Here is a 108289-nt window from a genome sequence, read left to right as displayed (position 1 = left end):
TGTACGTATATATGTGTGTGTGTGTGCGTGTGGAGCGATTCAGAGAAAACCACTGGACCGATCTTCATGAAACTTAACATGAGAGTTTCTGGGTATGATATCCCCAGACGGGTTTTTTTTATTTTTTTTTTTATAAATATCTGATGACGTCATATCCCGCATTTAGTGAAAGTTGAGGCCGCACTGTCACGCCCACATTTTTCAACCAAATTTATCGAAATTTTGGTCAAGCAATCTTTGACGATTTCCGGACTATGGGATTGCATTTCAGCTTGGAAGGTTAAAAATCAGTTCATTAGTTTGCTCATTAAAGTTGTCATTAAAATCATTTGCAAAAACAGTTTAAAAAATGAGTGCATTGTATTCTTCATCTTCTCCTGAATTCAAAAATATATAGATACATTATGTTTACTCTACAAATGTGCTCAGAATGAAAGAAAATAGATTCAGTAAGTACTACGGCCGCATGCTTCGCGGAGACGAGCGTGACCCGTCTCGGACTTTGGTTAGCCGAGACTATCTGAAGGTAGCCTCGGTGATGACTGCCATGGCTTCTGTTACTGATCTTTAAAGTTTGATACCGACTGAATAAATGTTTTTATATCGCTTCACGCGACTTGTTCTAGCTCTTTTATTCCAGAAATAAATGCGGCAGTAGTTTTTACTTGTAAGTTCTTAAACAGCAAAAATGAAATTATCATTAAACTGTATTGTAATGCATTTAATAGCGAAGATAGACCGAGTAAAATGTAAACTAGACTGACTTTTGTATACTGTTGCATCTTTGAACAAAGGTGTGTGTGTGTGTGTGTGTGTGTGTGTGTGTGTGTGTGTGTGTGTGTGTGTGTGTGTGTGTGTGTGTGTGTGACATGGACAATATAGATTGTGTAAGAGAGAGAGAGAGAGAGAGAGAGAGAGAGAGAGAGAGAGAGAGAGAGAGAGAGAAACACACACACATACACACAGTGTATGCCCCCTCACAAGTCGTTAGGAAGACAGGGAGAAAGGCTGAAGTAGGATTATGGTTTAAGGTTTTCCAGCTGGCCTTTCTTTGTATGCAAATTTGTAATGCACATATGCACTGCAAAATACCACAGTGTACAACAGCAATAAAAACAATGAGAACTTTTGAATAAAGACAAAAACCAAACACACACGCGAATCAAAACACTAAGAGTAAGAGACTGAAAGAGAACAAATGGAACAATCAAATTAAAACAAAACTAAACTTAAAAAGAATGAAAAGGAAAACAAAGTATCAGACATGTGAAAGCAGTATGATGCAAACTTCTTTTATTTGCTAATTCATTCTGCAGCCTGAAAATTGCCTGCATGAACCGATTGTTAATAACAGCTGAACACAATGATGCCAGTACACTGTAGTAAAACATGACCAATACAAAAACATATCAACACCTCTAAAAACAGTCACACCGCAATTATACACACTGCACATCAGTTTGTCAATTTATTACATCCTATTTAAAAGTTATAACAAAAAGTTGTATTTACATTTCTCCTTAACACTGTCATTGTTTAGAATAGATACTTAATGTTTTCTCCTGCTAATATAATGAACTTTCATTTGAACATTCTTGATGAAATAAAACATCCAAAGTAAAATGCACTGCATGTATTGAAAACTTCTTCACATACCTTTAGTCTGAGGGATTTAGACTCCCTGCTACACTTTCTAATATTTTTCAATAATCCATATGCCCTGGCTGCCTTCTGTGAGAAATAAAAACAAGCACTTTAAAAAGAATGTCTCAGAAATTAATATTCATAAGGACGGGCAGTATCAGCCATTATTTATATACTTTAGTCTTATTTGTTTTTGTGTTTTTCTGTGCATACACATGAGGGCAAATTTACTCTACTCATTTGCAAGCCACAGAAGAAAGATAAAAAAAAAAATGCACACAACACTATGTATACATCACCTAGATTTAATATTTATTTAAAAAAAGATAAAGGCATTGAACAAACTTGCTGTGGTGGCACACTGATGTCACACAACTATTCCTTTAAAATAATGTTATCACTTTACACAATTGGTTAAAGGTTTGACAGTCAGCAGTGAACAAAGAAAGAAAGAATAAAATAACACTGGCAAGACAGAGAGAGAGAGAGAGAGAGAGAGAGAGAGAGAGAGAGAGAGAGAGGGAGAGATTGAAAGTCTCGGAGACACAGAGAGGCCGAGCTTCAGAACACAAACATTAAAAGTATACACCACAAAAGAAAAGTAGAACTTACAATGTATAATTGAAGTGTTCTCTGTAAACAGTGTATTAAATTGGGCATCATTAAAAAAAAAGTCTGGCAAAATCATGCAGTGTTCTTACACAATTAAAGCTAAAACAAAATAAAGCAAAAACATGCAGCGGCTGTCATTTAAATCATTTGTGATATAAAGTTAGAGTTAAAATAAATACCTTAAATGACAGAAACATCAAAATATTATGCAGGTTCAAACCAGCAAATCAGATCTATCATTTAGCATAAAAACAAACACCCCTCCCCCAACCAAAACAAAAAATCAGACAGAACTTGGAACACAATTTAACACTGTCATGAGGACAGAAAAGAACAAAATAAATAAAATACAAAATAAAATAAATTCCCTTTCAGCACACACGACAACAACTACAAAAACAACAACAACAGCAAAGTCCACAGTGACAACCAAATCATCATTTTTAGTTAGTCACCATGCAAGTACATCATGTATACACAATGGTTAACACATTATCCACTTCTGTGTACAGTATGTATTACATGTACTGGCAAAAACCGTAAACAGACCTGGGAACCCCTGTTTTGCACTTGGAGTATTCTCAAACAAACTTGGTGTTCTTTCTTTCTTTATTTGGTGTTTAACGTCGTTTTCAACCACGAAGGTTATATCGCGACGGGGAAAGGGGGGGAGATGGGATAGAGCCACTTGTTAATTGTTTCTTGTTCACAAAAGCACTAATCAAAAAATTGCTCCAGGGGCTGGCAACGTAGTACAATATATTACCTTACTGGGAGAATGCAAGTTTCCAGTACAAAGGACTTAACATTTCTTACATACTGCTTGACTAAAATCTTTACAAACATTGACTATATTCTATACAAGAAACACTTAACAAGGGTAAAAGGAGAAACAGAATCCGTTAGTCGCCTCTTAGGAGCTGGGGAGCATCGGGTAAATTCTTCCCCCTAACCCGCGGGGGGTAAAAAATGAGTGTACTCCACTCATCATTTGAACATCGATGATTCAAGCATGCTTAACAGGCGTCCGTCGCACCGTTAACTAAGTTTACCAATACATTTAAAACAAATACTTCTTTCAATGTTTACTGACAAAATCTGTTATCATGTGTCAAAATACTGGATCGGCTTCGGGATGCGCTTGTGAAGAAAAGAAGTCTAGGAATTTTTCTCGTCATATATTTTTTTAACTGACCGTACTGATTGTATTCTAGACAATCATGCATACAAAATACAGCGAAATCGTATGGGTTCCTAGGTCTGCTTAAACCAATACTTAGACAGCGCAACATTTTGTAAGCGGAAAGAAAATTACTAACACCAATAGCACCCAATACTCCCAAGCAAAAAAAATTCTCATTTTTAAAACAAATTTATATTCAGTACATTTTTTTAAACAAAAACCTAGGATGCCAACTGGAAAAAAGGTCTTCACTGACATCCTTCCCACAATGGTGGTATTTTCCTTCTGATTCTCAATACACACTAAAACCTAGTTGGATCGTTTTTTCTTTTCTTGCAGGACAGGATGGGTTAATTACATGTACTTCAAACACAGACTGTACCACTGACAAAAGCTGGCGTTACCTCCAGCTACACAAGCCATACTATACCATATTTTGCGGCCTGAAAGGAAATACAGCGCCCTAGTCTCACCCTTCACATTTGAGACAAAATCGCAGTTCAGTCATTTTTTAGCCCATACAGTGAACAAATGCACAGAATTTAACAAAGATAACCTGTGCTTCCATTTAGACCTCAATATTCTTTCCGGTTGAACTCCACTTGCAGCACTCCAACATGATGCCTTGTATGAAAAAATATACAATGATTAGGCCCCCCAAAAAATTGTCTGTTTACGGTATCCCGACCGACCTTATTTTTTCGCGTGACCCTAAATAATTTTTTTTGGCATTTGGATAAAAAAATAAAATAAAAAAAAAGTCTGTTTTTTGGCAAAATAACTGAAAAATGTTTTTTTTTTGAATTTTTTTTTTTTCACATTTAAAAAAAATCCTGACCTACCAACCCTATTTTTTTTGCCTATGTTACCGTAAACAGATTTTTTTTGTTGGCTTTATACAATGGATAACAATCAAAAAAGAGCAACAACAATCCTAAAACAATACATGATTAAAGCAGGAAATAGAGATTCTGTTTTTTGTGTTTATTGTTGGCGTTTCTGTTTTGTGTGTTCTTGACCAAACTAATCATAATTTTTTTCCAGCAAAATCACATACATGTGCAGTAAAACCATTTTAAGGCCCAAAAAATTTGATACAATTAGGTCTTGAAAGAGAGAGTCTTGTTTGTTTGTTCATGGGCTGAAACTCCCACGGCTTTTACGTGTATGACCGTTTTTACCCCGCCATTTAGGCAGCCATACGCCGCTTTCGGAGGAAGCATGCTGGGTATTTTCGTGTTTCTATAACCCACCGAACTCTGACATGGATTACAGGATCTTTTTCGTGCGCACTTGGTCTTGTGCTTGCGTGTACACACGGGGGTGTTCGGACACCGAGGAGCGTCTGCACACAAAGTTGACTCTGAGAAATAAATCTCTCGCCGAACGTGGGGACGAACTCACGCTGACAATGGCCAACAGGATACAAATCCAGCGCGCTACCGACTGAGGTACATCCCCGCCAGAGAGAGTCTTGAAATGGAGGTCATTTTACAGATGTTACCAATAGACAATCTGAAAAAGCAAGGTCTTTAAACAGGTTCATTCCAAAGGTACAGGAATCTTACTGTAGTGTAAATCTTTTTCAAGTGATAACAGTTTATGCTTCCTTAAAAGCAGGCAGCATGTCATTTCACACAAATAAGTTGTCTTCCTTCATGCACTGTAAAAACATACACACACAAGTTTTAGCATTAGCAAACGTGATTGTATAGATCTACATACATTTTGTCTAAAATGTAAATATAAATCCACAAATTACTATCAAACAAGCATGTATAATGTACAAGCAAATATACACAGTTACTCATAAGCTTTAACTAAAAATTGCACATTAGTTACACGGTTTACATTAACAAAAAAAAGATTTTTTTTTAAATCAACAAAAAGAACATACCAATTATGACAAAAGTCATAAAACATCACAGCTTTTTATGTGAGAAAAACAAAATGTGCCCAAAGACAACAAACAAACAAAAAATCAAACGCACTAGTATTCAAAAATGATCAGAAACATGATTTTTTCATGTGAGCTAATTCATAAAGTACATGTAGTCCCAAGCATACACCCGACACTATCAAAATCATGATTCAAAATGCTCCTGGATCAAGTCAAAAATGCTGTTAAATATCAAGTGCACACTATTCGCAGCAAAAGAAGATCATAACCATTGCCGTTTCAACACAGATAAAACTCCTGATCAATCAAAACTAAAATAATCCACTATCGATCAACCATTCTTTCAAGAAGAACTGTAACCACAAAGAAATTAACTGACACAAAGAAGGAATTACATGTACATGCAGACAAAAAGCAAATATACAGTCTACCGCCATGCAAAACATTTTCTCTCAGCTCTGAGTGCACTAAAGTAATGCAAAGCAAACATTTACTTCTGACTAATATTTTACATTGGCCAAAGAACTGCAAATTCAATCATAACCCAAAATCAGCCATTTTGCTCCATCCTAAATGAAATAAAGTATTTCAAACAGGTAATAAAGGAACCCTGCCTCTTTCCTTAAAAAAAACCCCACAAGAAACACATATTGAGAGAGAGAGAGAGAGAGAGAGAGAGAGAGAGAGAGAGAGAGAGAGAGAGAGAGAGAGAGAGAGAGGGAGAGAGGGAGGGAGAGACAGACAGACAGACAGACAGACAGAAAGCAACGAGAAAACTTAACTTTATCACAAAATGCTTCACTGCTATGCAATATGAAACTCCACAACAAGTTCAAGTTTAGACAAAAAATGACAAACAGTTAAACTGGATGAAAAGACACTGTGATCAACCACAACTGTATAAGAACATGATCAATCATATACTCAGTTACACTGCTTCAACTTCCAAGGCATTACTAATCATCATTTTAAGGTAACAAATATATAGAAAAGATGTTGGAAACAATGATGTGGGACTAAACAGCGTTTACAGTTGCACAAACAAACATAATACAAGTAGATGCAAACATGTGAACAGATTTTGGTTACTTTTACATAATGAGACTCATACAAGTTCACTTATGCTCACATAGGTTAAGTTACTTAACACACACACACACACAGACACACACACACACACACACACAAATGTGACACTGCACACACAAACACTCTCACTACATTAGGGCACTTTATGTACACACATACACACACACACAAATGCAGAGTGTGTTAATGTTAAAAAAAGTTTATCTCTCCGCGCTTTCTTTGACCTGCGCTATCACAGCCTGAAGAAGCCTCGGTTGTGGTGTCGGATGTGTATTCGCCTCTTCCGGATAAATCTGTACATGAAAATCATCAACACGATAGATGTGGCACTCAACAGCAACACTACCATTTTTGTCGGCGGCGAGTCTGACTGACCCATTACCACACTGTCAATCACGGGTGGCTGTGGCTTGTGGCGGTTGTGTGTCCGTATTCTGGGACCATTTTGTGGAGGGGCTTGAGGTTTGTGCCTCCGGATGATTCCACGTTCTGTGTTGTCATTGTCGTCATAGTAGGTGTATTCAGTGTCGTCGTCCAGACCTGTGTCGTCTTTATCTTTAGCGGCTCCTTCTCCGTCGTCTTTGCCGCGCTTGATGTAATCGGCGCCAATCTCCTCATCTTCTTCGTCTTCGTTGGCGTACTCGTCGTTTCCATTCTCCTTTTTGTCATTGTAGTCCTCTTTCTTGTGATCTTGGTAGCCAGCTTCATCGTGGGCACCAAAGTGAACCACCCTCCTTTCATGCTGCTGCTGCTGCCCCACCCCTCCCCCAGTGTCTGGGTACATCTCGTCTCCATCAGCGTATTCTCCATCTTCATCTTCATCTTCCTCTTCCTCGTCCCCAGCTGCACCAACGATGACGTTGTTTCCCTTTGCATCATCGTTACCATCGAGCCCTAACACACCCCCTGGTTGTACGGCATTGAAGCCTTCATCATCACCAACATCGTCGTCATCATCATCATCACCTTCTTTGACGAAAGTGTTCTGCTGCTGTTTGCTGAGGAAGGTCATGACCTTGTTGAGAGACTCCTCGTCGCCAAGGAGACCTCGAGGGCTGTTTGGGAAGAAGTCGTGTGGAGAGAAGAGATCCAAAGGACCGGGGTCAATCAGGTAGCGGAGATACATGACCAAAGCTCCGCTCGCCACTCCCGACTTGTGAGAACGGCATCCACCTGTAACACCAAAGACACCAGACATTAGATTCAAACACCTGCTATGTATGGACAATTTCAGCTGGTCCCAAGGGTGCCTACTCATTGCAGGTAGATTGTATGATGCATTATTCTTTTCAATGAAAACTTCAAGTGCTTTGCAAACTGTTCTCACCTGGCATTTCTTTCTCCACAAGGAGCTTCCTTCTGGTAGCTTGGCCAGTCTCATAGGTGCTGAGCATTCTGCGTCCTTGAAGCCTGTTGCCAAGCACCCCTGGGATCACTGGGTGACGGGGGAGACCTCGGGTATCTTCACCCTCCACCCTGTTCACCTTGACGCGACCTCTGATAGATTTGCCAGCCAGGACCACCCCTCTCTGCTTCTGCAGGCTCTGTGCAGCCTGAGCATTTTGATTTAAAATTTGTTTGGCTTGTACCAGGTTGTCAAGTATGTTAGCCTGTGGTCTGGCTATGTCTTCACCTCGTCTGTTTTGTACATTAGCTTGGAGTCTATCACCCTGCAGTCTGTGGGCTTCGTTACCCTGAAGCCTGTTGCTGTTAGCAACATCACCCTGCAGTCCGTTGCCACCGTCAAAAGGGTTAGCAACAAGGTTGCCTCCTGGCTGCGGCATCTTCCTCCTGTACAGCAACTGTGTGTCTGCAGGGTGGGTCTCAACAAGTCCACCAGCAGGCCTGGCAGGCTGACCACCCAGGGCCTGGTTCATGGGAACCACGTTTCCCTCTCTGTTGAGCGCCTCCAGCCCCCGGTGAAGCTGGTCCAGCTGATCCCCATTCTCAGCCTGCTTGCGGTTCTGCAACACAGACTGAAGCAGCTTGTTGTTGGCCTTCAAGCCCTTCAGATCCTGCTGCATCTGCTGCTGCTTCTGATCCAGCTGGCCCATCTGGGACATGTTCTTCAGCTTGTCAAGAGTGTTGAGCTTGCTCAGGACCATCTTGGGGGGCAGGTTAAGGGGCGCCTGGCCCTGTTTTGCTGGTGAGTCATCCTTTTCAGAGCCCTCCCCGAAACATCCTGACGGCATCTGCCACGCGAGGACCTGGTCGAGGTACTCCTTCTTCAGGAACTCGAAGAACCCCAAGCTTGGGCAGACAAATTCTGCAAAGAAGAAGAGACAATGAGGAAGCACTGAACATATGATTTTCAGTGGGTTAGTTGGTTGGTTGATATCTTACCAATAAAGCACACACACATTTGCACGCATACACACATATTTGCACACACATAATATTTGCACACACACACACACACACACACACACACACACACTCACACACACACATATTTGCGCACACACACACAAAAACACAAATGGACACCTGGACAGAGTGAACATTAGTGTAAGATAAGGTACAGTGATAGTTTGCTTGATCCGTGAATTCCATTTGAACCATATAATAAGCAAATGGATATCTCATGATCTGGATGGAATGGACATTGATGTAAGATAAAGTACAATAATCAGTCTGATAGGTCAGTGACTTCCATTCCAGCCATTTTAGCAAATGAACATCTAGACAAGCGACTGTCCTGGTGTGTTTGTTTCGTTCACGGCTTTTACGTTTATGACGGTGTTTTTACCCTGCCATTTAGGCAGCCATACACCTCTTTCAGGGGAAGCATGCTGGGTATTTTTGTGTTTCTATAACCCACCGAACTCTGACATGAATTACAGGATCTTTTCTTGTGCTAAGGGGGATAAGGCACTAGCAGGTCTGCACATTAGTTGACCTGGCAGATCAGAAAAATCTCCACCCTTAACCCACCAGGCGGCAGCGGCTGGGATCTGAACTCACGACCTTCCAATTAGGAGGCTGATGCCTTATCCACTAGGCCACTGCGCCCGTCTGCTGTCATTGTGAGAGGTCATGTTTTTATTGTGCTCCACTCTCATCCTTTTTTTTCCCCAGTGTGACGTACTGTGTGTATTGTTTGTGAAGGCTTGTACAGTTTCGACTGGTCTTCCTGTCTGGATTTACGCTTTTTGAGAGTGTTACTGTTTTCCGCTATTGATTTTTTATTTTGTGGTGGTTTTGCTGACGGGTCTTTGCTTCTGATTTTGTGGGGGCCGCCGATTTTGTTTTCTCCTGTTCTACTGAAGGAAGGTAAAGCCTTGTTTTCACATTGTTCTGTTTACTGTGTTGCTGTTCTTACCTCTGTTAATGGTTGTATGTTTTGTTCTGAATCTTTGTATTCATGTGTACTGCAGTGGGATGTTGTTATTGGCTCACGTAAGTGTAGCCTATGCGATGCTAAACTTTGTCTGTCTGTGCGTGCGTGCGTGCGTGCGTATGTATGTATGTGGTAGAAACTTTAACATTTGACTAAACACCGAAATACTCATTTCACCTGGTTATTTTTCAAGCACCATCTTCAAAATATTGAAGCAATGATCAACATTGTGTCGGCATGTGTGTAGTTAAAGCGTGTATCCAAAGAAAACGGGTGGTGGTTTTTTTTTTAAGGGGTACAAGCAGTTGACTGGTTTGTGTCGTGTGTGGTATGTAGACCAGGTCAGGTGTCAAGACCAGGTCAGGGGTCGTGCGAAGGATTCAGGTATACATAGATTCACTTCTCCAGTTCTCACCTCTGCCTTCGCCAATTCGAGGAAGACGATTTCACGTTGTTCGGTTTCTAAGCTCCAGAAAAGTAAATAAAGAAGATATCAAAGGGAGATTTCCTACAATTTGATCTGCACAGCGTTTTTTCCAATGTCCACGCGAGGAAGAGCTGTCGAAAGCACAGTGTCGATCTGGCAGTCGTATCCCGGTAAGTACAGAGACAGATCTAAGTGTCTCCCACTCTGATAACGTGTCACCTACTGTTAATCCGTTTTGTTTTAATTTCTTTTTATTTCAGCAGACACTGCACTGATGTCAAACACAATGCTAGGCAGTCACCTCTAAAGAAAAGAGTTGATCTAAAGTGCCTGTAATGTTTGGATGTCTTTGTTCTTGGTTCGATTTATGTGAATTTCAAGACTTGCAGTAGAGTCTCAAGTTTACTCTGCCCGTATAAAACTGTCCACAATTTACTTGAACATGCAGATATAAGGAAACGGAATGAATCTGTTCTCAAAGTCAAAATGATCACGATTTTGCCTCAGATTCAAAACATGCACTGTCATGGTTTTGTCTGTACAATTTGGTAAGTCTTACCTTGCAACAACTTCTCTTTGATTGTACTGTTTGCTGTTTACGCACTATCATGATTCGCTATGTAACGTTTGGTAAGCTTACCTTGCAACAGCTTCCTTGTCTTTGTTGGCATTTTCTTTCAAGGCAGTACAACGTAAGATTAGATTCTTTCGGACAGAAGGTAGAATGCGAGTTTTGAGACAACGACAGTCGTCCAAAGAAAGCTTGCTGTGAAATTTGTTTGTAAATAATGGTACATGTGATTCTGTATTTTTCTGCGGTTAATGTTAAAGGTTTCTTTTTCCTCTGTTGTTTTTTCCTCCTGAGTTGATCGTTATCATTAAAACAAGACCCTCAGAGAGTACCTCCGTTGCTCTTTAAAATGGACTGTGAATAGTGTGTTGGCTGTGTTGACCGTCAGAATTATTTTAAGAACCAGACTGCTGCAGTCAGTTGACATGTTTCGCATATTGAAGGGTTATCATGCTGCATAGGTAAAGTGGCTTGTATAACCTGACTATTCTAGATCTGTTTCAAAACACTGTTTATATTTGTGTAGGTTGTAGTCATCATAACTAATCGCATTTTGCCATTTGTTTCAGACAGGAGGTTAACCTACAACAAGATCGACGCTATGTCAGATATGCCTCAGCCACATGAAGACTTCCGAATTCAGATCCACTCGGCATGGTGACAAGTCTTGATGAAAAGTATAGGACTGAGGACAGCAGTGCAAAAAGTGGCCCCATGGCAGCTACCTATTGCTTAGTGTCTGCAGTGCAAAAGACAGATAAGCTGATGGTAGATTTGCAAATGAACACAGTACCCTCAGCTCTACTGCTGATTTACGACGGTCAAGCAACAATCCAGGGCAGAGAACACTGCCGCGTTGTAATCCAGCTCTTCATTTGTTTCAGGAAAGGACGTCCTTACAACTGGAATTAACATTACAACTCTCTGATACCAAGACATATTGCATAGTGTACTCTAAACAAGAGGTTGTGCTACCACAGGAACATCCTGATAATTGAGTGGGACAGGATTAAAAAGCTTCCCATGGCTGCAGTGAGGAAGTACATGATTTTTCTGTCATTGACTTTAATACCTTTCACACAGCCAGTACATGAGAGATAATAGTCAATGGTCTTCTTGGTGACCGTTCATGCCCAAGCACGCGGAGCTGGTGGCCAGCAGGACAACGTGTCACTGGAAAATAGCATAGACTTCGGAGTGCGAGGACCAGGGAAAATAACCTCATGTAAAGCTGTGCGTGTGTGACCATATCTTTAACTCTTAGTCGTATGATCATTCCAAGAATATATCTTGATACGCAAGCTCTGGGGTAGGTTGATAACTGTAGATATAAGCTTTGCCATGATAATTATGCTGATGCAGTTTAAATGTGTGTCTGTGTGTACGTGCGTGCTTGTGTATGTGTGTGTGCGTGCGTGCATGTGTGTGTGTGTGTGTGTGTGTGTGTGTGTGAGGATTGCACAAGAACTCCTTCAGGGACAACACCAACTGCACCAACAACAAATACACAGTCATTTTATCTGTTTGCCTTCTTTTGAAAATTATACATGGAGTTGATATGATGCGTTAGTTTTAACTCTGTGTGTGTGTGTGTGTGTGTGTGTGTGTGTGTGTGTGTGTGTGTGTGTGTGTGTGTGTGTGTGTGTGTGTGTGTGTGTGTGTGTGTGTGTGACGGAGTGAGTGAATTTGTGTTACCGTTTGTTGATTTCTTACGGGAGCCTTGAAGGCTTCGCCTCTTGTTTTCTGTTGTATTCTGGATTTGTTCGGTTCCTGTTTTTGTTGTTGTAAGCTCACCAAGTCACCTTGGGGGTTAGGTTCACTAGCGGAGCAGCTGATGTTATTGTGTACATTTTTTTTTTTTTCAATCCTTTCCCCTTACCAATCTTTTCTCTGACTTACATTTTTTTGGATCTCAATCCCCCTTCCCCTTCTTCGCCATTGCAAGAAGCCAATATAGCCGCCTATAACAGTAAAAGTTGTGTGTTCTTATTCTCTATTTCTCTCTCTTCGGCCACACTCACGTTGTTCGAGGAACAGGTCCTGGTAGTCTCCTTTCACCCTGCCCAACATGTAGACATGCACGATGGCGATCATCTCGTAGTAGTTGTTGGTGCAGAATTCCAGCTGCATGTGATCTACCGACTGGAACCCCAGTCGCTTCAGCAAGTCATCCACTTCTTTACTACAGCCAGCCTGAAAACAGAGTCCATTAAAATGTTACAACAAAGTACAGTTGAACGTCCATTTTAAGACCTCCAAACATCAGGTCTTAAAAAGCACCCCACAGAAGCTGCCGAGTGATGTTGTAATCAGTCCACCCTCGGGGTGTTGCAGGTAGCTTTGTTTCCTCCTTGGGGATGAAGCTACCAGGGGAAGGGATTGTGTTGGAGGTGCGGGTAGAGGGGTAGCCCTCCCGGTGCTCCCCCTTGGACCTCCCTAGTCTAGGACCCTGGGTCTTCGCGAGGTGGCCATTGTGGCGTAATCCCTCCGGACTAGCATAACGTTTCCCTATCCCAAGACCGACCGTGCGTGGTCTATGACCACATCCTCTACGAGGTGACCCTATCAACTAGGCAGCGAAAGCCCCTAGGCGAAACACGGCGGATCTAGAGGAGAGAACCTCGATAAAAAATTTGAGCTGCCATGAAGACGGAGCATGTTGGCTGAGGACAGCGGGCAGACCTTCTGTGCCGACACCCATCTACAGGAGAAAACCAGGCATGCACGCATCAAACCCAACATGGCCATACAAAAAAACAACAACAAAAAAGTCCACCCTCACGGACACAAACAACTGTAGGCACTCACACAACACAACACAACAGATACATACTATCAACCCCCTTTATAAAGACCCCCTGATTCAAAATTAAATGTTGTGAGCTGTGCAGTTACCTCAGATTTCAGAATCCATCCCCTTGAAGACCTTACTTTCTCTGAATTTTGTCAGTCTGAAAAAAGGGGTACCATCGCAAATAAAAGACACAATCAGATTCTTTTCAGCTGTAGCAGTTTTCCTATTACAGATGTTTATAAATTTATCGACTTGGCGGAAAACCGTGAAAGTTGTCAAAACAGGTCACATCTTTTTAATACTGAAAATTAAAATGCCTAATCTTCTGTTTAGCTTTACAGATATGGTGACTAGTGCGTGCACTTATTACTTCTTTTTCTTGATATCTATCCTTACCTCGCGTTGTGTTTTTATCTCCTAGTGCATGCACCCCTAAATCTGTCTATCGCCCAAATACCCTTTTTCACCTAAAATCACCGGTTTGGCTTATCTCTCTAATAACAGGCTATGCTTGCGGAACAGAAACGACGACTCACAGAACAATGAAAATCACTCAGACGAATAAATGGAGCCAATTTCTTGGGGTTACTTTTCTATGAAATAGTTTATTGAAACGTATTTTTAGAAAAGTATGAAATAGAACAATCCAAACAAGCGCATGTTACGCAATATTTTAAAGTTGCATACAAATGTTATACAAAATCCCGGGTCGCCTTTACAAGGCAAATATCAAAAGTGAAAGTAATTCAAAACAATGAAGCTGCCTAATCTCCCATCCCAAAGTAAATGTGTTGTTTCGAGGGAAGGAGAAACAGAGTTTAAACTGTAGAGGGAATGAGTATAAGCAGGGACGGGATGGGTCTGGGGGAGGAAAGATGAGGGATGGTGGAGGGTTGAAAGGCGAAGGAAGAAGGATGCAAGGGAGGGGGGTCACAGGAATAAGCGGGAAAGGACCACCCATAGATAGGGAGCGGCAGTGCCAGTCAGTGCAGCAGCAGCAGCGCAAGCAGCAAAACGCATTATTTGCTTTGGAGAAAAAACAGAAAACCTTTCGGAAAATGGAGTTTTCTGTTTGGAGTGAAAACCTGCCTTCACTAATCGTGAAAGAACTATGTGCGCAAGGGTTTGACGATATGAGCGTCATGCTCAACGTCGAAATGTGTGACTTGGAGGCGCTGAAGCTCCCGAGGGGCCTCTTTATTCGTCTCCGTACGGAGGTGAGAAAACTTCACGCTCAGCATGGAGGCCCCCTTGACGACGACGCTAACGTGAACAACGTGAAGCCGCTGGCGGAGTTGATGGCTGGACTTAACCTCCAGTCAGGCGTAGCAGCCACAAAACTTAAAGGTGAGACGGCACTTCATGTGGTGGATTTCATATCCCAGTGTTTTGGTGCGGAAGAGGAGGTGACCCTCGGAGGGGGTATTTTACTTAAACTGAACTCAAAGCCAAAACTGGAGAAAGTAACACCATCGGCCTGGATTGTCGCCAACTCCAAGATCATGCAGGAACTGATGGACAGTGACCCCGAGTTTGACGTGGCTGCTTACATCAGATACACAGCTATGATAGGAGAACTTGGCTGTCGCTTCACCTGGAAGTCGGTAATGATCTTTGACGACGAGTACCGTCAGCGACAGGCCCAGAACAAGCTCCCCTGGGGGACAGATGCACCACACCTAGCCACTGTGGTTCTTCGTGACCGTGCCATAGGCAACGTTGCCTCACCAAAGAGGACAGGCAACAAAGACGGCAGCAGCCGACCCAGAACTGCAGGGGGAAAGGAGTTTTGCATGCAGTACAACAAGGGGTCGTGTGCCTATGGTCAGCGCTGCATCTTTGAGCACGCGTGCAGTGTGTGCAGTAAGGATCACCCCGCCTCGCAGCACACCAGCAGCCAGCAGTCTTCAGCATAGAGACCCGCCCAGCAAATTACCATCGGTAGCAAGGTAGGTCCCACCCACTTCAGACCCTATGTGCCACAGGAACATGACAACTGTAATTTTGTTAAAGCCAGAAACTCCATTAGTGCTAAGTATGATAAATGGGAATCTGAACTTCAGAATGATGCGGACCGGTCCTTTTTACTCGATGGATTAAAACATGGGTTTCGTATTGTTAAAAAGGACTGTAGTGTATCCCCAGTGGAACAAAAGAATCATAAATCGGCAATGACAGCAAAAGATGCAGTAGAAAAAGAACTTAGAGACCAAATCAGCAAAGGACATTACATTTTAGCTTCAAAGAAACCCACAATAGTTAGCGCCTTAGCTGCAATAACGAAAGAAGACAGTGATGTGAGAATCATTCATGACGGCAGTCGCCCCTTAGGCCTAGCAATGAACGATTATTCAGTGCCAGAATCAGTCAAGTTTCAAACACTATCAGACGCATGTCAGATGGCAAAGACAGGATTCTGGTGTGCAAAACTGAAAATTACTCAGACGAATAAATGGAGCCAATTTCTTGGGGTTACTTTTCTATGAAATCGTTTATTGAAACGTATTTTTAGAAAAGTGTGCAATAGAACAATCCAAACAAGCGCATGTTACGCAATATTTTAAAGTTGCATACAAATGTTATACAAAATCCCGGGTCGCCTTTACAAGGCAAATATCAAAAGTGAAAGTAATTCAAAACAATGAAGCTGCCTAATCTCCCATCCCAAAGTAAATCGAACATTTTAAAAGCAAATTTTCATTTGATTAATATACTTACCCGAATCACATAAAGCATCGACACAGTCTGAGATGCTAAGGTCTGAAAAGGCTACCCGTCTTAAACAATTTTAAAGGGAAGCAACCCCACCACAAAGTGTAAACGTAGCCATGGTAATGACCACACACCCGGGGAGTTACCTCCCATTGGTGTGTACTACGTCACTACCGCTACTCAACATGTGGTCAATAGCATACGACTTTTTCAGCTTCTGAGAGAAGGTCGTGGATTTTTGGCGCTCTCGTGGCTTTTGCTGTTTGGTGTCTGCTTGACACCCACCGGCACCCACTTACCCGTCTTATTACCTTCTGCGTTGGTAGTTGGTGAGCTTGTTCCTTTTTACATTTAGTCAAGTTTTGACTAAATGTTTTAACGTAGAGGGGGGAATCGAGACGAGGGTCGTGGTGTATGTGTGTGTGTGTCTGTCTGTCTGTGTGTGTGTGTAGAGCGATTCAGACTAAACTACTGGGCCGATCTTTATGAAATTTGACATGAGAGTTCCTGGGTATGATATCCTCAGACGTTTTTTTCATTTTTTTGATAAAATGTCTTTGATGACGTCATATCCGGCTTTTCGTCAAAGTTGAGGCGGCACTGTCACGCTCTCATTTTTCAACCAAATTGGTTGAAATTTTGGTCAAGTAATCTCCGACAAAGCCCGGACTTCGGTATTGCTTTTCAGCTTGGTGGCTTAAAAATTAATTAATGACTTTGGTCATTAAAAATCTGAAAATTGTAAAAAAAAAAATTTTTTTATAAAACGATCCAAATTTACGTTCATCTTATTCTCCATCATTTTTTGATTCCAAAAACATATAAATATGTTATATTCGGATTAAAAACAAGCTCTGAAAATTAAAAATATAAAAATTATGATCAAAATTAAATTTTCGAAATCAATTTAAAAACACTTTCATCTTATTCCTTGTCGGTTCCTGATTCCAAAAACATATAGATATGATATGTTTGGATTGAAAACACGCTCAGAAAGTTAAAACGAAGAGAGGTACAGAAAAGCGTGCTATCCTTCTCAGCGCAACTACTAACCCGCTCTTCTTGTCAATTTCACTGCCTTTGCTATGAGCGGTGGACTGACGATGCTACGAGTCTACGGTCTTGCTGCGTTGCATTGCGTTCAGTTTCATTCTGTGAGTTCGACAACTACTTGACTAAATGTTGTATTTTCGCCTTACGCGACTTGTTATTCTTTGTTGACAGGAATTTTCGTTGTTGCTGATATATTTTCGTCCATGTTTTGGACTTGTATTTTTCAGTAACTTTTGCGGTTTGGCCGCCATTTTGTGCTTCAGCTTGTCTGACAGCGATAAGAAACGCGGCAAGGCTGATGTTAAGGGCAGAGTTAAATCTAAATCTCCTTCATCAGCTTCCAAGCCTCCTGTTATGGTAGTAGTCTCGGACGATGCTCGTAATACGGTCATGGCCGTACCTATTTCTGCTCCTAATGACCTTTCGGTTGGGGGGCAGCCAAACACTTCTGTTCATTCCATTTCTTCTCGCTCTCCCTCCATTCTGGTTTCAGAGCAAGCATCCCTAGTGTCGTCGTTACTGACTTCCTTGGTTCCAGAGATTCGCACTTTGGTGCGTGAAGAAATGCAACGTTCTAAGCCTACGGACACTGTTGTGTTCCCGCCCGCCGTGGGGGACGCTCGGTCGTTGGCTTCCTTGATGGTTCCGGCCACGACTTTGTCCAGGGCGGATCTACTTGCCTCATCGTCTTCTACCTGTTTTTATCGTTTTTATACCTGCCTCCAGTTTCTCAAGCTTAGAGTGATCGTCATCTTCACTGATGTACGGCATGTTGAAGCGAAATTTGCAACGGTTTTCACAACAAACTTTCTCGCATCGACAAATCGCATACACCTAGAAAAATGGCGGCTTTAGCAATGCCCAGATTCTCTCCTCCCGCCAAAAGAGCTTCAAAACTTGGATCGGAATCTCTGGTCAAAATTCAACCGAGCGAAACGAACCACGATTTTTTTCTCTGATTTTTTTTTTCCCGCAACAAAATTGAAAACCCGGAATTTCCGGCTGTGGACATTTTAAAAAACCGGAATTCCAGCACCTTGCCGGAAGAGTGGCAACCATACGGAGGGCACCTAGGATGTTCCCGTTTGGTGAGCGTTCAAATGGAAGGGTGTTTGTACTGTGTGTAAAAGCCTGACAGTATCTGTGATGGTTTACGGGAGGCTTACTGTGCCTTTAAAATGGCAACTAGAATGTATTCTCTTTACTTTTTTCAGTAATACTCCAGTTACATACTGATACAGACATGCAACAAACTATTTTTTTGTGTCTTCTTTTTTCATAATTGTTACTGTTCAAATCCATGTCACAACCTTTAGTTTCCATGTTACAAAGTAGTCGTACTTTAAAACCCTTGCAATTTACACTGAACTTTGACAAACAAAATATGCAAGTATTTCTAATTCTTTATCTGCAGGACAAGGATATATATATATATGGAACCAGTTCTTATTAATGAAATCAATTTCTATGGTTAAAATGTCTCAGTTTAAGTAAAGAAAATTAATGTCAACTTTGTAACATGGTTACCACTGGCACACAGCTCTCGAGAATAACCCATATACACAAGCTACTAAACCTTTTCAGCCAAAGCACTCCACAGAATTTGATGGGTGATGCCGTATTCGGTCAAGCCGCGTTGCGTCATGATCCCCCCACACTTGTCTGTAAAGCTGCAGCCTGGTTTTGTGCTGTCAGACTTATTGGGCGTCATGATCTCCATCATACAGGCGTCACTCTGACCTTCGTTTAAATCCGCTGGTCAAACAAAAAGACATGAAAGTTATTTAGAGTTTGAGCGAAGACAATACTGTTCCTGTTCAACCTTATGATTACAACCTTTCACACACTGAAACAATGTAATCAAACTTTGGGGGGGTGGGGTGGGGGGGCTGCAGGAAAATAATAACAAAAGGCTTACAAAGACATCAACGGACGGGGAAAAGGTTACACTTATAATGAAAGCAAATGAGGAAAACCAGAATGACATAGACCGTTATACATGTAATGACCAAATATAAAATGATACTCAACTTTTACCCCCCCCCCCACCTTGTTTATAATAAATTAATGTGTGTAATCATGACCAAACATACAATATTTAAAAATTCATGTCAACCCCCACCCCTACTCCCACTATTAAGAAAAACCTATTTATCAATTTTGCACTGATGTCTGCTTCTTGGCAAAAGCTCTTCCTGTGTAGATCTACACAAAATGAATCATAAATTGTAGAAATGCTCACTTCCCTTTGCAGCCTGGTAAATAGGAATCTCCCAACGACTGGTAGGTTCGACCCTGCGGTGGCGTTTCAGATGGGCCCAGGGCTGGGAAATGACGTACTGGAGATCGGTGAAGTACTGTTCATCATCAGCCTTTGCCGCAGACACAGCACGGTCACCCACCCACTTGGCATCGTTGAGAATGACCTGAAGGCGCTGAACGACTGACGGGCTCAAACTGGCATGCTGTCCTCGCCCATGCTCATCCAGTATTCTTTGCATCTGACCTAAAGCGAAGAAAATAGAAGTCATTACACAAATTGCATCAACAGTTTTCAATGAAGTTATGTGCATGAACGACTGACGGGCTCAAACTGGCAAGCTGTCCTCGCCCATGCTCATCCAGTATTCTTTGCATCTGACCTAAAGCGAAGAAAATAGAAGTCATAACACAAACTGACGGGCGCAGTGGCGTGGTGGTAAGACATCGGCCTCCTAATCGGGAGGTCGTGAGTTCGAATGGTGGGTTAAGAGTGGAGATTTTTCCGATCTCCTAGGTCAACTTATGTGCAGACCTGCTAGTGACTTAACCCTCTTCGTTTGTACACGCAAGCACAAGACCAAGTACGCACGAAAAAGATCCTGTAATCCATATCAGAGTTTGGTGGGTTATAGAAACACGAAAATACCCAGCATTCCTCCCCCGAAATCGGCGTATGCTGCCTGAATGGTGGGGTAAAAACGGTCATACACGTTAGAACCCACTCGTGCTGAAAACATTAGTGAACGTGGGAGTCTAAGCCCATGAACGAAGAAGAAGAAGATTACACAAACTAGCATCAACAGTTTCAATGAAGTTATATATGCATGAACGACCAACGGGCTCAAACTGGCATGCTGTCCTCGTCCATGCTCATCCAGTATTCTTTGCATCTGACCTAAAGCGACAAAAATAGAAGTCATTACACAAACTAGCATCAATTTGTTTGTTTATTTGTTGCTTAACGTCCAGCCGACTACGCAGAGCCATATCAGGACGAGGAAGGGGGGGATGAAGGGGGCCACTTGTCAAGCGATTCCTGTTTACAAATGCACTAACCCATTACTTGTGTCCCAGCAGGCTTTAGTAAAACTAAATTAATACCTACTGGAAGATTACCAGTTTCCAGTATGTTAAAATAGGCTTAACCTATCTACTGCTGGACTTACATCAGAACACTAACAGATTAAACTATACATGAATCGCGAGACAAGCGGCAAGAGAAGAGATTTTTGGAAAAAATACAGGTGAATGAGCAAGAAGGCAGAAAAAAGAAAAGAATTCATGAAGAAAAAGAGAGCATGACAGGAAAGAGGAACCAAAAATCTACCTAACAGCAAACTAGAAAGCTCCTGCGGTTCCAAAAACAGGAGGGGCCTTTAATTTCATAAACGCAGTGCCCCACTGCGGGAAACTAGCATCAAAAGTTTTCCATAAAGGTATGCATTGCATGTATGCATGTTTCCAATCAAGCGAGACTTTCACTGTTACCGTGGTATCACAGGTAATTACCTCGCCGGCATTTTGCAAGCGAATTTCATCGCCAATTTTGAGATAAATTATCTTCAAATCATTAGTGTTTGTCTGTCTGTCCACTTCAAAGACCACTGGGACGACGTACAGTAAATGTAACGTTTTGTTTTGTCAATAATTAAACATTCCAATAATCTACAATTATTCCTTTTATGAAACCCTTGTTTTTTTCTCAAATAAGTGTTAACTTGCCTAATAATTTTACAATGCACATTCCCATTCAGTGACTCAATTTGCGGCAAACAGGCAACACATTGATTTTGTTTGAACAACTATCATTTGGGCAAATAATGAGGCAGCAGGTGTCACATATTATGAACATTGATATTTCTTGACTTGATGCATAGTACTATGAAACACTTCATGAAGTATCATTGTGTAATAACTACAAGGACTAGCTGCTACATGTACCATTTTTCAAGTTTAATTAGCACTTGCAACTATAAGGACCCTTTCTATCAATTTCCAATTTATATATATTGTCTGTGTGTCATGTACATACTCTACATATATAGTATGTGTTTGTGTGTATCATCTTATGTGCATGTGTACATATGCATACATACTATGTGTGTTTCAGTCATCATTTATACATTTAAAATAGATGCAAATCAGCATCGTCACTTTCAGTTTCATGCTGGATTTTTAGTAAGTATGCTTAATGGGGGTGGGGGTGGTTGGGCTGGGGCACATATGATTTGTTCTTTTTCTACTAATAATTCATCTCACTTTGGTCATCTTACTGATCAATCCAACACAGTAATACTGTACTTATAGCCAGAACTGCACATGTACACAAGCATAATTTCTTCCGTTTACTTTTACTAGCAATTTATTTTTACTATTGTCATCACTCTGTGTGTATGTGTGGGTTTTTTTAAACAGTAAAAGCCAAAACTTGACACAGATACATGTACATGACCAAATGTTTGATCAGTTTATTTTTACTGGCTCTAGCAGCCTATATTAACTTATCACTGTTTATTCATTCATTTATTTATCTTTTAATGGGGGCCATAGCTTAAATATAACCTGCTTATAACTCAAACAGCAGATTTATAAAAAATATTCACATCTGTAGATGGTATGGGAGATATCTTTCCGCATAACCCAGGTTATTTTGGTTACATTTCACACAAAAACAAGAAAAACAAATTGATCTCCTACAGTGCTCCCAAAACAAACTGTGCCTCCCTGCGTGCTATACGATCTAGTCTAAAAGCCGAAAACATGTACTAAAAAATCATGGAGGGGGTCTGGGGACGCACAACATTTATGTTATCATGCATACCGTATATACTGTTTTCAAACTGTAATGGTCAGCTAAGTCTAGTACAAGCACCAGTGCCAATTCACATGGGAATAACATCAAAAAGGAGGCTGTTCAAAGCATATAATATATATATGCAGAATGATGAAACGGTTTTGATCTAAAAAGCACTGGTTGCTAGAACAAAAGCATGCCGGGTGACTTCAGCGGTGAACTAATACAATGACACATATTCAGTGACCAAAAGATTGAAATGTTATCAGACAGAATGGAGGACTAATGAGTATCAGGCCCCTTCTGTTTGGAATTCACTGCCCGCTGACCTTCGCAGTTGCTCTTCCCTATCTCAGTTCAAATCAAAACTAAAAACACACCTTTTCCGCAAACATTTACCGTGAAATACATTTTCAAGCCTGGTCTGTTCCTGATGGTCACTTCTGTCCCATGTTATGATGTACTGTACATAGTTTTTCACGTACATATGTTTTGGGTGCGCGAGAGTGCGTTTACATGTTTGTGATAAGGTATTTTTGTGCAATCTGTTTTATGTAGTGCGTGTGTGTGCCCGTGCGTGTGTTTGTAATAATGTTTTATGGAGCAATGTGTTATTCATTGATATGTGTGTGATTGCACGTTAAATAATGTTTTGTTGTCGTAGTATTTTGATTGTACAGCGCTTTGAGCAGGGTTAAACCCTGAATACATGCGCTATATAAATATTATGCATTATTATTACTTACAGATTGATAGGCTTGCATTTGAAACTTCAAGGCGATTATCGTATATTGACACCCGAAAAAAGCTGTATTGCAGCCCAACGGCAACGGAGCGAAGCAAAGGACTGGGATTCAATTGATTTAGGCTTTGGGAGGGCGTCAATCCAAAATCACCAAGAAGTTTCAAATGGAAGTCTGTCAATGTTAATAAATTGTTACTCTTAGTCTCTGACAGACTACACCAGTTAAAATTTAAAAATAAAATGCTGGCTTAAAAGTTATCTATCTATTCCCGAAAATGGAATCTACAAGTAAAAGTGAAAGTGTTCTGATTTTCTTAAATCTTAAAGCTACAAACACTCACACATCCTCCAGGTGGGGCGTCCATGTGGAGCCCTGTTCTGTTGTTTATTTCAGTGTAAACACTTTAAAGATCTATATATATATATATATTTGAATTATAAATAATCATCACATTTCAGTCAGGATTTTCTATACTTGTGCAAAAATGAGGTGGTACCAAAGAAATTACAGTTTTCCTGCTCCATCTTTTGATTCCAGCATATTACTACTAAGGTCTGAATGCACAATAACTTATTAACTTACAAAGTTATATCTGGCTCATAATTATATACATGTACAGATTTATACATTGATATTGTGACAAGAGAAAAGAATACACAATCCTAGTGTCTCCCACTGTTGCTTCAGTAATCAATGTAACAGCTGGAGGCAAAGCAAACACTGAAGCAAAACAGCTGCTGCATCAATATATAGACAAACTACTCCTTGTTGTATTGCCCCAATACACAATTAGTTTTCATTTGTTCAGCATGTGGTACAGATTTCTATCTGAATCAGAATGGCTTTTCATCTGACCCAGTGGTTATCACACAAATACAGTATTTACACAGCTGCTTGAGCACATGATGCACAGCTGTACTGTGGTACCTGCGATGAAGGACACCCTTAGGAACAGCCAAAAGTGTTCCTATAGTTATATATTATATATGGTATTCAAGCCTCTCACTGTCTCAGTCTCACTCTCAACAGACCCTCTATCTGGAAGTTCGGGGAGCCCTGTCCTGCATGTGGCTTATCATGACAGGTATTTTGGTCCAGAAGATGGAAAAAGGGACAAGATCGTATTTGTATACAATGTCCTTTTATTTTATCAGACATCGCAGGTACCACTGGCACTGTATGTGCTGCACAAAAATCCACTGATACTGTGCTACTGTTTACATTTTACACTGTATATCAGCTAGGTTGAATAACACTGTTTTAAATTTAACTAATTACACTAACCTGAGAAATGCATAATTTAAAAAAAAAATTTAAATGTAGGCTAGGCTATCCTCCCAATCCCACAAAATGAAAAATACATCAACCATAGTGACTGACATTGTCCTCTTAAAGAGCGCTAGTCACTAAAAGTCAGCAATTGACGACGTGACGAAAATATTCTGAAATTCTGAAATTCTGACATACATGTACAATTTCGTTATTACGATGCTTGCTGATACAATATAATGCAATAAAGAAAATCTCGAGAGCATAAACCTCCAAGGCCTGACCCTGTAGAATACTACCTACTAAAAACTACTAATAGTAATACTAAAACACCGTCCATAACAACAAAGAGAGTGGGAACAAAAACTGACAAACCTTCTAACACTTTGAGTCCAAATACTCCGTCAAGGTTCATGTCCTGGTAGCTTGCTTTGAAATATCTGACTAGTTTTTCGATTGCATTTACCACTTTTAATAAAAGTGCATGGCTATCTTGTTCATTGCAACCTGACAAAGTAAAGAACAAGGGCAGCAAGATAATGACAACCGCAGTGGCCGCCATATTGCTCTCCGTCCTTTAGCTGACTTACTTCCCTTAATCAATGTGAGTAGCTCGGGAACCGACGAGTCGGTTACGGAGCCCCCTGTCTCGGGAACCGGTGTAGCACGAACAAATTACACCCCATGACATGTGTACTCCGGAGTAAAACTATCGTACGAAAATTGTACCCCCCCTCACGAAAAAAAGTACTCCCCCCTAGCACGAGCAACTGAACAACTCCCCACGACGGGTGTAGGCTACTCCGGATCAGTTAAATATTCAGTTTGTAAACTCGGAAATTAGGCTTACGGGCCCCGCCCCCCGCAACCCCGCCCCCCCCCCCCCCCCCCAGCCCCTTCTAGCACGAACAACTTGACGGCCCCACGACAGTAAAAAAAAAATAAAAAAAATTGTACGAAGATGTTACTCCCCTCATGAAAAAGGCCGGCAGGGTGGATGGTGGTGGCGGTGTCACGATTTCATCTTTCGCCTGTGTACATATTTCCCCCTCGACACGATATACTCAAGACCGAAATGTTGTTTCCTGGTAAAATTAAGAAGTGAAATTATTTATGGACGAAAAGCATGTCAGTTTCTTGCATGTGAAGAAAATTGGTGGTAAAATGTAATAGATTTCACCCCCAAAATCGAATTCTTCGAAAACGTGTACTGAGTGGTTACGTCCCTTGAGTAAGAAGGAAAACATTTTAGGATGAATCAAATTTCTAAGTTAAATAAAACAAATTGATTGGACAAATTTGGCCCCATGAATGTAAGGTACACAAGGTCGCTCATCAGTACTATCGAAGTTTTTTTTGTTGTGTTCAGTGTAGAGTTTATACTAGATCAACGAGGCCGAGAAGCGAAATATCAACACGGCGAAAGATGAAAACGTCACAGCGGCAGGGGAAAAACTTGAAGAGGGGCCCGGTAATGTTTCGTATTAGTCCGGTGGCAGAGGGCTGTTTTTTCCCAGAGCCTAGAAATCCCCAGTTACAATCGTTTCTTTGCATTTTTGAGTGCTTTTGACCTTAAGGTTGAAGAATCCGGCGGGTGTACAAATGACACCCTCTTGGCATTTTCACAATTCAAGATGGCGGCCAAGATGGCGGCCAAGATGGCGGCCAAAATATGTCACCGGCCATAACTTTTGAGCTATACCTCGTAGAATCATGATATTGGTGTCTATGGTAAGGTTTTTGGGGTCAAGGAATCCATTTCTAGTGATTAAATGAATATTCAATCAGTGTAAGTGGTTGAAATGAACAGTGGCTACTTTTGCTACAACAAACAAACAATGTGCGCCACATCGTTAATATCAATAGTGTAGAGAAGCAGAGATTATAAACTAATGGTTTAATTATGCAACTTTGTTATTACTCAGAAATATCCTCAGAATGTGTGTGCGCTCCGCCTTCTCACCGAAGATCAGCTACTCCGACCAGTCATCAAAAACAATGAACTGACCAACATGGCTTCTTTGGAAGAGGTGCTTACTGATCTCTCTGCTAAGAGTCGAACAAGAAAAGCTTGGACAGAGTTAGTGATCAAACCGACACTGCTCATCATGCAGTTCACTCGGGCAACTCACGAGCCTGACTACGCCCTCCTCATCTGTACAATGGATCAGATGCTTCCATACTTTTTCGCTGCTCACAAACCCAACTATGCTCGTTACGGCCTGTTCTTCTGCCGCTCTCTTACCTGGCTTCCACCTGAAGTTTAACAGCAGTTCCTTCGAGGAGAGCAGGTTCTTCATCACGTGGATGGACTCTGGAATGGCATTCCATCAGACCAGTTCATTGAAACTACATGGATGAAGCGAGGAAAGGGCCCGAGTGGCATCATTGGAGTCACACAAAATCCACAAACTGTGGCAACGTGGTCCTACAGCCAACACGCAGTCATAACACTGACAGGGGACTTGCAGACGATGACTGAAGAAGACAGAACACCAAAACTGGTGCACAAAGAAGAATCCAATGGGCGAATTAAAACTGATGCACAGGATCGCCAGTCTATCTGCTCCACGTTGTTAGATTGTGTTGATCCAATGGATCCCGACAGTCATCCTGATGGTGCTCTAATGAACGTCGTCACAGGAGCCATAGCACAGCAGGATGTGAACATCGACAGAGCATTGATACTGGGCCAGGAGCAGATGGAAGCTTCAGAGTCTTCATGGCCGGAAGGCTTCTACAACCCAATCAAAAAACGGGTTGTTACCTTTTCTGGCAACAGAAAGGCTGTCAAAGTTGGCGACCTTGCTGTTATTGACCAGGAGGCAATTTATGCCAGAGTGATTGGCCTGATGGTGAGCCAGCGGGATGTGGATCTTGGACAGGTACTCAGTTGTGAATTAGCAGCATACCCCCCTTCCATGTTCCATCCAGATGGAAGTATTCGTCTTGCCACTGGGAAAGCATGTTTGAAGAAATGTCTTGCTGTTACAACATCTGCAAGGATGTGGGGAGAACCTTCTGTCGTCGTGGTCGATGTTTCTGCTGTGTTATGGACAATTCACTGGCCCGCACAGGGAACTGTACAAACATTTGTTGACTCTTTCAAGACATGGGTTGCAGATCGTCTCAGACATGCTGAAGTCCATCTGGTTCTGGACAGACACTATGACTACTCTACAAAGAGCAGCACAAGAGCAGCTCGTGATGGCAAAACAGGACCCTCCCGAGTTTACAAACTAACTGCAAAGTCTCCCCTCCCATCCAGGGATGCTGTACTTAAATGTGTCGCAAACAAAGTTCAGTTAAACCTCATCACATGTGAGCAAATACTCAGTGACCAAGAGTTCCTGGACGAAGGCACCCAAGACCACCGCCTACTGCTGACAGGTGTTGAGCCAGTGCCAACTGCAGTGTACAAGGGGAGAAAGAGAGCAGCGATTGACCTGTATTCAACTCATGAGGAGGCTGACATTAGACTTGTCAAGCATGCACTCTCGGCATGCCAAACTGACGATGCTCAGGTCTGTGTCATCTCAGATGATACAGATGTGTTTGCCCTACTGTGTTACCACTACCAAAAATCTGGTTCCTCATCTCCTTTGATGATGCAATCATCAGTCTACGGCAGAGCTTGTATTGACATCCCAGAGACGGTCAAGACGCATCCAGTCCTCATCCCACAAGTCCTGGCCATACATGGTATCAGTGGCTGTGACACAGTAGCAGCATGCTATGGTATTGGCAAGACAATAGCTGTTACCGTTTCAAAGAAGGGGTTCCTCTTGAATTCCCTTGGTGTGGTCGATGCACTATGGAGTGATGTGGAAAAGGAAACGACTGAATTCATGGCGGCTGCCTACAATGAATCAGGAGAAACAATGAGTGAGTGCCGTCTTCAGCAATGGGCGAAAAAGACATCCAAATCCACTGGTGCACCCAAACTCTGTTCCTTGCCACCAACTACAGAAGCATTTGTGGAAAACATGAAGCGAGCACACTTCCAAGTTGCACAGTGGTATGCTGCATTGGAATCAGATCCACCACCTCTTGCTCCACTGGACTACGGCTGGGAAGCCGATGACGTAAACAGGTCTTTGTCTGCAATACCTGTGCCAGCAGGTGTTTCTCCAGCACCAGACTACGTCCTCTGGCTCATTCGTTGTGGCTGCGAGTCAGACACAGCTTGCAAGACAGGGAACTGTCGATGTACGGGCCGACAACTCCCATGTACTATATTCTGTGCCTGCACAGGTGGGCTTTCTTGTTGCAACAAGTTCACCAGCAAGCCTCCTAGTGATGATGACGACGAAGTTGACGATGTTGTGCAGGAGACGGGCTAAAAACTGACTTCAATCTAGATTCATCAGGTCATTAACATGTAACCAAAACGATGATAAAACGACGACGTTGTGCAGGAGAGGGAGGACAGGGATATTATGGCCGCCATCTTGAAAACCAAAACAAGTTGTGAAATAACTATACAAACGTAAGGAATGGTTTCCTGGACCCTTAAAACCTTATCCTAGACTGAACAATTATGAGTTTATGTGGTTTACTTCGAAAGATATAGCAAATACCGTATTCGGCCGCCATCTTGGCCGCCATCTTGAATTATGAAAATTCCAAGAGGGTGTCATTTGTACACCCGCCGGATTCTTAAACCTTATGGTCCAAAGCACTCAAAAATGCCAAGAAACGATTGTAACTAAGCATTTCTAGGTCAACATACCCTGCCACCGGACTATATATTGTGTTGTCGGCGCCTTGGTACGTTTTCGAGGTACCTACTACCAGAGACAGTAGAGTACACACCTTGTGTGTGGTGTGGTCCGCTTTGGCTGCCTTGAAAACTGGTTTGCTTATCCGGCTTCAGCAGTTGAATCACTGAGTGTCCCTTTATTCTCACAGCCGAAAGGAAGATAGGGAATACAAACAACAAAATTCTTGAGATGCGGAAACGACTCAGTGAGTACGTTTGGTTGCATAAATAAGAAAACGGATTCGCGGAATGACAAAAAAACAACTTGAACAAACAAATAAACACGACAGAATCAACAACAACTTGAGGAAGAACAGAACAAGCAATCAAGTAAACAAACAACAAAATAGACCATACAAAAAAACCAAGTCGCGTAAGGCGAAATTGACTACATTTAGTCAAGCTGTGGAACTCACAGAATGAAACTGAACGCACTGCATTTTTCCACAAGGAACTTAGTCGATAAATATCGACAGGGGGCCGACAAATGGTTTAAATGGGAAATGTGTGTATATGGGTGTGGGTTTGAAACAAACAAACAAACCAACCCATGTGAACCCCGGGCCGCAGGCCTTCGATGTAGTGATTGAAAAAAAAGGATGTTCTCAAATGGTTCAATTCTCATTTGGTCTGATTCTCAAATGGTACCGGTATACTCCCCCCCCCCCTGGCCGCAGGCCTAGGAGTAAAATTTTTATAGACACTGACCTTCTTCCCAGGGGTCATTGACCCAGTTTTAGCTATGAGAGGTGGTTCGCCCAGAGGCTGTAGAGTATACTGGGGCGGTCTCTTTGATGTCTTGAGAGGAAACTTGGCCAGGGTAGTACATGCACCAGAACTGGTGGACACCAAGGACAAACATGAAATCGAAGCAGTTTGCTTTCAGAGAGAACGGTCGTCAGCAACTCAAACTTCTCTGTTTTCTTTTTTTTTTTTAATCTGACTTTCTTTGTGGCCCCCTGACTCCGCCCCCTCCCTCTGTAAGGACCCTCCTCCACAAGGACCGATTTTTGTCAACATTTTAAAGGTCGCTAGAGAGGGGTTCCACTGTATGACCTAACCGCTACTGGCAGACGGCCTCAATCTTCACGCGCAAAGACGAGATTAATAGGTGCTCGGTTTTGGTATTTTGAATTACATTACATTAAACCTTTGTTGGGTTTCATGGTCATGGCAACAGCCATAATAATATTACATGATGTATAATATAATATTTCAGCATATGTGAATTACATGTCATCATACTAAACTGTCATACATTTTTATTCCTACATTATTCTGATTGATCACAACCAAACCTACTATCATTGGACACATCCAACTGCAAGCGCCTGTTCTTGACAATTTCTCTCTGATCTAAATATAAAATCAGTGCAATTTCCTGGGTCGGGCTTTGCCACAGACACTCACGGTTTGGCCTGTAGGTAAAATGTACAATGTATTTTCTGATTTGTGCACAAAAGCTTTTTTTCTTTTTTCTTTTTTTTAACATAACAATGTTTAATGTCACTGTATGTTTAAAAGACCATGGTCATATTTGTAAAAAAAATGTTAAATTAGAAAATAAATAACATTTTGGTTCATGATTTTTCCTACACCTGTGCTAAAAATAAGAAATAAAAATGTCGGGTATATAAGTCACTCAAATACAGCTAGGTATGAATGGCTCGGTTTGAGTTTGTTGCAGTTGACCCTGCACAATGCGACATATCATGTTTTTGTTGAACAATTTTGACGTCACCCCTCCCATAGGGTGACGTATTTCACAACTTCCTGTGTTACACAAACTCTGTGATGACCAATTTTGACGTCACCCCTCCCATAGGGTGACGGATTTCACAACTTTCTACAGATGAACAATTTTGACGTCACCCCTCCCATAGGGTGACGGATGTCACAACTTCCTGTGTACACAAACTGATGACGTATTTCACAACAAAATGGCGCTGCCCATGGTCAACCTCGAAACTATCCGTATAGAATGGGGGCGTCCTCGCCCCCATAACCAAGACCGCATACTCGTAGTTTCGTCAGTCCACCGCTCGTGGCAAAGGCATAGCAGAGAAATCGACAAGCCAGAATAGTGCGGTAATGCATGGTCGCGCTGTGCTGCATAGCACGCTTTTCTGTACCTCTCTTCGTTTTAACTTTCTGAGCGTGTTTTTAATCCAAACATATCATATCTATATGTTTTTGGAATCAGGAACCGACAAGGAATAAGATGAAATTGTTTTTAAATCGATTTCGAAAATTTGATTTTAATCATAATTTTAATATTTTTATTTTTGAGCTTGTTTTTAATCCAAATATAACATATTTATATGTTTTTGGAATAAGAAAATAACGAAGAATAAGATGAACGTACTTTTGGATCGTTCTATAAAAAAATAATTTTAATTACAATTTTCAGATTTTTAATGACCAAAGTCATTAACTAATTTTTAAGCCTCCAAGCTGAAATGCAATACCAAAGTCCGGCCTTTGTCGAAGATTGTTTGTCCAAAATGTCAACCAATTTGATTGAAAAATGAGGGTGTGACAGTGCCGCCTCAACTTTTACAAAAAGCAGGATATGACGTCATCAAAAAATCTTTATCCAAAAAATGAAAAAAACATCTGGGGATATCATACCTAGAAACTCTCATGTAAAATGTCATAAAGATCGGTCCAGTAGTACCCACACACACACACACACACACACACACATACACCACGACCCTCGTCTTGATTCCCCCTCTATGTTAAAACATTTAGTCAAAACTTGACTAAATGTAAAAACAATCATCAAGGATAACTTGAGGGCCCCAAAGGGGGGGTATCATCACGATCACGGGAAGGGAAATTTTAGCTTTCACGATCACAGTTACCTTGATTTTTTTTTTCTCACGATCACGAACACCAGTGGCAAATCACGGTCACGGTAAAAGTTGCAGGTACAGAAACCACGTGTCAAAGTAAACACAACCACACTGTTATTCGCTCCTCTGGATCTATTGTTTATTTAACACAAAGTGACAACTGTTGCACTTTTTAATTATTTTTTTAATTCTCTTTCATTCACACATAGAAATACATATCATGATTTGTAATCAGTTACAAGAATGTTGTTTTCATTGTTTTTTCTCTCGCTCTCTCTCTCTCTCATACAGACACTCACAGGAATATGACTCCAGGGCAGTTAAGCCAGAGGCGGGGGGGGGGGGGGGCGGGGGGGGGGGGGCTACAACCTGGGGTCCAGGGGTAGACCTTATGGGGTACATGGGCAAGGCCCCCCAGAAGCTGAAGAGTTTTAGCTATTTTATGAACAATTTATGGCTTATCCTTGATTTTAAACATGAACAACTGGTGTCAGCAGCCACTCATTATTTTTTTAAAGTTAGCATTATTTTTTTTTGTTGACAGCCGGGGGGGAGGGGGGGTTCCGGAACCCCTGTAACCCCCCCCCCCCTAATCCGCCCCTGCACTCATACACATTCAACTCCCACACCCTCACTCACACACATGAATATATATACTTGCACATAAAAATGATCACAATAATAATAATAATAATAATAATAATAATAATTTCACATTTCCAGAGCTAAATCTTTTAAATCCATTTTCTCAAAAACTATTGGGTGGATTGAAATTAAAGTACATGTATGTGTGATGGTAGAGTCTATAATAACAAAATCCCCAACGAACATGACTTTGATCGACTTTGACATGAGGATCAAGTGACCCAAACTGGCACGTCTCCCCGCCATAGTTCCTGGATTTAACCCATTGTTGATAAGTTTACAGGCGCTAAAATAAATCCAAGCTTAATGCAAAGAAGCGACAATTAGAATCTATGCCAAGCGTGTCTACGTTGCTGGGATGAAAAACACATTTCTAGTTTCGGTTTTGGCTACACGGAGACTCGATCAGACTCGAGCCAGTCGAGGTCACACTGAGCGAGTGACAGCCGGACGTGGCAATGTCGACAATGTCAATGATCTCAATCAAACTCAAAGATCTTGAACAAATTTCAAGATCTTTAATTGCCTACATTCAGAACAGTTATAGAGCAACATAGACAGGGCCGGACTAGGGGGGGGGGGGGTTACAAGGGTTGCGCAACCCCCCCCCTCCCTGGCTTAAACATGTACCTCCCAAACGCTTTTTTTTTTTGGGGGGGGGGGGAGGGGGTGGGGGTGGTTGCATCTGGATCATCATGAAATCCGAGGAGAAATCGCACCTCTCACCCCCTTTCGAAAGACATTTTTCTTCAACGATTTTTGTGATGAAAAGTATGAGTCCTTACATTACAATCTCAATTCTTCTTCATTGCCTATACAGCTTGCTGTCGAATTTACCTTTTTCGTTCAAGGAGAGGCTTCCTTTCCCTCCAGAAACATCCAAAAACGTTCAGCTTGAAGGGGGCTTTTCCCCCTTGCAACCCCCACCAAGGGGCTTTGCCCCCTGGACCCCCCCCCCCCCCCCCCCCCCCCTAGTACAAACCTAGTCCGGCCCTGAATAGATCAACATACCTTGACATTTCGTCTTCGGATCGTAAAGACGGACCCGTAGCCTGACCTTTCCATCAAGGAAGGCATTCTCGCCGCCTGCTTTGGTCTGGTTTGAATCCACAAAATATAACAGAAGTTCGATGACAGTACCGCTGCACGCCATTTTTGATCTTCGAATTCGAATTTGACTGAATGCACTCAAAAGGCTTTAGCACGAAGCCCTTCCATTGGATGAAGTTTGGCAGACTTTTGCAATTCGCCTTCTGATTGGATCTCCTTTTTTGTGTGATTGGTTCTCTTAAAGAGAAGCAATCGCTGTCAAAATCATATTTCTGAATGTGTTGTTGCTTCCCTTCAATCAGGATTGGCTCCTTGACGAATAGAGGATCATAGAGTGATACAGCTGTGAAAAATGTACGTTGAAAATAAAATGCTTTGCAATAATGCCCATCACGATCACGAAAACAAATGACGATCACGATCACGAGACTTGACTTTTTTGTCATCACGGATCATCACGGGCAAAGTCCCATCACGATCACAGAAATTGAAATTTCGACAATCACGGTCACAGAAAGGTCAAAAAACGCCAATCACGATCACGATTTTAAACCCTTTGGGGCCCTCTAACTTGTCTGTGGAGTAATTTTTCGGAGAGTAAATTTTTTGGAGTAGTACGATAATGGAAAAAAAATGTTCGAGCTGGGAGTAATTTGTTTTATTGTGTGTCGTACAAGAGGAAAGTAGTCCACGAAATATTCACTCGCCAGGCCGGGAGTAATAATCTCATTACGATATTGTTACTCGGAGTAAAACTGTGTAGAGTAAAAACTTCGTGCTTGGATTATGTTGTGTTGTTCCTTGGGGAGTTCTTTTCTCGTAACGAGATTTTTTTTTACTCCGGAGTAATGTGGATGTGGGTGTGGAGTGCTTTCTTTCTACATTTAGTCAAGTTTGTGTTTGTGTGTGTGTGTGTGTGTGTGTGTGACGGTGTGTGTGTGTGTGTGTGTGTAGTGTGTGTCACAGTGTCCCCGCGACTGAGTCAGTGTGTGTGTGTGTGTGTGAGTGTCACAGTGTGTGTGTGTGTCAGTGTCATATTGTGTGTGTGTCAGTGTGTGTGAGTGTGTGTGTGTGTGTCAGTGTGTGTGTGTGTGTGTGTGTGTGTCAGTGTGTGTGTGTGTGTGCGTGTGTGTGCGTGTGTGTGTGTGTGTAGAGCGATTAAGAAAACTATATATATATGACCGACTGATCTTCATGAAACTTTACATCATGAGAGTTCCTGATACTGATATCCCCAAGTATTTTGCTAGTTTTACATTTTTATTTTATTTTTTATAAATGTCTTTGATGACGTCATATCCGGGTTTTTTGTGTGTGAAAGTGCGGCGGCACTGTCACATATAGATATGTTATGTTTGGACTTAAAAACACGCTCAGAAAGTTGAAAAAAATAGAGAAAAGCTCTCTTTCCTGTGAAGCGCTTTGCGCTACTGCGCTATACTGGCTTGTCAATTTATGCACACTTAGTTTGTGCACATGATCAGCCGCGCCGGCTTTCTTGGCGCCATGGCTGCGGGGGACAAAGCTATGATGTTTTGGTGAGAAAAAAATGCAATCTCTTAATTTCATTCTGTGAGTTCGACAGATTGACTAAATGTAGTAATTTCGCTTCATGAGACTTGTTTCTTCTTACACCGTCACCGGTGCTCCGACTCGCCGGTTCTCGAGCCTGGGGGCTTCGAACCCGACTCATGTTCTCAACCACGGCCCCAAAAACTGATACGGCTGACGAGCAAGCAGTTTTTATTTTGAAAGTGGTAAAATAATTGTCTTCAAAATATCTCAAAGTTATTAACACGGAAGTTTATTTTTTTCGTGGAATCATTATGTGGGTGTTTTTTTTTTACACAAAGCCCACGGGAAAGAAAACTTGTAGCAGACGACAGGAACTTAAGAGTTAAGTACCTTTAGCATAGGTGTCGTAGGCCAGCGGAGTCAGGGCAAGTTTCGCTCTGAATGAATCGCATGATTTCGGCTGGAACCCTTCGTCTTTTTGGTTGCAAAAATTAAGGAAGATGCCCTTCTTTCGCCAGTCCGGCCCTTACGTCTTCAGTGCTGTTGCTGGGTTGGCGACTGGGGCGGGCTTGTATATTCTATACTTTCGTTTGAGTCAAGAGCTGGCTGAAATTCGGACCCTCCTTGCTGAACTGAAAGAAGAAATCGTTGCAAACAACAATTACAGTCGCAGGCGAAAACCGAAATCTTCTGGTTATTCAGCCAGTAGTGGAGAAGAAGAGGAAGCGTTTGAGGACGCTTTAGCAGGGTACTGTAACGATGTTAATTATGATCAACAGAAGCAAGTTGCATGATCACTATCCGATTACATTTCTGTTTCCCACTCCCAAGTCCAAAGTTCAACGAAGTTTTGTTATGTATTTTAAACGATCATTTATTTGGAATAACTATGTAAAGTCTTGATTTTGAGAAGTTCTTTTTGTTTTATCCTAAGTCTTCTTTGATTCTGAATCTTCTATATATATATACGACTTGTGTCTGTGTGTGTGTCTGTGTGTGAGTTCGCGATGCACGGCCAAAGTTCTCGATGGATCTGCTTCAAATTTGGTGGGCATATTCAGGTAGACCCGGGACAGGACACAACCTGGTCGATATTTCAACACGTGCTCTCAGCGCGCAGCGCTGAACCGATTTTGGTTCCACCTCAGCTATTTTGGTTCCACCTCAGCTACCCGGGCCCCCATACCGACACACCAAAGCCAAAGTTCTCGGTGGATCTTTTTCAAATTTGGACACCGTATTCAGTTAAACCCCGGACACAATATCATCGATGAGATATTTCAACACGTGCTCTCAGCGCGCAGCGCTGAACCGATTTTGGTTTTTGTGTTCATTTCACCATTATAAGTAACTCTTCCTTATCTTCTCATCTTCTCCAGGTTTTCAGCGTTTACCTCCCTTCCTTCGTATGGTGCACTATAGTATGAGTGGGGCGTCTTCGGATATTCCCGGCGTTCTGTTACTATTTTTAGAAGGTCACCGCAGTGTCCAGAACGTAAATTGGACCCGTAAATTATCCTCACTGTAAAAGTGCAAAGGTCGAATCAATTTATAGCCACGCGAAAAATACACTGTCATCTATCTCTCTATAGATACGGCTTCTCTGTGTTTGTGTGTGTGTGTGTGTGTGTGTGTGTCTCTCTATGTGAGCAACACCTGGGGATTGTTCAGTTCTGTTTGTGATGTGGTCTGGCGGCTTTTGTGTATTTGTATGTACTGGCCTTCCTTTGAAAAGCCATAACAGTTCAAAAGGGCTTACAGATAAGCTATAAATTGCTCAATCCTGTTTGAGTGGAGTTCGCCTCCAAAGGTGATTAACACGGTTACATTCGTCGACAAGGATGGGACTCGATATGGTCAGGAATGGCATTATGGCCACTGAATCATTTTCGTGCTGTTCCCATTCCACGAATCTGGGAGGGACTAAGCTTGGCGGGTCCATTGTTCGGACCCGGCGAAGCCGGCGTACGGCTCTAAGTACTTCTTCCCGGCGAAGCCGGCTACCCGGCGAAGCGGGTATTCATTCTAGTTCAATATATATAGGTTCAGTTGACCGTCCCAGACCTATATATAAGGCTTTAAACTCCCATTGTATACAAAACGCCTTTCTGCTGATTCGTTGTTGAACATCTTGTAAAGTTTGAGAAATTTCTTGGCGTGGAAGAAAGTGTCTGGTTCTTTCAGAACCTTCCAGCAGAAACTGTCCAAATAGAGCAGTTACCAAAGTTTATTCAGGATGTTGACCTCAAATAGTATGCGTGCAACTGCAAGTATTAATTTACTTCACAGTGCATGATTCATTTTACTGGTACGCTCACATCATTTCAACATAATTTTTCTAAATGACGCATTTCATTCAGGACTCTGGTGTGTGCCATGCAGTGCGCATGGCTGTCTGATGAAATGTGTTTATAAGGTCCCTGTACAGAGTCCCTATTACTAATCCGGTGGTTCATTCTCTGGATGTCGCCTCTCACTCAGAGAGATTTTAAAAAGTGCCAGAGAATCTGATTAGCTTGTAGTAGTATGCTAATGTTTGTAGATTATTAAATGACTGATTAGTAATTTAATCATGTGATTTTTGTTGTTGCGACTCCTAAGGTGGCATTTGCCCATACCACACAAAATTGTCCCATCACTTTCAGTTGCCAGGGTTTATTTGAGCCCTCATGTCTAAAAACAAAATGAAGCACTGACTGTAACTGCAATCGACGAATTGCAAAAATAATTGTGTCGGGTTTGTAGGGATTGTGAAATGGTGAATACCCTTGCTTTCACGAGGAAAAACGTTGGATGGACTAATCATTAACGAGGGCCGTATCTGAACACGTGGACAGAAGCACGCATGAATTTATTTGTCCATGAAAAAGCAAGGATATGTATTCACTCTTTCACAACCCAAACAAACCCGACAGACTTATTTCCAAACATTGTCCATTAAAAATTGTTTATATAATTATATGCATTTGTATTTATATGTCTGTATTCATTTTTTGCTCTCCCCAGCTTCAGCGATGTGGAGACCAATGGAAGAGCAAATGTGCAGTTTGCCTCTCCAGTGTCAGTGCAATACACAGTGGATGACGGAAGCCGGCAGCTCTTTTTAGAAGTTGATAATTTAATTGCAGCTGGAGGCAAGGCAGACTACGAGAAGGCCCATGCTTTGTTGAAACAGAAGGAGAAAAAGGTAATGGCTTATTCACTGTGTTCGGGAGCCAGTTTCATGGACTCGCGGTAGTCACACTGACAGTTGACCCACAACTTCGTCAACCGACAGCGGTTGTCTGCACGCAGTGTTGCAGCAGGGCAGCACTGTAATCGGCCAACTCCCCAGCTGACTGAAATCTTTTTCTTAAAACCTGATTTCGTAGGGTTCCTGCATTTCACTCGATGAACTGCAGTTGATCGACTGCCACTGGCCCATGAAACTGGCCCCAAGTGTTTGTACACATTCTTGGTCCCTCTCTAAGTAAACCATTTTATTGTGTCGGTTTTAGCTTCATTGGCATGACCAGCATGAATAAATCGGTGTTTTACTTTCATTTATGAATTCTGTAACTGAAATGTGAGTTTTACTTTTGCTTATGAATTTTGTAACTGAACTAAAGCGATATATGTAAACTTCTTCTTTACCAAGTCCTGTGTTGAACAGCAGTGAAAAGTTGACCGCTTTTCCTGTTTAACCTTTTCAAAATTAGATCTAACTTGTTCGCGTATCCATTTCTGGATCTGCAGGCTGGTACAGAGTTACCTCCCTTTAGGCTTTTTCAAATTTCCCTTGTTTTAACCTAATTTCTTGGTTAAAACTTGTCTAAATTTCTAAATTCTTTCTTAATAAATATCAATTCTACACTTTGGCCTTAAATCAAAGTGTTTCCCTTCACAGATATCCTCTTGGGGTTGTCAGATGAGGGTAGTCTCCCAGGCCAACAGAAGCAACCATTCAGAGAATGGTTTGCTTCTTTGTTGGATACCATGGGTTGACAACTCTCGCCATCAGTACCACCTGACCACTGATGAGACACAATAGTGTCGAAACACGTGTCTGGTCTAGGTACAAATACAATGGTCCTCCTCAGGACTAGATTACCTTGCGATACGTCCCCCACAAGGGGACTTTGCTCTGTAAATCTCGGTCCCCCTTGAGGAGGATTTGATGCTCCCAATAGGCTGTCTGTGAAGGGATACTTATTCTCTCTCTATCTCTGCTAAGAGATTTTAACAAATCTCGGAAGAAAGTCTCTGCTGACTTTCAATTGTTTCTTTCACAATTTCTGATGTTTTTAAATATATATGTATAGGTTACAACACGAGTGGTTTTTTATATGGCTTGTATTTCAGTCAAGACCCAGCGGATGAATATATCTGGCGAGTGGCTCTCGATTGATATTCCCGCTGGGTCTTGACTGAAATACAAGCCATATAAAAAACCACGAGTGTTGTAATCTGTATATCCCATTCTACCATCAAACACAAAGTGTAGACTACTAGCGGCACTGTTGCGATCTGTGCAGGGTAAAACTGTTGCCAGCGAGACTTAGCCCTTTTGCAACCTTAAACTAAGTGACCGTCGCTGAAAAAATAAAACGAATGAGTGCATCGATAAGTACGCGGTAACACTACTTTCAGACCATTTAAAAGCTTTAAGTAAAGGTTCATAAGTTGCAAGAAAGTAATGAAGTCGAATAGAAATTAATTTAGTTGAAGCGCACAATTCTTTTGTTTTGCGTTTCAGGTCGGCAGAACGGGCGAAACGGGTTTGGGACCCATTTGGCTTACTCGATTCAGAATCGATTCCACGTTGTTTTTCTCGAACGTGTGTAATTAGGCTTATTGACAGAGAAGCAAATTTTAGGGAACAAATATGTAGGTTTAGATTTAACCATTTGCTCCCTATTTGAAATGTATCTACGTGATAAACTTTTGCGAGTGTGTTTGCATGGATGAACTTAAACTGGTATGGGAGTGAGGAAAACGCGACCGACACGTCTGTCACCGCCGATTGATTGCATTTTGAAGGAATATGACTGGATTACGGAAAAATATGTGGACTTACTGCAGAGCCAGACAAAAGAGTAGACTTGCTCGCAAAACACGTGAAACAGCCGATGTTTGATAGCTGAAGGCGCACACCAAAACACACTTCCGACAGATTCTCAAAAGTCGTCTGCTAACGATGCAAGGGGAGGGTACTCGTGTTTTTGTTTTGGTTCGCTAGCATCTGGTTATCTTGTAAGTTGAATGTTCGTTTTTTTCGACCTGCATTGCTTTCATAATGAAAGAAACTTTTGCTTATTGCATCTCATACATCAGATCAGTTCTGAGATTCATTTTTGCGTGCAACTGATATGGTTTTCTGAGCCGTGCAATACGATTTTAGAACTTCATACAAATGTGTCACATTGTTCGGCGCGAGGTCAAAGGTCGGGAGGAAAGTAGTCCTTTGCCCAAATCGGAATCTGCACTATCATATATTTTTTGGAGTCCATGATGTATTTATTGAGCTATAAAAATACAACATATATACCCATACTGAAGTAACAGAGACAAAGAAGGGAGGTCATGGGATATATATATATCACGCCCTCAGTACCACCTGACCACTGATGAGACACAATAGTGTGACTGTCGAAACACGTGTCTGGTCTAGGTACAAAAACAATGGTCCTCCTCAGGACTAGATTTCCTTGTGATACGTTCCCCACAAAGGGACTTTGCATTGTAAATCTCGGTCCCCCTTGAGGAGGGTCTGATGCTCCCAATAGGCTGTCTGTGAAGGGATACTTTTTTCTCTCTCTCTCTTTCTCTGCTAAGAGATTTTAACAAATCTCGGAAGAAAGTCTCTGCTGACTTTCAATTGTTTCTTTCACAATTTCTGATGTTTTATATATATATATATAATGTGCACTTGATCGCTTGTACTTTTAAAGAAAAGTTAAATATAGAATGACGTCAAGAGCGAGAATGCATAAAAATTACGTCATGAGCAAGGGAGATCATCCTTTACTCTGTGTAAAGACACACACAGAGTAAAGGATGATCTCCATTGCTCATGACGTAATTTCTATGCATTCTCGCTCTTGACGTCATTCTATATATATGTATAGGTTACAACACGAGTGGTTTTTTATATGGCTTGTATTTCAGTCAAGACCCAGCGGATGAATATCATCGGGAGACACGAGCCTTTGGCGAGTGGATCTCGATTGATATTCCCGCTGGGTCTTGACTGAAATACAAGCCATATACAAAACCACGAGTGTTGTAATCTGTATATCCCATTCTACCATCAAACACAAAGTGTAGACTACTAGCAGCACTGTTGCGATCTGTGGAGGGTAAAAGAGTGGTGCCAGCGAGACTTGGCCCTTTTGCAACCTCAAACTAAGTGACCGTCGCTGAAAAAATAAAACGAATGAGTGCATCGATAAGTACGCGGTAACACTACTTTCAGACCATTTAAAAGCTTTAAGTAAAGGTTCATAAGTTGCAAGAAAGTAATGAAGTCGTGTAGAAATCAATTTAGTTGAAGCGCACAATTCTTTTGTTTTGCGTTTCAGGTCGGCGGAACGGGCGAAACCGGGTTGGCACCCATTTGGCTAACTCGATTCAGAATCGATTCCACGTTGTTTTTCTCGAACGTATTATTATACAATTAGGCTTATTGACAGAGAAGCAAATTTTAGGGAACAAATATGTAGGTTTAGATTTAACCATTTGCTCCCTATTTGAAATGTATCTACGTGATAAACTGTTTTGCGAGTGTGTTTGCATGGATGAACCTAAACTGGTATGGGTGTTAGGAAAACAGGACCAATTAAGTGGTGAAGTCGCGAATTGCTGACACCAAGTCTGTCACCACCGATTGATTGCATTTTGAAGGAATATGACTGGATTACGGAAAAATACTCGCATGTTAAGTTCTTGGATACCTTCATCGCCAATGTGGACTTACTGCAGAGCCAAGCAAAAGAGTAGACTTGCTCGCAAAATACGTGAAACAGCCGATGTTTGATAACGTCCAGGCAAGGACGCTTCTCGGTAGATAAACAGTCGTCTGCCACGATGCAAGGGAGAGTACTCGGTTTTTTGTTTTCGACCTGCATTGCTTTCATAATGAAAGAAACGTTTGTTTATTGCATCCCATACATCAGATCAGTTCCGAGATTCATTTTTGCGTGCAACTGATATGGTTTTCTGAGCCGTGCGATACGATTTTCGAACTTCATACAAATGTGTCACATTGTTCGGCACGAGGTCAAAGGTCGGGAGGAAAGTAGTTCTTTGCCCAAATCGGAATCTGCACTATCATATATTTTTTTGAGTCCATGATGTATTTATTGAGCTATAAAAATACAACATATATACCCATACTGAAGTAACAGAGACAAAGAAGCAGCTCATGGGATATATATATATATATATATGTATATTATTCTGATAGGTAAAGGGAGAGCATCCAGCTCGAGGCTGTTGTCTGATTTGTTCAGATTAATTTGAAAGCTGGCTGTCCCATTAATTGCGCAGTTGCCCAACCTTACTGACAAATTTGTCTTGTTTAGTTGTTACATTTGTATAACACAGAGTTGGTATGCAGACCCTAAGCATGGTGATTCAACTAGGTGAGGTAGAGTACACAAAAAAGTTATACTTTTTTCTTGGGGAAAAAACAAAAACAAACTCCTCTACTGGTATTGATTGAGACATGTTATGATTAGACAACAAACTTGTGATGGTCAAAAAGAAATTCAGCATGGAATGTCTGGCTGCTTATGAAGCAGGACTGACCTAAACTCAAGACAACATAATTTTATTATGCTCGCTTGTGTATGCCTTTCTACTGTTTAACATTACAACTCTTTCTTTGCTGTGCTTTTCAGTTTGCTGTAAAGGCGGAGTTCCAGTGGCGGTTTGCCAAAATTCTCTACTACTTTTCCAATGTAGCAGGGGAAGAGGGAAATGTAGTGAAAAAGAAAGACATGATGTACAAAGCTAAGCAAGCAGCACAGGAAACTATAAACCTGGACCCAAACTGCCCAAATGGGCAAAAATGGTCAGTGTATTGAGATCATGCGCTCATAAGCGTGTATGAGAGAGAGAGACTGTTGGTGTGTGTGTTTGTGAGTGTGTGTGTTTGTGAGTGTTGTACGCTAGACTTGTAGCATTTTTTAGCTAAAATCGTACAACTTGTACATTTGTCAGCTATGAACAGCTATAATAGAGGATGTTTTGGTTAATACTGTATGAATATTGGTGTAGAAACCTGGTTAAGAGACTAAACAGAGTTGCCTGTGTTAAAAAAATAATGTTTTGCGGTTAGAATAAATACATAACTCACTGATTAAATTACATATTCTTACCCAACTCACATAGATAGCAATAACTTTGTTTGGTTGCTAAGACATTGAAGCACTCTTACATGGTAACATGGGGAGATAACTCTAAAACAAAAACCGCATGCCATATAAGGCATGGTCCGTGGTGGTTATCTCCCCTGCCGGTGTACCGTGCATGTGCAGGATGTATACCGGTGACAATCATTCCTTTTCCTTCAACACACGGCGCTGGACGTGTTTGAAGTGCTCTGGCTTTTCTTTAAGCCATTGGTCTTTACTTGTGTGGAGACCATCGAATCTCGGTAACGTTGTTTCATCTTTCTTCCCTTCTTCAAGATTTGGTGAGAGATTTTATTTTTCTTATTGAGAGAATTTACTTAGCGTATTTGAGCGTTTTGCATCTTGTTGTTGTGAGTTCATTTTTCATTCAAAATGGCTGACAAGCAGTAAGATAAAGAGAAGGTTCGGAGTTCTGCCAAGCAGGTTAGCTCTCCAGGGTCTCACTCAGGCAAAGCGGGCAAAACTAAAGCTAAGACGGCTACGGCCACAACTACTCGTAGTTCTCAGAAAAATTCTCTTAGTGAGAACTTGTCCGTTGTTAGCGTTCTCAACCCGGAGACTCAAGAATCTTTTTTTTTGTTTCCATTGATACCAAACCTACCTCTACTGACAAAGCATTTTCGGAGAAAGTTCAGGCTCCTCAAGCCGATCAATCTTTGAGTAAAGCCGATTTACTGGCTATTTTGTCTTCTTTCAAGACAGAGGTTCATGAAATGTTAGCGACGGAACAGCAGATAGCTTCGTCTGCTTCACTGCCCCTCCCGTCTGGAGTTGGAAACGCTAAGTCTCTTGCACGGGTTCGTTCAGAACTATCTGCGACGGTTACGTCCGCTGACGTAGTCGCAGAACCAACAGTGGTGTTGGAATCGTCGTCAAGTTCTCCTTTCAACAAATTTTTGTCTGGTTCTCAGACAACAGCACCTCCTGGTCCTCTCGGCGCTTACGCGTCGGCAGGAGGTGTTCTAGGCGAAGTACGCAAACCTGCGGCAACGGGTGCCTCTCCCACTGTTTCAGCTGGTTCGAGGCATACCAGCCATAAGGTTCATTCCTCACGTCAGCCTTATTCCCTTCCGGGGTACGGGTTGGGGTGGGAAGAGCATATGTCCGCTACTTCCGGTAGTAGGACAACAGGATCTTCCGGTCGCCATGCTATGACCCTGGTTGATGCTGATGCTTACCAATCCACTGCTGGTTCCGCTTCCGCTTCTGCGGCTGTGGCTTCCGGTGGCAGGATGGTATTGCCTTCTGCCGCTAACACTTCGGTGTTGGTAGTTGGTACTCATCAGCCTTCGGCTTCCGGTTCCGTTTCGGCGGTTTCCGCTGCCGTTACACAGGCTGCATCCACTTCCTCTTCCAGTGTTTCAGCTGGCATGAGGCAGGTGGATGGGGGATCTGTTCACAGACTTCCGGCTTCAGGGAATTTTTCCCAACCTTTTCCGGTTTCGGCACATGTCGACTCAACGGGATTGGTTTCCGGTTCTCATCCTTTGGATGATCAGTGGGATGCTACTGAACAGGATGAAGAGGAGATGGAAGAAGAAGCTTCTGAAGCAGATAGGGATGCCCCTATGCGACTTCCGGCTAAGCTGCCATCTTTGTTGGCACTATAGCAGCAGAGGTTACTACGCACTATTTCCCTGAAGGGGTAGCGGTAGCATCTTCATCTGCGGTTCCTCCACCATCATCTTTTGCTGATTTTACTCCTTCCCATGAGCAATCTGCGAACTTCAAGTTTTTAGAGTCTCCTTCGGTGGCCTTCCAACTTGCAAAAGTTTTCTCAAACAATGGTTCTGCCCCACCTCTGCCTTTGTTGTCAGCACATGGGGAAGCTCCTGCCTCGGCTTTGTCTTGGTTGGCGTCTCCTGGACGAGTGGCTCATCACACTGTGACAGCCAACAGAAGGATTTGTCTTCCTAACACTGGCAGGAATTTGATCAATTCCTTTGCTCTGCCGACAGCTCCACTTCCGGTTTCGTCAGACTTGGCAACCATTAGGCAAGATGGTTACAACAAAGAGAGACTTTTCGTTTGTAAGGAAAAGGATCTCATTGCTGTTGAAGAATGCGGCCGCTCTTCCTTGGAATTAGCGTCTTTGACTGAGACGCTAATTCGCTCTCTCTCTCGCGTGCGGTTACGTCCTCATTGGATCCTTTCGTGTTCAGACAGGACGCAGATCCAAAGGACGTGGCTTTGCTCTTTGCAACCTTAGCGAGGGTATCTTCAGAACAAATGGCAATGTCTGCGAAATTGTACGCGCAGACTGTTCTCTGGCGACGGGAAGCTCTTTTGATGGGCTCTCGTCTAGAGGATAAGAGCAGTCAGGACCCTCTTTGGGTCTCCCCTTTTCTCGAGGGCTCCCTACTCGGACAGGACGCGCTGAACGCACTGCAAAAGCAGTCACAGCAATCCAAGGATTTGCAGTTCGTCAAACTCTCAGAGTTAGCTTTCGCTAAACATCAGACCAAACGCAGTGGACTGCCCGCTCAGTCTTTCTCTGGGTCATCCAATGCCGGTCAGAACTCAAAGTCGGACTCGGCTTCAAGGGGAAAGAATCGTTCTCGTCCTTACACAAAGTCCAGACCTCCTTCTTTTGGGAAGAGGGGGTCAGGCCGAAAGCCTAACCCCCAATGATGCTCCCCCGGTCCGAGCACCCCTGCACCCCCCACTCTTTCGGTAGCGGGAGGCCTCTTTCGGGCCTTACCAGCTTGGTTGAAGAAAACGAACAACCACTGGATCGCGGGGGTGCTCCGATTGGGGTTCCGGCTCCTTTGGAGCTCTCACAGGGCTCCTTTGTCCAGAACCCCTCCTTCTTTTCGATTTCCGGACAGAACAGAAGCCAGAGAGGCTATTCAGGCCGAGGTCGAACTTCTTATTCAGAAACAAGCGGTGGAAGAAGTTCAAGATCATGCCTCCCCAGGCTTTTACGGACGTCTTTTTGTCCTTCCAAAAGCCTCGTAAGGATGGCGTCCAGTCCTAGATCTTTCACAGTTAAACCTATTTCTAAGGAAGATCAGGTTTACCATGGAGACACCCAATTCAGTGAGGGAGGCACTCAGACCTGCAGATTGGGTTACGTCCATAGATCTTTCGGACGCGTACTTCCACATTCTGATGCACCAAACAGACCGGAAATGGCTTCGGTTTGTTTGGGGCAACAGGATCTTTCAGTTCAGAGCTCTGCCTTTCGGCCTTTCTTTGGCTCCTTGGATCTTTACGATGATAGTGCGCCAATTTTGCGCTTTGATCAGAGGTCAAGGTATACGTCTCAGGATGTACTTGGACGATTGGCTGATTTTAAATCAAGCCGAATCCCTTTGTCTCAGCCACACGCAGCTAGTACTGCAGGAGGCAGCGGAACTAGGTTTCAGAATCAACGACAAGAAGTCGGAGTTTAAACCTTCACAGAAGTTCACATATCTGGGAATGGTGTTCAACACAGTGAATTGGACGGTTCAACCCACGCAAAGGAGAGTAGACAAGATCCAGGGTCAGATCAGGGACACAGCGGATCTGTCTATGGCCTCAGTCAGATCTCTGACATCCATCTTAGGTCAGATGGAATCTACGGCCTCTCTGACACATTTGGGCAGACTGCACAAACGGCCCTTTCAGGAAGCCCTGAACGCCAGATGGGAACCGGAATCTCAGAACTGGGAGACATTAGTCTCACTTCACGACTGGTTTGCCAACACGACCAAGCAATGGTTGATCACAACTTGGCTCACACAGGGCGTTCCCATTCTTCGTTCCCCTCCTTCGACGCTCTTATTCACAGACGCTTCGCTCAAGGGGTGGGGGGCTCACCTGGACGACCACACAACCTTCGGTGTGTGGACACAGGGGCAAGCCACGTGGCATATAAACATGCTGGAGTTGGAAGCAGTTTTTCTGGCTTTGATGGAATTTCTTCCCTTCCTACGGAAAGAACATGTACTGATACACTCAGAAAACACCACAATGGTGTCTTTCCTGAACAAGCAGGGGGGATTTCGCTCTCTAGCTTTGTCTCATCGAGCATGCGAGATTTTGATGTGGTGTCACCACCACGAGATCATCCTGTCAGCAAAGTATCTTCCAGGGAAGCTGAACGTCTTGGCGGACTCATTGAGTCGGTCAACCAAGATCGTACACATGGAATGGACTATTACGCATCATGCGCTTCTCCGCCTCTGGGCTCAAGTGGAGAAGCCGATGATAGATCTGTTCGCCACTCCATTCCCGAATCTCGAAGTATGGAGGATCAATGCTCTCGAGATACCTTGGAGCGGTCTACATGCCTACGCCTTTCTTCCAATTCCCCTCCTCGGAAGGGTGTTGAGAAAAGCAGACCTCGAAAGACCGTCACTAGTACTGATCGCTCCAAACTGGCCAAGCCAGCCTTGGTTTCCGGATCTCCTACGGATGGCAAGCAAGCCCCCGTTTCCTCTCGAACTCAGAAGAGGAGATCTAATCCAACCTCGATCAGGCATCCCTCACGAAAACCCACAGTGGCTTTCCCTTCACGGTTGGCAACTGTGCGGGAATCACTAAGACGCTCAGGAGCTTCGGCCGCTACTCTGGATTTGATCCAGGGATCGCATAGAGGTTCAACTTCTTCAGTTTACACCTCGTATTGGTTGGCATGGACCAAGTGGTGTCAAATTAACGGAGTGAATGTTACATCGCCCCGTTCAATGCAGGTGGCAAACCACTTATCCTGGCTTGCTGACCAGGGTCTTTCTCCGGCTTCACTGAAGGTTCGTCGATCAGCAATTTCAGTTACGCTGAAACAGCTAGGTCACTCTATTTCACTTGGGGGTGTTATCTCCAGTGTGATTAAAGGAGCGTCCCTTCGATTTGCTAAATCCAAATCTTCTGTCCCGGCCTGGGATTTGCCTCTTGTTTTGGAATACTTAAAGGTCCTTGTCTACATTTTTTGTACCGAAATCGCCATTTGACCATTAAAATGCAGAGTCTATTATCTACAAATATCAACAATACACCCCCTTTCGATCAGGAAAGACGAAGCCAGTGTAGCCGTTTGAAAATTCATTGTAGTATTCCAGCGTAGTACTCATATAGTAGGACATCCTTATTTGGAAAATGCCAAGCGCAAAACTCCTCTCAAATCCCGTGCATTTCGTGCGTTTAAAAAAAGCGTGGACAGCGCTCCAGTGTTAAACTGTTGCTGCACTTGTTTGGGCGTGGCTATAAGCATAGTGACATGAATTTGATTGGTCAGTATTTTTAGGCAAAGCACATGTTCTCAGCAAACAGAAAACAAAATATTGGAAGCGTGAGTCACGCTATCCAAAAATAAAATCTTTTTTTACATATATTTTTTTTTTCTCTAACTTTTTTCCCCAGGGTTCATTCATCATCTGACATAACTTTTTAGCGAAATCTAACCATAAGATTATTGAAAAAAAGCAAAAATGTAGACGACCACCTTTAAGATCACAAGCCTTTGAGCCATTGCATACAGCTAGTCTTGATAATCTCACTCGGAAAGCAGTCATGCTTACTATGCTGGCTTCCGCGAGACGGGGTAGCGAAATACATGCTTTGTCTGGTTCACCTCGAGACATCTCGTTCGAGAAAGATGGTTCGGTAGTACTAAGATTTTGTCCTAATTTCTTAGCAAAAAAACAGAAGCCAAATAAACCTTCACCATTAGTTCAGATCAAACCACTGAGCAACATACTAGCTCCGTCAGACCCGGATGTAGCTAATTGCCCTGTGCGAGCCTTGAGAGCTTACCTGTCTCGCACTAACCCGATCAGGTCACCAAAACGAAAACTACTTTTTATCTCCATTAATACTAAGAGAGAAAAAGATGTTATGAAGTCTACCTTGGCTAGATGGGTTTCCACTCTGGTAAGACAGGCTTACCAGTGGTGGCAAGAAAAAGGGGGGGGGGGGCAGTCAGTCCTTCCTCTACGGTCAGCTCGGACTCACGAAGTCAGGGCATGGGCCTCTTCCTTGGCTGTCTTAAAGTCTGGAAGACTTGAAGAAGTCTTCAATGCAGCCTACTGGACATCAGAAGATGTCTTTTTAAATTTCTACCTGCGGGACGTATCAAGTACCCGACAGAACGGAACTTTTGGCCTGCCAGCTATGGTAGCTGCAGGTCAGATTCTCGCAAGATAACTGTGAGTACATTTTCCCACCACCTAAATTAGCAATCTACTATCTATGTGAGTTGGGTAAGAATATGTAATTTAATGTAAAATTTCAAAAATAAATTTTGATTTAATTAATATACTTACCTTAACCAAAGTGACGCCGCTCTGAGAGCCCTGGCGCTGGACGAAATCCACCAACGCTATCCAGCCAGCAAGTGGACTCTTGCCTACACTGATGGCTCAGCAGAGGATGCAACGAGGAATGGAGGTAGCGGAGCATACATCTTGCAGCCCAAGAAGCCCCCAACAACACTGTCAGCTCCAAGCGGAGCCCTCAGCTCCAATTTCAAAGCTGAGGTCAACGCGCTCTCCCTTGCAGCGAGCTTTCTCAACTCAGTGGAAGAAACACCAAAGAACACTGTCTTCCTGACCGACTCAGTCTCTGCACTACAAGCCCTCGAATCCAGCAACACAGACCAGAGCTTGGAAGAGCTGAAGCACCAGATCAGCACCCTCGCCAGGAAGTCCACAGTCGTCCTTCAGTGGATACCAGCACACTGCGGAATCTCTGGTAACGAGAAGGCAGACGAGCTCGCCAAGAATGGCAGCAAGATGTAACAGCCAAACCACTGCCAGTCATATCGAGAGGCAAAGACCCTCATAAAACACAGATGGAAAGAGAAATTTACCAACAAAACCTCTGGCTACAAGCCACACCAAGACCCCCTCCATCTCCTAAGCCGTGCTGAGCAGGCTATCATCTTCCGCCTCCGCACTGGACACTGCTGCCTCAAAGCACACCAAAGGAGGATAGGTGTAGCAGAGTCTGCCACATGTGACTGTGGAGAGGGAGATCAGACTCCAGAACATGTTCTCCAAGCATGTCCCCTCCTCCACCAACTGCGGATCCAGACATGGCCTGACCAAACAGATCTGATGACCAAAATGTGGGGAGCACTGGAGGACCTGGAAAGAACGTCCATGTTCATGGCATCCTCCAGATTCCGAGTCTGACACAACCGTCGTACGAAGAAGAAGAAGGAGATATACTTACCAACTCACATATTGAATTCCCTCCCAGCCTGCCCCGCAAATTGTATAAAGGGGTATATGTTTCAGGACGGAATGCTTGTCACCGGTATACATCCTGCGCATGCGCGGTACACCGGCAGGGGAGATAACCACCACGGACCATGCCTTATATGGCATGCGGTTTTTGTTTTACAGTTATCTCCCCATGTTACCATGTAAGAGTGCTTCAATGTCTTAGCAACCAAATGAAGTTATTGCTATCTATGTGAGTTGGTAAGTATATTAATTAAATCAAAATTTATTTTTGAAATTTTATATTTTATTTCCATGACAGGTTTGTGATGCTGATTTTATTTCCATGACGGGGTTGTGATACTGATTTTATTTCCATGACGGGGTTGTGCTACTGATTTTATTTCCATGACAGGTTTGCGATTACCCTTGGCTGTGTAGGAGACTATGAGCCAACAGCAGAGAGAATCAAGAATGCAGTTGTTATAAAGGTAAAGCGTAATTCTGTGAAACGTTACAGAGATTTGCAGTGGATTAGTAATCTTGAATAAGGAATCATTTCACTTCTTTGTAATGGTTATTTATTTCCTCTCGTTTGAGTTTGAGACATAACTTTGTTCTGAGAAAGTATCTTGGAATCTGTCAAGCATTATGTCTCAGATCGGAGAAATATTTGGTGTATGCCAGTGTGGACTTGCTTGTACATATTGTTGTTTGACATAGTGTCAGTAACATGATCTCTTTTTGTAGCCCAGGAAACATTATAGTTGAATAAAAAACAGAAACTGAGCAAACTTCTGGCTGAGTCAAAAATATCCATACAGATGAGTATGATAATTTTTGCTCGACATCTTAAAACTGTCCCAGGCCTTTTTGACTCACATGCGAAGCAAAAGTGAGTCTATGTACTCACCCGAGTCGTCCGTCCGTCCGGAAAACTTTAACGTTGGATATTTCTTGGACACTATTCAGTCTATCAGTACCAAATTTGGCAAGATGGTGTATGATGACAAGGCCCCAAAAAACATACATAGCATCTTGACCTTGCTTCAAGGTCAAGGTCGCAGGGGCCATAAATGTCTAAAAAAACAGCTATTTTTCACATTTTTCCCATTTTCTCTGAAGTTTTTGAGATTCAATACCTCACCTATATATGATATATAGGGCAAAGTAAGCCCCATCTTTTGATACCAGTTTGGTTTACCTTGCTTCAAGGTCAAGGTCACAGGAGCTCTTCAAAGTTGGATTGTATACATATTTTGAAGTGACCTTGATCCTGAACTATGGAAGATAACTGTTTCAAACTTAAAAATTATGTGGGGCACATGTTATGCTTTCATCATGAGACACATTTGGTCACATATGATCAAGGTCAAGGTCACTTTGACCCTTATGAAATGTGACCAAAATAAGGTAGTGAACCACTAAAAGTGACCATATCTCATGGTAGAAAGAGCCAATAAGCACCATTGTACTTCCTATGTCTTGAATTAACAGCTTTGTGTTGCATGACCTTGGATGACCTTGACCTTGGGTCAAGGTCACATGTATTTTGGTAGGAAAAATGTGTAAAGCAGTTCTTAGTGTATGATGTCATTGCTAGGTTTAGCTGAAGGTCAAGGTCATGTAAAGGTCAAGCATGTGAGTCGTATGGGCTTTGCCCTTCTTGTTATTTTTGAGTCACTTGAGAAAAAGTGACTCTATGTAATCGGTCAGTGTTAGTCTGTCCGGCCGGCCGTCCGGCCGTCCGTAGACACCACCTTAACGTTGGACTTTTCTCGGAAACTATCAAAGCGATCGGGCTCATATTTTGTTTAGTCGTGACCTCCAATGACCTCTACACTTTAACGATGGTTTCGTTGACCTTTGACCTTTTTCAAGGTCACAGGTCAGCGTCAAAGGAAAAATGAGACATTTTATATCTTTTCTCGGAAACTATCAAAGCGATCGGGCTCATATTTTGTTTAGTCGTGACCTCCAATAACCTCTACACTTTAACGATGGTTTCGTTGACCTTTGACCTTTTTCAAGGTCACAGGTCAGCGTCAAAGGAAAAATTAGACATTTTATATCTTTGACAAAGTTCATCGGATGTGATTGAAACTTTGTAGGATTATTCTTTACATCAAAGTATTTACATCTGTAGCCTTTTACGAACGTTATCAGAAAAACAAGGGAGATAACTAGCCTTTTCTGTTCGGCAACACACAACTTAACGTTGGGCTTTTCTCGGAAACTATAAAAGTGACCGGGCTCAAATTTTATGTGAACGTGACTCATTGTGTTGTGAATAGCAATTTCTTCCTGTCCATCTGATGCCTCATATAATATTCAGAACTGCGAAAGTGACTCGATCGAGCGTTTGCTCTTCTTGTTTACCCAGAGCAGTTACTGGCATTTTTCACATTCGTGACATTCTATCTAAACATTAAAGTGTCTTTGGATATACATAGTTAGTTGCAGAATTTGGTTTCTGTTTATGCGCTAGAGTTTGATTGAAAGGGTTGTGTTTTATTTTTTTATTTATTTATTTTTATTGTTTTTGTTTAGTAGCATCTTGTCCATCTATTTTATGCCTTATTGCCTTCATGATAAATATATGTGGATAATTCTGTGGGAGTATAATTTGTGACTGTTTTTTGTTCCAGAAACATATACAACTGGCTATGCAGTTAAACCCCAAAGACCCCACTCCTCACCATATGCTGGGTCGCTGGTGCTACAGTGTGAGTATGAGTCTGTTGTTGACTAAACCGGGATTTTGTTGGGATTTATTTCTTTGTCAAGTTTGTTAAACAGGCATGGGAATTCTCCTCGGATCCAAGGATTTCCGAGAAAAGCTACGCATTTCAGAGGGAAAAAAATACCTCTTTCGAGAAAGAAAAAAATCGAGGAACAAAAAAAAAAATAGAAAGAGACACGAGTTAGTGTGTCCAAATAATATTAATTCAGTTAAAGGATTGAAATGATCGTTGGTTACTGGCAATACAAAACATGTAATACATTTGGTCAGTTATTTTGCTGTGTAAAATTCATAAAACATACTCCCAAAATGCGTCAGATTGCACAGATTTTAATCTAGATTTCTAACAAATTTCGGAGCGGACTGGACTCCCAGACTCCCCTAGTTTTCTGAGATTTTATCAATTCCCATGCCTGGTTAAAATTACCGCTAAAGTTTTAGCAATTTTGACTCACCTGAGTAATCAGGAGAGTCTTAGGAATGAGCAGTGTTGGGCCAGCCAGCCAGCTGTACATAGAACATTGAGGTCATCTCAGATGGTTTTTAAAGGCACATTAAGCCTCCCTTAAACCATCACAGATACTGTCAGGCTTTTACACACAGTACAAACACCCTTTCATTTAAACACTCACCGCTTGAGAACATCCTAGGTGCCCTCCGTAAAGAGCGAGCAATTTTCAAAGAATTTATTTTTGCGTGGTTTATCGTGAACCTGAGCCATCGTGAACCCTTGTGATCCAGTTTCCTTTTTTCACAATGTAGTCGTCAGTTTGTAATTTGAATGCGACTCGCTGTAAGCTTATCTGCAATAGCACATTATTATGTACCTCTGAATCTATACGAAACAAACGGCTGTGATTCACAAGAACTCGAGCGATGGTTTTTGACTGTTCAGAGGAACTGGCGATAGGCATAAACCGTCGTCTGCTACGAGAACCACGACCTTGCGTGACCCTGCTACCGGGCTTTTCTTTTTTTCAAATCTCAAAACTTCGAATTGTACTGATCTTGTCTTGATGAAAAAAGAATTCTTTTATGATTTAAGAATGTTTGTGTAACAAGCTGTCAATTTATTATTTAGATTTTAAAAGTTAGGTCTAGCGTCCAAACGCACCACGGTCCGATTTTGAGAGGAGACAATCCGCAAAATTAATTCTTTGAAAATTGCTCGCTCTTTACGTAGGGCACCTAGGATGTTCCCGTTCGGTGAGCGTTCAAATGGAAGGGTGTTTGTACTGTGTGTAAAAGCCTGACAGTATCTGTGATGGTTTACGGGAGGCGTACTGTGCCTTTAAGCTAGAGCTTTGAAACTGCACACGTCTAGGGTTTTGTGATCTCCCGACATAACCCCATTTTTGTCGATCCTGGGGTTACAGCGGGGTCATGTTCAGTTCATAAAAACTTAACATTGACTATTGAGGATTTCTCACATGTTTTTGAAGCTAGAGCCTCCAAATTTCACACACTTGTAGGTTTTGTGATCTCCCGACATGACCCCATTTTTGTTAATCTGGGGGTCAAAGCGGGGTCATGTTCAGTTCATACAAACTTAGCATTGAGGATTTCTCAGATGGTTTTGAAGCTAGAGCCTCCAAATTTCACGCATGTGTAGGTTTTGGTGATCTTCAGACATGACACAAATGTGGCTTGTTTTCGTCAAATTCCAAGGTCACAGCATGAAAATGTTTGCCGAAGAAGATCTATCATTACTCAAAATATCCACTGAGCTATCAAGGAAATAAGTCTTGACTTCATCAAAATATGTTATTGTTTGATTTGAGGTCACAGATTAGTGTCTGGGGTAATTTAATTTAGTCGAGATTTTTCACGACTTGCAGCAGGGTTTGGGACTTAGCTCATGGTGGCTGCCATTATTAGTCTCGACTTTGTTGGACAACAAACTTCCGGTGTTTTTTGTCAAGAATTAAGAAAGTGTCATCACAATCGCGTCAGATGTACCATTACGTCATGTTTTTCAGCAAACTGACGTAATCGCTTCACCTTTTTTCCACAGCTGAAAATAATTGTGAATCTCTCGCTGTCTCTGCGGGGGAAAATATCGGCATGTGAGAAATTTGTGACAGAACGTTTTACCAAAGATTTACTTTCGCAAAGTGAGTAGCTACAGCTACGTTACGGCGAACAGGGCTTCTGTGTGCTGATCAGTCCTGCGAAGTGATAATAATAATAATAATAATAATAATAATAATAATAATAATAATAATAAATGAGCATTTATATAGCGCAACATCATAACTTTACAATTATGCTCTTTGCGCTTGACACATTTAAAATTAAAACACAGTTATACAAGCATTTACATCTACATTCATAGTCAACAACGCTTAATTAAAAGCATACACTATCAAACATACATTACAAAAGATTCTTCCACTAACTAAGTAATAAAAACATGAATAAAATAGGTAGTAAAAACCAAGGAAATACCAGCTGAATACCCTCAATCAAGCAGAACATGTTATCAACAATTCTGAAAACAGTCCTAGATGTTTATATACATTATCACTAAAACAACAAATACACTACATGTAGCCTACTGATAGACTGAGAAAACAAAATCAGGGGTTGTATTTCTTGAAGAGGTGCGTTTTAAGTGCTCGTTTGAATGCTTGGGGTGACTGAGAGTGGCGGATGTGAAAGGGGAGAGAATTCCATTGTGTGAGTGCGCAGAAAGTAAAAGTGCGTTGTCCGTATGTTTTGGTTTTGGTGTGTGGAATGGTAAGGATGCGACAGTCAGAAGAGGCACGGAGTTGTCTTGCTGAAGAATAGACGGTGAGGAGTTCAGAGAAGTAAGCAGGAGACGAGCCAGAAAAGAAGTTAAAGCAGAGGGTGGACAGTTTGTAGTCAATGCGGGCTTGAATAGGTAACCAGTGCAGTGTGTGAAGAAGTGGTGTTGCGTGATCTCGTTTTCGTGCTTTGAGAATGAGGCGTGCTGCCGAGTTTTGGACTTTTTGTAGTTTATGCAGGAGGTACAGAGGACAGCCAGAGAGAAGAGAGTTGCAGTAGTCAAGTTTAGAAAGAACAAAGGCACAGACAAGAGTGTTAGTTGTTTGAGAGGAGAGTGTGTGGCGAATAGTGCTGATCTTACGAAGCTCAAAATAAGCTGCTCTACAGACTAAAGATATATGTTTGTTAAGGGTCATGTCAGATGAAAGGGTGAATCCAAGGTTTCTAGCTGATGGTGAGAAAAGAATGTCGGTGTTGCCTATTTGAACAGAAACAGGTTGGGGAGAGGGAAATGTAGTGTTATTCTTTTTGCACAGTAAGACTTCAGTCTTATCATCATTCAGCTTAAGTTTGTTATCGACCATCCAAGATTTAACATCAGTGATGCATGTCTGAATGGTCTGTAGTAAAGTATCCAAGTATGCAGGTATTGTTTGCAGGTGTACATGTTGACTTGGCTGGAGAGAAAGGCCGCTGCGGCGTTCTTTGGTAGCCCACCTACCGCAACCATTGAAGACGCCATTGATCACTTCATGCAGGTATCTAATAGCTTCTTGTCTGTTTGCCCCATCAGTTTGGCGCATATACTCTTCATAAAAAAAAGTAAAGGACCGGTCAAGAAAATATATACAATCTTTAACAATTGTGATTGAAAATCAAGATCCAATAATTTAACTATAACTTGCCTTTTTTTAGAATTCACAAAAGGACTGTAACACTTACAGTCCTAACACTTGTTGACCAAGCCATGTGAAGACAAATTCAACAATCGGACACACACAAATTGTGCTGTTGGTTTTTCTTTGTCAATGTCAGTGTCAAAGACAATTTTTTGTTGTTGTTTGTTTATTATTCAAATGATTAAAGAGTGAATTGAATTGAACTTTATTTTACAAGGATTAAGATTTAAGGCTATGCCTTTTCTTACAATCTGTCCTTGGGATGCACAGACACACAATGATACAATTAAAAATAAAAGGGGGGAGAATGAGTGAGGTGGGATCCTGGAGAGAGAAAAGAGGGGTGGAGATAGAGATATCTGAGAATTGGTTTGTGTTTGATTGCATATTAGGCTTGGCTTCTCTCTTTCAGGCAGAGAAACTGAACCCAGGTGTATGGAAAGAAAATACACTATACATAGGAAAGGTAAGCATTTCTTGCAGTTCATTTGAAGGGTTTGCACAGTGAATGTTGCCTTTACAAAAGTAATTTGTGGCCACAAAAGCACAAACATTGCATGACTAAGGTGTGATTATAAATGTTATATTTCAAAGGTGTGAATATAAATCGTATGTTCTGAGCATTGCCATGAGTTTTATCAGTGTCTTCATTACAAGTTAAAGCAGTCATTTTTTCTGAGTAAGGTCTGATAAATTAGTGTTATAAATTTGCAGCTAGCTTGGAATATGCTTGATCCATTAGTATAAGTAGTATTTACAAGAGTTGTTTCTTTTTTTCAGTGTCTGGTTGAAAAGAAACGGTTCCCAGAAGCGGTGGCATGGTTAAAGAGAGCTTTAGCTAGACCAGAGGAAAAGGATGTTGTAAGTATCACACTTATTATTTTATAGATATGTTAGATCCCTCCCTTAACACTCCCCCACGTCCACAAGGGTTTGAGAGGGGGGGGGGGGGGGGGAGATGTTGGTATTTTCTGCTTTTTGCAGAAGGCAAGCAATTTTTCCTAGCAGTATCCAAAGTACTGATCCATGACAATGAATTACTTCAATGACATATTTTATAATTATGTATGTCACTGATTGTTTTTAGTCCAAATGGATACCTGTAAAATGTACACCTGCAAAATGCAGGGATGAATCTCTGATATGCACAATAGGAAACTACTAATTTATTTATGTTTTTCCGCTCACAGGACCCTGACGTACAAAGTGAAGTGAAGTGCTTGATTGCCAAGTACGGGCGCTGACTCTGCAGAATGGAATTTCTTCACCATGACACTGAGTTTTTGTTGAACACAAAATTGTGTTACGTTTTGCAGCTTCATGCAGTGGCACCTGTGATGAAAAGGCACCTCTTTGACCTAAAAACGTGTCCATACATTACAGGTGGCTTGTCATGAGAGGGATTCTTTAGTTAGATTAATAACCAAGGGGCTGTATTGTCCTTTGTCAATATAACACTTACCTCGACAGTACTATTCTTGCACATTATCTATTATAGGCCGAAAAAATTGGACAAAACGCTGAGTGGGTACAATTATCTCCCATAACCATGCGCCACCGTGGATCCCAAGCACTGTCCGAGTGCTTCCCCCTTACAGGATGTAGGTGGCGCGTCCTCTTTCTTTTTTCGCGCGTGTCAGACCGGCTGTGTTTCTGCTACGCTCCCGGATTATTTTGGACTAAGAGGCTCCTTTTCTGTGTGGACTATCACCTGTTGGATTATTGTGTGTTATTCCACTTCTGGCTTGAGGCTACGTTGTGTTTCCTTCAACTTGTGCCTCCGTTTTTGTGTGGCGGACTCGGCGTGCCTCCCGTCCTACTTCGTGGTGACCGGTCGTCTGCTTCTCGTTTCGCCGCATTCACTTGAGTATTGACCTAAATTTTCTTTGAATTTTGTTAATTCTCGGTCTTTAAGGGTACGTACAGGGCGAGGTAGGATGTCTCGTCCTGTTTTGGGCTCTGGTTCTACGGAACCAGAGTCTGCCGGGGGCAACCCTTCTCCGGGCGCCCAGCGTCATGTTTTACGCACGGAGAAGGGGATCTTTCGGCGCTCCGACTCTCCCTCCCCAAACGCTTTGCGTTTGCGGCGAGGGAGGGCGGAGAAAGCCTGTTTGAGCAAGCTCAATGCGAGCTTGCTCAAACAGGCTGGGCTTGAGCCTGGGACTTCGGGCGGGGCTGCGCCGTCGAAGGTTCGGGGAAGTTCGAGGGGAAAGAAAAAGCTTCTTTCTCCTTCTCCTTCAGTGGAACAGGCTTCCCCCCCTTCGACGCCGTTGTCCGGCCCTCAGTCTCAGGCTTCAGCTCCTCCCGGTTTCGAGCCTGGGGGGAAGGTTTCCTTCTCCCCCCTGGCTCGAATCCGGGGGCAGGTCGATTCCCAACCCTCTTTGGGGGTTGGTGAATCCGATCTAGGGGCTACTGGAGAGACTCAGGTTTTGACAGCCAACGGCCATACCACGTTGAAAACACCGGTTCTCGTCCGACCACCGAAGTTAAGCAACGTCGGGCCCGGTTAGTACTTGGATGGGTGACCGCCTGGGAACACCGGGTGCAGTTGGCATTAAAATCTTTCTTTTTCCGGTGCCTCTCCTGTGCCCTCCTCGGTTTCCACCGCTGTGGAAGCCAGGAGGGACACGGGTCCTCCTCTGAACTCCCTCGCTGGGTCGTCTGCTGCTGTTTTGACAGTAGTTTCGGCCTCCTGGGGGGGGAGATCGGAGGAGATGACGGGGTCTCTGAATTCCCTCCCCGCTGGGGTTGGGATGCGAATTGACCCCGTTCAGGGCGGTCCTGTGGGGGCAGGGGTTTCAGGCTTCGTGCCTACGACCACTGCTACTACGGTTCCCTCTGACGTCCGTGTGACTGGTGGCTGTCCCTCTTGAAACGCTCCGGCCGACTAGTTACTGGACGTGGAGGTGTTCGACAGAACGTGGTACTTCTGTCGAATGGTCAGGGCGACGGGAACATTGTTTCTGTTGCTCAGACCGACACCTCCGACCGGACCGTCTTGACCCCACGCCATTCCTTAGCGTCTGGTGTTCGGGTGACGGATGGTCCGGACCAAGGGTCCGGAACGTTCCAGGCTTACGGGTCGGGATCGAACCGGACCCACGGGTCCCGACTGGACTTGACCTCCGGGTTTGGTCCGGACGGGACCCATGGTACGGGACCGTACCGGACCTTAGGGTCCGGTGCGGGACAGTACCTCTGGCCCTTGCCGGACCCCCCGGACCTACGGGTCCGGATGGTACGGTACGGGACCAGTGTTTCGGTCGGGACCGGACCACCCGACCACCTCTGTTGGTCTGGGTGGTCTGGCACCGAACCGGAACACACCGGACCTACGGGTCCGGAGGGTACGGTACCGGACCAGTGGTCCGGTCGGGACCGGACCACTCGACCACCTCTGTTGGTCCGGGTGGTCTGGCACCGAACCGGACCATGCCGGACCTACGGGTCCGGATGGTACGGTATGTCCACGTCCGGACCGAGCCACCCGAACACTTCTGTGGGTACGGATGGTTCGGTACCGAACGGGACCTCCGGATGGTGCGGGACCGGACCGAATCTACGGGTTCGGATGGTCCGGTACCGGACCACCCGACCACCTCTGTTGGTCCGGATGGTCTGTCACCGAACCGGACCATACCGGACCACCGGACCTACGGGTCCGGATGGTACGGTAGGTCCACGTCCGGACCGAACACTTCAGTGGGTACGGATGGTTCGGTGCCGTACGGGACCTCCGGATGGTATGGGACAGGACCGGAACACCGGACCACCCTACCGGATCGGTCCGGACCACCCGACCACCTCTGTTGGTCCGGATGGTCTGGCACCGAACCGGACCTACGGGTCCGGATGGTACGGTATGTCCACGTCCGGACCGAGCCACCCGAACACTTCTGTGGGTACGGGTGGTTCGGTGCCGAACGGGACCTCCGGATGGTGCGGGACCGGACCGGACCTACGGGTCCGGATGGTCCGGTGCTGGACCGGTGGTCCGGTCCGGACCGGACCACCCGACCACCTCTGTTGGTCCGGATGGTCTGGCACCGAACCGGACCATACCGGACTTACGGGTCCGGATGGTACGGTGTGTCCACGTCCGGACCGAGCCACCCGAACACTTCTGTGGGTACGGATGGTTCGGTACCGAACGGGACCTCCGGATGGTACGGGACCGGACCGGAACACCGGACCGGAACACCGGACCACCCTACCGGACCGGTCCGGACCACCCGACCACCTCTGTTGGTCCGGATGGTCTGGCACCGAACCGGACCTACGGGTCCGGATGGTACGGTACGTACGTCCACGCCCGGACCGAACCACCCGAACACTTCTGTGCGTACGGATGGTTCGGTGCCGAACAGGACCTCCGGATGGTACCGGACCTACGGGTCCGGACCTACGGGTCCGGATGGTCCGGTGCGGGACCACCCGACCACCTCTGTTGGTCTGGATTGTCTGGCACCGAACCGGACCACCGGACCTACGTGTCCGGATGGTACGGTATGTCCACGTCCGGACCTAACCACCCGAACACTTCTGTGGGTACGATGGTTCGGTGCTGAACGGGACCTCCGGATGGTACGGCACCGGACCGGACCACCCTACCGGACCGGATCGGCACCCCCGACCGGACCGGACCATTTCTTTTCTGATCAGACCCCATGGGTTCCTGTTCAGTCTATAAATGGCGGGGGTTCGTTGGCTGGGCTGACCCAACAGTCGCAGGGTTGTTGTTTTTCTCCCCCTTCGGCTGCTGGAGACGTTTCGTCTTTGGGGCAGGGGTCTTCGCGGCCTCTTGCTTCTGTGGGCGTTTCTTCACAGCCTGCTTCATCGCTTTCGGCTCTTCCCCCTCAAGCTCCCTACACTCCTGCTTTTGAGGAGTTGTCGGGAAGTGAAGAGGAGAGTGAGTCGGAGGACGATAGGGAGGAGGATCAGGGTCGCCCTGAGGTTAACACTGAACCTCTACCCTTGCCGGTTTCTGATGGAACTTCCGAAGCTATGCTTCGTACTTTCCAACAGTACATGACAGACATCACGCGGCGTCTTGACGTCACGGATGCCTCTCTTAAGCGTCTGTCGTCTAGTGTTGACACACAGGACGTGGACCCGGGGTCTGAGGACGAGAGGCAGGAGGCTCGTCCTCGCACAGCTAGAAGGACGTTTGAACAGTTTCAGGACGTCCTTCCCTGAGACGCCCTCTCGTCCTTTGAGTCCGCTTCGGCCCGGGCGCGGGAGGCTCACGCCGCGTCTGCCGGCGGCTCGTTTTATGAACGATCCGGCCGCCGGCAATTCGCGTTCCACCCTAGTCTAAGTGCCACGGTGGAAGCGGCAGCACATCGCCTGAGGAGTACAGATTCACGTGCAAACGCGACCTATGTTCCTCGGGAGGACGCGGGTTCAGTGCCATGCTTTCCTTCGGGAGGCGCACCTCCACTGTTTCCTCGTGTCCAATCTGTTTCGTCCCTCCCTTTTCCCTTTGACTCTCGAACTCTCCCTTTCCAGACTTCGAGTGTTTAGGGTGGGACTGACGGTGATGTGTTCGTTGGGGAGGTGCCTTCGGTCAAGAAGGTGGAACTGAGCTCTGCTTCGTTCCACAATCTTGAGGCCACCGTTTCTTCCACAGTCGAGGCCCAATCACAGGCCTTGACATGGATGAGCACGCTGTCCACACTGTTGGACCCTCCCAATCGGGCAGAGTCCGATTCCACTCGGGTCCTTGACACGGTTCGAGTGGATCGGGCTTTGCATGCCGTGCGATCGTGCGTGACGTCTGCGGCAGAATTGGCCATTGGAACACGGGTCCACTTTATTGGCCCTGTTCCGTGATCATTTTCTGCCTACTTCTATAGTGCCTCCGGATATGAGGAAGAGTCTGAGGAACACGTTTCCTCAGCCTTCTTCCCTCTTTCATCCGGACACTGTTCGTTCTGTGGTGGAGTCCACACGCCAGAGGAACACTGATTCTCTGATGGTTGGCCTCGCTGCTTCGGCGACGGCGGCGGGGAGTAAGAGAAGTGCTACAGTCACCTCCAGCTCCCAGCCTCAGAAGAAGAAGAAGAAGCCAGTTTCACTGCCTCCTTCTTCCTCCTCTTAGGCGCCTGTTGCGTTCCCAAGCAAGACGAAGGGTGCTCAGACAGGTAAGGGGAAGCAGCACCACCAGGGGGGGTGGTCGCAAGCCTGCGCCTGCCCGCCAGCAGAATTTTCAGTGAGTCCCGGCCCTACGTTGACGCCCCCTCAAGTTGCCCCTCTTTCGTCCGGCGGTTTCCTTTTTTCGGGCCCGCGGCATGTGGGGCAGACTGGTCTCCAACCAGTTTTTCTTGAGGGTGGTGTGGTCGGGGTTTTCTCTACCGCTGTCGTCACAACCTCCATTGTCCGCTCTACCTTGGACGTTCCCCCCTCCTCGAGAGCCTGCCAGATGGCAGGCTCTTCAGGACGAGGTGAACTCGTTGGTCGAGAAGAAGGCGGTCTACCCCCTTTCTCAGCCTTCTCTGGGGTTCTGCTCCCGCCTGTTCACCGTCCCCAAAAAGGACGGCCGGTTCAGGCCGGTGTTGGACCTCTCCACCTTGAACTTGTACCTTCACAGGTGCAAGTTCAAGATGGAAACCCCTTCGTCGGTCCGGTTGGCCATCCGGCCAAACGATTGGGCCATGTCTGGGACCTCCAGGATGCTTACTTCCACATCCTGGTGGCCCTGGGGTACCGACATCTGCTCTGGTTCGTTTGGGAGGGCACGGTGTTCGAGTTTCGGGCCCTCCCATTCGGCCTGTCCTTGGCCCCTCTGATTTTCAACGGGGACAACAACACCACATGCTTAGCTTACCTTCGCCACCAGGGGGGCACCAATTCTCGGTCCCTCTCCCTGTTGGCGGAGGAGATTCTGCTCTGGTGCCAGACCAATCAGGTCCGGATGTCAGTCCAGTTCGTTCCGGGGAAACTGAACGCCCTGGCCGACATTCTCAGTCGGGGCGATCAGGTTCTCTCCACAGAATGGACCATCGCTCACAACGTTCTACAGCGTCTGTGGGCAAGGTGGGACCGTCCTCTGATCGATCTGTTCGTAACTCGATTCAGCGCTCGGCTTCCCAGGTACGTCAGCCCCTTTCGAGACATGAATGCGTTCCACTTGGACGCATTCACTCTCTTGTGGAGGCTCCTCGATGCTTACGCCTATCCCCCGACATCTCTGATTCCGAGGGTGCTGGCAAAATATCTGCAGGAACGACCAAGACTGATTTTGGTCGCGCCTTACTGGCCAACAGCTCCGTGGTTTCCAGATCTTCGCGGTCTCACCCACGTAGACCCTCTACCTCTGGATCTGGACGGGGGAGGTCTGCTCCAGCCTCGATCATGCCTCCCTCATCCACGTCCAGAGAGTCTGTGCTTGACCGCATGGCTCTTGTGCGCTCCAAACTGCTTGCACTAGGATTGCACAAGAGTTCAGTAGAGTTTTCCTTGAACGCTAAGAGGCGATCAACTAATCAGCTCTACGACTTACGCTGGAGAGCTTGGGCCACCTTCGCCTTGTCCAAGGGGATAAAGCCGCTTTATCCCTCAACACAGGACTTGGCCAACTTCCTGGTGGAAGTGTATCAAAAGAAGAGTCTTTCTTCTAAGACTCTTCTTGGATACAGATCTGCCATCGCTTCCACGATTGCGGCCGCTACTGGTCGCAGAACTGAACACTTGATCAGGTCCTCCCTCATCGCTAATGTCCTTTCGGGTATTAGCAATGCAGCGGTGTCTAAACCTCTGGTTTCATTTCCCAAGGGGGATGTCTTTCTGGTCCTCAAACTCCTGCGTAGCAATGAGTTTGAACCCCTGGCAGGCATCAGTATCAAGTTGCTGATTTTTAAGACTAATTGTTCCTCATCGCTTTAGCCACTTGCCGTAGACTCAGTGGTATTCAAGCTTTGAGTGGCCTGGACTTTGACATTGAGTTCACCACACAGCAGTGGTTGCTAGCATGGTCACGTCAGTCTAAGGTATGTTTCTTGGGTATATTTTCTTTTACGGTAGTACTGTTCGAAAATTGCCTGGGTATCTTAATCCTTGGATTTAAGTGATTTTGATTAAGGAGTTTAATACTCTACATATCACCCTCACACCACTCTGGTATTCTGTGCAAGAATAGTACTGTCGAGGTAAGTGTTATATTGACTGTAAGGCTTCTTTTTAAGCCTACTGTCTATATGATACTTACCGAGACAGTACTATTAGAGTTTCCCTCCCGCCTCCCCTCTTGATATGTTATGGGCTTTTTGAGGGTCTGCAGCTCATAAAGAAAGAGGACGCGCCACCTACATCCTGTAAGGGGGAAGCACTCGGACAGTGCTTGGGATCCACGGTGGCGCATGGTTATGGGAGATAATTGTACCCACTCAGCGTTTTGTCCAATTTTTTCGGCCTATAATAGATAATGTGCAAGAATAGTACTGTCTCGGTAAGTATCATATAGACAGTAGGCTTAAAAAGAAGCCTTACAATTTGGAGGTATCCCCTCATCAAAGGAGCCTTGAATTGCAGGGACCACTGTACTCAATGTGACCAAATGGCTTTTTTTGCTTCTCACACTGTACTCATTTTTTCTGCGCAATTAGCACTTATTTACCGGTTTATTCGTAGTGTTTTGGTTGAAAAAGAAGGCAGACTTATAGGAGAATTTTTTTTAAAGATTTGTTTCTAGTTTGTGTTAGATGACAGAGTGAGCTTAGGAGAGGTTAACAATAGCATTCATAATACGGTTTGGGTAATTGCAGGTCTGTGTGTGTGGGGGGGGGGGGGAAGGGGTTAGGGGAGTCGGATGTGTGTACTTGTGAACATGGACGTATGCTTGTGTGTGTGTGTGCTCATGCACACATTTAGCACAGTTACAAGCAAAAGAATGAATGATTATGGAGATGTTCCTTGGTGTTGGCTGTTCATCTGTGATACATAATAATGTTTGACAATTTATTTTTATTTGTGTCATTGCTGTTGATTAACTGAAATCATGCAACTTAAATAATTGGAGCTGAATATTTTGTGCACAACGGCAGCTCCTTTTCTTTTACTGAGAAGTGTTTGATGTACGGACGGTGCATGTGATTTGCTGTGTGTGTGTGTGAGTTTTTGTGTGGCTGGTTAATTGTTTTTAAATGCTCAATAGTTTCCAGATGTAAGCTATCTGGTGTGCATCTGTAAGAGGGAAAGAAATGAAATATTACTGTTGCTTGCTTTTTTTGAATATTTTGTGTTTGTCAATACTCTAATCCAGACAAGTACAGTATTATACATTGTTTTGTGAAGATATTTTTGTCAGAAGATTGTTATCAGTGTAGGTTTATTTGCTGGTTGTACTTCTGACCTCAGGTGACATTTTTTTCTCTCACGACGTTCTTATTCGGCAGTTACATTTAGCATAGAAAAGCATGTTTTCACCTGGAAACTGGTAATCTTCCAGTAGGTATTAATTTAGTTTTACTAAAGCCTGCTGGGACACAAGTAATGGGTTAGTGCATTTGTAAACAGGAATCGTTTGACAAGTGGCCCCCTTCATCCCCCCCTTCCTCGTCCTGATATGGCTCTGCGTAGTCGGCTGGACGTTAAAGGCATATGTACTCGATGACTATACACGCTAATTGCTTTACCAACAGCTGGAGACATGCTAAATTAAGTTCCCTGCAAAATATTGTGGTCTAGGACCCCTTCAATGTTGAGATATGTTAATTTTCATTTTGATCTGGATCGTCCTATTTATAGATTTGGCAACACATGTAACGTTGATGCAAGGGAGCTAACACCGCGGCTTTGTTGACATCCTCACTTTTTCAGAGGCTAGAACAAGCTGTAATGCATGTATTATGGTCCGCGCATGGTGACATATCGTCATTATATGGTCTTATGGTGCGTTTGACATCGATTATGGGCAAACTACACTTTGTAAACACGGGAGCGCGTACATATGCCTTTAAGCAACAAATAAACAAACAAACAAACAATGTTTTCACCTCCGAATGTAAAGTAAGTTGATGCAGCTGTGGGGCCATGTATTTTTCGCTCTTATGTCAGAGCTTTACTGTTATGATTTTAAATGGTTTAGCATCAGCTTTGATTGTCAGTCAAAAGTAAGTGATCGTTTTTTTACGTTTTTTTTTGGTTGTTTTTTTTTGGGGGGGGGGGGGGGGGATGCATACTTTGGTACATTATACAAAAATGTGAAGAAAGGTAAATTGAAATTTATGGGCATTGAAACTTCAAATAATTCTAAATATGGCATTGCTGTGTACTTGTTGACACTACAGACTTGTTCTTTCTTCCTGAAATGAAGAGTTAGTGTTAAAACATAATCATACATGTATACACTGAGTACTGTTGTGGTGAGATGTATTGAGTGACAGCTGCCATTGCTTTAATACTGACAAGTTAACCAGAGTAGTCCTTTGTTATATTCTACTTTAGAAATCCTAATCAAACTTATGAGTTTTGTTTGTACAGTAGTTGTGTTTTAGTAGGAAGTAGAATTATGGACCTGATTCTTGTGTTGGAATGAGCTTGATAAAATGTAAATTTGTATTTGAATTTAGAGGAATTCATCACTCTCACTCTTTGTGATGACTTCCTTTTCTGCAGTCATACGCTTGTTTTGAGCACATGAATTAATGGTCACATGATAACTGAAATATTCCTCATTTGTAACTTTCCCAGTTTGAGAGGTTGGGAATAAGTGAAACCCTGTGAACAAAACTCTGAATGTGATGTGTTTATTTTCATGACTAAATTTGCATCTGTGATGTGAATAATCATTAAAAAAAGATAGGGCATCTTTCAAACAAAAAGAACGAAGTTTTATGTGGGTTTTTCAATGGCGGTAAATATATCAAAACAGATTTAAAACGAAAATGTATAGTCATATCTTCAGTGTTTTTTTTTTTTTAATTTTAATTTAATTTTTTACATATTTTATTTTTGTTGATTTTTGGCTCACGTAAGTGTAGCCTATGCGATCGTAACTTTGTCTGTCTGTGCGTGCGTGCGTGCGTATGTGCGTGCGTGCGTGTGTATGTCTGTGGTAGAAACTCTAACATTTGAAGACGTCACATTACATTGACGTCACATTATGACGGAAGCGGGTTAGACGTCACGCGAAGGAAGTACTGAAAGTCTCGGTCATTATTATTTTGAGCTGGCCGAGACTAGTTGGCAGTCGTGTCCCTGTAAGTAGGCTACATGCAGACAGACAGATCTAGATCAAGTGTCTCGCTTTCTTGCACAGTTTCACCTATTCTCTTTCTCTGTGTGTGTGTGTGTGTGTATGTGTGACGGAGTGATTGAGTTTGTGTTACTGTTTGTCGATTTCTTACGTGAGCCTTGATGGCTTCGCCTCTTGTTTAGGTTAGTTTTGGAAAAGCAGGCGAGATTTTCTTCGTTTTTCTTATCAAGAAAGTCTGTATTGTGATTTGGCTTGAGAGAATGTGAGCTTCTGCAATTGTATCCCAAAGTGAAATGATGAGCGCTTATTATCAAATGACAGGAATCATTATTACTGTATTATCATCGTTAAATTTTGATTGTTGTGAAGTGGGTTGTGTTGAACGCATTGCATGTTCGTATTCACTTGCATTATGAGTTTTGTTGTATGTAACTCATGACAATTCTGATACCGATGTTGAATTAATTGTGTCTATTTGTCCACTTCCAAGCAGAGGACATTCCACTTTTACCTGAAATAAAGATTCAGTGAAACAATTACCACCTGTGCATTCAAGTTCTGTCCCGCAGTGGGGCACTGCGGTTATGAAATTAAAGGCCCCTCCTGTTTTTGGAACCGCAGGAGCTTTCTAGTTTGCTGTTAGGTAGATTTTTGGTTCCTCTTTCCTGTCATGCTCTCTTTTTCTTCATGAATTCTTTTCTTTTTTCTGCCTTCTTGCTCATTCACCTGTATTTTTTCCAAAAATCTCTTCTCTTGCCGCTTGTCTCGCGATTCATGTATAGTTTAATCTGTTAGTGTTCTGATGTAAGTCCAGCAGTAGATAGGTTAAGCCTATTTTAACATACTGGAAACTGGTAATCTTCCAGTAGGTATTAATTTAGTTTTACTAAAGCCTGCTGGGACACAAGTAATGGGTTAGTGCATTTGTAAACAGGAATCGCTTGACAAGTGGCCCCCTTCATCCCCCCTTCCTCGTCCTGATATGGCTCTGCGTAGTCGGCTGGACGTTAAGCAACAAATAAACAAACAAACAAAAATTCAAGTTCTGATAGAGTAGATCAGTACATTTGAACTCTCTCTCTCTCTCTCTCTCTCTCTCTCTCTCTCTCTCTCTCTCTCTCTCTTTTGATCAACCGTGTCGAGGAAAATATATTTGTTGAACAGAATAAAGCACTTTCTTGATCCACACTCAAGGTTATTATTTTATAATGCATACATACAAACCATCACGGATTATTGTTCGACCATCTGGGACTCTGCCAGTGCAAACATTTTAAAACCACTGTACAGTCTACACAGACGAGCACTAAAATCAGTTCTATTAAAACAATCCAGTCTTGTTTTCGACGATTATAAAAAACTTAAGATTTTGCCTTTAAAAGAAAGATTTAAATCAAATAAAGGCGTGCTCCTTCACAAAATCCTTTCCGGCCATGCACCGAGTGCTTTCATTACAAAATTTAAAGCCAAACCAAGCCGAAAATTCAACGTCCCCATTCCGCGGATAGATCTCTTTAAATCAAGTTTAGCTTATTCTGGCAGCGTTTTGTGGAATTCTCTCCCGGAATCAGTTCGAGTCCCAACAAGTCTCAATACTTTCAAAAAACACCTCTCATTACATTTAATGTCAAATTACGAAAAGTCACAGTGATGGAAGACTTCGTTCTGATTATTTTCATATTGATCATATCTGTCCATAAAGCATCAGTGTTTCATAACGCAAGAATGTATGTATAGCCTACAACGTGTATATAGTCATGTGAATAGTTTCTCTGCCTTGCTTATTTTTTGTAATTGTTTTACGTATGTATATATATATATATATGTATTCAAGATTAGAATAGTCCCTCTCTGGGCGAGGGCTGGTTGAAAAGAAGCTCGTTTATATTGCTTATGCCACAACCCTCGTAAAATAAAATTTGATTTGATTTGATTTGATCTCTCTGACACACACATTTATGGGTTATGTATAAATTGTCTTCCTCCACTTTAAAAAAAAAAATCAAATAAATAACAAACACTCAACAGAAAGCAACAAAAATTGCACCTTGTTGTTTAAAATATTAAAAGCAGAAGAGATGACCCTGATTTGTGTCATCGGCATAGATAAACAGTCATTTACTTGGTTATATTCAAAGTAAAATGTGTAACATGACAGTCAAATCCTCCACTAGTATCACTATTCTGCTGTACTGTAACTTCTGAAAAGGAGATTACAAACACACACTCGCTGAGGAATTTCACATTAGCATGTTCTTTAGACTTGACTGTTTGATGTTATATTTGTCTTATTGGAGGATACTAGCAGATTGGCCTGCTAAAAACAAATGAAGTAAGGGGTGGTAACCTCGGAAGCTGTATTGTCAGTCACCTTAGACGGTTACCTCCCTTAGACCACGAACTTTTTCTTCGCCAATGTCAAGGCAAAGGACAAAATGAATGGCCATGTTCGTTTTTGAGGAAAAATAACCCTGCCGTAGGTTTCTTTAAAGGTGAAAGTCATCCCCTTGTGAAAGTGAGAAAATGAAACAAATTTTTTTTTAAGGATTTTATGCTGTAAGTTTAATAGTGCATGGGCAGTATTATCAGGCACACGAGATTATAAAGCAGTATGTAATTTTAAATGATTGGCTCGGTTTATAGAGGGGGGCGATGCTTTACCACGTGCACCGGGAATGGGCTTTTTGGACGTAACGTGCATGGGAATGGGGAAATTCTCGTAGCGTGCACCGTGCACAGAGGTCCGGCGTGCACCGTGCATGGAGCTTTTTCGTAACGTGCACCGTGGATCACCGTGCATGGCACTTTTGGTCTCAACGTGCACGTGCACAGACCCCCCCCCCCCCCCCCCCCCCCCATGGTGACCCTCTTTATATAATGCCCTATTTTTAATTCAAGTTTGTTTCGTTCATTTAAGATTGGCAGATATTTTGTATAGATATGGCATCAAATGTGTTTGTTTTGTTGTATGATTGATACCCAATTGTTTCGTTTATGATGTTTATATTGTTATGAATTTATGCTTATTATGTCTGCTTTCATGTTCAATGTTGGTTTAAATTTGTTAATGTAGTTTCTAAGCCACCCGAGTGACAAAACATTTATTAAAACTTTATGTTGTGAATATTGTAAACAAAAAGTGTCAACCGCCGGGGTTTGTTCCGTGCCGGAACCCGGGATCGAACCAGGGACCTTTAGATCTTCAGTCTAACGCTCTCCCAACTGAGCTATTCCGGCTGACGAAAGACCCTGGACATTTTATTCAAGTCAATCAAGCCTTTGGCTCGGCCGATCAACTTATGCGACCACCGTGAGTGGATCGATGATTTGCGTATTCAAGTTTACCAACAGCTGATTGCGACTTTTATAAAAGTCTTCTGTGCACACCTCCGGTCAAGTATAGTTGAAACAAGTCGCGTAAGGCGAAAATACAATATTTAGTCAAGTAGCTGTCGAACTCACAGAATGAAACTGAACGCAATGCCATTTTACTCGTAGCATCGTCAGGCCACCGCTCATGGCAAAGGCAGTGAAATTGACAAGAAGAGCGGGGTAGTAGTTGCGCTAAGGAGGATAGCACGCTTTTCTGTACCTCTCTTTGTTTTAACTTTCTGAGCGTGTTTTTAATCCAAACATATCATATCTATATGTTTTTGGAATCAGGAACCGACAAGGAATAAGATGAAAGTGTTTTTAAATTGATTTGGACAATTTAATTTTGATAATAATTTTTATATATTTAATTTTCAGAGCTTGTTTTTAATTCGAATATAACATATTTATATGTTTTTGGAATCAGAAAATGATGGAGAATAAAATAAACGTAAATTTGGATCGTTTTATAAATTTTTATTTTTTTTTTAAATTTTCCGATTTTTAATGACCAAAGTCATTAATTATTTTTTAAGCCACCACGCTGAAATGCAATACCGAACCCCGGGCTTCGTCGAAGATTACTTGACCAAAATTTCAACCAATTTGGTTGAAAAATGAGGGCGTGACAGTGCCGCCTCAACTTTCACGAAAAGCCGGATATGACGTCATCAAAGACATTTATCAAAAAAATGAAAAAAACGTTCGGGGATTTCATACCCAGGAACTCTCATGTCAAATTTCATAAAGATCGGTCCAGTAGTTTAGTCTGAATCGCTCTACACACACACACAGACACACAGACACACACACACACACACACACACACACACATACACCACGACCCTCGTCTCGATTCCCCCCTCTACGTTAAAATATTTAGTCAAAACGTGACTAAATATAACAAAAAGAAGGCAGAGAGAAAGAGAGAACATCTGTGTAATAACGAACAAGGGATCACAGGCCGCCGTTTGACACGAGGTAGGCGGGGCCTGCACGCGCCGCATGCAATGCGTTGGGTGCGCTCGGTCTATACAAACGAGCGCTAGGTATCGTTCACTGCACTGGTGAACACTAGTTTTATCATGATAGTGTCGACCAGTGTAGTGAACGATACCTACTGCCTGTGGTCAACACACACAAAAAACTAGGCAGATGCGTTTGTGTGCAAACAGATTAATTTTACAAGAGGTACCGTAGTGTCTATACAGCACAAAGCCCTGAAAGTACACTGAGCCCAAAAAGTTAAGGATATCAGTTTTTTCAGTGGTATACCCCAGATGTTAAACAGCAGTTTTTGGGTCAGAAATTAACGTGTATTTTAAGATCTGTCTTTCTTCTGCTCAAAAATGCCTTTCAGGAATCTGAGCAATATTTGGGCATGACGTCACATGTTCGTGACCATGCCTACCCTCAAAAATGGCGTTTTTTGACGGCATGATTCACCATCAACAGTCAAAACGGCGACTTAAACTGAACGATATTTTGCATTTTTACACCAAAATGTTTATTTGGTGTCTTACCTAAGAAGTCATACAAAGTTCGTTCAAATCCGTCGCGCAGTCAGGCTAACTTCTACCGTGTAAAGGAAAGCGACCACTATCCTGAAAAACAGCAAAACTGAATCCAGGGTTTTTGTGGTGCTTTTGCTGGGTAGCTGCAGTTGATATGCAATACATATAAAACTACAAATAGCAGCCTCTCCAAATTACACAGAACGATGACTAAGACCCTCATCTGGATTCGCGCTAGTACTTGGAGCAAACAGAACCCGAGAATGGACGTTGTAACAGTTTTCCGTTAAAAATGTGCAAACGTTCATAACGTCCTAGAAACAAATGTGACATGCACGCAATTCTGTGTACTTTGCAAAGAATGGTGCCATTACATGTGTGCCAAGTTTCAGAAACATTCTTTCGTGGGCTCAAAAGATATAGCCTCATGACTTTGAAGAAATAAAAAGTAAAACTGATCTCACTCCGCTCTGCTGTTCTATTTTTAGACGATGACGTCTGCAAAACTCATATCAAGGTGGCTGAGTGACTGATCAGGACACACACTTTCCTCTATCGAGACAATGCTCTTACAGACTCTTAAAAACCTGGCGATGTCCATCTCCACAGCTCCATTTCAAGTCGTAGCATTAACTGTCAGATTCGTCACAGCAAATGCCAGATTGTGTCTCGCCGCTATCAAGACGACGATGAGAAAAACCCAGCCGTGTTGCCTCCATCTGACGTCATATTTTTGGAATTACTATGACGTCATGTCTGCATTCTTCTGTTATTTGATTCTTTGTATTCTTTACTTCTTTCTTATACAGCACAAATCTGCAACTTCTACCGAGCAAGTGATTCGCATCATCCGTGAAAGACTATACGCATCCTATCGGAGAACGAGAATCAAAATTATAGAAAAAGTCATAAAAAAAAGTTGCGCGAAAGACACCAGGGGCAGTATGTTTCACCTCTTTTCAAACGATCATACCTTTTGAGCCCGTGAAAGAATGTTTTTGAAACTTGGCACACATGTAATGGCACCATTCTTTGCAAAGAATACAAAGTTGCGTGTATGTTACATTTGTTTCTTAGACGTTACAAACGTTTCCAAATTTTTAACGGAAACCCGTTACAACGTCCATTCTTGGGTTCTGCCGGTTTGACCTAAGTACTGGAACATATCCAGATGAGGGTTTTTGTCATCGCTCTGTGAAATTTGGAGAGGCTGCTATTTGTAGTTTTAGATTTATTGCATATCAACTGCGGCTACCCAGCAAAAACACCATAAAAACCCTGGCTTTTTTGCTGGTTTTCAGAATTGTTGTCGCTTTCCTTTACACGTTGGATCAGCCTAACTGCGCGGCGGATTTGAACGAAATTTGTATGACTTGTTAGGTAAGACACCAAATAAACATTTTGGTGTAAAAAAATGCAAAATATTATTCAGTTTAAGTCACCGTTTCGACGGTTGAAGGTGAATCATGCCGTCAAAAAACGCCATTTTTTAGGGTAGGCGTGGTCACGGACATGTGACGTCATACCCAAATATTGCTCAGATTCAAGAAACACATTTTTAAGCAGAAGAAAGACTGATCTTCAAATACACGTATATTTCTGACCCAAAAATTGCTGTTTAACATCTGGGGTATACCACTGAACAAATATCCTTAACTTTTTGGGCTCAGTGTATGAAGGCAATGTGTTGAGGCGTTAATGAAATCAATGATGTATACATATAGCGTCTTTTGGACAATTATTTTTGGGGGGTGCCTGTTCAGTGGCTGTTTCATGTAAAATCAATCTGTTCACTGAACATGATCCAGTCTGCACTCAAACTTTAACAGGCATGGGAATCAGTTGTTATAATAATACAAACTCCGAGTGTATACAGGATCGATAGGTCTGTATATATACTCCGGCAATAAAAAGCTCTTTTACAACTCTAAGCCAATGAAATTCCCTCTTACAAGTCGTTAGGAAGTAGCCAATGAAAAATCTATTAGATTTCCGCCATCGGAGTGTATACAGGGCTGGCAATAATGTACACTCACATGGTATACAACCATTTCTAGGTCGATACACACTCCAAGGGTGTTCCAAACTCTGACAATAAACTGCCGTGTACTGTAGCATCAGTTTTGTGTGTGTGTTTGTCCCTAGCGTACTTGGATACTATGAATTGAAAGTGCACTGGCGCGGCGGCGTATGATACTCCGAGTGTTGATGCAATTATCTAGTCTTTTATTCACATTCCGAGAATGTAATCAACGTTACAACAAAGACCGTGCAGCATCAGATTGTTTTTGTGTTTTTTGAGTCACTTGAGAAAAAGTGACTCTATGTAATCGGTCAGTGTTAGTCTGTCCGGCCGGCCGTCCGTCCGGCCGGCCGTCCGTAGACACCACCTTAACGTTGGACTTTTCTCGGAAACTATCAAAGCGATCCGGCTCATATTTTGTTTAGTCGTGACCTCCAATGACCTCTACACTTTAACGATGGTTTCGTTGACCTTTGACCTTTTTCAAGGTCACAGGTCAGCGTCAAAGGAAAAATTAGACATTTTATATCTTTGACAAAGTTCATCGGATGTGATTGAAACTTTGTAGGATTATTCTTTACATCAAAGTATTTACATCTGTAGCCTTTTACGAACGTTATCAGAAAAACAAGGGAGATAACTAGCCTTTTCTGTTCGGCAACACACAACTTAACGTTGGGCTTTTCTCGGAAACTATAAAAGTGACCGGGCTCAAATTTTATGTGAACGTGACTCCCAGTGACCTCTACACTTTGACGTCTGCTTTGGTGACCTTTGACCTTTTTCAAGGTCACAGGTATGTCTTGAAGGAAAAAAATTGAAATATCATCGGATTTGATTCAAACTTTATAGGATTATTCTTTACATCAAATTATTTACATCTGTATTGTGTTGTGAATAGCAATTTCTTCCTGTCCATCTGATGCCTCATATAATATTCAGAACTGCGAAAGTGACTCGATCGAGCGTTTGCTCTTCTTGTTGAACTTTACAATCAACTGCCCTGTGTTCCTATCGCAAATTCGCTTTGCGACCGGGAGTTAACGCTGGAGTGTATATAGGGGTCGAATCTTGTATACACTCCGAGTGCGTATAGCCAGTGCGAAAGAAAAATCTCTGAAAACTAGGGTGGTCCGTGGGGCATGCTCCCCCGGAATTTTGTTGAAATCTAGATTAAAATCTGTTCAATCTGGCGCATTCTGGGAGTATGTTTCATGAATTTTACACAGCAAAAAAACGGACCAAATTTAATACATGTTTTGTATTGCCAGTAACCAACGATCATTTTAATCCTTTACCTGGAATGTCACCGTCGACAAAATGTTCGCCCTGATTAATTATCCATGACTTGCATGACATTGTTGCAGTGTTGATAAATATGGACAGCGTCTAATTTAAACACGGCGGAAATAGATGCCACGAAATAGATCTGCGTTCAAAATTATGATTGCCCGCTTTGCGTTCGCCACTTGTAGGCTCTTTCGAACTGTTTGCAAAAGTGACTCACGCGGAATCTCACTGAATGAAGTGACAGTTTTATGGAGGACATTGGTCATACTAGGCAGATGGTCTTTTTTGATTTTTGTTCCTCGATTTTTTTTTTCTCGAAAGAGAACTTTTTTCTTCTTCTCTGAAATGTGTAGCTTTTCTTGGAAATCCTCAGATCTGAGAAGAATTCTCATACCTGCTTTAAATTGATTTGAAAACTATCCATGGTGAAATGAGAAAAACTCTCCAAAAAAGATTATTTGTGGAATATTCACTGTTCAGTACAATTATTCTGGATTGCAAGTAAAAATAAAGTAATTTTTTCTTCTTCACAAATACAGCAAAATTGGGTTTTTTACAAAATACTGTTGATTTTGCTTTTTTATTTTAATTTTTAATTTTTTTTTATCTTTGTTGTTACCAAGAACAAGACAAATGCAAAACTATGTGAACTGCAAATTCACTGATGTGAATGTAAACAAAATTTTATTTCATGTCACTTCTAAGTTCTATTTTTTGCAGAGTGTCCAGTCTAAAACTCTGCACAAAGGCAATGCTTCACATTCCAAAGAACTCACAAGTTCCAGTCAATTGTTTGGGCTTGTTGACCACCCCCCAAAAAGTTTATAAATGTGAACATCTTTAGTTGGTTCTTGTGTCCGTTTTACATTTAGTCAAGTTTTGACCAAATGTTTTAACATACCGGTAGTCAGGGAAACGAGACGAGGGTGGTGGTGTATGTGTGTTCGTGTGTGTGTGTGTATGTGTACAGTGTAGAGCCATTCAGAACAAGAAGGGCAAAGCCCACACGACTCACATGCTGAACAGACCTTGATCTTTCTTTCAGAATAATTTTACAATAAAACTGAGAAAAACAATATTTATTCAGTAAAGAAAATAATTACAGAAAACTAATGCCATTGTGAGTTGCACATTCAGTAATTGCATCCAAGTTATGGTGCATACTGTGTCAAAAGGTTCTCCATCCTAAAATGCTAATCGCTGGTCATTAGGGGATCGAGTCGAACAAGGAACGTCAGTTCTCCGACTTCTCTCTAGTCTGGCGCCTGTTTTCTCTTTTTTGACAAATATCAGTTTAACTCAAACTGACCTGGAACTTGAAGATATGTAACCTAATGTGAGTTATTATGAAAATATAATGTATTTCCCTCACACATATGTAGTTTTGGAAGAGTTATTTTCAATAGTTCAAGGTCAAGGTCACTTCAAAATATATACATTTCAACTTTGAAGGACCCTGTGACCTTGACGTGAGGTCAAGTTGCCAAACATGTTTCTGAAGATCTAATGTATTTCCCTCACACATGTAGTTTTGGAAGAGTTATTTTCAATAGTTCAAGGTCAAGGTCACTTCAAAATATATACATTTCAACTTTGAAGGACCCTGTGACCTTGACCTTGAAGTGAGGTCAAGTTGCCAAACATGTTTCTGAAGATCTTGTAACCATACACCATCAGGCCACAATTGGTGTTGATAGACTTAATAGTGTCCAAGAAATATACAATGTTAAAGGTTTCACAGACGGACGGGGGGGACGGACGCCCGGACGCCCGGAAGGACAGGCGGATGATGTCGGTGAGTATATAGACTCACTTTTGTAAGTATAATGTATTTCCCTCACACATGTGTAGATTTGGAAGAGTTACCTTCCATAGTTCAAGGTCAAGGTCACTTCAAACTATGTATACAATCCAACTTTAAAGGACCCTTGCGACCTTGACCTTGAAGCAAGGTCAACCAAACTGGTGTCCAAAGATAGGGCTTACATTGCCCTGTATAGCATACATAGCTAAGGTTGCCATTCTCGATAACTTCAGAAAAAAATGCGAAAATGTGAAAAATGGTCGTTTTTGAGACAACAATTACGGCCCCTGTGACCTTGAACTTGAAGTGAGGTCAAGTTGCCGCACATGTTTTTTGAGATCTTGTAACCATACACCATCAGGCCACATCAGGTGTTGATAGACTTAATAGTGTCCAAGAAATATCCAACGTTAAAGTTTTTCGGACGGACGGACGGCGGGACGACTCGGGTGAGTACATAGACTCACTTTTGCTTCGCATGTGAGTCAAAAAGGTGCTGGACTGATCTTCGTGAAACTTTACATACAAAGTCTTCCAGATTATACCCCCAGACATGTTTTTTTCTTTCCATTTTTACGATATATGTCTTTGATGACGTCATTTCCGTCTTTTAGTTAAAGTTGAGGCGGCACTGTCACGTCCTCATTTTTTTTATCAAATTGATCAAGCAATCATCGATGAAGCCTGGACTATGGGATGGCATATCAGCTTGAGAGAACTTAGAGAGTGTGTGTGTGCATGTGTGTGTAAGAGAGAGAGAGTGATCTGTCTCTCTCGCCTTTCTAAAAGGTGTGTGTGTGTGTGTGTGTGTGTGTGTGTGTGTGTGTGTATGTGTGTCACTTGGGGTCTTGTGTGTGCACGTAACCATGAATGTGTGTGGAGAAAGAAAGAGAGCATAAACATGTTGTAATGTTATAAATTGTGCATGTGTTGAAAGACAGAGAGGAAGAGAGTGTGTGTGATTGAGAGAGAGAGAGTATACACATTTTGTAACAACACTCATAGCTAAGTTGTGCATGGTTATTTTTTATATCATTATCAAATTGAAATACAGGATTAATATTTCACCGAATGGAGCAATAACAACAAAACACTCACTGAAAATACATTGGCCAATTTTGTGCTCTGCTTCTGAAACTCAAATATCTAACGCACAATTAGTATGTTCAGTAACCATCATCCCAACATTGTTGTTTCTTTACACATAGTCTTCTGCTTTAACATTAATTCATATTCATTCAGATTTAACACGAAACACTTTATATAGGCGAGCACAACATAAAAGACTTTTTCCAACAACATATGAAGTATATATCTTCTCATGAATACTTGGGTACTTGTGTTTACAATACATTTCATAAGACAAGTTTGGGTTCTGGTTTTGCTATATTGCAAAGTTATCAAAAATTATGTACACAATCATCAGTATTGTTTCTAGCTTACATTTTCAAAGAAGTAAAAAAAAAAAGTATGTAATTCTCACGGACAAGTCCACCCACAATTCATTTTCAAACTTTTGTCTTTCAAGATTACACACGCACATAGTTTCACATAACCAAAAAGTAGTGTTTAAATGTCATGTATGCAATGGGTAATTTAAATGTCCATAATATGTTCTGTCAATAAGCACATGCACCAATATGCATGTGTACACATATGAAAATGACAGAAGAGGTAAAAAGAATCAAAACAGCAAAGGTAGAGACTTTCCATTTCAGAATCAAGCCTCAACTAACCTATTTGCTCAATGCTGACACCAAGTTAACAAACTATAGATGTGTGTATCATTGAGCAGTGAAGTACACATCATTGACTATACTTTCACACTGCTGTAATATATTTCATGATGCATCAGGGTTCGGTTTACTAATGTCCCTTCAGCGAGTCAAACTGGGCATCAAGATTATGTTCCACTGTACCACCCTTGTATCTGACATTAGCACACACACACACACAGTGAAACACACACATGCGCACACACTGACTCGCATACAGACACAGAATTTGGTAAAATAAAACAGTGGCAAATTCTATACTCTGATGGCACCAGATTGCATCATTTAGCTTCAATGGACAAAACAATGTCTGGGAGAGGGATGGTGCAACGGGGACATGCCCTTAGCCTGCTTGGCGATTCTTGCCTTCATCTTATTCTATGTCCCAACAGAATTTGGTTGAGGGGGTCACTGTCTTTTTCTCCCAGGCAGAACCTTGATGCATGAGGGCAGGAGCTATCATTTACAACATTTAGAAGAACAGTTTTTTTCCATAAAGAAAGGATAGAACATACCACTGCTACTGACTGCTTTTGTTGTAACATTATCTATACTCTTTTTGTTCAGCAGATTGAAAATAGCTACGGCTATCGTTTGGCAAACGATGTTTTGGACGAGAGATAAAGCAAAGGTAGAGGGTGTGGATGGGAGGTTAACATACAACAAGAAGGGCAAAGCCCATACGACTCACATGCTTGACCTTGACCTTTACATAGCAATGACATCATACACTAAGAACTGCTTTACACATTTTTCCTACCAAAATACATGTGACCTTGACCTTGTCAAGGTCATCCAAGGTCATGCAACACAAAGCTGTTAATTCAAGACATAGGAAGTACAATGGTGCTTATTGGCTCTTTCTACCATGAGATATGGTCACTTTTAGTGGTTCACTACCTTATTTTGGTCACATTTCATAAGGGTCAAAGTGACCTTGACCTTGATCATATGTGACCAAATGTGTCTCATGATGAAAGCATAACATGTGCCCCACATAATTTTTAAGTTTGAAACAGTTATCTTCCATAGTTCAGGGTCAAGGTCACTTCAGAATATGTATACAATCCAACTTTGAAGAGCTCCTGTGACCTTGACCTTGAAGCAAGGTAAACCAAACTGGTATCAAAAGATGGGGCTTACTTTGCCCTATATATCATATTTAGGTGAGGTATTGAATCTCAAAAACTTCAGAGAAAATGGGAAAAATGGGAAAAATAGCTGTTTTTTAGACAACATTTATGGCCCCTGCGACCTTGACCTTGAAGCAAGATCAAGATGCTATGTATGTTTTTTGGGGCCTTGTCATCATACACCATCTTGCCAAATTTGGTACTGATAGACTGAATAGTGTCCAAGAAATATCCAACGTTAAAGTTTTCCGGACGGACGGACGTCCGGACGGACGACTCGGGTGAGTACATAGACTCACTTTTGCTTCGCATGTGAGTCAAAAACATTTAGTCAATAAATTACACTACTTTCAAATACATGACACTTGCACTTTTTCACAATGGTTCTGCTGCAAACTACACTTTTAAAACCATGGCACTTCTCAGACACACACCGACACACACCTGCCAAATGCTTACAAATTTCATCAACTTGTATCAGACATACTCAAGACTCATCTTCAGCTACATTGTCTGTACAGGCATCACCTTGAGACCAAAAACCTCCAGCAACTTGTGTGTGATAAACCTACTCTGTTTATCATCAATCATGCAGCTCAGGCTTATTGCAAAAATGCAACACAGATCTAATGAGTGTTATCTGAGCCATTCATTGTCACACGGGACGAGTTTTTCAGTCATCTCTCAAGTGTAATACACACAAATCTGGGTTGCATTATCAAAGGATTGATAGCTGAGGTGGATGAAGCACAAAATGTGTCCCAACCAATTGGGTGGGAACCAGCCGTGGGGTTTGATTGGTTGAAATCACAACAAATCTCAATTTCAACCAATCCGACCCCGCGGCTGCATAACACCCAGTTTTGCTTTGTGCACCCCAGCCCCGAACACTCTGAAGAGACCATATCAAGATCAGCGGGCACAGAACATGAAGAAGTCATCCCTTGACTGTAGCAGTACCTGTACCAGCACAGCTCTCACTCTGTGTGAATTTCACCTCATGACTGTTTACACTCGTTGACCTGCTCCTGTGACTGTTTGAAACGATCTTTTCCCAGCGTAGAAGCTGCTTTCGTTTTGGGCAACTCCGGAGAAAAGCGAAGCTTGGACGGAGCTGCTATCTTTTTCAGGCCTTTGGGTCGTGGCACAGATTTCTTGGGAGAATTTGTGATGGTGCTGAGCGCCTGAGAACCGCGACTGCTGCCAGGTATCGCAGAGCTGGTGGAGGAGGGGTGAGCTGCGGTGGACGAAGGGCCTGGAATACCCCTTGGTTTGTCCTGGAAAACAGGTTACATTTGGTTAAGATGAAAAAAAGATTCAAATGAAACTTATACAATCGCAGAGAACCTGCAGTCTTCAAGACTACATGTGACCTTTTCTCTCAACAGGGATACGGTTTTCAAATGAGAGGCACTCAGAGCAATGCTCATAACTTTTATTTTTATTTATTTATATGGGAGATTTATATAGCACTTGACGTTCTCTAAGCGCTTTACATATTAATTTCTGCCGTGTGAGATGGAATTTTGTACACAATATATCACGCCTTCACATCGGCCAGTAAATCTCAAGCCATTACGGCGAATATTTACTTTTCACGGCCTGTTATTCCAAGTCACACTGAACACAGAACTAAATGACCTCTCTGTTGGTACTAGATATGCATTCATAGTTTTGAATTTGACAGACCTACAACATGTAAAACAAAACGTGACAGGCAAATATTCGATGACTCACTTTTGTCAAATCAAACAGAAAACAGCTTACCATTGAGGACCCAGGAGCGGCTTCTCTTCTCTTTGGTAGAGTAGACCGTGTAGAGGGGGGCTGAAGCCTGGATATGCGATGTGATGTGCGAACTGTGGGCTTGCTTGCTTGTTGTTGAGCTGCTGGTGGTTCTGATTAAAAATGACAAGAAAAGGGGTACAAATGAGTTGTGAACAGAAGAAATATGTACCTATTCACATTACTTCAATTTTGTAAAACTTTTGCAATCCATGAATCGTCATGAATCTTGCAAAATAACAAAAATTCTTTCTCACAGGCTTGTCCTTCACAACAAACCTCAATAGGTTCAGTCTTCTCTAATATTCTGTGAAGAATAATGAATTATAAAGCTGAGCAATGGAGACAGAGAGAGAGAGAGAGAGAGAGAGAGAGAGAGAGAGAGAGAGAGAGAGAGAAAGGGAGAGAGAGAGACAAAGGGAGAGAGAGGGCGAAAGCTATACCGACATGGGGCTAGCGGTGGAGAGTCACACAAATTTGACATCTACAGTACTTAAACCAACATAAAGCAAATTAAAGAGAGGTGTGTGTGTGTGTGTGTGTGTGTGTGTGTGTGTGTGTGTGTGTGTGTGTGTGTGTGTGTGTGTGTGTGTGTGTGTGCATGTGTCTGCGTGTGAGAGAAAATGCTCACCTGGTTCAGACATTTTGAGCTGCTTGTACGCTGGGATGCCACTGCCAAGCTCCAGGTCATCTTGATCTGACTTGCGCTTTGTCAGAGACAGGCGCCTGCGAGTCATCATCCCTTTATCTGCCGTGTCCAACCCTGAAGATTCATCTCCTCGATGCGACAACACTCTTTTAGGCTGACCAATGACAGAAGTCTTTGATTCACTGCTGAGTGCTTCCAAGTCTTTAGGATCCGTGTCTGGCTGCTGTGCTTTTGAGTCTCTCAAAGAAAAGTGTGTGGATCTGGGAGAGGAGCGCAGAGACAGCTTAGATCTGTGGTGTTCTTCACCACCAGAACCAGCAGTGGCTGAACAAATCTTTTTACTGGACGAAGAGGAATATTCAGGCTCCTCTGTCTTCACTGCTGAGGAGGGTCGAGACCTGGGCAAGAGGCTGTCAGTCCTGACCTGCGAGCCTCCGCATCCTTTGCCAACAGAACGGCTCAACAGCTGTGAGGTTTTCTGAATGCTGGATGAACCCTGAGGCTTAGGAGAGGTGGGCTCCGCATGAGGCTGAGAAGCTGTGCATGGTCTTTTGCTGGCAGGAGCTTTCAGTTGACTGCTTCTAGTAGCTCCTGGGAGAAGGGACTGCAATGGTGTGGTAGCCTTGAGATCCGATTCCGATTTCCCGGGCAGAGTATGTGATGAAGGCTGCTGCCTGTCTGATGCAGATTTCTCTGAGAGTGCTTGCGATGTGAGTCTTTGTGATGTATGTGCGTTGATCGCCTGCTGGTCAGCAACGGGATCTGTGTTCAGAGTGTCCGTTGAGGAACTGGACTTGACAGATGTTGAGCTATCTGATGAGATAGGGACTGATGCTCCCTGGCCTTCTGCATCCTGCTTCTTCTTCTTCATGATGTACTCTGGAAAGAATATGCAGAGAGAGGTATTAAGTAAGTATTAAGTGAACATATGCACGAACAGATAAAACAGCCATAAAAAGCATGACTTTGAAAATTGATGAGGGTCAACCAGACTCGACCTGGCCTAACACTCCTCATTACTAAGACTCTCGTGATTTCTCAGGGGAGTTGAAAATCAATTAAAATATGTGCTGCACCTGCTTAAACTTGGTAATGGTGAAGAAGAAGTATAACAGAATAATAAGCCAGCAAGCAAGCAAAAATCCAATAGGGGCACAAGTCCCTCATAAACCATCTCTCTGATCGTGACAACTCACTATATCTCTCCAACTTTCGCTCTGCCATTTCCTTCTCCTTCTTGTAAGTTTCCACAGTGTCAAGCAGAGCGATGTACTGACTCAGGTACATCTCCTCCTTGCTGGGAGCAAGCTCACTGTCTACCTCCTGAAACACAGTTGTTGGTATTAGCCAAATTGGAACAAGGTGTATGTGTGTGTTTGTATGCATGTCAGTGCTCCCAACAGACGCTCCACCCAGAGGGTCTCATCAGCAGAACTTTAGAGGATCCATTTGCCTTTTTGGGTGGTTATGGTCGGAAAACAGTACTGACAAAACATGAATGAAAACAGTATGATAAAACATTACAGCGTCCTTGGACCCTATCTTTTTAGATTTAGTGCATCTCCCCTCCACGAATTTTGGGTATTTTTTTTCCGGCACCTAGTACATGCAGTGCTCAAGGATGCACAGTTTGGGGAGCCCAATATCTGCATGCATGTAAGCATGAGCAATCACATGTACAGCAGTTTCACTTTGAAATAAATAGGCACAAATTTGATTTGGTTGTGTCTGTGCTGTTCTTGTATTGGTGAGTACAGAATTCTTTTGTTTTTCAACTTTAATAAATAGATTGTTTCATTAGAGATTAACATTCTCAGGAACCTCTACAGCACCGATGAGGTCACTCACATCCTTCTTTTCCACCTTGCCAGCATCAGCACCGTCAGCATCAGCAGATGATGCACCCTTGCCTTCTGCCGCCTGCTCCTGTAGAGTCTTCAGCGTGTCTTCCAGCTGACTCTTCTCCTGCTGTAACTGCTCAATCTGCTGAGACAAATCCTGCCGCTCTGCCTCCAGTTTCTGAGTCAGTTCAAGGAGGCGCTGTTTCTCCTCTGCCAGCTGGTCCTGAAGGGAGTTCTTCTCCTTCTCCAGGTTGTCATTCTGCTGCTGGAGGAGCTGCTGATCCGCTGACAGTGCCTCCTTCTCACACTGTAACAGCAAGGCAATTTCATTCAATGGTAACCATGCTGACATGGAGCAACAGTGGAAAGGGATGTAGTCAATGCTACTTTTGTACAAATAGAGCCACGGAACTGTCTACAGACCTGTTACTCAGTTCACTGGGCACAGACTGTCCAAGATGTGGATCTTCTTCTTCTTCTTCTTCGTTCATGGGCTAAGACTCCCACGTTCACTCATGTTTTTAGCACGAGTGGAATTTTTACGTGTATGACCGTTTTTACCCTGCCATTCAGGCAGCATACGCCGATTTCGGGGGAGGCATGCTGGGTATTTTTGTGTTTCTATAACCCACCGAACTCTGACATGGATTACAGGATCTTTTCCGTGCGCACTTGGTCTTGTGTTTGCGTGTACACACGAAGGGGGTTAAGTCACTAGCAGGTCTGCACATAAGTTGACCTGGGAGATCGGAAAAATCTCCATTCTTAACACACCAGGCGGCAGCGACCGGGATTCGAACTCACGACCTCCCGATTAGGAGGCCGACGTCTTACCACCATGCCACTGCGCCCGTCTAGATGTGGATCTGTCTACCTCTCTGATCCACAGCTTTATGGAGCAGCTGATTTTGGAAAGACGGAAAAAGGAGCGTGAATGCAGAAAGGGTTGTTCAACACTATTGTTTTACGCATGAGGAAATCCCCCAAGGAAAAAATATGAACTCCTGGGCCGGTATGCAAGTGTGGAGGTTGGAGACTTAAGTCCGGGATAAACTGTACCCTCAATGCAGCTTATCCAGACTGAAGTCTCTAAACCCGACTCATGCACACCGGCCCTGTTTTTCTGCCTTCCTTGTTGTCATCAATATCTCATCCTCACCATGATCAGCCTTCCTTGAGAATATCACCATGGACAAATTACTCACCCCGATGATGTCAGCGGTGTTGACAGCATCATTCAGCAGATGTAGAATCTCCTGTTTCTCTGCCTCCTGTGCCGTCACCTTCTCTGTGATGGCTGTGTGCTGTGCTTGTAGTTTTTCATACTCCTGTTTCTTAGCTTCCAGCAATTTCTGAGCAAAGCAGAAAGGAACAAAATAAACAGTATATTCTAATGCAGAAGACACTTACATGTTTTTTTGTAGTTAGTTTTTTTTTTTAACCTCTCTCTTTTGTGTGTATGTGTGGCCATTTTGAATTTACAAAGAGTGACTATGAAAAATGTGGCTACATTACTATTCATTACCACATTTCTGTGAATTTATTCCAGTTTTCTTTCTATCTGATGCCAGTCCAGAAACACCTTGTGCTAAATCAAACAAAGTTGGCTTTTAATTTGTGGAAAATCTGTTAGGGTGAAATGAGCTTCAAATAATAAAAGTAATTCTGTGTTTGCACATTACTTCACAGCAGGAAATGCTTGTATTTTAACAACCTTATAGTTTACTAAATGATTTAACTTTTAAGTTAAATGCCTGGGTTGTGTACAATATAAAACTGTCCAAATGTGTGAACAGACAGACAAGTCAACAATCAATTCAGCAACTAAGCAAGCAAATCACCAACCAATTTCTAATATGTTCACTAACACAAACAATGCCTAGAGGATATCCAACACCAACCTGCGAGCCTTTGTGAAGCTCCAGCTTGCTTTCAATTGCCCTGCACTGATGCTCGGCAAGCTGGGCAGACTGTTTGGCAGTCTTGAGGTTTCTCTGCAGCCTGGTCATCTCTGCCTGAGTGTCCTTGACCTCCAGCTCCATCGCTGACCTTGATGACTCGGCTGCTGAATGCTGCTCCTCCACGATGACCACCTGCTGTCGGAGACGATCACGCTCCTTCTGCACAGAAGCCAGGTCCTTGGAGACTGTCGCTAGTTTCTCTTCTGCCTCTTTCAGCTGGTCTTCAGCCGCCTTGGAGTTGCCCTGGACGCCATCCAAGTTGGTGTTGATATTGGTAAGGGACTCCTCCATGGTGACCAGCTGGGACTGAAGCCGGCAGTTCTCTTCCAGGAGCTCCTTCTCCTTGCTGTTCAGGTCAGCCAGGCTCTGCTCCCTTTCCTTCAGGTGGGATCTGACGGTGTCCAGTTCGGCCTGGAGGAAGGTCTTCTTCTCCTGCAGCTGGTCAGAGAGTTGGTCCTTGTCACCCTGCAGGGTACTGATGGATTGGGCCAGTCTGTTCACTTCCCCTTGTAGATCACCAACCTGCTTCTTCATGTCAGCGATCTCCTGCCTCAGGCTGGTGTTGTCCGACTCGAGGCCAGCTTTCACCTTCTGCAGAGCGGTGATCTCAGACTCTGAAGACTGCAGGGAGTACTTGTAGTACTGCACGTCATCCTGCTCTTTCTGTACGTCCTTCAGGGCATCCTTCAGCTTCTGTTGTAGTTCTGACTGAGAGCTCTGCTCACTCTGGACCTCACCCTGAAGCTGCTGCAGCTGACTTCGCAGCTTCAATAGTTCATTCTCCTTATCAACAATTGTGGATTTCAGCTTTTTGTTGCGCTCCTCTTCCTTCTTCAAGACTGCTGGCAGTAGTTCTGTGGTCTGTTTGAGCATCTGGAACTGCTGCTCTGCCTCGTTCAGGTTCTCCTCTAAGTAGGACTTCTGCTGGGACAGCTCACAGTTCTGTTCCTCTAAAGACTCCTTCTCTTTGAGAACTGCAGCTTTTTCTTCTTCCAGGCTTGTCAGGCGCTTTTCTAGATCCTTGCAGGCTTCACTCTTCTCCCGGATAGTCTCCTGAAGATCTCCTACAGCATTGGATGAGTCCTGCTGTGCTGATCTGAGCCGGTCCTCTGCATCTTCCAGCTTCTGCTGCAGTGATGTGAGAAGATCTTCCTTGTCCTGAAGTTTCTGACTCAGGCTTTGCTTGTCTGCAACAGCTGTTTTCAATGCACTGCTCTCATCCATTTGGCTCAGCATAAGCTCATCCAGTTTGCTTTCCTTGTCAGTAAGCTCTGCGTTCAGCTTATCAATCTGACTTTGCAAGTCACTCTTTTCTTTCTGTGTGGCCTGTACTTGCTCTTGGAAACAGGCTTTCTCCCTGTGAGCATCTTTAACCACAGTCTTTGTTTCCTGAAGTTCAAAGGCAACATCATCTTTCTCTTTCTGCTTCTGTTGCACCTGTTCTTGAAACTCTTCCAACTGTGATTTGTGCTGCTGCAATTCTTCTTCCGTAGACTTCAGCTCCTTCTGATACTCATCCAGCTTGTGGCTGAACTTTCTCTTTTCAGCGATGAAAGCTTCGTCATCTTCACTCCTTGCCACGCAAGCATCACGCAGCTCTCTGTGAAGGTCCTCTGCATGTTCATTGGCCGCGGCTAACTGCTGGCGAAGAGACTCACGCTCTGACTTGACTGTTTTCAAATCGTCACGAAGTTCAAAGCACACCTGGTGAAGGTTTTCAAGGTTAGCTTCAAGGTCACAGGCTGATTTCTGTTTAACTGCAAGGTCATTTTCAGCCTGCCTGAGCTTTTCTTCAGTGTTCTTTTTCTCCTGCTCCAAGTTTAAAAGCTGCTTTTGCAGTTCTTCTAGCCTTGATTTTGCTGTGGTCGCAGCTTCAGCAGAGGCATCCATGTCAGAAGTAAGCTGATCGACCTTGGTGAGACTTTCCTCTAACTGAAAAGTTAGTTGCTCGGCTGTGGCCTTCATGGTGTCTACTTCCTGGTCTTTTTCCTTGGCTTCATAAGCAGCACTGGCCAGTGAAGTTTTCAGTTCAGCTATCTCTTCCTTGAGAGAGGTCAGGGTCGACTGTTTCTGCTCCAGTGTGTGTCTGAAGTCTTCAGAATTGAACTCCATCTCTTGGTCCCTCTGTGCCAGCTTGGCCTCGGCAGCTGCCAGCTGTTCTTCAAAGCGCCTCCTCTCTCCACCATCTGCCGACGCTTTATCCTTTTCTTCTTGGAGGTCAGAGAGGGCAGCATCTCTCTCAAGCAACATCTGCTTCAGATCTTCCTCCCTTGTCTCAAGCTGCGCTCTCAGCTGACTTTCTAGTGCAGACATTGTATCAAGCTTACCCTGAAGGTCCTTGATGGCAAAAGATGATGATTTTAACTCTTCTGTTTTGCTAGCAAGTTCTTCTTCCAGTGTGGTGACTCGTGTTGCTTGCTGAGCAAGGGTAGACTCTGCTTCAGCAAGCTTAGTCTGGTCACTGTCCTTTTCTGTGTTGATACCTGTAATTGTGGTGTTCAGCTGCTCCAGCTCTTGTTTAAGGTCACTGAGATGTCTGTCCTTCAGTTCCAGCTGTTCTTGCAGCTCATCGGTGTTCTTCTGCAGACTGTCGGCAAGCTCTTCACTTGCACACAGCTTACTTCTAAAAGACTCTAACGCCTCTGCCTTAGACTTGACATCCCCAGAAAGCTTTGTGAGGGTGGACTTGAGTGAGCTAACTTCATCCAGATGTGTCCCTGTTTCTTGCTGCTTGTGTTCCAAGAGATGCTCCAGATCCTCTTGAAGGGATTCCATCTGCGCTTTGAGTCTAGATACTTGCCCATCTAGCTCTTCCTTCTGCTTGTTCAGTGCTTTGACCTCTGCCTCACGAGAAGTCAGTGACCAAGTAACCTCCTGCAGCCTGTCTTCTTGTGCCTGAATTGTCTTCTGCGATTCCCCAAGCTCTTCCGTGAGACGGTTCACTTCCGACTCAGCTTTGACCTTCTCTGCTTCCATGGTGGATTGCTGCCGCACAAGGTCTTTTAGCCTACTGTCTCTTTGTTCCTTCTCCTCCAGAGCTTTGTCCAGTTGTGACTGAAGCTCTTCCAGCTTCTGTACAGTAGCCTCTCCTTCCAGTTCACTATTTGCACACTCACTTTCCTTGCTTTTCAGGGCAAATTCAACCTCTTCAAGTATACTCTTGCAAGACCGCAGCTCTGTTTGCACTAACTCCAGCTCCTCACACAGACTTTCAATTTCTTTGGTCTTGGTGGACAAATCAAGTCCTGCCTTCTCTCTCAAAGATTCAACCTCGTCCTTTAGCGTGCTGTTTTCCACTTTTTCCTGTTGGAGCAACTGCAGCTCTTTCTCCAGATGCAGACTCTTAGATTGGAGTTCTAACTGCAAGGCATCAGACTTGAATGTCAACTCATCATAGCTTGCCTGCAGGGTATCCCTTTCAAGCCTGATCTCATCTCTCTCCTGCTCAAGCTTGAAGATCTTCTGAGCTTCCTCATCAAGTTTGCTTTCCAGTTGTTTTTTGAGAAGCTGATGCCTTTGTTCCATGTCTTCAATTTCCTGTCTGTGAGACTCTTCTTTTTGTGCCAGGTCTTGCATTGCTTGTTCGTATTTCTCCTCCTGCTCTGTCACTTGAAGCGTTGCCCTCTGGACCTTGTCTTCATTCTGTTGCAGACTGTCTTTCAGACGGATCTGTTCTGCATGCAGCTCAGAACGCAGATCTTCAAGTTCTCGATCCTTCAAAGACAGCTGCTCTTCCAGCTCCTTCTCCCTATCTACGAGTTGAGATTTCATGTCTTGCAGCTGCGTCTGCAGGGCGTCAACGTTTTCTTCAAGTTTCTGTTTGACATCAGCATGTATCCTGTTTTCCTCTTCCTCCTTCTTTTTGAAATAATCTGCCAGTCCTGACTCTTCTCCAACCTTTTGTTCAAGTTCTGAGATATTGGCCTGATAAGCAGAAATGTGCTGCCGGAGCTCTGACAGCTGTGAGTCAAGGGAGTCTTTCTCTTTCACAAGAGTATCAATCTGATTCTCATAGTCCCTACAGGCTGTCTTATAAAGACTGTTCTGTTCATCTGCCTCCATAAGCGTTTTTTCAAGCCCAGCCTTCTCATTGTCAAACTGCTGAAGAAGCTCTGTCTCTCTTGCTTTGAGTTCACTCTGCTGTGATTCCATCTTCAGTTCCAGGTCTCGGATTGATGACTGGCGTTCACTCAGCTTTGTGTTCAACTCTTCAAGCTGAGCAGCAACAGCATCGTTCTCAAGTTTAACGTCACAGAGGTCTTCGTCCTTATCCATCAGTGAAGTCTTCAGCTCTGCTACTTGAGCCTCTAGCTTCTCCACATGCTTTGACTTCTTGTGCAGCTGGTCAACATGGTGCTTGGAGTCTTCTGCCATGGTTTCCTTTTGTGACTGGATCTGAGATGCCAGATCTTCCGCCTCCGCCAGCGTGGCGTCCATGTTGGCATTCGCCTGTTCCAGCTCAGCCAGTCTGGCAGCAATCTGCTCCTCCAGTGATGATATTCTAAGGAGGTGGGATTGTGTGTCTGCCCTCAGCTGTTCTGCCTCCTCTTGCATGCTTGCTTTCTCTGAGCTAAGAGTGTCCAGTTTTGCACTGAGTTCTTTCACTGTTGCATTCTTTTCTTCCAGTGACTGACTCAGTTCCTGGTATCGCTCGTCTGCTGAGCTACGATCTTGAAGCAAGGTGTCTAACCTGTTCTGAACATCAGTGAGACTGTTCTCTTTCTCTGTAAGTGTCGCCTGCAGTGCTTCTAAACTAGTTACAACAGAGTCTTTCTCACCTCTCAAGCTTTGCTTCTCTTCCACCAGCTGTTGAATCTTATTCTTCAGCTCTGATTCAAGCTCCTGGAAACCTGTGTGCTTGCTGTTGAAGTCCTCGCTTAATTGCTGCAGCTGCTGAGAGGCAGACTCCTTAGCTTCAGACATCTCTTCCAGCATCTTCCTGGTCTCTTCTAGTGCAGATGTCTTGCTCTTCAGCTCTTCCTCCATGGAGGACATCCTGCTGTTGTTGGAAGCCATGTTTGTGGTGAGTGCAGACTGTTCATCCACTAGGGTTGCTTTGTCATTGGTAAGTTGCTCCAACTGAGAGCTCAAGTCCTTTACCGACTTCTGGGATTCCAGAAGCTCAGCGTGAAGTGCCTGGAATCTTTCTTCCGCTGAGGAGTTTTGCTGGGTCATGCTGTCCAGCTTGTTTTGTAACTCCACGGCATCGCTGCTCTTCTGATTCAGCACAGACTGAAGCGCTTCCAGCTGGCTCATCAGTGAATCCTTCTCTGTCAGCAGGTTCTGCTTCTCTTCTTCCATCTGTGCTGCCTTCAGCCTAAAGTCATTTTCTAGACCTGTGGCTTTCTCTTTGTCATTCTCAAGGTTTTTGATCACTGCTTCTAGCTGCTGGCTGAGAGAAGCGAGCTCAGAGGCTTTTTCTTCAAGTGTGCGTTGAGTGTCATTCAGCTCTGCCTCCTTCTCCGACAACAGCCCCTCTAGAGATACCACCCGCTGCTGCTGAGCGGCAGAGTTGTTCTGAAGCTGCTCATACTCTTGTTGTAATGTCTCGAAGCTGGCGGTGAGGCTGTCATGCTTGGCAGCAAGTTGCTGTGCAGAGTCTTTATTCTCAGACAGCTGCTGTGAAAGCTGGCTGCACCTCTCTGTTGTTTCCTGCTGCTCTTGTTTAGCTAAATCAAGCTTCTGCTTCAGGTCTTTTACATCTTTTGTGGACTCTGCTAGGTGGGATTCTGATTTCTCCAAGTCTGTGCGAAGAGAGGTGTTGTCTGTGTTCAACTTGAGTTTCTCGTCCTCCAAGGCAGCTAGCTGCTGCTGAAGATGCTGAAGCTTGTTAGTCTGCTCACCGCTCAATGCCTCCAGGCCCTTCTCAGCTTCATCCAGCTTACCAAGCAAGTCATCTTTAGATTTGGCCATGGTTTCTAGCTCTGAAGTATACTTTTCTTTTTGCTGTTTGAAACTGTCTCGCTCATGTGCAATCTCTGCCTGCAGCTTCTCAAGCTGATTGTTCAGATCTTGTATTTTGCTGTTGCTGCCTTTCATACTGATATTCAGTTGCTCTAACTGTTCTCCTTCCCTCGCGCAGATCTCTTTCAAGGCAAAAACTTCCCTCTCTTTCTCCTGCAAAGCTGCTCCCTTGATACTCAGTGTCTCGTGGAGTTCTTGTTCTCTGCACTTCAACTTCTCAACGCTCTGTTGCAGCTCTGAAATGCTTTCTTCTTTGCTTGATAACTGTTCTCCCAGCGTTTCTAACTGCTTTTGGGCTTGAGTCAGTTCTTCTTGGATTTTATCAAGCAAACTAGTCTTGTTCTGCAGAGTGGATTCTTGCTGAGATGCATCATTCTTCATCTGCTGCAGCTCTGACTCCAGAGCAGAAGCCTTATCCTGGGACTGCGTCAACTTGAGACCCACACCTTCCAGTTCTTTAGCAGCCTCCTTCACCTGCTGATCCTTGCTGGCAAGCTGAGCTTTGAGGTCGGTGATGGCCTGAGTCTCCTGGCCCAGCTGGGTGTTGAGGTGGTCCATCATGCCTTCGTTGTCGTCCAGGTCCATCTGCAGCATGTCCAGCTTGGCCTGCATCTGCTGCGCCGTCTGCTGTGCTGCCTCCAGCTCCCCACGCAGCGCCTCACGCTGTTGCTCAAGCTCTGACACCTTGCTTTCCCTCTTCTCCTTCTCTTCCTGCAGCTGGGTGAGGCTGGCTGTCAGCTGGTCACACCTGTCGCTGAGAGTCTGCTGGGTGTTGGCCGCATCCTTCTGTAGGAGCTCCAGTCCTGCCTGTGCGGATGCTGCCTCCTGTGTCTTGGCAGCCAGGGCTGAGCTCAGCTGCTCCACCTGGTGGTTGTGGGAGGCTGCGGTGGTGGTGAGTTGACTCTGGGCCTCTTCCAGCTTGGTACCCAGCTCTGCCAATTCCTTCTGTAGGCTCTCCACCTGATGCAAGAACAAATCATATTGAAGGATACAAATGGCTGGCCCCCCTTGAAAATGTATCAACTGCTCAATGTCTTTTCTTTTTTTGTTGCTCTCTATATAAACTTAGAACCCTAATTAGATCAGAGCAAAGAAGTAAATGTGCACTGGATAAAAAAAATCAAACCAGGTATTTTATGAAAATATCACTTACAGACTACCTTTGCCGCTCAGTTGTCAGATACACCACTAATTTGAAGTGGTCATTATGAGGTTTATTATGAGAGTGTACTTATATACCAGTATATAGGGTGGGGTGGGAGACAGCTGGAGAAGAAGCAGCAGCCAAAACAACTAGTGCTTACCTGAGATTTGAGCTGCCCAGCAGCTTCCTCTCTGCTGGTCAGCAAGCGCTGACTGTCTGCGCTCTGCTGCGTCAGCTGCTCATTGCTAGAACGCAGGCTTGCCAGCTCCGCTTCCGCACTCTCCAGTTTGCTGCTCATCTCTGCCAGCTGTCGGTCTTTTTCTGCTGTCACTGCCTTAAGTCCCTGCTGTATCCTCTCCCAGGATGAGCGAGATTCTAATAAATCAAATAAAGGTTATTTTAGCATAAAGATACAGATATCATTGCATTGTTCCATGAGTTTATCATAATCATGTGAGCTTGCTTTTGAAATGAACATTGGATAAATGGAGGGTTTTTAAATTGAGAAAATCTCTTATCTTTTATGTTGATATAATATTATGAAAAAGAAAACATTTCAAAGGAGTGAACATATTTACAGCAAGACAAATAGAGATTCTTGACACCAAAAAGTTGTGCACTGCCTATCAAACATGATAGAATTATCATTAACCATGTTGTGTAGGCCTTGATTCAGATGTTACAATGCTCATCATTCCTTGTAAGGACTAACAACTTTTTTCATGTGAAAAAAAAAAAAAATGAAAAAATGAAAAAATGACACCAGAGGCCAAGTTCATTATAACTTATATAAGGTATCTGAACACAGAAGATTTAGTCTGTGAAGGGGTATTAACTTCTGCATTCTGGAATTGTTGCTCCTCATGGCGCACTTCAAATACCTACCAGCAAAAGCTTCATCTTTCTGGCTGAGAAGCAGGGATTTGTTGTCAAGATCATTGGTAAGCTCTTCAAGCTCTGCCTTGGTCTTTGCAAGAGTCTCTGTCAGCCGCTTCTCTGCTTCCTCAGACTGACTGTGGAATGTACAAAGATGTGTGTGGGTGGCTCATTGAGCTTGAAAGATACATTCCTTCATGTGTACAGGACCATGCACACTACCTCAGATCTGCTCAGAATTTAACATTCGCTACAGGCATCCTTTCATTTAGAAATACATGTTTATAAAAAAAAATCCACAGCCTAACTGCTTCATGTGCGATATAGGAATTGTTTGCTGAACTGATTTTGCAGACTGACACGAGTGTGCTTACAAAATCAATTCAGCAACAACAAAAACACCTGCCACTCAATATAGAAAGCAGTAACATTGGGGTGGGTTTTTTTTTTGTTTTTTTTGGGGGGGGGGGGGGGGGGGTAAAAGTGTCAGGATGTTCTTATTCTAGGAACAATTTTGGACAGATCTGAGGTGGTGTACATCATTGTTTTAGGTTAACTGTTCAAAATAGAATGCAGACAGCATTTAATTTGAATGAGGTTGTATTTCATCTGCCCTCAAATAATAATACACACAAACATAGACATTGTGTCTCTCTCTCTCTCTCTGGAACACTATGACAGAAAATGAAGGAGAAAAAGAAGAAAAAGAAGGGGAAAAAAAAAGAAGAAAAATGTGTGGCTATGTTAAGAATGAGTGTGTGCATATAATTACAAACAGAAACCCTATCTTTTTTATTTTGCTGTTTCCTAATTCTCACTTACTGACTCAGCATTAAAATGTAAACTTCATTCTCAATCTCAGTGAAAATTGGAAGGCCTCTCAAATGCATGTAAATATTAGGATTATTTTAAGTCATATGCATAGATGGTCTACTCTAAGACCTACTCTACCATTACCAATCAGTACAAATGGACCAAGGAAAAGTAAACTTCAGTTTGTATGTATGTACTTTGTAGTTTGCTAATGTCTACCATCAAAGAAATGAACTGCTAGCTTTACTTAGCTTGCACACAATATGCCGATAAAAGTGAAGTTTTAATACAAAATGAAAACCACTGTTTGTAAATATGTCTGGTGATGTTGTCTATAACCTACTCTTTTAGTTTTAGGCACATGTACTCCTGCAGGCTTCATTTAAAATCATTGGGCCTTATGTTGGTAAACAAAATGCAAAATTTGATTTGTTTTGTGGTTCTCTGGCAGGCAAACGAATATTTGACAACTTCTGTACCATCAACCAAAGCCAAATAAACAAATTACAAATGCCTTGTGCTGGTAACAATGTGGTTTATTTTGCCAAATTTCATTACAGTTGCAGATAACATTGAATAAAGAATATTCTCCTGTCTTAAAAAACAAATCATTATATGGAAAATGGTAAAAAAGAAACTTCATAAAATATAAATATCTCAATTTAGCATCCTTTATAAAGTTGCACGGATCCCTTTCAAATTATTGGGTTCACTCTTCAAACAAACACAAACTTAAGTGGTTGCTGGCCATCTGTCCATACAGAAAAACACTGCTCATTCCTATGACTGATTGATTATTCAGGCGAGTCAAAAAGGAATTTATAATCAATGCTAGCCCCAAAAACCTGTCTTGATTACTTGTCTGCTATGACTAATATTTACACATGAATAAACTGCTTGTCATACAGATTGCGCATTACTTGTAAGTAAAATTGGCACTGAAGCACAGTAAAAATTGAGATCCAGCTTAGTGTAGAAACATGGGAGTAAAATAATAAAACAAAATAAAACATTATTTAAAATATTTGAAAATACAACTCTGAACTGCTCTGTCACCTCACCCTTCCCATACTGCCAAGCAGATTAAGCATTTGATTTAAAATGTTGAAACGTACGGTATTTATATAAACATTGTGCATTCTGTCACAGTGCATGCAACAATAAAAATACGAGAAGGAAAAGAAAAACAAAAGGCAGAGTAGAGATGACAAACAAAAGCAAAAGTGGCAGTCAGTAATGTTAGTAAAACAGTAAATTACTAAATGAGGGATAGTTTCAGAATAACAGCACCAATATGTTAAAGTGTTAAATAAATCTGAACAAAAAGTTAAAACAAACATGTTTACCAACAACCATAGGAACTCGTAGACGAAAAATTGCACTTTCCCAAAAATACACAGGAGACAGTTGATACATCTTTTGAGACAATTGTCACAGGCCACAATGGCCACCATACTCAAGGGCTTCCACCAACCATCTGCTCTTTTCTATATTTTAAATGCACACAGCAGTGGATCTTCTTGAAGCCAGTAATCAAGTGGGGAGGAGATTTAAATACAAAAAATACAGATCAGCCAGGATGCACCTTTAGCTATGAGGGAGAGTCCGCACTTTAACAGAACTTTACATAAGCTTTGAATATATATAAGACTGGGATGAGAAAATAGCTGTGAAAAACAAACATGGACCAATACAACCTGTTGAATCATTACTTTGTATGTCAGATTGTTTGTTACATTGCCTTGATAAACAATCAAAGCATGGCAATAAAAAAACTTGTGCTGAGAGGGACAGTTAAAGCAGCAACATTGAGTTTTAGTTCAAGGAAACGAAATCATGTGCTCTGTGAGTACACTGCAAATGCCACCAGCCAAGCAGAGGAAACAGAAAGTGACAAGAAACCTGCACTTGTGCGTGGCATTGGCCAGCCGGGATTCCACCCCTGCCAGTTGTTCCTGCCACTGGTGTCTGTCACTGAGGAATGACATCTGCTCTGCCTGCAAATCCTTCAATGATTTGGCAACTGTGTCACGATCCTGGCACGACTCCTCAAACTTCTTTGTCACATCTGAAACATCAACATTTCATCTTTCTGTGGTCTCTAGGCTGCAAAACAAATAAACCTAAGTTCCAACTGTATTGTTACTTCACTTTCCCTGGAAGAGCGTGGGAAAAAGGATGGGTGGGGGTATACGTGATAAGCAAATGATAGCACAGGGATGGCCAAATCGTCCACCCGGTCGCCAGGGGCGAGTAAAAAATCCGCCCGGCTAGAAGAAACCGCCAGGCAACTCGCCCGGCTGGCCAAAGAAAATTCTGGTCAAATGCGACCATTTTGGTTGTAATATCGAGTTATAAAGCCATATAAACACCGCAGATCAACTGTGGTATGTAACGGGCCAGCAAAATTTCTGCCGGGCTAGTGACTTTCTTGAAGTTACTAGCCTGGCTGGCGAATTAAAATGTTGAGATTTGGCCATCCATGTAGTATTATACCTCTAGCAGCTTTACTGGCCCAAAATATGTGACACATCAAGCATGACAGCAAACCTTTTTCTTGTTTGAGGGTGTGAATACCTGAGCGTGTATTTTGTAAGCTATATTTTATAGTCAATAGATCATAAAATATGTGCAAAATTTGCATCACATGCAATTTGCAACAGGGAGCAACTTTCTAAGGCAGGGCAAGACTTCTTGCAGAACGCAAGCACTACACAAAGCCATGCATTGAACTCACCATTCAGGGCAATGTCAGAATCTTTCTTGGCTAGCTGCACGTTAGTCAAGACTGTGGCATGAGCCTCATCCTTCTCCCTGGCTTTCTGTGCAGCTGCAGACAGGTCTTCTTCTAGGCGTTTGCAGCCTGCCTCCAGTGCAGCCTTCTCCTCCTCTACTTGCTGTTTGCTCTGCTTCAGGCGATCCAGTGAGATGGTCTGCTCAGTGTAGCAGTGACGAACCTACAGCGAAAAATAATACTTAACATCGATGCTGATATGGAAAATTTTGTCACCTTTGACTACATGAAGCTGTCAGTTTGTTTGTTCGTTCATGGGCTGAAACTCCCATGGCTTTTACGTGTATGACCGTTTTTACCCCGCCATTTAGGCAGCCATACGCCGCTTTCGGAGGAAGCATGCTGGGTATTTTCGTGTTTCTATAACCCACCGAACTCTGACATGGATTATAGGATCTTTTTCGTGCGCACTTGGTCTTGTGCTTGCGTGTACACACGGGGGTGTTCGGACACCGAGGAGAGTCTGCACACAAAGTTGACTCTGAGAAATAAATCTCTCGTCGAATGTGGGGACGAACTCACGCTGACAGCGGCCAACTGGATACAAATCCAGCGCGCTACCGACTGAGCTACATCCCCGCCCCAGAAGTTGTCAGTAACTCTTAGAAGAATAAAACAGCAGGGGCATTTATCCAGACGTCATGTAAAACAGCAAATATAAAGCCCCGTATAGCAAAACCAGGGCTAACCACACTCAACAGTTTCTGAAGAAGTGCTTGCTTGCAACTAGCACAATTTTTAATCAAGATGACTTTCATCCTCTTCAGACTGAGAAAGTAAAGTTGGTGTTTTCTTGTACAAAAACCTAAAACGGCCAAAGAAAACATGATGCTCACACACCAAAGTCCATTCCCATAATCACCATCACTTTTAACATTTGGGCGAATCTCACCGTGTCGAGTTCTTTCTGCAGCTTGGCGCTCTCCTCGCTGACGATGTCCAGCTTTCCCTGGTTCTCTGCGAGCTGCTCCTCTAGCCTCTTATTGGTTGTCTCCAGATCCTCACGCAGGCCTTTCTGTCGACTCTCCCAGTTCTTGGTCACTTCTTCCAGTTCCTTCTTTGTGACTTCTATGTTCTTTGTAAGAGTGGAAATCTGCAGGAACAAGAGAGGATATATTATATATATATATTATATATATATTCACAAGAGGGTCATACGTTCGACTGCTGGTATGCCCAGCAATCACATCCTATTTGAATAAACTAAATGGCTTTGTACTGCTATGAGGTCTTAGTTTCATCACAACAACACAGCTGTTACTCCCAGCTTTTCGTTTTGCGCTCTATTGTGCAAGTATATATACAACCCACACAGATCTCTATGTTTAACTAAAAGCTCCAGCCATCAAGTGCCCAAAGCAACAGTCAACTCAAATGTTTCCCATTGCCACTTCTAAAATGCACGGCTGTCTGAAAGCCTCACAACACCACTCGATTCTCAAAAGACATAGGGTACCTCCCCTCACCTGTTCATCCTTTGCAGCCACCTGAGCCTTGAACTTGTCAGCATCATTCAGGGCTCCTTCCAAGGAGAGGTCTTTGTCCATGATGGTGGCACGCAGGGCATCATTCTGCTCTGTCACTCGATTCGCTCTGTCTTGAAGGGCCTTGACCTCTTCTGTCAGCTTCTCCAACACCACCACTTTCTCCTCCAACTTTCTCCCTGTTGTCTCCTAATCATCCAATATCAAACCATAATTGTTAAAACGTCTTTGAAGGAATAAGTACATGGGTGCAACCTGGAAAATTCCAAAAACCGGCAAAAGTTGGGGTCCAGCTTTTTTAGTATTTAAAATGCCAAAAAAACCCTCTCCTGGAACAAAAACATCGGCAGCCGATGAAACCAAAAACCGGCTGCCGGCGTGTAGCCGGCAGAGTTGCACCCATGTAAGTATGTAAAAGCAGGACGTTTCCAGAACACTAAGGCCAGCTTTAAGCAGACAGTTCAAGGTGCTTGAAGAGTGTTCAACCAGCCTTTTCCAAACTTCATTAAAACTTTTACTTATTCCATTCGCTGTCCTCTTTAGCTTTCATTGTTGAACAAAGATGCCAAACAGAACTCACCAAGCAAACACACACTTTTATAATTTGAACCACCAAACACTGCAACTGGACTGAGACTAAATCCTCCTTTATAACACAACACCAACACAACAAGAGAAAAAGACCAAAGTTACCTTCTCCTTGTTGGCCACCTCTAGCTGCAGGGTCAGGTTAGCGACAACAGCGTTGTGAGACTGCAGGGCCTGCTCTGTGACTGCCTTTCTATCCGTCAGCTCTCGCTTTGTCTGCTCCAGTGATGTTGCTTCTTTCTCCAGCCGTGTCACCTCTCCCTGCAAACGCTGCTGCTCCGACTGGGACTGAAAAGTGCCAAAAACCATGAAAGGTGAGAATCGAAGAGAAGGACTTTTGGGTAGTCTGGGTGGAAAATCAAAGTTACCATTAAAACCAAAAGGGGTATAAGGCCAACACAAAAAAATTAGTCTGTTTACGATAACATAGGCACAAAAAAATAGGGTCGGTAGGTCGGGATTTTTTTCTCTCTCCAAAAAACCATATTGTTAAGTTATTTTGCCAAAAAACAAAGACCCCCCCCCCCAAAAATAAAGTCTAGGGTCGCGCGAAAAAATAGGGTCGGTCGGGATACCGTAAACAGACTATATTTTGTGTGTGGCCTAACCTATTAGTTTTAAAGTTTGCTTTCACAATTACTTACACATTACGATAGGATTGAATGCCAATCCGGCAATTTTATACTGTATGTTTGGTCATCTGGTAAGGCCCCAAAGAGAAGACCAAATATTGCCCAGCCTTTCTCTAAGCAGTCCCCCCCCCCCCCCCCCCCCTAACAACAGTAAACAGCTTGGGTATTTGCAGATGAAACTTACCCACGTGTCTGCATAGCTAAGCACTTAAACATGTCATGAAGTTATTAGGAGAAGGCTATCAACATCATGGTTTTTTCTTCAACCCTCCAACATCAAACCTACCGTGGCTAGCTCTTTTTCCATGGTGGACTTGCTGTTGTTAAGCTGACCAGTGAGGAAAGAGTTCTGATTTTCTTTTGCTGTCAGCTCGTTCTGCATTTTACTGCGCTGCTGTTCCAACCCTTCGCACGTCTCGGACAGGACTACAAGCTCTCGTTGTAAGGAAGACGCCTCTGACTTGGTTTCCTCTGTTTTGCGCTTTTGGTTTTGGAGAGCCTAAAGGAAATCACAAAGCCAGAGAGCAAGAATGAAACATGTTCATACTCTTTGGCTCATCAAGGTCAAATGTAAAACCACAAAAAAAGGGAAAAGGTTCCAAGGTTTGGGACAAAGGTCTCTCTTGGAATTTGGATGATGGACTCGACTCATAAACTTGGATTTTAAAAGAAAAGCTTTATTCAGCACTGAAGATCCACCAACTTGCGGCGTGAAATGCAAACCTCTTGTGCACTGGCTAAAATGCCACCCATACCCCCAACATCCGGCACACAAAAGTCTGCCATGATCAGGCTCGGGAATGAGTAAAAGTGGTTTGGGAGTACTGACATTTTGGCCGGGGTCCAGGGGCCGCTGAAGGCCCTTGGCGGGGTCCAGGGGCAGCGCCCTGGTGGGGGGACCAGGGGGGCAAAGCTCCCCGGGAAAATGTTGCGTTTTAAGCATTTTTAAGGGCACACAAAAAGTAAAGCATCGGGCTGCGGGCCGGGAGGTCGTGGGTTCGAATCCCATCAGGGTCATGTGGGTTTTTCGGGCTACGGTCGACTCCTACCCAGAGTGGAAGTGCTATGGTTCCTATGGGAAGGATGGAATCACACAGCCGAGTGTCATTCACTTAACGAATGCGACTTTGAGGGTGCTCAGGTTCTGTTTACCTGACCAACACCGCAGGTGCGGCAGTTCTCGGGCCTGGTTGACACCAGGATATATTATGACAGTAAGCGTAGAGTGCTGCCCTGTCACGTAGTCTCAAACCAAATTGGAAATCCATAGCATCATCATTATAATCATCCTCATCTCATTAATCATCCAAAATTATAAAATGTCCTTGCTCTTGTGGCCCTTCATGCCCAGAGCTCTCATGGTGACCTTGGTCTCATTGTTCCTGTTCCATCCTTCCCTGAATAGTACTTCTGCTGTCAGTCTTCAACGTGTGACGTTCTGGGGGGTCGACGGAGTTCTGCTCTCTGGAGGGGACGCTCACTTAGTCTGGCTCCGCGACTTAACAGTCAATGTCGTTAGTAGGGGGCATAGTAGGTAGTGGGCTGAGTCCGTTAGCTCGGGACAGACCCACTACTGAACACCGTCGAAGTGACTCAGCAGAAGTGCAGTGTCAACTTCCGAGGGTAGCCTACCGCAGCGACCCGACATCCCTCCCGACAGGTCTGGCAGCGGAACGAAATTCAGATGTGGATGGAGCAGTGAATGCAGGGACGGGGCGGCGTGAGAAAACACCGGAACAAGGAACAGGTGTAAGGAAAAAAAAAATTAAAAAAAGTAAAGATCAATCAAGAAAGGATCAAAAGAAAAGTAAGTAACCTTTCCATGTTATAATACTTTTATCCTTGCTCTGAGAAGTAAAAATCAAAAGCTCATTATCACAAGATGATCTTGCAGCATACTCCATCCAGTGAACAGGTAGTAAGCATAAAATCTATCACCAAACTCAACTCAGCATAAAAAGTCCTACAATGTCTTGAAACATTTGTCTCTGTACCTGTGAAATCAAGCTACTGTGCATAAAATCCAACACCAAACTCAGCATATAGAGTCCTATGTACACTAAGTCACACACTTTACAGAAAGGGTGCAGCTATAAGCTACAAACAAGAAGGGCAAAGCCCATACGACTCACATACAAATTAAGTAGATGTGCAACGCCAAGGCACTGCATACCCCAGCGAAAGACAAACCTCTCTCTCTCTCTCTCTCTCTCTCTCTCTCTCTCTCTCAAACACACACACACGAACACACACACACACACACACACACACACACACACACCCAAGTTACACACGTACACACGTACACACATACACACTCACTCACACGCACTCACTCACTCTCTCACACACACTTCACTGTACACACAAAACACACCCCCATACGCACATATAGACAGACGGACATACACACCTTTACAAACACACACACATACACTTACGCACACGCACACGCACAAACCAACCCACCCACTCTCTCTCTCTCTCTCTCTCTCTCTCTCTTTATCTCTTATAGACACACACCTACACACACACACACACACACACACACACACACACACACACACACACACACACACACATGTACATACGCACGCATGTACGCACGCACACACCCACAGACACACACACACACACACACACACACACACACATTGACTCACACAAATCTCATACACACAATACACACACTCATACGCACATACACGGTTGGCCTTGTGGTAAGGCGTCCGCCCCGTGATCGGGAGGTCGTGGGTTAGAACCCAGGCCGGGTCATACCTAAGACTTTAAAATTGGCAATCTAGTGGCTGCTCCGCCTGGCGGCTGGTATTATGGGGTGAGTGCATGCTAGGACTGGTTGGTCCGGTGTCAGAATAATGTGACTGGGAGAGACATGAAGCCTGTGCTGCGACTTCTGCCTTTTGTGTGGCGCACGTTATATCTCAAAGCAGCACCGCCCTGATAATTATGGAAACAAACAAACAAATACGCACATAGACAGACGGACACACACACCTTTACAAACAAACACATATACACACTCATACACACACAAACATACACAAAAAACTCATGCACACACACATTCACACACACACACTCCGGTTGGTCCGGTGTCAGAATAATGTGACTGGGTGAGACATGAAGCCTGTGCTGCGACTTCTGTCTTGTGCGTGGCGCATGTTATATATGTCAAAGCAGCACCGCCCTGATATGGCCCTTCGTGGTCGGCTGGGCGTTAAGCAAACAAACAAACAAACACCCACACACACACACACACACACACACACACACACACACTGTACATACGCACGCACACACACACACACACACACATGACTTAGAAATCGAAAAGGGCAGATACACGGGAACACCAAGGGAGGAAAGACTATGCAGAAACTGTGGAGTGGTGGAGGATGAACTTCACTTCCTTGATTCATGTACAATGTATGCTCATCTCAGGCAACAGTTATTACCGAATACTTCCACCGGCAGTGATGAAATAAGAGTCAGTTCTCTGTTTACTGACAGCGACATCCAAAGGCAATTGGCAAAATATGTGTACGATTGTTTTCAACTACGCAGATGCAATGCGTCTTCCGACTGTCCTCAATAACCTATGCTCATCTTCAGGTCCTCTTTGTTCACCCTGTTCCACTTGGTTTTGTATTACATGTATGTTATGTTATATTGCTATTTTTTCCTGTACTTATGTATCTTGAATGTGTCAATAGGCTATGTGCTTTAATGACAATAAATTCTGATTCTGATTCTGATTCTGATTCTGATTCACACACACACACTGACACACACACACACAAACACACACACATTGACTGACACAAATCTCATACACACATAACGCACACTTATACGCACATAGACCGGCACGGTTGGCCTAGTGGTAAGGCGTCCGCCCCGTGATCGGGAGGTCGTGGGTTCGAACCCCGGCCGGGTCATACCTAAGACTTTAAAATTGGCAATCTAGTGGCTGCTCCGCCTGGCGTCTGGCATTATGGGGTTAGTGCTAGGACTGGTTGGTCCGGTGTCAGAATAATGTGACTGGGTGAGACATGAAGCCTGTGCTGGGACTTCTGTCTTGTGTGTGGCGCACGTTATATGTCAAAGCAGCACCGCCCTGATATGGCCCTTCGTGGTCGGCTGGGCGTTGAGCAAACAAACTAACAAATACGCACATAGACAGTCGGACACACACACCTTTACAAACAAACACATATACACACTCATACACACACAAACATACACACAAACTCATGCACACACACATTCACACACACACACACACACACACTCTCTCTCTCTCTCAAACACACACACACACACACACACACACACACCAAGTCACACACACACACACACTCACTCACACGCACTCACTCACTCTCTAACAAAAAACTTCATACACACAAAACACACACCCATACGCACATAAGGACAGACGGACATGCACACCTTTACAAACAAACACACATACACGCGCACACATACACTTATGCCCACACACACACTTACACACACACACGAGTACAGACTCATGCACGCGTGCGCACGCACACACACACACACACACACACACACACACACACACACACACACACACACAAATACACACACACCACACACATACGAGTACAGACTCATGCACGCGTGCGCGCACACACACACACACACACACACACACACATACACACACACACACACACACACACACACACGCACACACACACACGCACACAGTAACACTGACACATGTGCACAAAATGAACACAAACACACACACTGCGCGAGAGAGAAAGACTACAGAGAGGCATGACGTCATGATGCATTAATTCACGTCAAAGACTTTCGACCGTGACGTATTCTTCTTACGCGAGCTTTATCCATTAGACTTGGAAACTACGGAATTTCTACCCGTCCAAAGCGGCCTGGGGTGGCGTTTGCTGAAAAAATGGGGGCGCCTATTTTACCCACCGTATTTTTGTTAGTATGGTCCTCATTTTTGGTGAACTTCCATCTCCAACTGTAGCACGTAGCCGGGCACAACGAATCCTTCTTTATCATGTATTATTCGGTGTGCACATTTCTCAAATCGATTACAGTATAGCGTTCACGGGATACCTCCAGCTTCGCTGGGATAACTAAAACTAGCAATGACATCATACACTAAGAACTGCTTTACACATTTTTCCTACCAAAATACATGTGACCTTGACCCAAGGTCAAGGTCATTCAAGGTCATGCAACACAAAGCTGTTAATTCAAGACATAGGAAGTACAATGGTGCTTATTGGCTCTTTCTACCATGAGATATGGTCACTTTTAGTGGTTCACTACCTTATTTTGGTCACATTTCATAAGGGTCAAAGTGACCTTGACCTTGATCATATGTGACCAAATGTGTCTTATGATGAAAGCATAACATGTGCCCCACATAATTTTTAAGTTTGAAACAGTTATCTTCCATAGTTCAGGGTCAAGGTCACTTCAAAATATGTATACAATCCAACTTTGAAGAGCTCCTGTGACCTTGACCTTGAAGCAAGGTAAACCAAACTGGTATCAAAAGATGGGGCTTACTTTGCCCTATATATCATATACATAGGTGAGGTATTGAATCTCAAAAACTTCAGAGAAAATGGGAAAAATGGAAAAAATAGCTGTTTTTAGACAACATTTATGGCCCCTGCGACCTTGACCTTGAAGCAAGGTCAAGATGCTATGTATGTTTTTTGGGGCCTTGTCATCATACACCATCTTGCCAAATTTGGTACTGATAGACTGAATAGTGTCCAAGAAATATCCAACGTTAAAGTTTTCCGGACGGACGGACGACTCGGGTGAGTACATAGACTCACTTTGCTTCGCATGTGAGTCAAAAACCTGTCAATTCTCTTCTGTTTCTTGGCAGAGGTTTCTTGGCTAGAGTGGCAGTCAAATTGCTCAGGGTGCTGAGCCTTTGACTGTGTCAGTGTGTGGCACTGTCCATCAGCCTTTGACTGTGTGGCACTGTCCATCGGCAAACGCTTGCCTGCTGCTTTTGACTGAGCAGGACCTGGCTTGGCTCCAAGAGCATTCTTTTTCTTTTCCCTCACCTCTCTATTGTTAACTTTTCGGATATTTCTTCCACAGTTTCCAAATATCTTTCCTAGGGGCAAAGACTCTGTGATTGCAGCACAATGGTAACAACGACGCGTTCAGGCCGGAAATTGCCTGTTAGCTTGAGCGAACGGTATGATCAGGAAAGGACCAAGTAGGAATCGCAAACGTTTGAGAAATTATTATTTTTTTTTTAAAGCAAAAAGCGGTTTTGTCGTAGCGGAAATTCAACTCGTCGCAATTAGAAAAGGAATTCGTCGTATTTACGACGAAAGGCGCATCATTCCTAGGCCTGTTGCAGGCCTGTACCTTGGCGGTCGCCCGATCACCCGGGGCAGGTTCAAATCGCGTCGGGCGAGTTCAAAATTCCTCTGAA

General features: G+C 43.3%; 4 protein-coding genes and 2 non-coding genes across 6 annotated transcripts; 2 read left to right on the top strand and 4 right to left on the bottom strand.

The window, feature by feature from the left end:
- Positions 1–1278: 1278 nt before the first annotated feature.
- LOC138953538 (uncharacterized) lies at positions 1279–24988 on the bottom strand. The gene is made up of 6 exons (XM_070325377.1): positions 24772–24988; positions 19568–19831; positions 18902–19080; positions 12788–12959; positions 7756–8694; positions 1279–7601 (listed from the first exon to the last, which is right to left on the bottom strand). The coding sequence occupies exons 1-6, from the start codon at positions 24956–24958 to the stop codon at positions 6661–6663; spliced, it is 2682 nt and encodes an 893-aa protein (XP_070181478.1). The 5' UTR covers positions 24959–24988; the 3' UTR covers positions 1279–6660.
- Positions 24989–35605: 10617 nt separating this feature from the next.
- On the top strand, positions 35606–58599 carry LOC138952808 (regulator of microtubule dynamics protein 1-like). The gene is made up of 9 exons (XM_070324541.1): positions 35606–35974; positions 38233–38413; positions 43107–43279; positions 51186–51261; positions 53419–53496; positions 56921–57019; positions 57573–57626; positions 57941–58021; positions 58351–58599. The coding sequence occupies exons 1-9, from the start codon at positions 35727–35729 to the stop codon at positions 58402–58404; spliced, it is 1044 nt and encodes a 347-aa protein (XP_070180642.1). The 5' UTR covers positions 35606–35726; the 3' UTR covers positions 58405–58599.
- A 996-nt stretch (positions 58600–59595) lies between these two features.
- Positions 59596–59714, top strand: LOC138954009 (5S ribosomal RNA). Its single transcript, XR_011451677.1, has one exon. It is a non-coding gene; the product is annotated as a 5S ribosomal RNA (ribosomal RNA).
- Positions 59715–71518: 11804 nt separating this feature from the next.
- Positions 71519–71591, bottom strand: Trnaf-gaa (transfer RNA phenylalanine (anticodon GAA)). Its single transcript has one exon. It is a non-coding gene; the product is annotated as a tRNA-Phe (tRNA).
- A 6025-nt stretch (positions 71592–77616) lies between these two features.
- On the bottom strand, positions 77617–94183 carry LOC138953536 (uncharacterized). The gene is made up of 7 exons (XM_070325375.1): positions 87442–94183; positions 86746–86892; positions 85548–85847; positions 84896–85022; positions 83682–84578; positions 83033–83163; positions 77617–82542 (listed from the first exon to the last, which is right to left on the bottom strand). The coding sequence occupies exons 1-7, from the start codon at positions 94075–94077 to the stop codon at positions 82264–82266; spliced, it is 8517 nt and encodes a 2838-aa protein (XP_070181476.1). The 5' UTR covers positions 94078–94183; the 3' UTR covers positions 77617–82263.
- A 2630-nt stretch (positions 94184–96813) lies between these two features.
- On the bottom strand, positions 96814–102739 carry LOC138952563 (uncharacterized). The gene is made up of 7 exons (XM_070324250.1): positions 102626–102739; positions 102083–102295; positions 101270–101452; positions 100559–100765; positions 99985–100185; positions 99036–99255; positions 96814–98366 (listed from the first exon to the last, which is right to left on the bottom strand). The coding sequence occupies exons 1-7, from the start codon at positions 102737–102739 to the stop codon at positions 98119–98121; spliced, it is 1386 nt and encodes a 461-aa protein (XP_070180351.1). The 3' UTR covers positions 96814–98118.
- Positions 102740–108289: the final 5550 nt, after the last annotated feature.

This window comes from Littorina saxatilis, linkage group LG17, assembly GCF_037325665.1.
Source record: "Littorina saxatilis isolate snail1 linkage group LG17, US_GU_Lsax_2.0, whole genome shotgun sequence".
Classification (NCBI taxonomy): domain Eukaryota; kingdom Metazoa; phylum Mollusca; class Gastropoda; order Littorinimorpha; family Littorinidae; genus Littorina; species Littorina saxatilis.
Note: the sequence above shows the minus strand (reverse complement) of the source record. Positions and strands in the feature narration are given on the sequence as shown.

What these genes read in the sequence shown, in the direction of transcription:
- LOC138953538 (XM_070325377.1), bottom strand. Translation starts at nt 24,958, where the DNA reads ATGGCGGCCACTGCGGTTGTCATTATCTTGCTGCCCTTGTTCTTTACT. An exon ending in GGAGTGCTTTGGCTGAAAAG is followed by an intron (nt 12,960 to 18,901) that starts GTTTAGTAGCTT and finishes CTCTGTTTTCAG; the next exon opens with GCTGGCTGTAGTAAAGAAGT. An exon ending in GGACCTGTTCCTCGAACAAC is followed by an intron (nt 8,695 to 12,787) that starts GTGAGTGTGGCC and finishes TCTTCTTTGCAG; the next exon opens with AATTTGTCTGCCCAAGCTTG.
- LOC138952808 (XM_070324541.1), top strand. Translation starts at nt 35,727, where the DNA reads ATGCCCTTCTTTCGCCAGTCCGGCCCTTACGTCTTCAGTGCTGTTGCT. An exon ending in TGAAACAGAAGGAGAAAAAG is followed by an intron (nt 38,414 to 43,106) that starts GTAATGGCTTAT and finishes TGTGCTTTTCAG; the next exon opens with TTTGCTGTAAAGGCGGAGTT. An exon ending in ATACACTATACATAGGAAAG is followed by an intron (nt 57,627 to 57,940) that starts GTAAGCATTTCT and finishes TCTTTTTTTCAG; the next exon opens with TGTCTGGTTGAAAAGAAACG.
- LOC138953536 (XM_070325375.1), bottom strand. Translation starts at nt 94,077, where the DNA reads ATGCAGGCCAAGCTGGACATGCTGCAGATGGACCTGGACGACAACGAA. An exon ending in GCAAGGTGGAAAAGAAGGAT is followed by an intron (nt 85,023 to 85,547) that starts GTGAGTGACCTC and finishes ACTGTGTTTCAG; the next exon opens with GAGGTAGACAGTGAGCTTGC. An exon ending in GCTCAAAATGTCTGAACCAG is followed by an intron (nt 83,164 to 83,681) that starts GTGAGCATTTTC and finishes ATTTTTAATCAG; the next exon opens with AACCACCAGCAGCTCAACAA.
- LOC138952563 (XM_070324250.1), bottom strand. Translation starts at nt 102,739, where the DNA reads ATGCTTAAAACGCAACATTTTCCCGGGGAGCTTTGCCCCCCTGGTCCC. An exon ending in TGGCTGCAAAGGATGAACAG is followed by an intron (nt 100,186 to 100,558) that starts GTGAGGGGAGGT and finishes TTGTTCCTGCAG; the next exon opens with ATTTCCACTCTTACAAAGAA. An exon ending in TGCAGAAAGAACTCGACACG is followed by an intron (nt 99,256 to 99,984) that starts GTGAGATTCGCC and finishes TTTTCGCTGTAG; the next exon opens with GTTCGTCACTGCTACACTGA.